Here is a 144179-nt window from a genome sequence, read left to right on the forward strand (position 1 = left end):
GTATATATCTAATCTCAAATATAACCTTCTAGACTGATAACACTGTATAGCCAGGAATAAAGCTAGCCATATTTATTTACTTATATCTCTTACTTATACAGGGCCAACATATTCTGCAGCACCTTACAGACATTGTGCAATATAGGGCTCACAATCTGAATTCCTTCTTAGCATGTCTTTGGAGTGCTGGAGGAAATTGGAGTACCTGGAGAGACTCACGCATACACCAGGGAGAACATACAACCTTCGTGCATATGTTCTTGGTGAGATTCGAACCTAGGTTTCCAGGGCTGCAAGACAACAGTGTTAAGGTCACATTAGCTGTGCCTTGGCCGAGCCCACTGATTTCAATGGGATTTGCTGACCACCTAATGAATTTAATCCTTTCCCATTGGCAGGAGAATTTAACTCCCCACTGACAGCAGCTTTTAATTGCTTCTCACCCTCCCTCCATTGGAAGCAGCTTTTAAAGGGATTGCCAGCCCCCATTTATTTTTCATATCTACAATCTATCCACAAGATAGGTCATCAGTATGTGATTTATGGGCTTCCAACACACAGACCCCACACAGATCAGCTATATTGGCAGAATTTGATCCTTTCTCACCCTTCTTCCACTGGCAGAACCAGTTAACCTCTTCCCAAGCCTCCCCCACTGGCAGGAGCACTGGCAAGTTACCCAGCTTCCAAAAATTATCTGCAAATACCTCCACAGCAGTGCTAAATATTCGCTGTTAGCTTATACACCCCTTGCTTGACTTTATTTTACTTACTGCTCCTTGTATCACTATTATTCACATACAGTGAATCTGTGGACAGACTACATTTCCCATGACTCATCTGCCTGCTCTCACTCTTTATATCCCTTCCTTCTCCACTTTCCCCTATGTGCAAATTCCTGTCTGCTACAGGGTCTTTTTTGTCTCAATGTCTGTCTTGTGTCTCACTTCATCAGTCCATGCATCATCACTGTGCTCCACATACAGTCCTATGAAAAAGTTTGGGCATCCCTATTAATCTTAATCATTTTTAGTTCTAAATATTTTGGTATTTGCAACAGCCATTTCAGTTTGATATATCTAATAACTGATGGACACAGTAATATTTCAGGATTGAAATGAGGTTTATTGTACTAACAGAAAATGTGCAATATGCATTAAACCAAAATTTGACCGGTGCAAAAGTATGGGCACCTCAACAGAAAAGTGACATTAATATTTAGTAGATCCTCCTTTTGCAAAGATAACAGCCTCTAGTCGCTTCCTGTAGCTTTTAATCAGTTCCTGGATCCTGGATAAAGGTATTTTGGACAAACAATTCAAGTTCAGTTAAGTTAGATGGTCGCCGAGCATGGACAGCCCGCTTCAAATCATCCCACAGATGTTCAATGATATTCAGGTCTGGGGACTGGGATGGCCATTCCAGAACATTGTAATTGTTCCTCTGCATGAATGCCTGAGGATTTGGAGCGGTGTTTTGGATCATTGTCTTGCTGAAATATCCATCCCCGGCGTAACTTCAACTTCGTCACTGATTCTTGAACATTATTCTCAAGAATCTGCTGATACTGAGTGGAATCCATGTGACCCTCAACTTTAACAAGATTCCCGGTGCCGGCATTGGCCACACAGCCCCAAAGCATGATGGAACCTCCACCAAATTTTACAGTGGGTAGCAAGTGTTTTTCTTGGAATGCTGTTTGTTTTTGGACGCCATGCATAATGCCTTTTTTTTTTATAACCAAACAACTCAATCTTTGTTTCCAAAATGAAGCTGGCTTGTCCAAATGTGCTTTTTCATACCTCAGGCAACTCTGTTTGTGGCGTGCTTGCAGAAACGGCTTCTTTCTCATCACTCTCCCATACAGCTTCTATTTGTGCAAAGTGCGCTGTATTGCTGACTGATGCACAGTGACACCATCTGCAGCAAGATGATGCTGCAGCTCTTTGGAGGTGGTCTGTGGATTGTCCTTGACTGTTCTCACCATTCTTCTTCTCTTCCTTTCTGATATTTTTCTTGGCCTGCCACTTCTGGGCTTAACAAGAACTGTCCCTGTGGTCTTCCATTTCCTTACTATGTTCCTCACAGTGGAAACTGACAGGTTAAATCTCTGAGACAACGTTTTGTATCCTTCCCCTGAACAACTATGTTGAACAATCTTTGTTTTCAGATCATTTGAGAGCGGGCTGTCCATGTTCGGCGACCATCAAACTTAACTGAACTTGAATTGTTTTGTAGAAAGAAATGGTCCAAAATACCTTCATCCAGGATCCAGGAACTGATTAAAAGCTACAGGAAGCGACTAGAGGCTGTTATCTTTGCAAAAGGAGGATCTACTAAATATTAATGTCACTTTTCTGTTGAGGTGCCCATATTTTTGCACCGGTCAAATTTTGGTTTAATGCATATTGCGCATTTTCTGTTAGTACAATAAACCTCATTTCAATCCTGAAATATTACTGTGTCCATCAGTTATTAGATATATCAAACTGAAATGGCTGTTGCAAACACCAAAATATTTAGAACTAAAAATGATTAAGATTAATAGGGGTGCCCAAACTTTTTCATAGGACTGTATCTGAAAAAATAGGAATGAACACAACAGCACATGAGAGCATTTTCACTTCCCAGAGAACATATATAATGCCCAGAGAGTTTTAAGCAACATATAAATGCATATGTAGTTTCTACAAGTAACTGTACAATGATAAGTGTGTAAATTATAATATGTAATTCACTTGGGACACAATCCAAACATATAACCTCTATGAGTGTGAGGGTACTGTATATCAATAACTAAGAATGGTCCCTGACTAAATAATGCATAGCATATACAGTACATGCCCATATTATTGTATAAAGTTCTCCTGGGCGGGCGGTGCAGACCCTGACAGATAATTTTTTATAGATTGTTTAGCTTCTATCTGTCACTTATAAATGGATAAGAATTTTGTGGCTCATAATGATTCAATACAATGTGATCTTATTCCAGTTGGTAGACACTATTTTTTTGATGGCACTAAGTTCAGTTTTGCAACAGACTTCATAAACTTCACTGAGGCCTGGTAGTCTATAGCATAGAATGTGTGACTCCCAGTATTACTGATGGTTTAAGGCAGGGATGGGCAATTAATTTTCCCATGGGGCCGCATAAGAAATTGAAACTATGCTAGAGGGCCTCGTCACGGCAAATTTAGCTCCACCCACTTCTACATTGACTCCGCCCATTCCCAATCATCTTTCCATGTGCCCCCACAAAGTATAATCCTCCTAAAGTCACCCGTACATTATATGCCCCCACATTATAATGTTCCCTTCCAACTGCCCCACAGTATTAAGTCCCTCTCCTGGTGCCCCAGTGTAAACTGGTGGAAACTAGAGGGGACATTAAACTGGGGCAGCTGGAGGGGGACATTAAACAGTGGGGGTAGTTGGAGGGGGGCAATAAATTGACAGCTTGAGTGGGACATCAAACTGGGGGCAACTAGAGGGGGACATTAAAATCGGGAAGGTGGAAGCAGACAATAAACCGTAGGGGTAGCTGGAGGGTGACATTAAACTGGGGGCAACTAGAGGCAGACAGGTCCCCCTACAGCTTCCTCCACGATTTAATGCCCCCTCCAGTTGTCTCCAGTTTAAGTGCCCTCTTCATCTACCCCCAGTTTCATGTCCCCCCCTCCATCTCTCCCTCAGTTTCATATCCCCCTTTATTTGCCCCATTTCATGCCCCCCCTCCATCTCTCCCCCCAGTTTCATGTCCCTCCCCTCCATCTCCCCCTCCATCTGCCATCTCTGCCCCCAGATTCATGTCCTCTCCATCTCTGCCCCCAGATTCATGTCCCCTCCATCTCTGCCCCCAGATTCATGTCCCCTCCATCTCTGCCCCCAGATTCATGTCCCCTCCATCTCTGCCCCCAGATTCATGTCCCCTCCATCTCTGCCCCCAGATTCATGTCCCCTCCATCTCTGCCCCCAGATTCATGTCCCCTCCATCTCTCCCCCAGTCTCATGTCCCCCCCTCCATCTGCCATCTCTGCCGCAGTATAACATTCCCTTTCCATCTCTGTCCCTAGGTTACTGAGACACACAGACAGACAGACACATACTGTATAGACATACACACACACACACACACACACACACACACACACACACACACACTCTCCAGCCTGCATCTCACCTTACATCTCTCAATACCTTATGACACACACCACATGTCTCCATCTTCCTGCCGGCACTAAGACACGCCCCCTAGACACGCCCTTCTAGTCAAGCTGTGCGGGCCGGACTGAATCAGTCAGAGGGCCGGATATGGCCCCGGGGCCGGGCTTTGCCCAGGTCTGGTTTAAGGTATAGTACATTTTATTACCAGCATCCCTGCAGATCTAGGGCAGAGAAAGGATTATTGAGACCATCCCAATTGGCCTTGGCAGGGGAATGATTTAACATTTACATCCATAGTAGATTAGAGCAAATAAAATACTACACTTGCATCCCTTTTAGTGTAGGGCATTGAAAAGGTTAATAACACTAACTTTGGAGGAGACAGTCAGTGAAGATAAGATAATCCTTTAATAGTCCCACCATAGGGAAATTCAGCAGCATGGATAATACAGTAATATAGTGAAAAAAAAAGAACACATACAAGCTTACAATAGCAGATAGAAAATAGTCTTTCTGCACACTGTAAGGCTGCCTTCACACGGAGTTTCTGCTCCACTCATTCTGAATGTAAACTCGTTCAAAGTGAGTGGCGTAAAAAACAGATCCCATTGACTTGAATGGGTGCCAGCATACGCGCGCTACCCATTAAAATCAATGGGAGGCTTTTTTACCTATTGCTTTCAATGTGATACGTGCGTATCACATGTAATGTATTTTATATTTCATACCCATGTACATACCCATGTGCATGTATATTTCATACACATGTAATATATTTTATATTTCATACCCACTGGCTAACACGGTACAAAAACAAACATTTTCCTTATATCATATCAATGCAGTATAACACATGCCTATACAATACATTAACTAACTAAGGATATATATATATCTATATATATATCTATATATATATATATATATATATATATATATATATATATATTTGATTTTGTAATAATACATACACAAATAGACTCCTTTCATTACAAAATGTTACTAGGAAGAAATCATTTCAAGCAAAACTGAAAATAAAATCTGTTGCTTGTCATTTAAGGGATTTTCCTACCACCAGACAAAATTAAGGGAATGGCAGGTAAATGAAGGTGAAATAATAAAAAGTAAACATACCTTCCTGTCCTAGGCCCCTTCATCCTTGCTGGAGCTTCCATGGCAGTCCATGGCAGCAGTCTTCTGTTCCAGTACTATAGCAATAATAAGCCTTGGCCCCTGTGTACAGCCAATCACTGATCTCATTGTCATCTCTTCAGAGGTTCTAGTGCTCATTCCTCTGTAGTGATATCACATCCAAACACCCAGAGAGGTCAGACACTGTTGACTAACATTGGAGTGTCCGAACAGAATACTAGAGCCATAGACCAGGAAGATGTGACTGGGACTGCAGGTAAGTATAATTTCTTATATTGTAATGCATTCCCTGCCATTCCCTAAAATTATGTCTGGGGGCTAGGAAACCCCTTTAATACCCCGAATAATACTATTCGAAGCAGTTGTGTCACAGTGCCCTGGATAGCGATTTGTGAAGAATTCTCTGCTCATTGAAAGTTGTTATTGTCACAGTTTGTGATAGTGATTGTTGCTGCAGCATTGAAAACATAAAGGGTGTGTTATACAATGTAGAAAAGCAATTCAGAAAATGACTTGTATTTCTAGCTAGATATGTTCTCGGGAAAGATAGAGGAATATGCAGAAATAACATGTTATCAACTGAAAAAAAGGACTATAAATGGCAATATAACCCTTTCTACTATCTATCTATCTATCTCCTATCTATCTATCTATCTATCTCCTATCTATCTATCTATCTATCTATCTATCTATCATCTATCTATCTATCTATCTATCTATCTATCTCCTATCTATTTATCTAGTACTGATCAACTAAATGCCTGTGCAAGCTGGTGTAAACAATGGTGAACTGCAGTGTGACTCCTTGATATACGGATCTTGTTGTAATGTACCTGTTTTGATGCATCCTCTTAGTTAGTTGTTAGGGTGCTGTTCATTGCACCCATCTTTTTCTTAAGCTGTTGATACAGTAGATGTCTATGTGAAATATAACAATTATATACCGTATCTCCCAACGCTGAGGAACTATTTACATTTTCATCAGTTAGGCCTGTAAAGTCATGTAGGAAAGCTAGTATTTTATGAATGTTTCCCACAAGAAGAGCTGTATTGGTTTTCCTAGGACCAGTGCCGGATTTAGATGAAAAGAGGCCCTAGGCTATTCCACTTATGAGGCCCTTTCACCTCCCATTTTCAAGTTTGTAATTTACATGAGAGATAATAAAATACATCATTACTGTGATATATCAATATGTTAAATAAAACATGTTGTTATTGGTACTAACCTTTATAAAAAATGTGACATGGATAATAAAAAAAAAAAGTCAAGAACACTTATTTGGACATTTATTCTCAGCACCATATATAGTACTTGTAACAATAACTAATCAAACATAACACACAACATTTACAAAGAAACAAAATTCAAATAATCAAAATCTTTGACTACGAAAATAAAATACGCAATAAAAATCTGCATATTTTCTATCAAATTAAATTAAATATATTCAATACATTGAGGATTAAACCAAATTCAATTCAGATAAAATTATTTCATAATTGAAATAGTTTAAGTATGAATTATTATGAATTTTAAGTCTTAAACTAAACCAAAAATGGAACTTTATTCAAACAAAATCCAGATCACAAGAAAGAAAATATCAAATTGTATATCATATTAAATTTTATGTTAATAGTTATTTTATTTAAGAACTGATTCAATCCAAGTATACATTTAAAACAAAATAGTAGATTAGAAGAATTTCTTTCTAAACTTTTTCACACAGAATTTTTCTATAAGTTCATCAAAATCTATTTTTCTGAAGGTCTCATTTTCGATGCACAAAATACTCAAATGAAGACAACCTCGTCTGGGTCATTGTGCTTCTTAATTGATTTTTGATATTTTTAAGTATTGAAAATGACCTTTCTCCAGTACAATTAGTGACTATTAAACTGAGACACAGCCGTAAGATTGATTCCACATTGGGGAAGGCCACTTGAATATTTTCTTTGAATATTATTTTATTCAAGTCTGTATTCGACAATGTGGAATTTTTTGAAGGTTTATGTGTTTGTCTCACATATGTGTGGAAATGAAATAGTTCTTCAGTAAGATTTTGGTTGACATCTTCCATTTCCATATTTTCACTATGAGTTGGTGCAGCAGCCGTGTCCTCACATACAACGTGCTGCATTGCTTCCAATAGAGTAGTACTAGTTGGCACATGCATGTAAGCAGTAATCGGCGTTAGCTTCTATGCCTCATACCCTTATAGCTTCTTTTTCTTGAATTTGCAAGCGCCACTTTAAAATCTTTTACACATTCTTAGATTAGCTGAACAAATACTTTATTGTCGAGAGCGCGATCCTTCGTTGCTGCTCACCGCATCGAATACAAAGTAGAAGAGAGAGTGACTTACGTCAGCTTCCAGTTTTTGTATGTTGCGGGCAAGTTGTTGCTGCCCTCTGGTGGTAGCTCCACCACAATCTTAACCAATACATTTTTATGTTTGTTTATTAGTCATATACGTAGAATTTCTCCTTATTTTCGGCTGTGTTTTAGTGTTCACTGTTTTTAGAATAGTGTAATTTTAATTTTGCTAACAATTTGAATGTAGGCCTCTCAATCTTGAGGCCCTAGGCTGAAGCCTAGTTAGCCTATTGGTAAATCTGGCACTGCCTAGGACACTAGGTCTGGATATGGGATTTATAATTTTCTTTGGTGCTTTATTGTATCATTGTAATTATTATCATATCACATTTTACAGTGAATTTTGTAAATAACTCTGGCCTATACACATGTACTGTATCACTTATCACCTTTAATATTTATTTTGTTTTTTATTACATTGTATTACTGTAAATTTCACATTTTTTTACTTCTGAAATGTTTTTAAATGGATATTCATAAATTTTTATCTTGATGGCTATTCTCAGGATTATTAATCAGACCAGTCTGCCACCCGGCACCTCCACCGACTAGCTGATTGAAGATGTTTATTACTCAGGGGGAGCACTGCAGCTTCTTCACTGTATACCATGCACAGTCCTGTATAAAGCATTGTGCCTGGGTATAGTAACTCAATCTCATTCACTTGAATGGAAGTGAGCTACAGAATGATCCCACTTCAATACTGCAGCCCCTTCAACTGGGTTTTCTGGGTGTTGGGCTCTCACTAATCATATGTTGATACCCTGTCCTTTAAGTGAAATTGCAAACAAAACACTGTAGGGATGTCATAAGTTATCAATAGTAGAACAACAATATATAATCACAATATAAAGGAAAAGTTGCAATAGGTTAAAGGTCAATACAGTTAAACAGTAATAGAAAAACATTAGGTTGTATCAGTAGAGGAGATAAGCTAACATACTTATCGTGCCTTCATGTTTGTGGAGATATGCAAGTATATACTTTATAATCAAAACCAATGCTCTGCCCCTAAACATCCCTCATACATAAGATGCCAAAATGTATGTATGTCTTTCAGACCTTGCCATTTCAGTATCTGATAGGGAATGTAAGGCTTCTATTCTATAATCATATATTCTCCACTTCAACTGGGCACATAAACAACATAGAATTGGTAAGCAAAATGCAAATTAGCAAAATCTATGAAGATCTGGCAGTGCCCAATATACAAAAATATTATTGTCTTGTGCATTTCAGGTGAACACTGGCTTGGTCAAAACTTCCAGCCTACATTAGGTAGATAGAGATATATATTAAAAATTATGGTTGACACCATGCAAACTTTTTTCTGTGTTCAGTCTGCCATGTAACCTTGAATGGCCTGATATTAGCAGGGAGGGTCTGGGCCAGGGACGTAACTAGCAAATAATGCACCTCCCCCACCCCCATGGCATAGTGCTCCCTTTCCTCACACGGTGTAATGTCCAATAGCGGCTTCTCCACACAGTATAATGTCCCATAGCGGCCCCTCCACACGGTATTATGCCTCACAATAACCCCTGCACATGGTATTATGTCCAATAGTGGCCCCTGCATACTGTATTATGTCCCACAGTGGCTCTTGCATACCGTATTATGTTACACAGTGGCCCCTGCACACAGTATTATGCCCCATAGTGGACCACCCACTAACAATTATTATACTCTGGGGTCTTTTCAAACCCCAGAGCATAATAATCAGAGACTCAGGGGAGGTGAGGGAACATAAAAAAACAGTGTTACTTACCTATACTGTGCTCTGGTGCACACCCTGCTGCTTTCAGAACTCCTCAATGTCGTTACATGGGTCAGGCCATAATCGCAAAACATAACGTCTGTCTGTAATGGCACCAAAGAGGCCTGAAGATTGCTGGAAGTCACACTAGAGCACAGGAGAAGTGAGTAACACTGGTTTTTATGTTTTCCAACTTCCCCTGTGCCCCTGATCATTATACTTTGGGGTCTGAAAAGACCCCAGTACTTAGGACACTGGATGGTCTGTTCTAAGACCACTATGCTTTCTTTTTTTGTTTGAAATGTAGATTATGAGCCCCATATAGGGATCACAATGTACTTTTTTTCCCCTATCAGTATGTCTTTGGAGTATGGGAGGAAATCCATGCAAACACGGAGAGAACATACAAACTCCTTACAGATGTTGTTCCTGGCGGGATTGGACCCCAGGACTCCAGCGCTGCAAGACTGCAGTCCTAACCACTGAGCCACCGTGTTGCCCCGCTATGCTTTCTATGATGCTTTTACCACTAATAATTTTATTTGGTGCCCCATGGGTTTCTATTTCCACTCCCTTTGAGCAACTAAATCAGAAACCTCCACCTAAGGATTGATTTTAGATATTTATACAATACTTTTAGGCTGGGGCCCCACGTTGTGAAAAAGTGGCATTATACAGTACCTGAGAAGTAGATGGGATTCTGGCAAATCCCACACATTGCAGAAAAAAATCTGCAGCAGAAATGCTTCAATTTCACAAATATGTGTGGTTTTGCAAATCGCAGCATGTCAATTATATCTACGGAACACTGTGGTTTTCTGTTAGAGGTATAATAGAGGTAGAAAAGTCACAGAGGAAAGTGATGCATTTCCAGCATGTTTTTTTACACAGCGTTTTTTGGCTGCGGCTTGCTAAGTAAGACCTTAACGTTAGACCCTTTTCCAGATCAGCTTTGAATGATTCCATACATAAAGAAATGGCTGCCTTTCTAGGTATGTCTTTGCCTCTAACTACAGCTAACACCTTTATGTGTTCCAACTACAAAGACAATCGATATAATAATCTGATCATGTCCTGGTAACACATGCTAACTTTCCATATCTGGTACTTGTCGGAAGCGTGGATCGATAGAGGGAGTTCTACCTCATATATTCTGGTCATGTCCCCTGATTCAAACCTTTTAGTCAGAGATTAAAGGGGTTGTGGTGTTATGGGCACATCCCCTTTCTTGTGGTTATGGGATGTGTCCGATTGCTGGAGGCCTGACCACTAGATCAGGAGAACGGTGGACCAAAATTTCTCCTAAAGCCTCCTTGTTAATGGAGCACCTGTGCACTTGCATGACCAGCGCTCGTTCACTGCTGTGGGGATGCCGGGACTGTAATCACACAAGGTGCTTCATTCACAAGGAGGCTTTAGGGGGACATCCAGTTCCCCATTGTCCTAATTTCCCTCTTCTTGTGTGTTCCTTAGTCTTCTTGTTGTTCATGCTTGATGATGCACAGAGACGACACATCACTCAACCACTCACGCCTGCAGTTTTGACGTATGAGTAGAAATCTCTCTGGAAATTTACTACAACTTATTATGCATCAGTCCAGGCTCTTTGGCTCACAGAGCATTTCCTGGACTTGATAGGATTGTATCCACTTCTCTGCTGAGAGCAGGACGGACTACGTACCGATCTGCAGCCTCTGATTATAAACAAGAGTGTTCTCATCCAATCCCAGCAAACAAGTATCTTGAATAAGGTGAGGAAACAAACACTACGAATGTTGTGGAATGTTTCATGTGCAATATATTCATAAAGTTGTATTAATATTGCTGTATTGTTGTATATACAGTTGTTGTATTTAAGTAAGTCTGTCCAGTCTACAATGCTTAACAAACTGTTGTGAACAAACCTTTGGGGCTATCAACTAACAAAGCAATGCAGACATAATTATTAGAGATGAGCGAGTAGTATTCGATTGAGTAGGTATTCAATCGAATACTACGGTATTCCAAATACTCGTACTCGATCGAGTACCACTCGCTATTCGAATGGAAAAGTTTGATGCAGAACCAGCGCTGATTGGCCGACTGTATAGCATTCGGCCAATCAACGCTGGTTCTTCTCCTACCTTTAGAAGTCTTCTCTGTGCAGCTTCCCCGTGGCGTCTTCCGGCTCTGAATTCACTCTGCCAGGTATCGGACCTGGGCAGAGCCGACTGCGCATGCCCGCTTGTAGTGCGGACATGTGCAGTCGGCTCTGCCCAGGCCCGATGAATTCAGAGCCGGAAGACGCTGCGGGGACGCTGCACGGAGAAGACTTCTCGGAGGATCCAGCCCGACCCTCACTCATGGACTTGGTAAGTGTAATTTGATCGAACGTTGCCTACCCCTGAAACGAGCATTTTCCCCCCATAGTCTATAATAGGGTTCGATATTCGATTCGAGTAGTCGAATATTGAGGGGCTACTCGATATGAATATTGAATCTGGAACATTTTACTGTTCGCTCATCTCTAATAATTATCTTGCACGGATATTGGGGGCAGGCTAATTTACCAGAAAACTGGCATGTGTTAGACCAGAAATTTACGCCAATCCCGGACTGGCATAGATGTCACCATTGGCACACTGGACCTCCCACGGTGCCTAAGAATTATTCAGAGCCCTGAGCCTCTTAATAAATCGAATACATCTCGCACCAGTAGGGCAATTCATGAAACCTGGGGTAGGAAATGCCAGTCTTAATAAATTCCCTGTGGAGACAAAATAATAAACCTGAATAAGTGTCACATCACGTTTTTTTTTTCTCGTCTGATTAGTAGATCCATTTAATGGATGCAAAAAATGACACAAATGGATATAAGAGATCTATAAAAAAAAAAAAGGATCTGCTTGTGCATGTTTTTTCTGATTGACAAAACGTATAGTATACAACAGATGCAAACAAATCCGTTTTTCTTTTTTTATCTCTTTGTAAACAGATGGTTATCTGTTTGTGTCCGATTCTTGCATCCATTGTTCGTGTCCATTAAACGGACGTAAAATACTTGATATGAGTTGACTCTTACGCTACATTCACTTGACAGTGAAAACTGGCCTTGTGACTTCTGTATTTTTAAGAGCAGCAGTATTTACCGTATTTTTCGGACTATAAGACGCACTTATTTTCCCCCAAATTTGGGGGTAAAAGAAGGGTGCGTCTTATAGGCCGAATGTGGCTGCCCGACATCCGCTGTAATAGAGAGGCGGAAGCCGGCAAGTGATAGACGCCATTACAGGTGCCGGGGCCTGCGACATCGCTGCGCTCCTCTGCCCTGCATGAAGCCAGCAGCGGGAGGAGTGATGCTATTCCGCTCCTCCATCCCCCCGCCGCTGGCTTCATGCAGGGCAGAGGAGCGCAGCGATGTCTCAGGCCCCGGCGTCTATCCCTCCCCGGCATCCGCCTCTCTAGTACAGCGTACAGCGGATGCCGGGTCAGTATCGGTGGCCCCTTCTCCCCCGGGGCCGGTCCCCACCGGCCCCATACCTCTAAAGTTGCAGGCCGGCTCCTGCGCGGCGATATCGCAGAAGCCGACCTGTTCGGGTGAGAGCCAGGGGCCTAATGAGGCTCCCAGGCCTGTCACTGCTATATATTAGTATTGCGGCTGGGTCTATGACCAGCCGTAATACTAATAGACAGAATGTCCCATAGACGGCAATACAGTTGTATTGCCGTCTATGGGACTTGCAATCAAGTGACCGCAGGCTCAAGCCCCGGGGGGGGAATAAAATAGTAAAAAAAAAAAAAAAAAAAAAGCTTTAAAAATATATAATAAAAATATGAAATAAATAAAAGTTCTAAATCACCTCCTGTCCCTAGAATATATATATAAAAGTAGAAAATCATATATCATAAACCACCGTTTTTTTTTTCAATAAAAGGTGATCTAAGCAATAGATATTCCCCAAAATGGTAAACTAAAAAGTACACCTGGCCCCTCAAAAAAAACACTCTATGCATCCCTGTACAGCTGCAGGGTCACCTGTCAATGTGGCCTTGCAGCTGTTGCAAAACTACAACTCCCATATATTAAATATTTTACCAGTTTTTGCTTCAAAAATTTTTTTCCCTATTTTCCTCCTCTAAAACCTAGGTGCGTCCTTCACTGCCAGTGAATGGGAACTATTCACATGACTATTATTTTAATGGTCAGATTTCATGGACTGTCAAATTATAGGCCAAGTCATTTCATGGATCCCTCAATACACCTGAAACAGGTGCCTCGGGTGCAAGACATATGTGAAAAATTGACTTTGTTCATGGCCGTTTTGCACCTCTTTCATGTGCATCAAAATATTACCGCATACCTTTGCTTTTAAAAACCTAATTTTGGGCAAAAGTGGATCTTAGTACCTGCATTCTTCTGATATATGTATTATGATGTACAGTATACGCTGCTTCTGGGAAGTGAACAAAGTATTTCAGACTGTACAGCATGTCTTCTAATGAGAACAGACTTCTGAGAGGAAAGGAACTAAAGGCCATGTTCAATTATTCTGGCCTCTTACATGACTTGCACATGTAAGTCTTAACAGCTTTGTATATTGAACCATTTGCAGAACACTGAGAAAGATGACAAATAGTCACGAATGATTAAATGAGTACAGGCTTCACATGCAGGAAATAATTAAAACCTCTTGACATTTACTAGAAAACCCTGTGTCCACAGGGAAGACATGATAGAGGGCTTGTCTTTATATGAAGATTAACTCCTGATGTTTCAGCCACTTCCATATAATATACAAGTTAAGAGGAGAAATATATTCATAAAAATTTGCAAACCATGATAAGACAGAGAGCCACTGTGCTGCAACTTTATATGGACCCTATTACTCATACCTCCCAAACATCCCGAATTCAGTGAGACAGCCCTGGATTCTGGGTCCTATCCGCTGTCCCGGTGAATGGGAGGTATGTCGTGGTTTCAACTCACCTGCGTCCAGAGGACGCAAATGAGTTAGATACAATGATGAAGCAGAAGCTGTCCATAGACAGCTCCTGCCTGACCACTCTGTGTGAAGCACATCCCTGTGTACTCCTGTCCCTGGGAGCTGTAGGCACGATATGATGATGTCACTCATATCACGTCTTCAACTCCATGAACCCTACGGGAGAAGAGACTTCACAGAGCAGCAGGGGAGCGAGGAGAGATCAGTATCAGTGTTTGTATTGTTAAACTTTTGGGGCAAATGGAGGGGTGACATTAAACTGGGGACAGATGAAGGGGGGCATTAAACTGTGAGACGATGGAGAGGAGACATTACACTGGTGGAAGATGGAGGAGAGACATTAAACCAGGGGCAGATGAAGGGGTACATTAAACTGGGGGGCAGATGGAGGGGGACATTAAACTAGGGGCAGATGAAATGGAGACATTAAACTGGGGGCAGATGAAATGGAGACATTAAACTGGGGGCAAATGAAGGGGGTCATTAAACTGGGGGCAGATGAAGGATGTACATTAAACTGGGGGCAGATGAAAAGGAGACATTTGATGGACTCCTTCTATGAACTCTGCACTTTAGTTCCTTCCAAAGATCTATTAGATTCATGTCAAGTGATCGGCTTGCCAATTCTAGCAGCTTTATTTTCTTTCTCTGAAACCAATTGAGAGTTCCCTTGGCTGTGTATTTGGGATTATTGTGTTGCTGAAATGTCTGCTCTTATTTCATCTACATCATCCTGGTAGTTTGCAGCAGATTTTTGTCAAAAATATCTCAGTACATTTGTCCATTCATCCTTCATTCAATTATGTGAATTTTGCCTGTGCCGTATGCCAAAAAACGACCCATAACTATGATGTTCCCACCTCCAAACTTCACTAGTGGTCTGGTCTTTTGAGGTAATTTGAAGAGCCTTTGGCCAGCATACAGTGGGGAAAATAAGTATTTCATACACTATATCAAATACTTACTGTATCAGAACAATTCTTTTTGTTCAGCAATGGAGTCTTGTGTGGTGATCCTGTATATAGGCCATGGGGGTTGAGCACATTACCTATTGTTTTCTTTAAAATAATTGTACCTATTGATTCCAGTTCTTTCTGTAGCTCTCCACAGGTTGTCCTTGGCTTATGGACAACTCTTCTAATAATTCTTTTTACTCCTCTCTCTAAAATTTTGTGGGGAGTGCCCATGGCCGGTTTATGGTGAAATGTTGTTCTTTCCACTTCTGCATTATCTCGAAGACAAAAAGGAATATAGACACCGAGCAAACCGTAGTGTAGTAATTCTCTCAGAGATTGGTTTAAGTGACAGGGGAATGGCGCTCACCTTAACAGGTTGTGAGCCCAAGTCACAACTTCGAAATAACAGTATGAGACACCCACAAGGCTTCTCTTCGACTGGAGCAGCAACGTTCCTAACACCAACACGGGCGTCGAATTATGCAATTAAAAGGACCAACGAACCAGATTCGATCGTAAATCCGGTAATGAGGAACTGCGCTCTTCTCAATGATTGGATAATATGGTTTTATTACTCAACGAACTCACACACAACGCGTTTCGGGCGTCAAACCACGCCCTTCTTCAGGTGTAATAGTTACTTTACCGCTGGGAAGATGGAAGGGCGTGGTTTGACGCCCGAAACGCGTTGTGTGTGAGTTCGTTGAGTAATAAAACCGTATTATCCAATCATTGAGAAGAGCGCAGTTCCTCATTACCGGATTTACGATCGAATCCGGTTCGTTGGTCCTTTTAATTGCACTTCTGCATTATGGCTCCAACAGTGCTCACTGGAACCTTCAATAGTTTTGGAATTTTTTTCCTCTAACCAATGCCATGTTTTACAGCAAAGGTCTTGAGTTGGGTTGAGTCGATCTTGAGATTTCAGGATTGTTTTTAAAATCCGATTTCCGATCATTTTCCATTCTAACCCGATCCCAATTCCGATCCTAATGCAAGTCAATGGGATTTTTTTTAATAATTGAAGATCGAATTTTAAAAACGATCCTATTTACTATACAGCATGGAATCCAAAAATTGAACGCTTTAATTTTTAGACTCCACGCTGTGTAGTGATTAAAAAAAAATCCTCTGGCTACTTAGTCCCCCTTGGTTTCCACTTACCTGCACAGATCGCTGACACTGCCCGATGTTCTCGCTCCTCTTCTCGCTCATTTATAGGCCTTCTGAGCGCCATGCACGCCCCCGCCTCTCAGGCTAGTGTTAGAGATGCTGAGAGAAGGCAGGGCTTTTTGCCTCACTCACGTCTCCATTCCCAGTACCCGCCCACACTCTCCTAAGCCACAAGCCCCGCCTTCTTCCTAGGTCTGTATGAGAGAGAACCGGACCGAGTAGAACGGGGAGCGTCAGCGGATCTGTGCAGGTAAGTGTTAGCTACTAGAGATGTTAGCTAGTTAGCTAGGAAAAGCTAATTTATGAGCAAGTACTATTTGAAACTGCCATTTCGAATAGCACGCTCCCATTAGAATGAATGGATGCAGCTGGCGCGCAGGGGGTTAAGTGGCTAGATACAGGCTGTGTGCCGCTGCATCCATTCATTCCTATGAGAGTGTGCTATTCGAAACGGCAGTTTCGAATAGTACTCGCTCAATTCTATTTAGCTTTTCCCACAATGCTTGGCCAGTAGCAAAGCATTGTGGGAAATAACCTCGATCCTGCCTAAAAAGATCGGGATCGGAATTCCGATCGCAATCGTGAAATTTGCTCGATCGCCGATTGGAATCCGATCTTTTCTGATCCTGATCACTCAACCCTAGTCTTGAGGTTTTAGCCATCATGAGATGTTTCTTCTGCAGCAGCTCAGTAATGAGACGCCTTTTTATAGACAGGTGAACCAGATGATATTATTTGTCACTAAGTGGCAGGATTGCTTTCTAATGTCTGATAGATTTCAGTTCGTGTCATGACTTTCCTTTTTTTTTTTTTTTTTTCTTTTTTTCTTCATGTGTTCAATACTTTATTCCTGTGTTATTTCTCATTATTACACATAACTTCATTTATGGACATCTGTGGTTTGATGTCTTTGCCTGTGTGGATTGGTTGGGTTGTTACCAACATCTGGTGTGAATCTCATGTCAATAGCACCTTTAGCAATATATTTACTTAGTAAATTGGTGACGTGTTCCATACTTATTTTGCCCACTATGTATATATATACAGTGTAGGACTGGGGTAGTGTATTAATTCGGGAAATATACATGCAAATATTACATGACACTTGCCCTCGGATTCAAATGTGAACAACATAAATGTATTTTCCAATAGAAGATTGTCGGTTAGCCCTTTCCTTGCCGGGCCCTTGGCTCTGCTTGTCTCTGTCCTTGGGCCGTCTCAGTAGTCTTGTGCTTTACCCTTACCTTGAACTAGGATCCTCTTAGCTCTGTGGGCAATGAGTATGTGCCCACACAGCGGCAAATGTCAGGCAGGCAGCAGAAAGATACTGCTGGGTGATTGGTTCTTGGGACTCCTGCAGTGCGATAGATAAGATGAGGCCCAGGGACTGGTTGACCGAACACCTAGATGCCATCTCATCCCTTCAGTATGTCTACGGTATATGAAAATAGAAATAGAAATTAATGCCAGACAAGCTTGGGAGCCGGCCTTTCTTTCCAAAATGTTAGTAACTATGCTTAAGAGATCCTACTAATCCTACTAATCCTCCTACTATACTAATATACTAATATACTATACTAATACTAATACTGTACTATACTAATACTATACTAACAGGGCCGGCGTCAGTGCACGGCATAGTCGGGCAAGTGCCGGGGCCTCGGACACCGATGAGCTGAATACATAGGCAATTAAAGCAGGAGCTGTGAGCTCAGCTCCTGCTTTAAAGCTGCGGCCCGGCTTGCGTGTGTAGGCGCGATGACGTCATCACATCGACAGGAGTGTCGGGGGAGCGATGGAAGGTGAGTGTCGGGGGAGCGATGGAAGGTGAGTGTAAGTGTTTGTTTTGTATTAAATATTAAGGTGGAACATAATGAAGGGGGTCCATGAAACTGGGGGGCAAATGAAGGGGAGGGGGGGAATGGCATGACACTGGGGAAGATGAAGGGGGTGGGGAGAGAACGGCATGAAACTGGGGACAGAGATGGAGGGGGCCCAATGAAACTGGAGGGGCAAATGAAGGGGAGGGGGGAACAGCATGACAATGGGGCAGATAGGGGGTGGAACAGCATGACACTGGGGCAGAGACGGGGGACATGAAACTGTGGACAGATGAAGGGGGAGAACGTGATGAAACTGGGGACAGAGATGGAGGGGGGGACATGAAACTGGGGGCAGAGGAAGGGTGTATATGAAACTGGGGGAGAGATGGAGGGGGGCATATAATTTATGGGTGACTGTAGGAGGATCATACTGTGTGGGAGCACATGATAAATGAATGAGAATGGGCGGGGTCAACATAAAAGTGGGTGGAGCCAAATTTGCCACAGCGCGCAGAGGGCGCCGCACATTTTGCCCCTCTTTCTACTCTTTAAAAATTGGGAGGTATGGCGTTGGTGACGCCACACTCCTGCGTGACGTCACTCGCTTCATCTGCGATGTACAGTGTCTCGACTCCCCCGCCTCCTTTACAAGGGGGCCCACTGAGGCTCTGTTGCCCAAGGGCCCATAAAAACCTGGAGCTGGCCCTGTATACTAATACTATACTAATACAAATACTAATACTATACTAATACTAATACTATACTAATTACTATTATTATTACTATTACTAATTTATTTATTTACTAATTATGTTTGTTACTCAATCACGCAAAAACGGCTGAACAGATTTGAATGAAATTTGGCACATAGATAGATTGTAACCTTGATTAAAATATAGGCCTCTTTTTATTCCGGTAAATGACATGGCTTTGCGACTGTTATGAATTTATGTTCATACACTATATACTATATTACACTGCTCTTATCTCAGCTTCTGAGAAAGCCAGGGCTGTTATCTCTCTGTGTAAACACACACTAACCCTCTGTGGTTTGTGTACATGCATTTGCACATTATCTGATCTGCTCCAGGCACTGCAGGCAAATTGACATGGGCAAACACCTTTAATCCAAATTGGCAGTTTGTCAATTTTAAACATACCTGGAAAAAGAAAATGTAATTTGTCACAAACAATGAGAGCTATGAAGGTAGCCAGAAGTCAACAGAGTGCTCCTCAAGCAGAACTGAGAGGAATCATCGACTCCAACAATACATGCATTATAAGGTGTTGCAGCAAGCTGCTGAGATGCCGGAACAATTACAGTCACGGTACGAAGAACACATCAGCGGCAGGCCATCAACACCAACAACACGCTTATTATATCACGTCCGAGCGAGCTGCTGAGATGCCGGAACAATCACAGGCACGGTGTGAGGAACAAGTTCAGCACCAGGACAGCTTGAGAGCTGCCGAAACACCAGAGCAGGCAAACCATTGACAAAAGCAATTTGCTGAATATAAGCGGATCATCCACTCCAACAATCCGCAGTTGAAGTTGTAGGCAGAGGCTATATGTTATAAATGTTATAAAGGAATGATTGTCTTCAAAGTACATGAAATAATTTTTTTGTCCTGTTTGTAACATTGTTTAATTGTTTTTATAAGGTTTTACAAAAACACAATAAGCTGCAACTTTGTATATCAAGCAAAGTAAACAAATTCAATTTTAGAACAAAACAGATGCACATAACATCAAGATCTTTTGATGACTATCTGGGGACCTCTGTAGCAGGAATAAAAAAAACTTGAAGTGAAAAGGCTAGCAAGAAATGGGAAAGAACGAAACAGAAAAGAACGACAAAAAAAAAATTCCTTGTCCTCCCTAGTGTCATCACACACCCTGCTCCCTTTCCCATTGACAAACATTAAAAAGGTTTCCAGGAAATACAGTTTTCCACTAGAAGGCCAGGGAAGGAGACAAAAACAAAACAAAAAATATACTCATCTGTCCCTGGTGTCTCTTAACAGCGGCCGATCCAGCTGCTCCTGGGGCTTGTTCTCTCACAAGTCCTCACTAGAGATGAGCGAACACTAAAATGTTCGAGGTTCGAAATTCGATTCGAACAGCCGCTCACTGTTCGAGTGTTCGAATGGGTTTCGAACCCCATTATAGTCTATGGGGAACATACACTCACCGGCCACTTTATTAGGTACACCTGTCCAACTGCTCGTTAACACTTAATTTCTAATCAGCCAATCACATGGCGGCAACTCAGTGCATTTAGGCATGTAGACATGGTCAAGACAATCTCCTGCAGTTCAAACCGAGCATCAGTATGGGGAAGAAAGGTGATTTGAGTGCCTTTGAACGTGGCATGGTTGTTGGTGCCAGAAGGGCTGGTCTGAGTATTTCAGAAACTGCTGATCTACTGGGATTTTCACGCACAACCATCTCTAGGGTTTACAGAGAATGGTCCGAAAAAGAAAAAACATCCAGTGAGCGGCAGTTCTGTGGGCGGAAATGCGTTGTTGATGCCAGAGGTCAGAGGAGAATGGCCAGACTGGTTTGAGCTGATAGAAAGGCAACAGTGACTCAAATAGCCACCCGTTACAACCAAGGTAGCCAGAAGAGCATCTCTGAACGCACAGTACGTCGAACTTTGAGGCAGATGGGCTACAGCAGCAGAAGACCACACCGGGTGCCACTCCTTTCAGCTAAGAACAGGAAACTGAGGCTACAATTTGCACAAGCTCTTCGAAATTGGACAATTGAAGATTGGAAAAACGTTGCCTGGTCTGATGAGTCTCGATTTCTGCTGCGACATTCGGATGGTAGGGTCAGAATTTGGCGTCAACAACATGAAAGCATGGATCCATCCTGCCTTGTATCAACGGTTCAGGCTGGTGGTGGTGGTGTCATGGTGTGGGGAATATTTTCTTGGCACTCTTTGGGCCCCTTGGTACCAATTGAGCATCGTTGCAACGCCAAAGCCTACCTGAGTATTGTTGCTGACCATGTCCATCCCTTTATGACCACAATGTACCCAACATCTGATGGCTACTTTCAGCAGGATAATGCGCCATGTCATAAAGCTGGAATCATCTCAGACTGGTTTCTTGAACATGACAATGAGTTCACTGTACTCCAATGGCCTCCACAGTCACCAGATCTCAATCCAATAGAGCATCTTTGGGATGTGGTGGAACGGGAGATTCGCATCATGGAAGTGCAGCCGACAAATCTGCGGCAACTGTGTGATGCCATCATGTCAATATGGACCAAAATCTCTGAGGAATGCTTCCAGCACCTTGTTGAATCTATGCCATGAAGAATTGAGGCAGTTCTGAAGGCAAAAGGGGGTCCAACCCGTTACTAGCATGGTGTACCTAATAAAGTGGCCGGTGAGTGTATACTCGTTAAGGGGGAAACCCAAATTCGTGTCTGGAGGGTCACCAAGTCCACTATGACACCCCAGGAAATGATACCAACACCCTGGAATGACACTGGGACAGCAGGGGAAGCATGTCTGGGGGCATAAAAGTCACTTTATTTCATGGAAATCCCTGTCAGTTTGCGATTTTCGCAAGCTAACTTTTCCCCATAGAAATGCATTGGCCAGTGCTGATTGGCCAGAGTACGGAACTCGACCAATCAGCGCTGGCTCTGCTGGAGGAGGCGGAGTCTAAGATCGCTCCACACCAGTCTCCATTCAGGTCCGACCTTAGACTCCGCCTCCTCCGGCAGAGCCAGCGCTGATTGGCCGAAGGCTGGCCAATGCATTCCTATGCGAATGCAGAGACTTAGCAGTGCTGAGCCAGTTCTGCTCAACTACACATCTGATGCACACTCGGCACTGCTACATCAGATGTAGCAATCTGATGTAGCAGAGCCGAGGGTGCACTAGAACCCCTGTGCAAACTCAGTTCACGCTAATAGAATGCATTGGCCAGCGCTGATTGGCCAATGCATTCTATTAGCCCGATGAAGTAGAGCTGAATGTGTGTGCTAAGCACACACATTCAGCTCTACTTCATCGGGCTAATAGAATGCATTGGCCAGCGCTGATTGGCCAGAGTACGGAACTCGACCAATCAGCGCTGGCTCTGCTGGAGGAGGCGGAGTCTAAGATCGCTCCACACCAGTCTCCATTCAGGTCCGACCTTAGACTCCGCCTCCTCCAGCAGAGCCAGCGCTGATTGGCCGAATTCCGTACTCTGGCCAATCAGTGCTGGCCAATGCATTCTATTGGCGTGATGAAGCAGTGCTGAATGTGTGTGTTTAGCTCAACTACACCGGTGGAGTAGTTGAGCTAAGCACACAGATTCAGCTCTGCTTCAATCAGCGCTGGCCAATGCATTCTATTAGCTTGATGAAGCAGAGTGTGCACAAGGGTTCAAGCGCACCCTCGGCTCTGGTGTAGCAGAGCCGAGGCTGCACAAGGGTTCAAGCGCACCCTCGGCTCTGATGTAGCAGAGCCGAGGCTGCACAAGGGTTCAAGCGCACCCTCGGCTCTGATGTAGCAGAGCCGAGGGTGCACAAGGGTTCAAGCGCACCCTCGGCTCTGATGTAGCAGAGCCGAGGCTGCACAAGGGTTAAAGCGCACCCTCGGCTCTGATGTAGAAGAGCCGAGGCTGCACAAGGGTTCAAGCGCACCCTCGGCTCTGATGTAGCAGAGCCGAGGGTGCACAAGGGTTCAAGCGCACCCTCGGCTCTGATGTAGCAGAGCCGAGGCTGCACAAGGGTTCAAGCGCACCCTCGGCTCTGATGTAGCAGAGCCGAGGGTGCACAAGGGTTCAAGCGCACCCTCGGCTCTGATGTAGCAGAGCCGAGGCTGCACAAGGGTTCAAGCGCACCCTCGGCTCTGATGTAGAAGAGCCGAGGCTGCACAAGGGTTCAAGCGCACCCTCGGCTCTGATGTAGCAGAGCCGAGGGTGCACAAGGGTTCAAGCGCACCCTCGGCTCTGATGTAGCAGAGCCGAGGGTGCACAAGGGTTCAAGCGCACCCTCGGCTCTGATGTAGCAGAGCCGAGGGTGCACAAGGGTTCAAGCGCACCCTCGGCTCTGATGTAGCAGAGCCGAGGCTGCACAAGGGTTCAAGTGCACCCTCGGCTCTGATGTAGCAGAGCCGAGGGTGCACAAGGGTTCAAGCGCACCCTCGGCTCTGATGTAGCAGAGCCGAGGCTGCACAAGGGTTCAAGCGCACCCTCGGCTCTGATGTAGCAGAGCCGAGGCTGCACAAGGGTTCAAGCGCACCCTCGGCTCTGATGTAGCAGAGCCGAGGGTGCACAAGGGTTCAAGCGCACCCTCGGCTCTGATGTAGCAGAGCCGAGGCTGCACAAGGGTTCAAGCGCACCCTCGGCTCTGATGTAGCAGAGCCGAGGCTGCACAAGGGTTCAAGCGCACCCTCGGCTCTGATGTAGCAGAGCCGAGGCTGCACAAGGGTTCAAGCGCACTCTCGGCTCTGATGTAGCAGAGCCGAGGGTGCACAAGGGTTCAAGAGCACCCTCGGCTCTGATGTAGCAGAGCCGAGGCTGCACAAGGGTTCAAGCGCACCCTCGGCTCTGATGTAGCAGAGCCTAGGCTGCACAAGGGTTCAAGCGCACCCTCGGCTCTGATGTAGCAGAGCCGAGGGTGCACAAGGGTTCAAGCGCACCCTCGGCTCTGATGTAGCAAAGCCGAGGCTGCACAAGGGTTCAAGCGCACCCTCGGCTCTGATGTAGCAGAGCCGAGGGTGCACTTGAACCCTTGTGCACCCTCGGCTCTGCTACATCAGAGCCGAGGGTGCGCTTGAACCCTTGTGCACACTCTGCTTCATCAAGCTAATAGAATGCATTGGCCAGCGCTGATTGAAGCAGAGCTGAATCTGTGTGATTAGCTCAACTACTCCACCGGTGTAGTTGAGCTAAACACACACATTCAGCACTGCTTCATCACGCCAATACAATGCATTAGCCAGTGCTGATTGGCTAGAGTACGGAATTCGGCCAATCAGCGCTGGCTCTGCTGGAGGAGGCGGAGTCTAAGGTCGGACCTGAATGGAGACTGGTGTGGAGCGATCTTAGACTCCGCCTCCTCCAGCAGAGCCAGCGCTGATTGGTCGAGTTCCGTACTCTGGCCAATCAGCGCTGGCCAATGCATTCTATTAGCCCGATGAAGTAGAGCTGAATGTGTGTGCTTAGCACACACATTCAGCTCTACTTCATCGGGCTAATAGAATGCATTGGCCAATCAGCGCTGGCCAATGCATTCTATTAGCGTGAACTGAGTTTGCACAGGGGTTCTAGTGCACCCTCGGCTCTGCTACATCAGATTGCTACATCTGATGTAGCAGTGCCGAGTGTGCATCAGATGTGTAGTTGAGCAGAACTGGCTCAGCACTGCTAAGTCTCTGCATTCGCATAGGAATGCATTGGCCAGCCTTCGGCCAATCAGCGCTGGCTCTGCCGGAGGAGGCGGAGTCTAAGGTCGGACCTGAATGGAGACTGGTGTGGAGCGATCTTAGACTCCGCCTCCTCCAGCAGAGCCAGCGCTGATTGGCCGAATTCCGTACTCTGGCCAATCAGCACTGGCTAATGCATTGTATTGGCGTGATGAAGCAGTGCTGAATGTGTGTGTTTAGCTCAACTACACCGGTGGAGTAGTTGAGCTAAGCACACAGATTCAGCTCTGCTTCAATCAGCGCTGGCCAATGCATTCTATTAGCTTGATGAAGCAGAGTGTGCACAAGGGTTCAAGCGCACCCTCGGCTCTGATGTAGCAGAGCCGAGGGTGCGCTTGAACCCTTGTGCAGCCTCGGCTCTGCTACATCAGAGCCGAGGGTGCGCTTGAACCCTTGTGCACACTCTGCTTCATCAAGCTAATAGAATGCATTGGCCAGCACTGATTGGCCAGAGTACGGAATTCGGCCAATCAGCGCTGGCCAATGCATCCCTATGGGAAAAAGTTTATCTCACAAAAATCACAATTACACACCCGATAGAGCCCCAAAAAGTTATTTTTAATAACATTCCCCCCTAAATAAAGGTTATCCCTAGCTATCCCTGCCTGTACAGCTATCCCTGTCTCATAGTCACAAAGTTCACATTCTCATATGACCCGGATTTGAAATCCACTATTCGTCTAAAATGGAGGTCACCTGATTTCGGCAGCCAATGACTTTTTCCAATTTTTTTCAATGCCCCCGGTGTCGTAGTTCCTGTCCCACCTCCCCTGCGCTGTTATTGGTGCAAAAAAGGCGCCAGGGAAGGTGGGAGGGGAATCGAATTTTGGCGCACTTTACCACGCGGTGTTCGATTCGATTCGAACATGGCGAACACCCTGATATCCGATCGAACATGTGTTCGATAGAACACTGTTCGCTCATCTCTAGTCCTCACCACACATGACTGTTGAGTCCAGTCAGCACCTTCAGGAAAGGACATGGGATGTCTTAAGTGACATGAGTGACATCCCGTTTCCTTTCCATAGGTCACTGATTGGCCTTAGCAGTCATGTGCGGTGAGGACTTCTACCAGAACAAGCTTCAGGGGGCCGCTGGACTAGACAGCGGCGGGGGAGGTTGGAGAACAGGGGATAGGTGAGCATTTTTTTTCTCTATTTTTCACCTTCCCTGACCTCCTTGTGGAAAACTGTCATTTCTGCACAACCCAGTTAAGATATCATCCACTTAGAGGGCAAATTTATGCTCAGCTGAGCCAATTTAATTCCATCAATTCTTTCAATTTTTGGATTGATATTCTCATTGCTAAACCAGCAGTCTACTTGCACTTGATGAATTACAACTGAGCTGTTAAGAGTAAAATCTTTGCATTTAAGTCAGTAATCTTCTTTAGCCTGGGGGCCCACATAGTGGAAATGCTGCTGCAAAAACTGTGGAGTTTTACAGTCACTGCAAAGTGAATGAGATTATAGAGAATCTCATCCATACATTTTAGAAAAATACATGCACCGGAAATGCTGTGACTTCCAAAACCGTTAATTATGTCAATTGTACCTACGGAAACGCTGGTGGTTTCCCTATAGGTATAATGGAAGCAAAGGAATAAAGTCTGAGGAATAAAGTCAGAGGTATGAAGTCTGCAGAGGAAACCTCTGCAGACTTCCTGGGAAAAACCGTGATGTATTTCGGCCGCGGTTTTTCCTGCAGCGACCCGCTATGTGGGCCTTATGGTTCAGTAACAATATTGCATTAGGGCCCAGTAGAACCCAAACTCAATTCTTTACCTACTGAGAAGTACAGTGTAATCACTTTAGAAGGATACATTTTCATACTGCAGGATAACATTGACAAGTTAAATACTGACTTATCAGAAAAGAGAAGTTGCGTTCCTATGCATTGATGTGAATAAATGTACTGGAAGTGCTTCCAGCTGTTTCTGTAAGGTCACATAGCCCAGTGATCCCTAATAAGTTTTGATCTTCACGGGAGTTTTATTATCCCATACATTACACATCATATTAGGAAAGCACATTCATTTGTAAAGCCAACTTCTCTGAAGTATCATATTTGTACAGAAATAAAAAAAAAAACCTTCAGTGCCATTTACTTTCTTTTATATGATCTTAAGTTAATTAAAGAATATAAAAATAATGATGTTTTGTAGTGATTTGTGATTTATAATTCTTTTCCTTTAGTTTGACATAGACTTTTATTAACTTGGTTACGTCTTGAGGACACCATGCTGTGATACCACTGTGTTAATGGCCAGCAATAATGCATTAAAGACTTTTAAAGCTGAATTAATTGGGCACCAGAAAGTTCTCATATTGACTGTGTAGCAGAACTATTGATGCTTGTCATGCTGTGTTGGTGCAAAGCAAATGTTGAAAAATACCATATGCAGACACAACAAAATCTACACTGAGACAAGAAAGATTAACAGCATAAAGTGTTTCCATCTTAAGTGGTGTCCTTACGTAAGATGACCAAACCAGGGGTTATATGATGCGTCTGGCATAATTCCGTAGAAATTTCAACACAACCTGGTGAGGTGCAAATCTTGGTGGTCACCGTAGAACAGAGTTCACTTCATTTGTGGTTAGACCCTGCTTCAAACATTGCAAGAAGGGATGAATCTCTCACATGGGTTCATGGAACCCTACAGAAATCACTGAACTGAGACAGCCATAAAGACACTCAAGACACTCTCTGAACTGATAAGAACATTGCAAACTGATGAATTGTTTATTTGCACGTACCAGTAACCAATAACCTTCTTCCACCCTCCCTCCTAGAATTCTATTCCCGAGTGTCCTTTTGTACATAAATATGCAGCCTTCAGAAATTGTTTTTAGATATACCTGAAGAAGAAGCCCAGAGCTTTGAAACGTTGTAATCTGTCATCATTATTAGTTAGCCATTATAAAAGGTATCAACTACTGAAGACTCTCAAGTTTTTTGCTGTTAGAGTCTGTCAGATGAGAGCATAAAGCTTAACCGCTTAAAATATATTCAGTTCTTGACCAGTAGTTTAAGGGGTATTCAGGTTAAAAAAGTTGGGGGAAGTTATTTCCTAGGGGATAATTGATTGGTGTATGTCTGACTGCTGAGACCTCCATCAATCACGAAAACAGGGATCCCATGGAAGTGTTAAAACTCTCTGATACTATTGGCTATTTGGCCACTATGATCTATTTAGAGTTGAAGGGGGAGGTACATCATGATCAGCATCCGTCTCTCTGGTACAGGGTTTGCTTTATTTCTCGCAATGTTCACTCCAGCTCAGTCCTCCCAAGTAGCCTGTCTCCCTCTGGACAAGCTGTGTCTCTTATGCTACGGCAGCATACTAGCTCATTCCCATTGCTCATCAATCGACCACTTGCTCTCCCGCTGAGGCTTTATCTAGGTCTGCCAACTACTTCCTTCTCAGTCGTTTTCCGATATTCATTTTTTAATCCCTGTTTTCTTATTTTCCGCTCACAGAGCTGGGCTTAATTTTTGCAGAACAAAATGTACTTTGTAATGATACCATTTAATATTCCGTATGATTTACTGGAAATTCAGAATGTAGTGGAATTACAGAAAAAATGCATTTATCCAACTGTGCAGCTAAAATGACATTTTCCCTTTATTCTGTGCATCAGTATGATTATGGCAGTACCAAATTTATATAGTTCTTGTTCTTGCAAAAAAATCCAAAACTTTTAAAAAAATTTCACTCTTGGAGTTGCCATATTCTGACACCCATAACTTTTTTTTATATTTCTGTACACAAGGCTGCATAAGGTGTCTTTTAAGGTGTGTAGATTTGTGTGTGCTGTATGTTATGCAATGTTACTGTGCACTTGGCTAGTATACCATAGTTTTCATCCACATTGCAATATCTTTGGAATGTTTCATTGGACTTGAATAAACAAAATGCCAAAATGCTGTGGGTGACAGCATATATCAGATGATGTATGTCATTGTCATTTCAACAAATTTTGCATAAATGAATAGTACAGGAGACCCTAACAAACTTTCAAATATATCTTATCAGATGAAAATGCCTCTTCCTGCTCTTATCTGGCCATTCCCTTATTACCTTCCCTAAATGACTTTGATTACATATGTCTAAAGAGAGCAGAAGAGTGAGCAGAAAGTTCAGAAGATAAAAAAGAAATACTGTCTTATGCCTCGTTCACATCTGCGTTTGGTAATCCGTTTGGGGAGTCCTCATGGGGACCCCCCCAAACGGAATACCATACGCATTGGCAAGCAGTGTGCAGTGAAAGTACACAAACCCTATAGACTATAATGGGGTCCGTGTGCTGGCTGCCAGATCTCCACAGGGAACATGTTCTACTTCATGATCTTCATGATCTACTTTCATGTCCGCAGGATTCGTGCTGACAGCTTGCCAGATTGCCCCCCGAACGGAATTACCAAACGCAGATGTGAACAAGGCATTAGTCTGATGCTAGAGCTAAACAGTTGCTTTCTATCATAACCACATGGCATTACATCCGCACATGTAAGTAGTTCTCTATAAATTTCCCCCAAGTTCTTGAGGTACTGAGTGAGACAGTTATGGGGCAGATTCTTCTTTATTTATTGTGTGCAGTACATAGCAGCTAATCTGTACCTAGAGGGGTATCTCAGAGAGGAATGAAAACTGCAGATACAGCCAGCAAAGGGGAAAACTGCAGCATATAAATCATATAATGACCATAAATACTGTTACTGCTCATGTACACACACATTGCAGCTTATCCTGAAAAATCAAATGAAATTACAGGTATGCTTTAAGGGATTATTCAGATTCCTGTCCTTGTAAAAAGGTAGTATACAAATAAAAACTCTAGTATTGCAGAAAGAAAATGAAGGTGAGATAAAACAGTACAGCCCTAAGCCTGGATGGAAAGGCTAAGTTCACACCATCGCAGTTACTGGAGAAAATCAGCAGAGGAAAAGGTTCTACATAAAGGACTTTTTCCTTTGCCGTTTTCAGTTTTTAAACAACAGACACTCAACATACCACATTATAGGCAATGGAGTCTTCCAGCTATTTTAGCAGCCCACCTCTCCATTGTTATGGTCCTCTGAAGGACCAGAACAACTTAGAGACAGTGATAGCGAACCTAGAGTAAAATAGATAAACTGTCCCTGTCCATTAACAAGGAAAACTAGTCTGTTCTTGAACTGGTTAAATGTAAATTTATTTATTTTTCTTGTTTTTTTATTTAGTGTTATAAGAAGTATTTTAACCCCTTCCCGACATGCGCCGTAATAGTACGGCGCGTGTCGGGTCTGTAACTATGGCGACCGCCCGGGAGCCGGGCGGCCGTCATAGCCGCCGGGTGTCTACTGCTTTAAGCAGTAGACAACCGGCTCTAATGCCTCCGATCGGTCCCCGGACCGATCGGAGGCATTAACCCCTCCGGTGCTGCTGTCAAAGGCACCGGAGGCACCATTTTCCCGGCGGCGCACGGGCGCCGCCATTTTGGCAAGGATCGCCGGCTCCTGGAGCATGCTCCAGGGCCGACGTCATGTTGCAGTGACAGCCGGGAGCCTTGTTAAAGGCTCCTAGCCGGTCTGCAAATTCTCTCTTTTGCAGGCTGGTGTATACAGCCTGCAAAAGAGATGATGCTTTTTTGCAATGCATTGCAATGCATTAGCATTGTAATGCATTGCATTAGTGATCAGACCCCCTGGGGTTCAACACCCCTAGGGGGTCTAATAAATGCAAAAAAAAAAAAAAAAAAAAAAAATATAAAAAGTATTAAAAGTTCAAATCACCCCCCTTTCCCTAGAACAAATATAAAAGTAGTTAAAAACTGTGAAACATATACATGTTAGGTATCCCCGCGTCCAAAATCCCCCGCTCTACAAATCTAGAGAAATATTTTTCCTGTTCGGTAAACGCCGTAGCAGGAAAAATAGTCAAAAGTGCCAAACCGCCGTTTTTTCACTGTTTTAATTCTGATAAAAATTAGAATAAAAAGTGATCAAAGCAATAACATTTCCCGAAAATGGTAGAACTAAAAAGTACACCCGGCCCCGCAAAAAAAGACGCCCTATGCATCCCCGTACACCTATGTATAAAAAAGTTACGGCCGTCGGAATATGGCGACTTTTAGAAAAAAATTTTTTTAACACCGTTTTGGAATTTTTTTTAGGGGTCAAAATGTAAATAAAACCATATAAATTTGGTATCCCTGGAACCGTACCAAAACACAGAATATAGGGGACATGTCATTTTGGCTGCACAGTGAACGCCGTAAAACCAAAGCCCGTAAGAAAGTCGCAGAAATGCATTTTTTCTTCAAATCCACCCCATTCTGAATTTTTTTCCTGCTTCCTAGTACATTATATAGAATAATTAATGGTGGCATCATGAAGAAAAAATTGTCCCGCAAAAATTAAGACCTCATATGACTCTGGGAGCGGAGAAATAAAAAAGTTATGGGGTTTAGAAGGAGGGGAGTCAAAAACGAAAAACGAAAATAAAAAAATGCCATCGGCGGGAAGGGGTTAATATGCACAAATAGAAACAAATTAGATTCAATAAACAGTTCCATGAAGTGATTTACATAACTTGACAGTTACTTGATAGATAATGTATAAACAAACTTGTTATTCAAGCATTTTAAGGCATCAGTCCAGAGATGACATAATTCTTACTTCTCCAGAAATTGTCACATTTTGAGAAAACTGCCCTCATGACAGTACAGAGATTAAACAGCATATCAGGCACCAAAACTGACTGTACTGTTTGCTCAGGCATGGTGGGGGGCTAGAGAAAAACTCCCAGTTATGCCAGAATCAGTGGAGCAGTGCCTAAGAATTGATGTAAAGAGCTGGACTTGTTGGAGATGGTGAAAGGTCCTTTCTTATTAACTTCCACCAATGTGTTTTCAGGAAAGAAATATGAGCAGCAGTTTACTTATAAAATACTACTACTGGTATGTACGACAGCTGCACATCATTTCACTGCTAGGGAGTAAATTAGTGATTTAAAATATTTTCCTTTTATGTACATTTCTGTAAAGTAATTGCTTGCTGAAGATCCTTACCAGATGTGAACTAATCTCAAAGGAAGCATCGTAGTGCAATATATGGACTATCAGAATAATGTGTATGTGAAAACAGCTGCTCATACCATACCTCCTAACACTGCCCAGTGTATAATTCACATGATCTGATCTACAGGCGTAGCCATGGAAGGAGATCCTTAGGTCAATTTACAAAAACCTTGCCCATTCCCCTGAGGGCAAAAGCATTAGGAGCCATCTGGAAACAAAGGAATTTATATTTCACAATATCAAGAGACTAAGAGAGAGCAAGTGGAAAATCAGAGAACATAGTTTTTTCATTTTTATGACACTATAACTTGCCTCTGTATCTGTATTGTACACTGTCTACCAATAAGTATTTGGTCACCTGCGGTAAATGTAGAAACAGCATTTATTCATATTCAATAGTTGGTATAACCCAGCAGATGTGATTCCTTACGAATGGTATTGATCTACACAATACTCCCGGATTCCTGTTGAAACTCCTGGTGTATGTGAGACATTGGTGGGTTCTCTGGCCAGCACTCGTCAGTCTCTATCTCCCAGTTTCGGGGGACTGCCGACAGTGGTGAACCTAGCCTCTCTGCTGCCTGAGGCGGACGATCAAAAGACGCCCCCCACGTATTGAGTCCGAGGCGGGAGGGGGGGGGGTGCTAGCAGTAACAATACAATAAATGCAATGCAGTAATATTTTATGCAGTAATAATCACAGAAGATGTCTTCCCACATTTCCTGTCTCTTCTCTTTGGACCGCCATGACCACTTCTTCCAGCTGTGACTTGACTCTATAAAGTTTGCAACACAACAACTTTGACTCCTCACTTCTCCATGCACCCAACCACTATATATATACTGTGTATATATATATATATATATATATATATATATATATATATATATATATCCCACAACGGCCCCTGCAGCCTATATTATGCCCCACAGTGGCACAATAGACCGTGGGGCATAATAGAGGTTGCAGGGGGGCTGCTGTGGGGCATGATAGTGGTTAAAGGGGCCACAGTGGACCCTTCAATCTCTATTATGCCCCACAGTTGCCCACCCAACTATTATGCATCACAGTTGCACACCCATGAACTATTATTATACTCGGGGGGTCTGGGATATCACCATATAGGCCCAAAGCCTGTGCTAACAGTACCATACAGGCCCAAAGCCTGTGGTAGCAGTAACAGCCTGTTGCCATACAGGCCCAAAGCTTGTGCTAGCAGTAACAGGCTATTACTACTAGCACAGGCTTCAGGCCTATATGGTAATATCCAGACCACGCGACGTCTGGGACTTTACCATATAGGCAGTGGCGTAACTAGGAATGGCGGGGCCCCGTGGCGAACTTTTGACATGGGGCCCCCCCTCCCCAAACCGATGCCGAAGACCTCGACTGACCCCCTCCTCCGCACTCTATTATGTTCCTTAGTAAGCCCTGCACACAGTATTATCCCCAATAGTGTCCCCTGCACACACAGTATTAACCCCTATAGTGTCCAATGCACACAGTATTAACCCCTATAGTGTCCCCTGCACACACAGTATTAACCCCTATAGTGTCCCCTGCACACACAGTATTAACCCCTATAGTGTCCCCTGCACACACAGTATTAACCCCTATAGTGTCCCCTGCACACACAGTATTAACCCCTATAGTATCCAATGCACACACAGTATTAACCCCTATAGTGTCCAATGCACACAGTATTAACCCCTATAGTGTCCCCTGCACACACAGTATTATTAACCCCTATATTGTCTCCTGCACACACAGTATTAACCCCTATAGTGTCCCCTGCACACACAGTATTATTAACCCCTATAGTGTCCAATGCACACGCAGTATTAACCCCTATAGTGCCCCTGCACACACAGTATTATCCCCCATAGTGTCCCCATATGTCCCACTGTGGACACCTATAAACATTTATTATACTCTGGGGTCTGAAAAGACCCCAGAGTATAATAATCGGAGACCCGGGGGATTAAAACCATTAAAAGAACAGAGACAGTTGCTTACCTGTTCCTGTCGGCTGTCCTGTCCGCTCTTGTCCAGCTTTAATGACGTCAGACGTCACATGACCCGGGAAGCTGGCCTGGGTCATGTGACGTCAGAGACGTCAGACACGAATGACGGAGGCCTGGCAGGATCGTGGAGAGGTAAGTAACACTGTTTTTTATGTTACCTTACCCCTCCCGGTGCGCCGATCATTATACTCGGGGGTCTGCAAAGACCCCCGAGTATAATGATAGCCTCTGTGGGCCCCGCGGTGTCACTTGCCGATCCCGGCCCAGCCAGGATTGGCAAGTGAATAGGGCCCGTAACGGACTTTTAAAAAAACCCCAAAAACCGCAGCGGTAGCGGCTGTCACCGGGCCCCCTAATGGCCCGGGCCCTGTGGCAGCTGCTACTGCTGCTACCACAGTAGTTACGCCCCTGCATATAGGCCCAAAGCCTGCTAGAATTAACATCGGATCCCAGAGAGGTGAGTAACACTGTTTATTATGTTCCCTCACCTCCCCTGGGGCTCTGATTATTATACTATGGGGTCTGAAAAGACCCCGAGTATAAAATAGCGGTACTAGGATCATGGCCCGGGCCTGCTCACTACCGCCCTCTGCGGCCTATAGTACAAGGGGAAGCGGGGGTGGCAGTGAGCAGACCCGGGGAGGTTGGTAAATAGGCCGCTACCTGTTGGGTATACTCTGACAGATAGTGGCCTATTATAAAACAAAAAAAAAGTTATTTTACTTACTGACCTCACCGCTGCTCCAGCCTCTTCACCCAACAGTAAGACATCTGCATCTCAGCATAGCTGACGCAGAGGTCTAAACCAGAGCAGGAGAGGCTTCTCGGGTTGTTTTAAGAGCGGCTGCTCTCCTGCATTAGTTTAGTCAAAAAAAGTAAAAAAAAAAAAAATCACTACCGCTACCGCCCCCCTTTGGAGCACCGCTAGAGGCTGTCACCTCACCTCACCTCATTAGAGGTGCGGTGCTGACTTCCTACTTGGGTCACATTCCAACAATCACCTTTCACATTCAACTTCGTAATCACATAGGACACTGTTGATTTTGGGTAATTCAGTTCACTGGCTATGTCCCTTAAGCATCGACCATTTCTTTGGTAGCCCACAATTACCCCTTTCTCGAAATTGGACAACTCTGCACTTTGTGGAATCTTGCATGCGTAATGTAAATTTACTTGAGAAAGGAGCCTAGAGCTGTTGAGCATACTGTGTGAAGAGGGAAGCCACTGTAGAACATTTAATACTGTGTGGGGAGGGGGCTACTGTGGAGCATTTAATACTGTGTGGGTAGGGGGCTACTGTGGAGCATTTAATACTATATGGGGAGGGGGCTGCTGTGGAGCATTTAATACTGTGTGGGGAGGAATTTGTTCATAGGTTTTTTTAAAACTATATTTCGGCCCTCCATTGGTCTGAGAGACACTGAACTAGCACCCTGTTTAAAAAGTTTTAGGACCCCTGCTCTGGAGACTAAAAGGGTAGAGGTACCATGCTGCATTATAAATGGAAAGCTGCAGCCAGAGTGGTTCTTGGATAGTTGGTTCCACATCACACTTGTCCAGGTACAGGTCACAGGAGTCAGTTGAATCAGGTGTCACCTCCGCTGATAAAACTTCTGGACCTCCGCAGTGACACAATTAGGGACATGTGCACTGGATCTCTGCAGCACACTGACAGCCACATATAATGAGGGCAACACATAAGTGCAGTTGTGCTGGGAGTAAGTCCTCGCGGGCAGGGCCCTCTACCCCACTGTGCCAGTCGGTCATTGTTAGTATTATATCTACCTGTATATTTTGTGTATTGTATGTAAACCCCCAAATGTAAAGCACCATGGAATTAATGGTGCTATATAAATAAACAATAATAATAATAATAATATGTGAAGCTCTATATACAGTACATAACATTGAAGTATGGACAAAAGACACACAGTTACATATAGGGGAACATAAATGGTGAGAAGGTGAAAAGTAAGAGTGAATACAGTGAAAGGAAGAGGTAAAAAGGAAGTGAGAAGTGAATAAGTGACAAAAGAAAAGCAAACAAACTGAACGTGAATAAAGTGCAGGTGAACAGAAAACAACTGGAATGCAAACAAAACATAATAAATATTTTTCAAATAAATATGACTCAATGTGTTTGCAATGTGTGTAAAAAAAAAGAAAAGAGGAATAAGAATTATGGGTTTTACAATTCACAGATGCCAGATATATGTACTATAATAGTGTAATCTCTCATTATTGAAGAGAAACTCCAAGAAACACCCTTCTAGCTAAAACATTTCATTCACAGTTATAGGCAACAGACAGAGCAAGTCAGCTCTGTGTACTAAGACTGAACGGCTTCCAAACAGCCCTGAGGGAGAAGGATCTGCCAAAGGCTCATCTAAAGACAGTCCTGAGACCAGGGGTGAACCTTCCCCTTTCGCCGCCCGAGCTAACTGCAGAAAGCCGCCCCCCCTCCCCCCCCGCCGGGAAGAGGGGGCGGATCGGGGGCGTGGCCGGTGGATCAGGGGCATGGCCGGGTGGATCGGGGGCGTGGCCGAGTGAAGGGGCGGAGCTTAGCCCCGTTCGCCGGCAGAGAGTAGGCCCGGAGACTGCCTGCTCTCTGTCTTAGTGTGAGGGGAGGCTGCTGGGGCAGCACTGCTCCAGTGGCCTCCCCAAACCACCGCTCGGTGATAAGCCAGTCCAGGACAGCTTGTCCTGGACTGGCTTAGGTTAGCAAAAATGCCGCCCTCCCTGAGGCCCTGGCATAGTGCCGCCTGAAGCACTCGCTTCAGGTCGCCTCATGGGAGGTGCGGCACAGGGAATACTGCTGTCCATTACTAGGACACTGTGTCAGAAAGAGAGAAGGAGTCTTCTGCCAGAAGGATTTGTCTGGGACCCGCTATCTAAAGGTAACCAGGCCCCTGGAAGGACTGCCTTAGAGTACACCCCCAGAATCCTCTGCTGGAGGTGGCTAACTTCTGGAAAGTTGTTGGAGTGGAGTACAGCACTAAAGACTTATCATAACTGAGCATCCCTTAAAGACTAAGGCTGGGAGTACTATACATTGGGAGACTACTACTCCCATTCAGAAGCTGCAAGGTTTACAGTTTGCTTAGTAAAGTTCAACCTGTTTCACTGAACTGCTGTCTCCTAAGTCATTCCTGCGTCACCATCAGGGCCCTTCCAAAGACCATCATGCTGTCTCAGGGTAAGAGAGGCCCCCTCTCTTACTGGACGTGCCCCAGGGGAACTACTACCACCATCACCTGGTAGCACAGCATGCCCCCCCCTTCATCGGTGTCTGGTCTAGGAGATAAGCTGGAGAAATTGGTTGAAGGCACATTCTTTGTTTTATATAGTTCAGTTTAATCTTGCAACATTAAAGTAATAGCAACACATTGTGTGTAACTGACACCAACCAGATTCTGTGCCTGAATTGAGTATTGCTAACAATAAGAGTACTGTGCATTCTTAAAGTGACCACTATCATACAAATTTTGAACTACTACATCTACAGTTAAGTTGCTCTATGACTGTCTACTTTTGAAGGTTAAAGGGGATTTATGAGTAAAAATAATTTTTCAAAAAAGATTTATTAGTGCTATTAATAGGTTAATAAGTGTAACCAAATACCTTTAGCAGTGTTTTGAGTGATTTCTGGGTTTCTCTGTGAGCTCTAGGCACCATCTGCATTTATTTACATGGACATCTTCCTGTTCTGTTTTCTTATAACTAATATGGGTTCTTATCTTGACGTTGGCCAAACACCCACACCTGCGCAATAATGCTGGAGATCCGGCATGCCCAGAAAAAGTGACATCCCATGCCCAGAATATACAGATTGGAAGTCAGGTACGTATGATGGGGTTAGTATGGGTGACATGCCATTTCCCCCTTCTGGAAATGGAACATCACCAGAAAATCAGAAAATGTCTCTGGGGTGGACATATGACCACCATGGCAATCTAAGTAAATATAGATTTTTGGTACAGTAAGAAATTTTGAAGATAGACTGGGTGGGTGGGTGGGGAGGGTAGTGTTTGGCTTAGATTAGAAATATCAGTTTATCCCGGACAACCCCTTTACCAGTCAAGTAATGCCATCCTCCAACGTGACGGTACTCTTAAAGTCATATATTCTTATATTCTTGGAGTAGGTTGCACCAAGATCTTGAGAAAGCTGAAGCTGATCTGGTTTGCTGGACTCTGCAGGTTCTGATTGTTTCAAAGCTCCTTTTGTTCACTATTATTGTCCATTGTTGGTATTATCTGTACTTAATTATTGGGTTACGATTTTATATATTATCCTCTATCAGGGGCATAACTTGAGCGGGTACAGAGGATGCAGTCACACGGGGGCCCAGAAGGCTTAGAGGGCACATAAGTACTGGAATCAGTATTCAGATTGCAGCTTCCATCTGGCCCAAAGAGACCCACAGATTACCCTAACCACACTAAGGTTGATTAAAATCCCTAGCACCCATAACCATCACTATCAAGAATTCGCTGTAGAAACGAGGTAGGGGGGCCCAGACAAAAGATTGCATTTGGGCCCACAAGACTTTAGTTATGCCACTCCCCTCTATATTACCCTCAGGTGCTACACTTTCAATTTGATACTTGTATTTGTGTACTGCTGTTGTACTCATTCATAAGTATTGAACCCTATCTTCGACCTTTGATGGTTAGTTTTAATGCATCACTGATTTTAGGTCTGGATGACCAGCATTTTTTGACTGATTACTTAATTGTTTTAGGTTGATTCCATTGTACTGTGATACCAATTAGTAATAACCTGGGGACTTTTTTCTTGGACGAGATTACTTTGTACAGACTGTTCAAGACTGATCTAGCCAAATCTGTGATGTTTACACCGAATCTTGTAGCTGGCAATATCCTCAGCTACTGCTGGCAGGTGCTTCCTACAAATGTAGAACAGGATAGAATATATTAATATGACATTTGATTAGATACCTATGCTGATGTCTACAGAACAATATAAGAACGTGTAAAGTTTGTTTTTTACAGGTCATTGGATAATTATAAAGAACATGTTTTGTAATATTCTTTATTGCTGTATAGTTCTTGCCTTGTTTTACAATGTGTAGACACATCAGAGAAGAATGTCAGGAAACTTACATTATATTTCTTTTTTTTTTATGTAGATTTTGAGCCCCACATAGAGCTCACAATGTACATTTTTCCCCTATCATTGTCTTTTTTGGAATATGGGATGGAAATCCATGCAAACACGGGGAGAACATACAAACTCCTTGCAGATGGTTTTATGCCCTTGGTGGGATTTGAACACCAGGACTCCAGCGCTGCAAGGCTGCAGTGCTAACCACTGAGCCACCGTGTGGCCCCCTGAAACTTACATTATATTTCTGTGGTGGCATAAGTTATCTCTTCCCAATTGAATGCACTAGGCACCTACTTCACCTCTTTCTTGACCAGTTTGCTTATTATCTATCTCCTCTGTTACAACAGAATGCAGCTAATGCCTCATTCCTTGGACAACAATCAATAGACATATGGGCACTGTATGACAATATTTGTGTGTTATCATTTGTGCACCGAATAATCTCAATATATGGAAAAAGCATCGCTAACAGTATTTTAGGAATATAATGACCTACAGACCCCATGCTACCAAGCATCTCAAATGTATATCCTCCCCTCTAGAGGCCTAGACACATGCCATTCTCCTCACCGGATAAAAGTAATATTACCCTATGAAACCAAAAAGATTATACATTAATAAGACACTGGACCACTATGTTCCACTGATAGAAATGACCAAGATTTTTTTTATAAATGTAATTAATATTTTCAAAGAAGAATATACATGTTACTCGATCACGAAAAAACGACTGAATGGATTTGGATGAAATTTAGGACTTAAATAGTTTGTAACCTCGATTAACACATAGTCTGCTTTTTCATTAAAATCTTTATTGAAGTTTTTTACAAAAGGATAAAATCAATAGGAAAAAACAAAACAATTGAATGCAGGAGGGGGAAGAGGGGTACTCGAGGGGGGGGGGGGAGCAAACACTCTGACGCAGCAGAGTAAAACATTAAATCAGAAGAGTTAATTAAATGAACAATCACAACAAGGAACAAACAAAAGGCTATAGAACCTGACTAGAAATAAAGAGTAAAGGAAGTAAAGATGTAGACGCTAGCGATGAACGAACAGCGTTCGATCGAATAGCTATTCAATCGAATATCAGGCTGTTCGAGATATTCGATTGCACGCGGCAAACGCAGTAAAAATTTGTTTCCCCTCCCACCTTCCCTGGCTCTTTTTTTGCACCAACTGTGCAGGGGAGGTGGGACAGGAACTACGACAACATAGGCATTGAAAAAAAATAGGAAAAGGCCATTGGCTGCCGAAATCAGGTGACCTCTGATTTATAACAATAGTGTCAGCCATTTGTCTCAGTTTGGAGAGATAGGGAGAGATTGTTCTGAGGGTGATAAAGAGATTTTAGTTTTTACTAGGCAGTAAAACATTCTGAAACAACAACTCTTTTCAGAGCTACACTGCAGGAACAGTGTACACATACAGTGAACTTGCCAATGATGCATCAGGGTAGAAGCAAGTGGCGGGGGCGAGGATGTGGATGTGGAAATCCAGCTGGGCATCCAGTCCACAGTCCAGGTACTGGAGAGAGGCTACCAGCAGTGCCCCTCGTCAGTAGCAGAAGGGGGTGAGGACGTGGATGTGGAAATCCAGCTGGGCATCCAGTCCACAGTCCAGGTACTGGAGAGGGGCTGCCAGCAGTGCCCCTCATCAGTAGCAGAAGGGGGTGAGGATGTGGACATCTAAATCCTGATGGGAATCAATTCCACAGTACCTCGACTCCAATTATATACTGACTCCTTGGACCCATTGATACCATAACCAAATTTAGATGACTACGTTGCTATAAAGAGAAAACCCCTTTAAGAAATTACCACGAATCACCAGCTTAATGGAATTGTAGGGTAAGCCACAGCTTTATTAACAAATATGCATATAAACAATTTAGGAATGTCCATGCCCAACTTCCGTCACTTCCTCTTCCTCCCAGACGCCCCGCTGTGGGACAGCGGGCATGTAGGTCTAATACTTTACACGTATATCCTGGCATGGACTCCCGCCAAGCTGTGACAACGAATTCCTGAAAAACAAAGAGAGAAAGCCAAAACACCAACCAGACCACGGGCAGCAAATCCAAGAGGGCAGGGTGGGAGGGTGTTCCTCTCACTGCAAATTTTGGCAGAAGGTAAGACACCCCCCCTACGTGCCCCTTATTATATAGCCCAGATAACCCCTCCTTATGTAAACAAAATACGTCACCCATCTCCGGGCAGAGAGCACTATGTCCCCTATCACTAGGCAGATTAACCCCTTAAGCCAAGGAGTCCCGAGCCCTCTCCTTAGGCAGTACAGGGCTCTCTATGAGAGGGGCAGCCAGCAATGCCACAACATCAAGCGCGGTGCAGAGTGTAGTGATGCCAGCACACAATTTACTCATCCTCCTCCAACACCACCACCTTCACTGTAATTTAATACTTAAAAAACCCCATTAATGTTTTAGGGCTCCCCCCCAAGGGTCTGAAATCTAATTTTTTAGGGGTCACCCAAAGGGCCAAAAACTCTGCTGCTACAAGGCTCAATTCACCCAAAGGGCCTAAAACTCTGCTGCTACAAGGCTCAATTCACCCAAAGGGCCTAAAACTTTGCTGCTACAAGGCTCAACTCAATTTAAGGGCCTAAAACTGCTGCTACAAGGCTCAATTCAATTTAAGGGTCTAAAACTCTGCTGCTACAAGGCTCAACTCAATTTAAGGGCCTAAAACTCTGCTGCTACAAGGCTCAACTCAATTTAAGGGCCTAAAACTCTGCTGCTACAAGGCTCAACTCAATTTAAGGGCCTAAAACTGCTGCTACAAGGCTCAACTCAATTTAAGGGCCTAATACTCTGCTGGTACAAGGCTCAACTCACCCCAAGCGCCTGAAGCTAAGTTTGGGAGGGCTCACCCCAAGAGCCTGAAAAGAAATTTTTGTATGGATCAGCTTAAGGGCCTTGAAAGTGGTGCTTGGTAAGGTTTCATTAGCATAAAATTTGGGTTTCTGTCCATACAATTGGGGAAGAAAGAAGGTTTCCAGGTATTTTTCCACTTTCCATAGAGGTTGTATTGAGTGTGGAAAGTGTCTAGTTGTTAGGCTGCGAAAGTGGGGTAATACTGACTGGAGCATGTGTTAAGGTTCTGTCTGTATATATAAATTATAATTTAACAGAACCTCTTGACTGCGGTAGTGGTTGCAGTCGAGGTCCACAAGCCCCAGGAGGGTGGCCGTCTGCCTAAGCAGGGCAGCAGTATGTCTGTGTGGTTCTAGTGTGAACAGGGAGCAACACACGTTCACCAGTTAACTTCACTGGATGAATGTGTCTGCGCAGCTCCCAATGTGAACAGTCTGCAAGGAGGCTTACGCCAGTTGGCTTTACTGGGCAAGTGTATTTGTGCAGCTTTAGTGTGAACTGGCTGCAATGCGTCTTACACCAGTTGGCTTCACTGGGCAAAGGTGTTTGTGCAACTTTAATATGAAATGGCTGCAATGAGGCTTACACCAGTTGGCTTCACTGGGCAAGTGAGTTTAGGCAGCTTCCAATGTGAATTGGCTGCAACAAAGGCAGCCAAGGGTTAAATGTCACCCCTGGTCAGCAACACAAAGGCTCCACAAACAGCTTTGGAGCTACAATCCTACTGGACAGTTCAATCAGGCTAATAGTTCCCTACTGGCAGTACCCAGGAATCCTATCTAGAATCCCTGAACTGACAACCTGCCTTTCACAGGAACCTAGCCCTGACCTCCTGTCTCAAAGTTGATAGTCAAAGTGTGAGCACCTGGTGGGCATCGGCTCACACCATATAAAGGCAAGTCCCCGCCCACAGGGCTGTGGCCATAACCTCACTGGGCATGCCCAGTATGGGCCGAATGGGACTTGGCCTCTGAGCGCCTCCAAAATGTCTGAGCATGCTCATATCGGAGAGAATGGAACTTAGCCTCATAGCGTCTCCCAAAAGTCTGAGCATGCTCAGTAGGGGAGAATGAGACAGCCTCAGAGTGTCTCCAAAAAGTCCGAGCATGCTCAGTAGGCCAAATGCTGGACTTAGACTCCACGAACCTCACCGTCCGACGCTGAGGGCGAGAGCTGGATCGACCCGCAGGTGGCGCTGTGTGCCAGAAGGAAAACCTGCATTATATGGTGTCCCAGCGAGCTGGTAGGAGCCAAACAGGACTGTGTGCTTTCTGCAAGCTGCCGACAATGGAGGCTGCTGGATGATAGAGAGAAGAGACAGCATGTGTGAGCAAGAGGGGGGAACTAGGGGCAGATGTAGGGGAGCAGTTAAACTGAATGCACATGGAGGGGGGACATTAAACTAGAGGGAAGATGTTCAAGGACCTGTGATGATGTCATCACAGCCTATCACCAGGATAGGCTATGACTCATTAGTGGGCGGAGCCACACGGGACTGTGTGCTTCCTGCAAGCTGCCGGCAATGGAGGCTGCTGGATGATAAAGAGAGAAGAGACAACATGTGTGAGCAAGAGGGGGGAACTAGAAGCAGATGTAGGGGTTAAACTTAATGCACATGTAGGGGGGACATTAAACTAGGGGGCAGATGGAGGTCGACATTAAACTGGGGCAGTTGGAGGAGGATATTAAACCATGGGGGGGTAGCTGGAGGGGGACATGTCTACCTCTAGTTGCCCTCAGTTTAATGTCCCCCTCCAGCTGCCCCAGTTTAATGTCCCCTCTAGTTTCTGCTAGTTTATACTGGGGCACAAGGAGAGGGACTTAATACTGTGGGACATTTGGAGGAAAACGTTATAATGTGGGGGTGTATATTGTTAGGGTGACTGTAGGAGGATTTTACTTTGTGGGGCACATGGAAAAATGATTGAGAATGGGGGGAGTCAGCATAGAAGTGGGTGGAGCTAATTTTGCCGCGACTTGCATGGCCCTCTAGAACCGTTACAATTTATCATGTGGCCCCATGGGGAAATTAATTGCCCACCCCTGTGGTATATGAAGCACCTACTGATGAGTGGCTCTCCAATTACCTGCTAATCAATGTAGTTTTCTTTTCTTTCTCTATTTTCTTGGGGTGATGGGGGTTCCCTGTGAGTAATGTGCCTTCTCCCCTCCCCTATGGGTGACCATCAGTGCTTTAACCTCAGCACTAGTGGGGCTTGATTCTTGTTTTTTTTTTTACATTTTCCCAGAGGGCAGTACCAACATTGGAGTTACCCCCACAATGCTCCACTCTGGCTTCATTTATTTATTTCCCTCAGGCTCCGTTCCCACGGAGCAACGCGCCGCTCATTCTGAATCGTAAACACGTGTCAGAGTGAGGCGCTTCAAAACAGATCCCATTGACTTCAATGGGTGCTGGCTTACACGCGCTACCCATTGAACCCAATGGGAGGCTTTTTTACCTATTGCTTTCAATGTGATACGCGTGGGGCCCCGGGCTAAAATAGGTGGAGAGAAAAGTCCTGCAATCTCTCAATTTCAGTATAAAATCATTGGAAACTCTGCAGACCCCATTATAGTCTATAGTTTCCACAAGTAACCACTCTAAGCAGATAGGGTTTCCATTTGAAGACCAAGCGCTAGCGTAACACTTATCCACCTATCCTGTGGAAAGGGGATAAATGTCTCAATGGGAAAACTCCTTCAACTACACTGCCCATTGACTATATAGGATCTAGTGGTGGCTGTTTAACTGAGCTGCATGGACAAACCCTAAAGAAAAGGCAGGGATGGTTTGCAACTGTCTATGCCTTCCTGCTCACACTCATCGAGCGTTGTGTATGTAGCACTGGAAGGTGCAATCTTGCGACTTACTCTCTGCTCGTTGGTCATGATATTGCCAGAACTGCAGGCGCTGCTTTATAAGGCTCCGTACCCACGGAGTAACGCGCCGCTCATTTAGACACGTAAACACGTGCCAGAGCGAGGCACTTCAAAACAGATCCCATTGACTTCAATGGGTGCCGGCTTACGCACGCTACACATTGAAATCAATGGTAGGCTTTATAACCCATTGATTTCAATGGGTAGCTCGCTCTGACACGTGTTTACGTGTCTAATTGAGCGGTGCGTTACTCCGTGGGAACGGAGCCTAAGGCCGGGTTCACACAGGGTTTTTTGGACCAGAATTTGACGCGGAGGCCGCCTCAGATTCCGGTCCAAAAAACTGCTAGCCGCGACTGGATGCCTATGCAGTGCCCCGGCATCCAGTTGTGGCATTCCGCTCTGGATTAGGCCCAAATGAATGGGTCTAGTCGGGAGGGTGGTGTTGCAAGGTGGATGTCGCGAGGTGAATCCACCTGAAGAAAGGGCATGTCTCTTATTTTTTCCGCTTTGTTCCCACTCGCGGAAAAAGGAAATGACCAGCTCCCATTAATGTCAATGGGAGGCGGTTTTTCGGTCTGGAATCTGAGGTGGCCTCCGCGTCAAATTCTGGTCCAAAAAAACCTGTGTGAACCCGGCCTTAGGCTCTGTTCCCACGGAGTAACGCACTGCTCAATTAGAAACGTAAACACGTGTCAGAGTAAGGCGCTTCAAAACAGATCCCATTGACTTCAATGGGTGCCGGCTTATGCGTGCTACCCATTGAAATCAATGCCAGACCAAAAAACCCCGTCTGAACCTGGCCTAAGAAGCTGACCTGCTCTAGTCAAGCAGTCTGTCCAGAGACCCAAAAAGTAAAATGTATTGCAATCAGTGGCGTAACTACCGCCATAGCAGCAGAGGCAGCTGCCACAGGGCCCGGGACATTAGGGGCCCGGAGACAGCCGCTACCGCTGCTATCATTATACTCTGAGGTCTTTTCAGACCCCCCGAGTATAATGACCAGCGGCCCGGGAGAAGTAAGCAGGGTCGGCGTTGGGGGCGGGGGGCAAACTTGGCTACTGCCCAGGGCCCCAGCACTTGCAGGGGCCCCCTGTTGGTGGAATGCTTTCCCTATTAATATAGGGAAAGTATATGTCCAAAGCTGCAGCAATGGCTGATACACAGGAACTGCAGGTCTGGGTCCACTCAGCGCTCTCAGGATGCTTTCACTCCCCCCCCCCCCCTCCCTTCTTTGGCTGTCCTCTGCCCACCAATGAGAGGGTTGAGGAGAGCCCAGGAGGCGGGGCTTATCCCTATACAGAAAATGGACCCCTGCCAAGCTCCTGCTGTCCTGCACACAAGAGAAGGAGCAGAAGAAGCTCCAGGAAAGTGAAACTAAAAAAAGAAAACACAGGTACACAGGACATACTGGGGTTACTATGCTTGTTAATATCAGGCATTTGAGGTGATTAATTTTGTTTTAGTAACTGCATGTGCCTCATATTAATAACAGTTAACCCCATCCCTCACATTAACCCCTCTGTGCCTTACCATAAGAGTTACTAATATGTTAGACATATGGAGGTAATAATAATGAAGATACTTTATTACTACCTCCATGTCTCTCACATATCAGTAACTCTTATGTGAGGTACACAAGGGTTAATGTGAGGGACATGATGGGGTTAACTGCTATTAATATGAAGCACATGGAGTTACTAAATTGTAATGCACATGACCAGACAGTATTTAGTCCTGTAGGGGCCACTGAGGGACATAATACTGTGTGCAGGGGCCACTTTGGGGCATAATACTGTGTGCAGGGGCCACTATGGAGGATAATACTGTGTGCAGGGGCCACTATGGGGTATAATAGAGCACGCAGGAATGCGTAGGAGGGGCTCGGTCGAGATCTTCGGGGGGGGGGGCATGTCAAAAGTTCGCCACGGGCCCCCACCATTCCTAGTTACGCCACTGATTGCGATGTTTTTTTTTTCTTTTTTAGAGAGGTTTTGTCATCTAGCTTAAGCTGGGTAAATTTGGTCTAGAAACTGGTTCTGCAGGTTTTAATTGTCTTGATTAATTTGGGACATAGTTATTTTTTTAGTAACTCCTTGCTGAGTGAAGCAGTTCCATCACATTGGCAGCCATAGGAGCAGAGAGCCAGCTGTTATTAACACCAGACATCCCAGAGAATGGAGGATTATGTAGATAATCTGTTTTCCCATAGTCCAAACAGCAGCACAACAGATGGGGTATTCCTGCCCCTGCGTGCAATCAGGACAGATGGAACTTTTACTCAATCAAAGAACCTCCCCTATAAGAGGTCACCAGACCTCCCCCTCCTCGTGTTAGTTCTAAAGTAGAGATTTCCAAAACCCTTCAGAAAATTAACAAGCCAAACATACAGGGAGGGAGCTTTGTGCTGCTGTTTGGACTACGGGAAAACAGATTATCTACATAATCCTCCATTCCCCATACGTCCAACACAGCAGCACAACAGATGGGGAGGTAACAAGAAACCCCCCCTAAGGTGGGACTTCCTGACAAACTGATGTCAATACCGAGCGACCGAAGGCAGCCGCCTCCGCTCTAAAATCATCCAACCTATCATGTCTCACAAAAGTTAAGTGAGAACTCCAGGTTGCTGCCGCACAAATCTGGTCCAGGGAGATGGAATATCTCTCCCCACATGTCGTGGCAACTGCAACTAGAATGTGCCCTTAAAAACTCAGGCGGAAGTAGACCCTGAGTACTGAATGCTTGAGAGATGGCCTCCTTGATCCATCTCGCCAATGTTGCCTTCATGTTGCCTCTACACCCCTTGTATTTTCTGAAAAAGACTTACCAGAAAGGTTTTCTGGGTCGACGGGACTTTTTGGAATAAATCCCGGGAGATATCTTAATTGTACCCTGTCTGGAAAGAATAGAAAATACGGCTCAGAGGCTGCTAAAGCCTGCAGTTCTCCAGTACACTTAGCTGATGTGACGGCTAAGAGGAATTCCACTTTGCAGAAGAGGAACTTTAGTCCTATGTCTTGTAGTGGTTCAAAGGGGGGCCCACAGAGCCCCTGCAGTACCATAGCTAAATCCCATTGGGGGATTGGGACTTGGATGGCGGGTCGGAGCCACCGGTCCTTTTTAAGGATTAGCTTACCAACGGATCTTGAGACAATCTTATCCCTAATACGGCTGAAAGGGCAGCTACATGCACTTTTAATGTCACCGGAGTGAGGGCTTTCTCCAGCCCGCTTTACCAAAACTCCAATACCGACTGAATAACTGGTATTGCACGTTGATTCTCCGTGCACCATTGCTGGTAAATTCTGCCAATCCTCACGTAGCTTCTATTCATAGAATCTGCCCTTGAGCAGGCCAGTGTTGTCCGCATGGCCTGTGACAATCCCCCATGTCCGTATAGGGTGCGGTCAACCTCCAGGCTGTCAGGTTGAACCTCTTCAGGTCCTGGCATAGCCACTTGTTTCGGGTTACCAGGTTGTGAAGAAGTGGAAGCCTCCAGTAATTCCCTCGACTCATCTGTATGAGGTGGGTAAATCATGCCCTTTTTGGCCAGAACGGTATGATGGCAATCACCCATACCTGGTCTTGTCTGATCTTGGCCAATACCTTCGAAACCATGGGAAGTGGAGGGAAGATGTATGCCAGCCTGAACCTCCAAGGTATTGATAGGGCATCTACTGCCAAGGGGTTGTCCTCCTGGTAGAGGGAACAGACCCTCTCCACCTTGGCATTGTACTGGGTGGCCATCAGATCCACCTCGGGGAGACCCCTCATCCGAGTCAACTGACGAAAGACCTCCTGGTTGAGGGACCACTCGCCCGACACTGCTTCTCCCCTGCTGAGCTGGTCTGCCAGCACGTTCATATGTCCCCTTATGTGCACCGCACTGAGGTGGCTTAGATTTTCCTCAGCCCAGGAAAAAAAAAATATGATCTGTTAGCTTGAAGAGGGAGGGGACCTCGTCCCTCCCTGCTTGTTCAGGTAGAGGACCACCGCGACGTTGTCCGTCCTGACTCTGACCGCCTTGCCGCGTAGATCCTGGGTGAAGTATAGCAGGGTTCAATACACTGCGCAGACTCGCGCCAATTCGATGACTGAGCAGTCTCCAGTCGGCTCCATGTCCCTTGTGCCAGGGTCTCCCCCCGATGCGCTCCCCAGCCATGGAAGGAGGCATCCGTTGTCAACAGGGTCCAGTCGGGCTGGACCGTGGACATCCCGTCCTTCAATAGGGACCACCATTGCAGTGATCGACGGGTACTGATGGACAACTGGATAGGCTTCTTCAGCCCTGAGGGGCTGCGGCTCCAAACCTTGAGGATCTCGCTCTGTAGTGGACGCATATGCTCTAGTGCCCATGGAACTGCATCTGCAGCTGCTGACATTAAACCTAGAACCTTCACTGCGGTTCTTACCCGAACCTCTCGCGTATCCGCCAGATGTTGCAACGCCCGACAAATCTACTCCTTCCGACTGTGAGGAAGAGATATCTCCATCCTCTGAGAGTCCACAATGAACCCAAGAACTGGATTCTGGTGGTGGGGACGACTGCCAAGTTTTGACCATTGATCAGCCCGCCTAACTCTTCTAGGAAGGCGATAGTGACCCTTAGGTGGGCCACGAGAACCTCTGTTGAGTGGGCCCTTAACAGCCAATCGTCTAGGTACGGTATGATGAATATACCTTGGAGCCAAAGAGCTGCAACGACCAGGGCCACGACCTTTGTAAAGGTGTGGGGGGCCGAGGATATTCCGAATGGAAGAGCTGTGAACTGCAGATGACAGAGTACCGTTCAGCACAACCCCAATCCTCAAGAACCTTCTGTGTGGCAGAAATATCGGGACGTGTAAATATGCGTCCCTTAAATCCAGGGTGACAAACCTGTCTCCTCGGTGCAGAAAAGGTGTCACTGACCTGATAGTTCCCATCCGGAAACGGGTCTTGAGGACGTATTGGTTGAGAAATCTTAAATCGACAACCATTCTCCGACTCCCAATGTTTTGGGTCCCAAAAACACTGGAGAGTAAAATCCGGTCGATTGCTCTGCCAGGCACTGGCTCTAGAGCGCCTTTGTCCAGGTATCCCTGAACAGCGTTCTCCAGAAGGATCTGCTCTTGAACACAAAATGCGGGTTTACACAAATTTGTCGGGTGGGTGAGATGTGAACTTTATTTTGTAGCTCGAATACCCGAGCTGGAGGCCCCATGGGTCCTGAATGTGACGGCTCCACGCCGCCGAGAAGTGGGAAAGCCACCCTTCCACTGGCAAAGCGGATACAAGGGGAGGGGGGAGTAGACGTCAGAAGGTAGTTTTCTCCTTCTCAGGCTCCCGGATGGTGTATCAATTTATACCTCCATAATGGTATCCAGCTCTTTCCAAAAGAGCCTGCCCGGCTCAAACGGAAGTGCGCACAAGTTGTATTTGGAAGTACTATCTGCCCTCCAGGGCTTCATCCACAGGGGGCGCTTTGCGGCCGTGGCTAATGAGATAGCCTTCGCCGCAATCTTCACTTGATACAAACCTGCTTCTGCCAAATAATCCACTGCTACGGAGGTGGAGGATAGGAACACCAGAAGATCATCACAGGGAACGCCTGTATCGATATCTCTACGTAGATATATTACCTCGCAGGAACTGAACGACTTCTCCTGTTGAACTCCCACGGAGGCCTGCGCAGATGCTGCAGTATAAATCCGGTGCAGGGAACCCTCTGCACACCTGTATATCGCATCCTGGAGATTTGAGCCATCTTCTGATGGCACTTAACGTGCGCCTCGATAATTTAGAGACAGCCATATCGACTCTTGGGGGAGGGCCCCAATTATCAAATTTGTAGTCACGCCGACACAGTAGGCGTTAGTCAGGCAGCCCACAGGCAGATGGCACAGATGGCAGAAGGCAGATCTAGCCTTCGGGTAGAGTACGAACAGTATAGAACTCTAGACCCGGTGCACTTAACATAAAAGTCTCTTTCCTTACAGACAGCAACACGAAAAAAAACTCCCTTTTTTTTTTTTTTTTTTTTTTTTTTTTTTTTTTAAAGGGACTTGTTCACTGACAAAAGTAGTCTTGGTGCACCTTAGCTTACTTCACCAGAGCTGTGGGAGCTGCTGGACAACTCACTGCCATCTCATAGGCTGCAGTTCCTATTAGCTGCGCTTTAGGGCAGCGGGAAGCCCGGCCAGATAGGTGCGGTAAAGCCATAGCAATCACACAGGCCATCGCAATAGACATGCACAACTATGCACTAAGCATAAAGGGAGCAGAAGCTGACACACAAATTCCATGCCTGTGAACTGTAACACAGCCAGGCACCTACAGGCCACGGTAATAGACATAAGTGCTCACACTATGCACTAAGCATGAATGGAGCAAAGGCTCCACACAAATTCCATGCCTGACTGTAACACAGACAGGCCATTGCAATAGAAATAAGTGCTCACACTATGCACTAAGCATGAAGGGAAGCAAGGCTCCCACAAAAATTCCCTGCCTGACTGTAACACAGACAGGTACATACAGGCTATTGCAATAGACATACAATCGACATAATAGAGTGCCCATAGCAAAAAGTATCAGTGCTTTTAGTTTTCAGTAAACACAGAGGAAAGCTAGGACTCAGCTTACCTTACTGGGCGGTGAATGAGCTGTGCACAGCTGAACCATCAGACACCCTGCAAAGCAGGTAAGACAAAACCTAAATCTTTCTCTCAGAAGGAAAGAAAGAGAAGGAAAGAAAGGGAAAGAAGAAGGGGCTAACAGCCACCTTCTTCCAATCCCGCAGGAGGCCACAGGCCTCCTCCCACCTGTCCGGACACACAGGACAGAAAAAAACACGAGGAGGGGGAGGTCTGGTGACCTCTTATAGGGGAGGTTCTTTGATTGAGTAAAAGTTCCATTTGTCCTGATTGCACGCAGGGGCAGGAATACCCCATCTGTTGTGCTGCTGTGTTGGACGTATGGGGAATGACTGTTTACTATTGTAAAATAAAGTGCTATGTTTTGCCAAAAATAACAAAAAAATAAAATAAAGGAAAAACTCTCCAGTCATGAACCAGAAAAAAGGCCCAGATCCTGAACTGGTTAATATATTCTGCTTCTCATTTGTGCCGTCTCTTTCATCAGCTTCCTTTTCTCCCCCTTTAAATTTGGAATTAAGCCAAGCAGTTTATGTGTATTGACTGACAGCAGTTTTCCTTGATCTCTCGTGATCAGGGCATATGGTTAATGCAAGCACATTATTACTTTATGTATCATGATGATCATTATGTATCATGATCTAACAAACACCTACTCAGAGCATGTGTATTAGATATCGATGACACTTTTGTAACCTTGTGCATGTGTTGTGGAATAGTAGATACACATGGTGCTACACAGGCACAACTACTGACTCCAGCTGCTGTAAAATGGCAGGAATCTTCTATGAGGTACGTTTCCCTGATGAAGCCTGCCTGATGGGTGATATATGTTGGGAAAGGTTTGTTAGTGCCATTAAGGTAAGATATGGGCTTATAAATCTATTTATGGATATAAGAATTGGTTATTTGTTGCAGTTTGAGTTGGTCTCTATATCTTGGTGAGTTCCTACATTAGGGGGCATTCACACGATGTAGCGCGGTGTTGATTCTGACACGCTAACTCGTGTCAGTATCAGCGCTGCAAAACAGAATCCCATTGACTTCAATGGGTTCCATTTAACGCGCGTAATACATTGAAATCAATGGGATTCTGTGTTGCAGCGCTGATTCTTACACGAGTTATTGTGTCAGAATCAACGCCGCGTTAAATCATGTGAATTCCTCCTTAGGCTGCGTTCACAAGGAGTTTTTTGGTCAGGAAAATGACTTAAATTCCTCCTCCAAAAAACGCCTCACCTTACAGTCCTATGGGGAGGCGTTTTTAGGAGGAGGAATTTGAGTCAGTTTCCTGACCGCAGCCTTACTGACTGTCTTTTATAGCTCACCTATATCCCTTATGTACTTTCTTAGATAATCTACTATTTCAATGTTTATAGTTTTATATTGAAATAACTTCCTTACTATTTTAAATGTTATTTAAAAAAAATAAAATAAATTATCATCTGTATAGTGTCATAATTTATTTTTTTTGTAAAATTTGGGTTGAACGTCTCAACATATGTGTGAGGGCCCCTTCACACGGCTTAAGCGCTCGGCTCATTCCGAGCCGTACACGCGAGCTCTTCTAAACACTTCCCATTCACTTCAATGGGAGCGCTCGTAAAGCCGGCCCTGACTTTCTTCTCTTGTTTATGTACTTTTGGTAGTATATAGAAAAGAGTCCCACGTTAGTAGTTGTTGTTATTTTTTTTTTATAATTGTAATATTTATTGAAAGATTTTTCATAGCAAAATATACAGAGAACAAACAGATGAGAAGAGGAGGATGAAGGCTAACCGCCTGGATCCCAAACAAACAGAAGTCAGTCATGTACATCAAACAGTTGAACTAAAATGAAAATAAAAAGAAGAAAACCCCACAAAGGACAAAGAAACAATAAGAGGGAGGGGAAGGAGAGGTGAAGGCCCCACATTAGTATTTTATAGTGCCCTCTACATTTATTGAATCCTAAAAAAGACATCTGTTTCATACATAGAACCCCAAAAACTATGATTTCCCGGGCAGATTGTTGATTTTGAACAAATTATTCACCCAGGCCAACATGCTTCAAATAAACTTTATTGCATTAACCCAGAATATGCTGATTTTCCATCTAACTGCACAATTTTTCTCCCTTTCCAGCACTGGTTAAATAATCCCCTTGATCCATAGTTGGTACTGCCTACTTCTATCGCCATCTTTCTATTACCCAGAGCAAAATTTGTCATAGGCTAAGGCCCCACGGGACGACCCGCAGGAAAAAAAACACTGCAAGAATTAAAAAAATTTTTTTTTTTTTTGTAACTGGGATTAATACACTAGCTTCAGTTACAGCAGGAATCCAGCCTCCTAAGCTATACTGATGAACTGCTCTGGGTCCTCTCCCTAGTGGATTACCCAGATATGTAGAGTCAATGGGCAGTCCAGAAGCGTTAAAATACATTCCCCTGCAGACTTATGGAATCTGGAAAAAGAAGTAAGGGTTGACTAGTTTGCTGTTATGCATGTCTTTTAGGCCGGTTGCACATGACCATGAACAGGACAATTTTGTCTGTGCCATTAAGTCACAGGACCAATGTGGTAGGGAGGAGTTAGGGTGAAGTGCTCACAAAACTGGCTGGAGTCGTAGATGTGAATTTTTCAAGACTTCTATCATTTACAATCACTACGCGTTTCGGGCAGAGCCCTTTATCAAATGCAAATAAAAGCTGGCTTGTAGCCTAATGTGATGAGTTGCAACTCATTGATAAAAGGCTCTGCGTAGTGCTTGTAAACAGTATAAGTCTTCAAGAATTCCCATCTACAACTCCAGACCGTTTTGTGCGCCTTGATGGTATTCTACAGTTACCAATTATGCATCCTTGGTGTTTAGCGTAAGGGGGAAGTTGCTGCCCCAAAATCTTGAGTTCAAATACATGCTGTTTGGATGTTGTGACATCAGGCGGTAAGAGGCTATTTGCGGCAATCCTACTACACCCAATTGTCTTGAATACTACACAATATTACTGCTCGGTGTCTCCTTTTTTTAATATTTTTACAATGTTGTCCGTGCATCAGCCATGCTTCCACAACCCCATTGGTTCAATGAATAGGGGCTGCGGAAGCACTGCCAAAAAAACCCTACAGGAATAGGACCTGTCATGAGTTTTGCAGCCTGAACTTTCAGACCGCACACTGATCTGTGTAATACACAGTCATGTGCACAGGCCCACAGAAATGAATGGGTCAATGTGCTGTGTGGAAAAAATCTGGATAGCACACTGACCTAGCACATAGCCCTGCGCAAGGGACTTTACAGAAACTGAGGGTAAGTTCACATGGGGTTTTTTGGATCAAAACCTGAGGTGGAGGCCTGATTATAAAATCCGGAAACAACTTTATCACAAGGTCAAATCCTGAGGTTCTACTCTAACTCAAGACTGTCATTCTATCCTATGAGCATTTAGATTTTCAGGACCATGAAACTGCAGGCAAATTTCCAGGGAATTGTATGCATCTATTAAATGTGCAACCACAAACTGTGGCCCTGGGCAAAATAAAAAGTGGGTCCCAGAGAAACCTTAAAGGGATTCTACAGTATCATTGGATCTAGTGATTTTATCTAAGCATATGTTTGCATAGACTTTAGAAAGGCTATTCTAGATATACCTTTTGTTTAGTAATCCCCTCAGCCATTTTTCTGATTAGCCCTCTTTTATTGATATGCTAATTAGACACCACAGAGCATTGGAAGTTCACTGAGCACTGTGTGATATGTGTAAACAGGGTGAGGTGAGAGAAGGGAAGGCTGATGAGTCTTGATCAGCAGCAGCCTTCCCTGGCTCTCACCTCCCTCTGCTTACACACAGTGCTCAGTGAACTTCCGTTGCTCCGTGCCGGTTAATTAGCATATCAATAAAAGCAGGCTAATTCAAAAACAGCTGGGAGGATTACTAAACAAAAGGTATGTCTGGAATAGCCTTTCTAAAGTCTATGCAAATATATGCCTAGTTAAAAATCACTAGAATAAAATCCCTTTAACGCTGAAGCTCCATATTGTGGAAACGCAGCTTTGTTTGTTGCAGATTTTGCTGCGACTTTTCAAGCCAAAGCCATGAGTGGATTGAGCAGAAAAAAGAAGTATAAATACTAGTGCATCTTAATAGATTAGAATATCATCAAAAAGTTCTGGACTCTTGCTCAGTGGTCAAAGGTGTTTTCAGATGAAGGTAAACTTTGCACTTCATTTGGAAATCGCGGTCCCAGAGTCTAGAGGAAGAGCAGAGAGGCGTCTGTACACAATCCGAGCTTCTTGAGATCTAGTGTGAAGTTTCCACAATCAATGATGGTTTGGGGAGCCATGTCATCTGCTGGTGTAGGTCCACTGTGTTTTATCAAGACCAAAGTCAGGGCAGCCGTCTACCAAGAAATTCTAGAGCACTTCATGCTTCCCTCTGACTGCTGGGTAAACGTCCCCTGTCTAGTTTCTTGGGGCTGAGGACGGAAACCTGACAGAATGACACTGGGCGCAAGTGTGAACACCCCCTTAGTGGTGACAGTCTGTTGTCTTAATCAGTTGCCATTGGATACAACCATGAATGTAGGAACTTTCTATGTTCTATAACCCAACTGTGATTTCCGTACTGTGACCAGGATGATCTTTTCATGTATGTAGTGTCCTCACCTGATAACCTGTCCACAATAAGGAAATCATGGCTGGGTTTCTGACATGTCCCAGACCATAGAAAGTTCCTGCTTTCATTTTTGTATCTATTGGCAAAGATATCAACACAGCAGACTGTCATCACTGAGATTGTTAGAGAAAATCTTTAAACCTCTGCAAATGTTTTATTTATATTTACAAAGATCTTTAACTGTTAATTGTCTCCAAATTTATAATATGATACATGGGAAACCCCTTCACTGAAGATTTCTTACAGATAAAAAAAATTAGCTGCCACAAAAAAAGAATCTTTCATTTATAAAACAATGGAAAAAAGTTATTATGTAAATATTCACATATGACTCCAAGCCAGTACATTCTTTCTCAAAGTCATGATACCAATCACACTGTCAGCACGTTTACAGAAATTCCTACCGCACAGACTGAACCAGCAAGATCTTATGAGTGTGACTAAAGTTAGGACTACTATGACTGTGACTCCTGGTGTATATTTTAACACTGTGGCGTAAATACTGGGATAGCAGTGGTAGCGGCTGCCACAGGGCCCGGGACATTAGGGTGCCCGGTAGGATCCTGCTGTGTGTTTTTTTTTTTTTTTTTTTGTAGGGGCCGTTACCTGCTGCAGTAACCCCAGCAAGTAATGGGCCCTATTCACTTACCATTTTTTCTTCTCGCTCCTGCTCACAGCTACCTGTGCTTCCCCTTCTGCATATGTGTAGGCGCTTGTGATCAGGAGCCAGGATCAGTAAGTGAGTCTGCAGGCCCGCAAACCCCACAAACACTGCTTTCATTATACTCAAGGGTTTTTTCAGACCCTAGAACCATGATAGAGAACCTATGGCACGGGTGCCAGAGGTGGCACTCAGAGCCCTCTCTTTGGGCACCCATCTGTGGAACAGATTATACTGTGTGGGGGCCACCGTGGAGCAAATTGTACTGTGTGGAGACCACTGTGCAGCGGATGGGACTGTGTGGGGGTCACAGTGGAGCAGAAAGATCTATAAAGCCCCATTCAAATGACCATATTTTGCAAGTCTGTAATTGTATGCAATTGTGGATCTGCAAATTATTAAGGTTAAATTGCTTTGTTGGCACTTTGTGATAAATTAGTGGGTTTTGGGTTGCAGTTTGGGCACTCGGTCTCTAAAAGGTTCACCATCACTGCCCTAGAATATAATGACTGGAGGCCCAGGGGAGCCGCTCTGGCAGGCTCTGGGTCTATTTGTTGAAATTACAAACATCACGTGGGCCAATCTTGCGCCATTATGCGTTGCGACGCAGGCCTGGCTCACATGATGTCTGTATTAACTTGCATGAGGAGCTGCAGTGAATTGGCTCACACTACACAGAGTACAGAGCTGCCTGCTTCCTGCTCAATTCTCTGTTGATATGGGAGCTAAGTGTTATATCCTCAACAGTCTGATAATTATGAGGGAACTTTATAATAGATCAAAATTTTTATCTTAAAAAATCTCTTTAACAAACACTGTAGTCAACCACTGACCAATCAGAATAATCGTTAATATTTGTTTATTTCTTGGGAAATATAATAAAAACTGCTCCATGCAAAACTATGGTTTATCATATATGGAAACAGATTATTCCTTCATTAAGAATCATTGTTACACGCATGCTTGTTTTCAGTGTCGGACTGGGGTGTCTAGGGCCCACCAGTGGAATTATTTCTAGGGGCCCACCATCAGGATCCCTGCAAACCAGCAATACCAAGACAGGGCGGTTGAAGGTAATAACATATCAGGAGCCATGCTGCTCTCCTGCCATACGATGTGCAACACTGCACTACCTAAACCTATTGCTACATACTGTATGGAAAGTGAACAGCGTGGCTCCTAGAAATGTTACCATTACCTATAGCTGCGCTGTCCTGGAACAGCTGATCTGCAGAGGTCCAGGCTGTTGTGTCATCACAGATGTAATATTGATGGTCTATCCCAAGGACAGACCATCAATATTACAAAGATGGATAAACCCTTTAAAGATTTGTCCAGGAATTGGAGCGACCCATGTGCTGGGAGGGAGGTGTAAAATAAAAATTAAAAAGCGCCTTCACCTGTTCCTGTTGCTCCGTTGTCCGCTGCCAGTGTCCATTCAGTCTCGCGCCGGTGCCTCCTTGCTGGGAGTCCTGCACCTCATGTGACCACTGAAACCAATTAGGTCTCATTTCTGGAAATCCTGTATCTAACAGACACAGGCGGGGACAGCGGAGTGCTGGGGACAAAAGCTCAATGAAAAACACTGTGGAAAAAAATATATTGGGATTCACTGCAATTTTTTCCACAATGTTTTTTTAGCTGCATCTCGCTGTTGTGCCTAATTCTTAAAGAAGACCTTTCACCATCTGGGGCACATGAGGTTTAATACACCGCTAGAAAGCCAACAGTGCGCTGAATTCAGCGCACTATTGGCTTTCAAGTTCTGTGCCGGTACCGTAGATCTTCATCGTCAGAAGTGCGTTATGACAGTCAGTCAAGAAAGCCCTTCCTCACGGTAGCGTCTATAGCGCTGTACTGTGAGAGGGGTCGTTGCTTACCAGCCAGCGATGACGCTGAGCGCCTATAGCGCTCTCACAGTACAGTGCTATAGGCGCTGCTGTGAGGAAGGAGCGTTCCGGACTGACTGTCTGAAACGCCTTTCTGACAGTGAAGAGCTACGGACTGATAGCTCCTCACCGGGGGCATAGAATGGGAAAGCTGAAAGTGCGCTGAAATCATCACACTGTCAGCTCTCTAGCAGTGTATTAAACCGCACCTGCCCCAGAAGGTGAGAGCTCCTCTTTACCATCTCAATATACTGTACATCACATTATAAGGATAAGGCCTAACACAGCGTCCCACAGCAAAAAAACGCTGCGGGAAAACCCCTGGCACCGACAAATCAGTTTTTCCTGCAGCGCTTTTTGCAGAAACTCCACAGAGGTTTCTGTTTCCGCGCTCGTTTTGTACACGACACAGGACTGGGAGCAGAAAGCTTCATCCACTGAATAGTTGTGTGGCAGATTCACTGCAGCTCAGCTCCCACTGACTTCAATAAGTGCCGAGATGCAGAGAAGGTGCCGGCTGATATACAGTGGACAGAGCTTTCTGCTTCTGGCCCCGTATTGTGTACAGGACTGGTACCAGAAGTGGCTCCATACAGCTGATCGGTCTGAGGGCTGGGAGTCAGCCCCCTACAGATCAGGCATTTATAGCCTATTCTGATGATAAACCATAGAAAATTATGCCTGGACAACCCCTTTAATTTTCCCCCAAAATGACCCACACTTTAAAGAGGTTGTCCAGCATAATTTATTTTTTTTTGTTTATAATTAGTCCTGGGAGGTGAAAAACAAAGTACACATAAAAAAAAACCCCGCACTCATCTGTTCCCAGTGCTCTGGTCCTGCAGTTCTGCTGGTAGTTACATGCCGGACTGGACCGCACTGGGAGACACAGACAGGCAGACTTCCCCCTGCACACTCCGATCGGCAGTGTGCTTAAAAAAAATAGAAAGTGTTTTTAAGGGCTCGTTCACATCTGCACCTGGGGTCTCTGCCCTGCAGGCATTTTTCAAACCCATTCAAATGAATGGGTTTGAAAAGTGTGCGTCCGTAAGCTCCTGTGAGCGTTTTGTGCTCACCGCGGCGAAACGTTTTTTTTTTTTTAACCAGACACAGAGTCGGACATGCAGGACTTTGTGTCTGGTTTAAAAAAAAAAACGGTTTTGCTGCAGGGAGCATAAAACACTCACCGGCGCTCACGGCCGGACTCGAACCGATAGGTTTCCGTCTTCTACATGCAGAAGATGGAAACCTCAGAATGGAGACCAGACGCTGGTGTGAACCCAGCGTTAACTGTGTTTTGCTCAGTAGGGCCTAATCCTTAGTGGCCCCTGCACACAGTATTATCCCCCATAGTGGCCCCTGCACACAGTATTATGCCCCATAGTGGCCCCTGCACACAGTATTATGCCCCATAGTGGCCCCTGCACACAGTATTATGCCCCATAGTGGCCCCTGCACACAGTATTATGCCCCATAGTGGCCCCTGCACACAGTATTATACCCCATAGTGTCCCCTGCACACAGTATTATGTCCCATAGTGTCCCCTGCACACAGTATTATACCCCACAGTGGCCCCTGCACACAGTATTATACCCCATAGTGGCCCCTGCACACAGTATGATGCCCCACAGTGGCCCCTGCACACAGTATTATGCCCCACAGTGGCCCCTGCACACAGTATTATACCCCATAGTGGCCCCTGCACACAGTATTATGCCCCATAGTGGCCCCTGCACACAGTATTATGCCCCATAGTGACCCCTGCACACAGTATTATACCCCATAGTGGCCCCTACACACAGTATTATGCCCCATAGTGACCCCTGCACACAGTATTATACCCCATAGTGGCCCCTACACACAGTATTATGCCCCATAGTGACCCCTGCACACAGTATTATACCCCACAGTGGCCCCTGCACACAGTAGTATTCCCCATAGTGGCCCCTGCACACAGTAGTATTCCCCATAGTGGCCCCTGCACGCAGTATTATACCCCAGAGTGGCCCTTGCACAAAATATTATGTGCCATAGTGACCCCTGTACACAGTATTATGTCCCATAGTGGCCCCTACACACAGTATTATGCCCCATAGTGACCCTTGCACACAGTATTATACCCCACAGTGGCCCCTGCACACAGTAGTATTCCCCATAGTGGCCCCTGCACACAGTAGTATTCCCCATAGTTGCCCCTGCACACAATATTATGTGCCATAGTGACCCCTGTACACAGTATTATGCCCCATAGTGGCCCCTGCATACTGTATTATTCCCCACAGTGGACTTCCCGAAAAGGGAAAATGTGAACCAGGCCTAATACATATAACATACATTTACACACATACATTCATATACATACACACACACCTATCTACAAATATACAGGACTCACACAGTATATCAGACACTTTACACAAATATACACACATTAAATATACATATTTTACCCAAAAAATGTACTTACATTTGGCTGTGTCCTGTCTGTCCTGTCTGGCTGTGGTGAAAGCTCTGTTTACAGCAGCCGGCAGACTTCCCCCTGCACACTCTGATCTGTGTGGGGGAGGGGCAGCACAGCTCCTGCTAGTGACGGCAGTGTGCAGTGCAGGGAGCAGAGACACACACTGCCAGCGATTGGTACAGGGGCCCATTTTGGCACGGTCAGGATCCCGATCGGGCCCCTGACAAGTGCATTTAGATAAAATTAATAGTCAGGCTCGGGGGCCCACCGGGGAATCCCCCGGTGCTCCGGCGGGCCAGTCCGACCCTGCTTGTTTTTGATATGACCTGAGACGTGTTTTTTCACGTGTTTACCTATGTGAATAAGTTACATTTTATACATACCCTTCATCTGTGGATCCTCGTTGATGCTGGATTTTACTTCCTTTGTTCCATTATGTTATTTTCCTGTAGTCAGACTGTCTTGGTACAGTTGATATACAGGTATCCTAGGTGTGGAGCTGCAATATGGAATACTGAACACTATATTTGCCAACACAAATCTACCACCTTGTGCTATGTTCATACCATAGTTTGTCAGTATTTGCTTTTCAAGGTTTTTGGAAAGCTCAGTAACCTACTAAGCAATGGAGTAACGGGGACTACTGTATACTAAATATTCCTAAAGAAACCCTCCTGCTTTCTCCCAAATCATCTCAGGGGTTGCCAGATTTGCCTCTCAGGATTCCAAGAAAGCTGGGTAACATAGCACATGGAACTGTAATAGGGAATCCTTATTTACTCAAAAAACCCACCTCTTTTCCAATTATTGCCATATTTGATGTGATATGTACCTCCCAAGCCTTGGAATTTGACTACTTCCTATATAGTCAATGTGACTCTGTTAAAGGGGCTCTATCAGCAAAATTATGCTGTATGAGCCCCACATATGCGTGCTACTCAGGCACCGCTAATGTTATTTTAATCCCCCCCCCTCCCCGTTTTAAAATAAAACCATAAAAACATATATGTAAATTATATTTAAATTATTAAATTATAAATTATACCTATCGTGCATATGTGGGCGGTGAGGCACAGTCCGATGTCATCATCTGGCACGCCTTCCTCTTCTTTCTTCTTCTTCTTTCGGTGACGCCCTCCGGTCCTGGCTCTTCCCCGGCTTCATTGTACTCTTCTTCTGTCGGAAGAAGAGGACGATGAAGCCGGGGAAGAGCCAGGACCGGAGGGCGTCACTGAAAGAAGAGGAAGGCGTGCCAGAAGATGCATATGTTTTTATGGTTTTATTTTAAAACGGGGTGTGTGTGAGTGTGTTTAAAATAAGATTAGCGGTGCCTGAATAGCCTATTCACGCATAATTTTGATTATAGAGCCCCTTTAAAGTCAAGGTGATCTAAATCACATCCCCTTAACTATATGCTCCAAACCTCCTGTGATATCATTCTGCTTGTCAGTCTGCAGCTGTTTGGAGGCTGTAGGGACTTGCTTACTCTTTATCTGCAAGGTTTAGTGTTCTTTTAAGATATTGATATAGCACTGTTTACTGAGACTGAGGTCTCCTGCCTGTTACTGGCTGGCAGAGCTCTGGAGCTGCCCAGGACAAGTGAGTATAAAGTGTTTTTTTTTGGTCATCTCCACTGAGCTGGCTTCAATTTGAAAGGGACCTGGCCTTTCCATCAGGGCTTTCCCCTGAGACTATCATTGTTGCCCAGAGCCCTGTACCCCTCCGGGCGTGGTTGCAGCAGTACCTCCCACGTTGACCACGATTGTTACACCACTGCTTGGTGAGTTTGGTCTAGCAATTGGTTTTGCAGTCTTGATGAATTTGAGTAAAGGTTACTATTTCTTGAGTACCAACTCCTTACAAAGTGAAGCAGTTGCATCACACTGTGCAGCTGCATGAGCAGGTAGCCAGCTGTTACTTCATCAGACGTCCCAGAGGCAATGCAGTGACTGTTTGTGAATGTTTATCACTATATATCCCTGAAATAACAAGCAAACATTTGGTTCTTGGTCATGAACCAGAGAAAGGTCCGCTCATGAAGAGAGCCATGAATTTACTTTATTGATATTTATTTGCTATTTATTTTGTTAGCCTTCATTAACAGTATGACCTTATTTATCCTAATTTTCCTTCTGTGTTGTTTTTTGTTAAAGGGGTATTCCCATGTCCCTTGCTCACTAGTCTTCGCTGCTGCAAAGACTTCTTTCTTCCTGGTTTTCGACGTCAATTGGTGGGCGGGGTTTCATATGCAAAGCCATATTGTCTGACTACCTCCAGTTTAGCTCCGCCCCCAAATTAGTGTATAGCTCCGCCCACCACATAGCGTGATCCTATGGGACATCTGAAGGGCCTGTGATGTCATCAAAGGTCCTATAAAACTTGGATTCAGCTTGTTCTATATCGAGTCAGCTAAATCCTAGTGAGCTAAGGGACCAGGTCCTTCTATCCACTAGCTTTTAGCCTGCTCTATATAAGAAAGCTAAATCCTAGTGAGCAGAGGGACCAGGTCCCACTAGGATTTAGACTGTTTTATATAACAAAGCAGCACTCATTTCCCCCCTCCTTTATCTGAGAGCAGAAAGCTAGGTCACATGTGTGGTGCAGACACAGGAACAGCTACAGACACAGGCTCGCTCCTGTGCACTTAGCCCCTCCTCCCTCCCCCCTGAGAGCAGGCAGCTACATCACTTGACATTTCAGCAGATAATCCCAAGGGCCATAGAAACGCAGTGTCAACAATGAAGTGAATAAATTAAGATAGTGGACAAAAAAAGCAGTTTTGCTGAAGCAGTGTATTTAGGAAAAGTCTTAAATCCACATTAACAAGCAGTATAGATAGGATCCTTGTTATGGGACAACCCCTTTAAGTTTATTGAGGCTAAATTCACATCTGCGCCGAAGTCTCCATTGGAGACTGTGCTGCAGAAACTGCCAGACTAATCTCTCCGCCAGTTTCAGTATAAAAAAACAGCAGACCTCATTATAATCTATAGGGTCCACTGGTGTCCACAGGTCAGGGCTCGTTCACATCTGCGCCCGGGACATGCAGTACTCTGTGTCCGGTTTAAAAAAAAACGGTTCCACCATGCAGAGCTCAAAACGCTCAACGGCGCTCACAGTCGGACTCGGCATGACAGGTTTCCCTCTTCTGCCGGCAGAAGACGGAAACCTATTACGGAGCGCCAAATGCTTGTGTGAACCCAGCGTAACTGGTGTTTTAGTGTTCAGGCTCTCCGCTTGGGTCTGCCAGGAGAGCCGAGCACAGATGTGTACTGGCACTTGACAAATGAGCAGATAATCCCAAGGGCCATAGAAACTGAGTGTAAACAATGAAGTGACTAAATTAAGATAGCGGCCAAACAAAGCAGTTTTGATGAAGCAATGCATTTAGGAAAAGTCATAAATCCACATAAACTAGCAGAATAGATAGGATCCTTGTGATGGGACAACCCCTTTAAAGTCTATATGTAATGGATGGGTGTCTGTTATACTGACCGTTATTACTGTCAGTTTTTTTTTCTCCTGACCTGTGCGTGCTCAGAAGGCAGAAACTCTAAAAAAACAAAAACAGACAGTTGAATAATGGACACTAAACCATGTTAATGTGCCTATTGTTTGTTTAACTGATCCATTTAATGGATCAATTAAAAAACAAAGTCTCATTAACATCCTAGATCAGTTATGATGGTTGTACCTTTCCCCCCCCCCCCCCCCCCACACTATCATAACGGATATCCAACAGTAGTGTGAACCCAGCCCTATCACAGTGGTTGTTTTTGGTGAGAGAAATTCTTACAACACTGTACTTTATTCGATTTTTCTTTTTTTTATTAAACAGTGTGAACAGAGCCTAATAGATATGCCCTTACTGGAAATGTGACACTGAAGACTGAGGTAATGAGAATAAGGTCTTATACATTCTATAATATGTGTCAAACTAGACAGAAATCCGCCTCAGTACAGAAGTCTAGTCCAGTGCCGTGCAGGATAGAAGGAAAGCAGAGAGGCTGGCATGGGCTGACTGGTTAGTACATAGGGGCATGGCACAAGACGTGTGTAGGGGCGGGAAGAGACCTCATGGCTTCTTCTGCTTCACACTTGTAGGACGGCACTACGTGCTGCTGACAATGAAGAAGGAAGCTGAGCCCTAGGATCCCGCTGCCCTGTGGACTCAGCCTCATGCCGTGTGCAGTTCCTGACAACAAGCAAAGTTCCTGCTTGAGGCATCGTGACAATGTAGCGTAAGTTTCCGCGCAGCCTGTCCTCTGCATTGTGGCTTCTCCTGACTGACTGACTGCTCTGACTAGGAACTACATGGCGCGCAGTGTAACCCTTGTGTCAGCAGTATCCATAGCCTGTGCTCTGAGGACTGCTGGTCTGTCACGTCACTGACTAGCCCCAGAGAGCCGGTAACAGCTGACACCTGTCATGGTGGTGGCGCACTGCTTAGCTCTGTTTTATGTTGTTCTAGTATTTGGTGAGAATATATATCAGTATGCATTTCTAAGACCAGGTGCACACACTGGAAACAGTAGGCTATGGTCACACGATATTGTTTCCATATTTATTTTGGAAGGTAAAGCCATTGGTCAGAATGAGAAGAGTAGGTGCCTGCGGTCTGGTAGCTGCCATGTGATTGTACAGCAGTGACACGGGCTACACACCAGTCCTTCTCCACTACTGCAGGAGGAGCTTTGGAGACGATCCCTTAAGCTGTATGTTATCTCTGTGTGTGACTGCAGTAGCCACAAGGCAAGTGTCTGATGTCAGGGAGTTTAATACAATGTGTGGGAAGAATGACATGAAGATAATACAACCATGTCTGGCATTAAAAGGGTTACTACATCATATAGGAAGTGTCCAGTGCTTCTAGTAAAGCCATACAGTGTGGGGGGTTTAAGGGTTAATGTAATCCCAGAAAGCTTGATCCAAGATAGAAGAGCCAAGCCTATAGCAGGCTGTTTTGTAAACTAGTGACACAGGGGTTAATGCAATATATTGGGAGGCATAGGGTTAAAGGTGTTATCCATTTTCCACAATTGAAGGCTTGTCTGCTGGGAAAGCTGCAGCTTTGTATTAACAGAAAATGTGCAATATGCATTAAAGGGGCTCTATCAGCAAAATTATGCTAATAGAGCCCCACATATGCGTGAATAGCCTTTAAAAAAGGCTATTCAGGCACCGTAAATCTTATATTAACCCCCGGTCCCATTTTTAAATAAAAGAATAAAAACATATATGCAAAACTTACCTGAACGTGCACCGGGGGCGGGGATAAACGATGCGACGTCAGCTTCGGGCACGCCTGCCTCTTCTGTCTTCTTGGAGTAACGCCCTCTGGTTCCGTGTCTTCCGGCTTCTTCTCTTCAAATCCCGCGCCTCTTCAAATCCCTCACCATTTTACTTAATGGCAGTTCGCAAGTGAGTGATTCGGAGGGAAGCGCTACTACGCAGGCGCGGGATTTGAAGAGAAGAAGCCGGAAGACACGGAACCAGAGGGCGTTACTCCAAGAAGACAGAAGAGGCAGGCGTGCCCAAAGCTGACGTCGCATCATTTATCCCCACCCCCGGTGCACGTTCAGGTAAGTTTTGCATATATGTTTTTATTATTTTATTTAAAAACGGGACTGGGGGTTAATATAAGATTTACGGTGCCTGAATAGCCTTTTTAAAGGCTATTCAGGCATATGCGGGGCTCTATTAGCATGATTTTGCTGATAGAGCCCCTTTAAACCAAAATTTGACTGGTGCAAAAGTATGGGCACCTCAACAGAAAAGTGACATTAATATTTAGTAGATCCTCCTTTTGCAAAGATAACAGCCTCTAGTGTATTATTATTATTATTTATTTATTTATTTATTTTTTTTATATAGCACCATTAATCCCATGGTGCTTTACATTTGGGGGTTACATACAATACACAAAATATACAGGTACATATAACACTAACAATGACTGACTGGCACAGTGGGGTAGGGGGCCCTGCCCGTGAGGGCTTACAATCTATGAGGGAGAGTAGTGTCTTGGACCCCTGCAGACCTAATGTTGATGACTTTTTCTAAGATTGGGCCATCAATTATTAATGTATAGGGAGACACAGGGGTTAATGTAATGTATAGGGTGACAGTAGTTACATCAGTGTATAGGGTAACACAAGGGTTACTTTAACCCTTTCCCACTGCAGCCATTTTTCAATATTGATTTGTTACTCCCTGCCAGAACTTTTTTAATTTTTCCGTTCACAGAGTAATAGGGCTTAATTTTTATGGGACAAATTGTACTTCATAGTGATACCATTTAAACAGGACATTTCACGTCCTTGGCCACATGTGGTGTAATACACAACTAGAAAACTGGCAGTGCGCTGAATTCAGCCCACTATCGGCTTTCCTGTTCTGTTCCCCCCGCTGAAGAGCTATCGGTGCCGGTACCGTAGCTCTTCAGTGTCATAAGGATGTTTCTGACAGTCTGTCAGTAACGCCCCTCCCTATTGTAGCGTCTATAGCGCTGTACTGTGAGAGGGAGAATTCCTTACCACCCAGCAATGACGCTGAACAGTGACGCTGGGTTCACACTAGCGCCTGGACTCTGTTTTCAGGTTTCTGTCTTCTGCATGCAGTCGTTGTTCCTCACCGCTCAGCGTCATCACTGGGTAGTGAGGAATGCCCCCTCACAGTACAGCGCAATAGACGCTACTATGAGGAGGGGCATTCCTGACTGACTGTCAGAAACTCCCTTCTGACACTGAAGAGTTATGGTAACGGCACCGATGGCTCTTCACCGGAGTCAAAGAACAGGAAAGCCGCTAGTGCGCTGAATTTGATGCACTGTCAGTTTTCTAGTGGTGTATAAAACCACATGTGCCCCAGGAGGTGAAAGGTCCTCTTTAATATTTTGTACAAAATGTACTGAGAAGCTGGAAAAAAAATCAGAATCTGGTAGAATTAGAAAAAAGATGAATTTTGTCCCTCTTTCTGTTGTTCAAAAGTTGGGAGATATGGATAGCCTATTGTGTATGAGTTTTACATTGTTTGTTTATTTTTCTATCTGATCTAGGGAAAGGGGGATGATTTGAACTTTTTAATAATTTTTTTAGACTCCCTTGGGGTCATGAGCCCCAGGGAGCATGATTGCCAATACAATACACTGCAAGCCTAATACACGGCAATGTTTTCTGAAATTGTTATCTACAGTCCTATGAAGAAGTTTGGGCACCCCTATTAATCTTAATCATTTTTAGTTCTAAATATTTTGGTGTTTGCATCAGCCATTTCAGTTTGTTATATCTAATAACTGATGGACACAGTAATATTTCAGGATTGAAATGAGGTTTATTGTACTAACAGAAAATGTGCAATTTGCATTAAACCAAAATTTGACCGGTGCAAAAATTTTGGTACCCTTATCATTTTATTGATTTGAATACTCCTAACTACTTTTTACTGACTTACTGAAGCACAAAATTGGTTTTGTAACCTCAGTGAGCTTTGAACTTCATAGCCAGGTGTATCCAATCATGAGAAAAGGTATTTAAGGTGGCCAATTGCAAGTTGTTCTACTATTTGAATCTCCTTTGAAGAGTGGCATCATGGGCTACTCAAAACAACTCTCAAATGATCTGAAAACAAAGATTGTTCAACATAGTTGTTCAGGGGAAGGATACAAAAAGTTGTCTCAGAGATTTAACCTGTCAGTTTCCACTGTGAGGAACATAGTAAGGAAATGGAAGACCACAGGGACAGTTCTTGTTAAGCCCAGAAGTGGCAGGCCAAGAAAAATATCAGAAAGGCAGAGAAGAAGAATGGTGAGAACAGTCAAGGACAATCCACAGACCACCTCCAAAGAGCTGCAGCATCTTGCTGCAGATGGTGTCACTGTGCATCGGTCAACAATACAGCGCACTTTGCACAAGGAGAAGCTGTATGGGAGAGTGATGAGAAAGAAGCCGTTTCTGCAAGCACACCACAAACAGAGTCACCTGAGGTATGCAAATGCACATTTTGACAAGCCAGCTTCATTTTGGAAGAAGGTCCTGTGGACTGATGAAACAAAGATTGAGTTTTTTGGTCATACAAAAAGGCGTTATGCATGGCATCCAAAAAAAAAACAGCATTACACGAAAAACACTTGCTACCCACTGTAAAATTTGGTGGAGGTTCCATCATGCTTTGGGGCTGTGTGGCCAATGCCGGCACCGGGAATCTTGCTAAAGTTGAGGGTCGCATGGATTCCACTCAGCATCAGCAGATTCTTAAGAATAATGTTCAAGAATCAGTGACGAAGTTGAAGTTATGCCGGGGATGGATATTTCAGCAAGACAATGATCCAAAACACCGCTCCAAATCAACTCAGGCATTCATGCAGAGGAACAATTACAATGTTCTGGAATGGCCATCCCAGTCCCCAGACCTGAATATCATTGAACATCTGTGGGATGATTTGAAGCGGGCTGTCCATGCTCGGCGACCATCAAACTTAATTGAACTTGAATTGTTTAGGAAAGAGGAATGGTCCAAAATACCTTCATCCAGGATCCAGGAACTGATTAAAAGCTACAAGAAGCGACTAGAGGCTGTTATCTTTGCAAAAGGAGGATCTACTAAATATCAATGTCACTTTTCTGTTGAGGTGCCCATACTTTTGCACCAGTCAAATTTTGGTTTAATGCATATTGCACATTTTCTGTTAGTACAATAAACCTCATTTCAATCCTGAAATATTAGGGCTAGTTCACACGTAGGCAAAGGGGCGGATCTTGGCAGCGGATTTCGCTTCAAAATCCGCCCCTTTACAATGGTGGTCTATGCAGACCACCGGGCTTTTTTTTCCGCTAGCGGCGGGCTGCCGCTAGCGGAGAAAAGAAACGACATGCCCTTTCTGCAGGCGGAAGCCGCGCGGCTTCCGCCCCCGGCAGCTCCCTCCTATGTCGGCTCATTCATTTGAGCCGACAGCAGAGGGGAGAGGCACGACCGCGATGGTCGCGGCAGGCGGGTTTTGACAAGAGAGAGACGCGGCTCACCGCGTCTCTCTCGGTGTCAAAACCCGCGCGGGCAGTTCACGTGTGAACTGACCCTTACTGTGTCCATCAGTTATTAGATATATCAAACTGAAATGGCTGTTGCAAACCCCAAAATATTTAGAACTAAAAATGATTAAAGGGATTCTACCATTAAAAAACTTTTTTTTCTAGCTGACACGTCAGAATAGCCTTTAGAAAGGCTATTCATCTCCTAACTTTGGAAGTGCTCTCCGCCGCGCCGTTCGTTCGAAATACTGGTTTGTACCGGTATGCTAATTAGTTCTCTCACAGCGATGGGGTTGTCCCCCAGCGCAGGAGATGCGATGGGGGCTTCCCCATCGCTGCTCGAAAACCGACTCCAGCGCCGCCTCTGTCTTCTTCTGCATCCTCCCTTCCTTCTTTGGCTTGACGTCGGACGCCTGCGCAGTACGCTCTGTTCAGCAAAGTTCGCAGATGTGTGAAGAAGCCGATAGTCTTGCGTTGTCTGCTTTACATCGTCTTCTAGATGAAACTTTCTATGACATAGTTCAGTTTACTCTTACATTCACATTTCAGGCCAAAACTGAACCTGACTGTGGTCATGTAACTGAATCCGATATTCCATGAACAGGTTTCCGCTCTCTGATATTCTAGTTAATGGCTTTATAATAAGAGGTTATGTTACTTACATGTACTGATTTATTGTAGAAATGTAACTTGAAGCTCCTTGGCAATAACCGCAAGTTCTGTCGTTGCCTATTAACCACGATCATACTCTACATACACTTGTGAACACTGCCACATAATGTGTGAAAAAATTCTGATCCTGATCCCCCAAACTCTAGTAAGATTGTACTCTGCTGTTACAGTATGTGCATATATCTATATGTAATACTAGTAGGATTAGGATAAACTTATTCTGAGAAAGGAGGTACACTGGATTTACAGACTAGCATGTAGAAGTCCAGGGGGACTTCATGAAAGCATCTGTTTAGGGCTCGTTCACACGGATTCTGCCGCCGAATCCACCTCCGAATCCGCCCCCTCACAATAGAGGTCTATGTAGACCGCTAGATTCCTTTTTTCTGTGAGTGGTATGTTCCGGGGCTCACGGAAAAATGAAGCGAGCTGTCCTTTCTTCAGGCGGATTCTGCGGCTGAGTCAGCCCCAGCGTCCACCTCGCAACAGCACCCTCCGGACTAGGCCCATTCATTTGTGCCTACTCCGGAGGGGGAAGCCGCGACTGTCATGTCAGGCGCATTTTAGTCCAATTCCGATATGGCTTCTCGCATCAGAATCGGGACCAAAATATGCGGTTCCGTGCCCAGACGCTGTGTTATGGGTACCATTCTATACCGGTCCCTGCTGTATACTATCTATATGATGGCTGTTTTGTTTTCTATAGCTTTCTCAGTCCCACTGTGGGATGCTGGGCCTCTATTAGCTTTTTTTGGGGAATGCTGTGTGTTTTTTAGGACCTTGAGCACTCTTATCATTCTCTGCTGTGATGGAAATGTCTCCCATTATAATGAAAATGCCTATTACCACTAGGATCTTTTATTACCGTAGTAGGAGATGATCTAGTAAATGTTGTGTGTTCTTGAATAACCAAGAAAACATGGCTCTAGGAAAAAAACAAAAACAAAGTAATATATACTTTCCAATATATTTATCTCCATAGTATATACCACAAACATTACAATGAATGTAAAAGCTTATTATAATGTTTGTGGTATATATTATGGAGATACATAGCGATGTATATATTGCACTGGCAGGGGCATTATGCTGGAATCCTAGAGCAGGTTTTCCTTTGTGCTTCAGATGGTGTTATTTACATGTGGCTATACTTTTAATATCTTATGACACTTGTAGTCATTTATGCTATAAGTAAGAGGTGCTTACATTAAAATGTGTAAGCTGTGTATCATCCTACGCTCCAACTTCACCATTTAAAGTTAATTTTTAACAAATAATTGTTTGGCGTTGGACTCCATCAGTTGGCGATCTGCCCCCATTGTGCTTCTGTATCACAGTACACGTCTACACTTTAATTCTGTAGATTATGGAATATACTACAATATTTAACAATTTAGTGGAAATACATTATGAGCCCTTAGTTTTGTGGGTACCATATTACTGATTCATACATCATGGATCTGTAATGCAACTCTCTCCTGCCATACTACTGCAGCAGATGTTGGGTATTGAAATATGGCAGGGACTCGGCGGCAATGCCCATGATCAGTTCCCACATTTAGGGGTGGATCGCCTTCCCTCGGTACAAGATCTGAGGGGACATATACTTTGTCAGTTTTCATTGTATAAGGTATATTACAGGCTTCTTTAGGCAGACGTTAATAGAGCCATAGCAATTTTAGAAAGCAATGCATTAGCATTGCAGTGCATTGTATTAGTAATCAGATTAGCTAGAGTTCAAAACCCCTATGGGGTCTAACAATAACAGGAAAAAAAAAATTCAAATTGCCTCTTCCTTTTCATAGAACACATATAAAAGTAAGTAAATAAAGTAAAACACCTACACATCAGGTCTCCTTTTGTATGGAAAAATATTTTTTTCCCATAAGGTGAAGCAGGAAAAAAAAATCAGGAGATTAACTTTTTTTTTTTTTTTCCGCCCCTAAAAATTTATATAAAACGCAATCAAAACAATAGACATTCTCCAAAATGGTATAAATAAAAAGTACATAAGGCCTTGTAAAAAAGATGACCAGTTCTCCCTGTGGAAATATTCTCCCATACAATCAGTATGAGACCACAGCATACATTTGAAGGTATATACGTAGTCCAATCTGTTCAAGGCAATGTTTCAGCTCTGACACTAACCTTTTGCCAGTGTTGCCACTGAGCAAGAAAATAATTTTTTTTTTTTTTTTGTATAGTCTGTAATACGTTTCACTGTTGGGTTTTAAATGGTACACAATGATGTAATTTGCCTTTAAATGAGGCAAATTACATGCTGAACATGGTAATGATGCATTCAGAATCGAGCATAAGAAAGCACAAAGGAAAAACCTGCTTCTAGGATTCCAGCATAATGCCCCTGCCAGTGCAGTCACATCAATGTGGCATACCTCTAGAAAAAAAAAAAAGTTATGTTAATGAATAAGGCATGTGATAATTTGCATGGATGTATGTGATGTTGGCTAATTGTTTACAATATCTGCATTCTTTCCATGCAGAGTGTATATATACAGTATATGCACATGCAAAACTCCAAATAGATTTGTGTAAAGTTAAAATGAAGTGATCCAAGACTTGGGGGTAGTTCACATTACCATTACTAATGTCAGTTGCTGTCTTCCATAATAGGATGACAACGGACATTAACCCTTTCCTGCCGCAGGCATTTTTTCGTTTTTCAGCTCTGAGACATATGAGGTCTTAATGTTTGCAAGACAAATTTTTCTTCATTATGCTACTATTAATAAATTATTAATCATTAATTAATTGTTATGCTGTACAATGTACTGGGAAGCTGGAAAAAAATTCAGAATGGGATGGATTTGAAGAAAAAATGCATTTGTGCAACGCTTTTATGGCGTTCACTGTGAATGCTAAAATGACATGACACCTGCATTCTGTGTTTCGGTACGATTCCAGGGATATCAAATTTATAGTTTTATTTACATTTATTTTACAAATATTTTTAGAGATTTGTAGAGCGGGTGTTTTTGGGCACACGGATACCTAATGTGTATGTGTGTCACAGTATAGAAGTACTTTTATGTGTTCTAAGGGGGGGTGATTGGAATTTTGAATAAAATATATATATATATATATATATATATATATATATATATATATATAATTTTATTTTTATTTTTTTGCATTTATTAGACCCCCTAAGGTATAAAAACTGCCCTTGATATTGCAGATCACCCCATTAACAAGGTCTGCGCTACATAAATGCCGTTTGCCCGATGAACCATTGGCATTGGCAGAAAGCAGTGAAGAAAGGAGCCTGATATGTGAGGTCCCATACTTCAGATAGATGAAAGATAATCACTTACAGTACTGGGCCTAACATAAGCAGGAAATAAACTCACACAGGGTTTTTTTTTTTAGATATAAACTGAAGAACGGCATTCAGTAATGAGTAGCATGTTGGATTGTATTTCATCGAGCCTAAAATAGCTTAAAATTGTAGATAGCCCAATTGTTGGGGCTCTCGCAGATGAGCTAGTTTTTTCTGACCATGGGTCCTAACTTCTCCACCCTGCTCCAACCACACTCGCACAACATGGTGCATATCAATTATTGACAGCCTTCTCTGTGTTATTGTAGTTTGACTGATATTATCAGGACTACTAGGAAATACAGTGTAATTTAAAGCAGAAAGCGGTTTTGTTTTCTAATTCTGTACAAATCTTTAGCAGCCATAATGGAGCTATTTAACAGCAGAAAAACTTATAGGAAGCCACAAAAGAAGGCTTATACAGCTAGGGAACAGAATGCTCCTGGAAATCCTCCAACTCATGATGAAAACTCAGACCAGGGGCATAACTACCGGGGTAGCAGCTGCCACAGGGCCTGGGACATTAGGGGGCCCGGTGGTAGCTGCTGGAATATTTATTTATTTTTTAAATAGGCTGTTACCTGCTGGAGTAACACCAGTCAGTAACAGGCTCTATTAAGACCCCGTCATTCCTAGTTACTCCAATGAAGATACTCTTCCACTATTTAAGTGTGACTGTCATTTTACAATTTTTTTGAGCTACTGTGTAGAGCACATTAGAACATTTCTCTAATATGGTTCTATAGCAGCAGCTCTTGTAGCTTGTCGGGGTGACCAATAAACTCAACCACGTTTCCTCTAGCTCTCCTCCTGGGCTGGTGCTGGTGCAGTACTTTGCCGAACGTACTGCGCATGCCCATGGCCATAGTGCCGACACCGCAAGTTCGCCGAACAGAGCGTACTGCGCAGGCGTCCGACGTCAAGCCGAAGAAGGAAGGGGAGGATGCAGAAGAAGACAGAGGTGGCGCTGGAGTCGGTTTTCGAGCAGCAATGGGGATGCCCCCATCGCATTTCCTGTGCTGGGGCCCGCCCCCATCGCTGCGAGAGAACTAATTAGCATACCGGTACAAACCGGTATTTCGAACGAACGGTGTGGCGGAGAGCACTTCCAAAGGTAGGAGACGAATAGCCTTTCTAAAGGCTATTCCAACGTGTTACCTAGAAATTTTTTTTTTTTTTTAATGGTTAAATCCCTTTAAGCAGATGCCAGTCTCCTATTCTCTCTGTCTCCTATCTTTCCTAGCATGGTTTTACCAGTTTGCCTTGTCTGTCATGTGGCTCAGGCTCACCTCTACTGATTTCCAAATTCCTCCATGTGAACACACCCTAACTGAGCATTGCTAGGGAATGTGTTCCGTACACTAGGTTCATAGTGTGTACTATATACATTGCATGACTACTGTCCGTACACAGAGACAGGCTTCATAGCCTACCTATGCCCTACCTGCTTTCAAAGCTCCATATCCACTGCTTATATATTCACTTAGGGACCCCCAAACAGAATACCAAATGCAGATGTGAACAGGGACTTATTGCCATTGTAGCTATCTGCTGAGAGCTAGAGGAGCCAGCTGTGCTGCTTTACCAGAGTACCCAGCAGTTAGATGCAGCTAGCAGTCAGGGATGATAAAATAGAAGTAGTTAGATGTATACAAGCACTATAGGCCAATCTTTAGGAAGCAAGTAGACCAGAGATAGGCTAGGAAGCCTGTCTCTGTATGGGATACTGGTTGTAAACACTGGGGGAAATTTATGGAGAAAAATGTGGCAGAATTCTAGCATAATTTTTGCCAAAATGCTTTCAAAAATGTCCTGTCATATTTATAAACTGTTTTAAATACTTTTTACAAGGAGATTGACCAGTGACTGGAAAGGACCGCACTTGCTCCAAAGCTTTTTTTGGATGCACACTGTTATTGGTGTTATTGAAATAAAGTTTACATGTGTATCTAAAAAAAACTTCGGAGCAAGCGTGGTCCTTTCCCGTCATTTGTCATTCTCCTTGTATATTTGCCATCCCGTGCTCTGGGAAATCCTACTGCTGTACCATCTCTGTTTCCTGTACCATCTTCATGGTTGTATACTCTGGATCATAATCTGAGTGGACAACAGACGGTCGCTCGGTGCTACACGCTTGTTTTTAGACACTTTTACAACTTGTATGAAAAAGGGCATGACATTTGTGGGAAAAGGATATGACTGCAACGACACTGCGTAACCTAACTTGTGACTCCATCTGCTAAAATTTTCCCACATTTTTCTGGCATAAACTAAGCCACTTAATAGGCGGTAACTTCTATAGGGTGAGGGAGAGAGGAAAACACATCCCCCTTGCAAAAAAAGTCTATTACTTGTTATAAAGAGCACTCACATCATGGTGTCGGATCCAGGTGCACGGACTGAAAGAGTTCCTTCGGCTCAGAACTTGTCCAAATTTAGGGAAATAGAAGTGAAGTCCAGCAAAACCACATATCCTAAAATCCAATTTTATTTAGTACATACAAAAAAATTGAATAAAATATCGGGATTCCATCAGAAAATGGCAATCCCCATCATGCAAAAACAAGGGTCTTGCTGACGCGTTTCAAAAAGAGTTTTCCTTTGTCGTATCCTGATATCTTAGTGAAACACAGACAATATAAACAACTTAATTACCCTTTAACACCTGAAACATCACGTGTGACCTAAACATTAACCTTTGTGGTCAATGTTAACGTAAAAATACAACCATGCATATAAAAAGTAAAAACATTTTGGAGCGAGATCTTCATTTGCAAGAATGACATAAATATTTCTATGTTGTCTGTATGATGTTCCAAGTATATATGCAGCATATTCACCAACAGGTATCTGTCAGTCTGTCTTTGCCCCCAAATCACTTTCTATTCTGCTTGGACCTTACCATGGACTTCATGCAGTTCTATGTTCTTACCAATAAAAAGGTTAAATGGAAGATTTTTAACCTATTTACAAATATTGTGCTTGTAAGGGCCTGTGCATCAAATGTAACATGGCGCTCATTCTGACACGTAAACATGTGTCAGAGTCAGCTCTTCAAAAAAGAATCCCATTGACTTCAATGGGTTCCATTTAACGCACATAACACATTGACATCAATGGTTAAAAAGCCTCCCATTGATTTCAATGTGTAGTGCGCGTAAGACGGGTGTTTACACGTGTCAGAATAAGCGCCGCGTTACATCATGTGCACGGGCCCTAACTCTTTTTATTACTTTGTAGTAACCCAAATATTAACCCCTATAAACAATGGAAACTGTAAAAAAAATTAGTTGCACTAGTATAACAAACTCCTTTAGAAAAAATGGCAGGCATATGTGCCACTGAAATGTTACCAAAACTAGGTCAATGTCCACCACTGTGTGACAAGTACAGAATTTTCACTTGATCCTAAAACCTTCTAGAATGCAGCTGCGCATGTTCAGCAAGTGGCTTCTACTGGGTACAGGGCGAGATCTTACTTCCTCTTCTTCACTGAGCCTTTGTTGACTTTTCAAATTCTTATGTCAATTTCCAGTAATGCCACATAGTAATGGCTGACTGTGCACATATTGTAACTTGTGTATTAACAAAACTTTTATCTTTTTCTAACAGCCTCGTGTTTGGAAGGCTTGTGGTTCTAGATGAAGTTTTGGAGGTATTCCTACAGCATATTTTACTTCATGATGAGATTCATAAACGGTAATCTGCTTTTATCTGGGATTCCCATCAATAAATGAATCTCTGGATTGTGCTCACATTTAGTTTCATCTTAATGCAAAGGTAAGTAAACCATATTTTTATGGCATATCTGTAAACATCTATGACAGCGCCCCTTTGGCGGTAACATTAGATGATGTCCAATTTGAACGCCCTGTCATCTTTGACGTGCATAGATACACCCACCCCCTCCCATTTGTCACACCATATTTGTACCATATCTGAGGCTATGGTACTATTATTTATTTTTAATTGATTAATAAGAATAGTACTATAGCCTCAGATATGGTGCTGGAAACAGAAAAAGCAGCCATCTAATAACAAACACCTAGATATACAGTATGTGCAAATAGGTTATAGCAGGGAAACCAGTATATCGATGGTGAGATATATTATTAAAACCCATATGATGTTGCCTCAAGATAAGTATACAAGTCAGAGGTATACCAATCCCTGACAGGTAGTTTATGGTAGTTGCCCATAGTGTTACATCTCGTATGCCAGTAGGAGTTTCATGGTCTTCAGTGTAAATCTCCAATGTTCTTCCCTTTCGGAGAACTTTTCCATCAAAGTTTTCCCCCTTACACTGAAAACTGAAACCTCGGGGATTGAATGAAAATATAATCTTTGCCTGCTTTATTCAGGATTCTCTCTTACGTGTTTTATCCCGAATTCTTATATATATTGACATTGACATAGGAGATGTAACACAGGCTGCCTGTCTTTGGGAGTAGTTTTTGAAAATGCAGCTTTTTTATGTGTGGCTGAGATTACCCAAATCTTATTCCCTGTTCTAGTAATGTAAAATGCAGTGGAAAAAAAAAAATGCATTTTCGCAGCAGCCAAAAGCACAGTGTTTCTGCAATGTGGGGTCTTAGCCTGAAAAAATTATATAATACTACAATATTCACATCTTTGGAAAGATGTTATTGGCCTATGGAAATATGCTTTATCTAAAATCTAATGTACATCAATATAATGCATACCAAGCCACATCCTCCAGTAGACCCGCACCATAACTCTGACTAATAGATGCAGGCAGTGACTGGATGCAGAGGTGACATGTTAGTATGACATCATTTCTGGAGCCATAGAGACAAGCACTACACAGAGCAATGGAGTAATAGCACTGGATCGATTGGACTGATTCGATTGACTTTTTAGGACATTAAAAATGTATTTATGCAGAATGAGACTAAAGGTGGGGAATGCTTGATGTGAATATCCATGTTGACCTCCATTCGTTTATTTCAACTGAACGTTCTGGTCACTTTCTCCTGCTGTTTTCTGGATGACCAAAAAAAAATCCAAACGTTATAGTTACAAGAATAGGTGAAAGTACAAAGTGCAATACTATGTCTTGTGTTTTGGATCTCTCAGTTGTGTTCAGAGTGAGGGGAGCAGGACAGGGCTGGGTCACAAGTATGACTGTGCTCGTATATTAATGAGGTGTAGTGTCTTGTAGTTAATAGCCATATGTGAGAAGACAGAATTAGAGACAGATGTAACATTAAAATGTTCTCTTACCTTTTCACTTTCAGCTTTGAGAGTACTAACCGTCTTTCTGCCACACATAACGGGAAACTAATAAAGAGAGAGCTGGATCAACTTACAAATGTAAGTGTGTTCACTTCAGCATAGTTTTCAATTGGGTTTGTGTATTTGTTATTAATGTCTCCCACATTAGCAGAAGTATCCTTTGTTCAGAAGGCGTCAGTACAAATGATAGTTAAAACTGTAGACACAAGCTTAAAGTGGCATGGACAGGAAGAAAAGACAGCAGGATAAAGGTAAAAACACAATATAATGTGAAGACTATAACTAAGATCCAGACTAAAGTGGTGTATAATGGACATTACTTAGCCACTGTGTAGCCGCACAGTATGTATCACAGTAGAATAACTGGCATGCCCTATTTGGTGAGGCACAAGTATTAACCAAAATGAATATATACTGCACAGGTCTTGGCTGCCATAATCTTTTGTTAGACACACAAGAGAGGGTTCAGAAGACAATATCAAATATAAAATGAGGTCCTTTCTACAATTGTTGTAGACTTTGAGGTCCAGGTATCGCCATGTAGTGGCTGGTAAGGCATCAGCAGAAACAGACTGAGAAGCTGTGATCTATCGTGTTATCCTGCCTCATATAGGTATCCAATAGTACAACAGAGTTGCTAGTAAGGGCTCGTTTACATCTGCGCCCGGTCTCCATTCATGCAGGTTTCCGTTTCCTGCACAAAACTGAGCAGGAGACGGAAACCTGCAGGACTCTTTCAATCCCATTCATTTGAATGGGTTTGAAAGATGTCCGGCCGTGAGCGGTTTATACTCTCCGCCGTGAAACTGTTTTTTTTAAAACCGGACACAGTCGGACATGCTGTACTCTGTGTCTGATTTAAAAAAAAACGCTCACCGGCGCTCACGGCTGGACCCTATCTGACAGGTTTCTGTCTTCTGCATGCAGAAGATGGAAACCACAGAACGGAGTGCCGAACGCTAGTGTGAACCTAGCATAAGCTCCCACTCACTGCTTGGTCAGTTTTGCCGTGTAGACTGGAATAGACTAAGTGGTGTGCCAGTAGGGACAGCTAAAGTATTTCAAGATTTGTTTTATGTAGATAGTAATATAAAAATACCAACACCAGATTTGTGCAAATCCCTCAGCAAGTTTAGGAGGGCAAGTGAATTTTTTTTTGTATTATGCATTTTTGACAGATACTCTTTAATTAAAATTGTATTTTTTCTGCCTACCAGGTTGGAATAGCCTTAAGAAAGGCTATTCTTCTCCTACCTTTAGATATCTTCTCCACACCGCCGTTTGGTAGAAATCCCAGTTTTCGTCAGTATACATATGAGTTCTCTTGCAGCACTGGGGGCGGGCCCCAGCGCTCAAACAGCACTGGGGGCATCCCCAATGCTGCGAGAGAACTCTCCAGCACCATCTTTATCTCGAATGGTCTCTCTTCGCGCCTTCTTCCGGAGCTGGGTTCAAACTTCTAGGCCTCGGGCAAAGCTGACTGCGCATGCCTGCCGGCCACAAGACAATAGCCGCTTACGCAGTAAGTGGCCATTTTCTTGTGGTCGGTGGGCATGCACAGTTTGAATCCAGTGCCGGAAGAAGACTCTTAGAGAGGCCATTCCAGACGAAGATAGAGGCAGCGCTGGAGAGTTGTCTTGCAGCATTGGGGACACTCCCAGTGCTGTTTGAGCGCTGGGGCCCGCCCCCAATGCTGCGAGAGAACTCATTTGCATACAGATGAAAACCGGGATTTCTACCGAACGGCAGCGAGGAGAAGACATCTAAAGGTAGTTGAAAAATAGCGTTTCTTAAGGCTATTCTGACATGGTAGGCAGTAAAAATACAATTTTAATGATAGAATCCCTTTAAGAGCTGTCTGATCCAGAAGTGTACTGAACAGAGATTTCCCATGTCCCATAAATTTAGCCTTATTTCATTATCTTATTTACTAGGTCCTGAAACAGTCCAGTAAAGCCACTGACACATTATGGTAGAATAACTTTGTCAAGGGCCTTCTCAATATGCTGCACGACCTAGTTATTGTATGGTAGTTGCCCCCTTTAAGATCACTATAGTAGAAAACTTAAAAGAAAATTGAATTTTCTACTTATAGAAAACTATTTTTACATGTGATATTGTACTATACAGTTTCAGTTAGTTTATAGGAACATTTCCTGGATCTGTCTTAATTGAATCATAAACCTCTGATCTACTTGAGTGAGCAAAAGTCTTAGTGCAAAAGTCTGAATAGGCTTCTTTTATTAGATATGGTGTAACAGAACATACCTACAATAAATGCCGAGAGTTGAAACTTTCTGACAGCTGCTTTTGGATTTTGCTCTGTACTTACCGTAGGTTAGCTACGGTCAAGAGTCAGTCGATTTAGATAAGTCCACTGGGACTGTTAATCCAATGGACCTCATCTAAAGCTATGTATTAAAACATTTTAGGAACTTTCCTACAACTCTCTGTGAAAGCAAGATCCACATATAAAAGAGCACATTGGCACTTTTATATTAGAACTAATGGATTGCACACTGTAGATACTGTGGTTTATATATAATATATATTCCTTTTTATTTTTTTTAGACTTTTAAAAACAGTAACTATTGGAAAAGTAAATATGTAAGTAAACCTGGTTCTTAAAACTTATGTGCTGGCATTTTTCTGTAACATTATTAAGCACAGCGGCCCTGTGATAAAGATTGACCTGTCTTCTAGTGTGCCTCCAATTTCCAAAAACTCCTTCATAGTGACACTGAATCACTGTAATGAAGCGACACTGCTCAGTATACAGTCATGGCCAAAAGTTTTGAAAATGACACAAATATATTTTCACATGATCTGTTTGATCACATGATCTGTCTGATTATGTGTGTTTGTCAGATGTTTTTATCACATACAGAAATATAATTGCAATCATATTATGAGTAACAAAAGCTTATATTGACAGTTAGAATGAGTTAATGCAGCAAGTCAATATTTGCAGTGTTGACCCTTCTTCTTCAGGACCTCTGCAATTCTCCCTGGCATGCTCTCAATCAACTTCTGGACCAAATCCTGACTGATAGCAGTCCATTCTTGCACAATCAATGCTTGCATTTTGTCAGAATTTGTAGGTTTTTGTTTGTCCACCCTTCTCTTGATGATTGACCACAAGTTCTCAATGGGATTAAGATCTGGGGAGTTTCCAGGCCATGGACCCAAAATCTCTGTTTTGTTCCCTGAACCATTTAGTTATCACCTTTGCTTTATGGCAAGGTGCTCCATCATGCTGGAAAAGGCATTGTTGATCGCCAAACTGCTCTTGGACGGTTGGGAGAAGTTGATCTTGGAGGACATTCTGGTACCATTCTTTATTCATGGCTGTGTTTTTAGGCAAGACTGTGAGAGAGCCGATTCCCTTGGCTGAGAAGCAACCCCACACATGAATGGTTTCAGGATGCTTTACAGTTGGCATGGGACAAGACTGGTGGTAGCGCTCACCTCGTCTTCTCCGAATAAGCTGTTTTCCAGATGTCCCAAACAATCGAAAAGGGGATTCATCAGAGAAAATGACTTTACCCCAGTCCTCAGCAGTCCACTCCCTGTACCTTTTGCAGAATATCAGTCTGTCCCTGATGTTTTTTCTGGAGAGAAGTGGCTTATTTGCTGCCCTCCTTGAGACCAGGCCTTGCTCCAAGAGTCTCCGCCTCACAGTGCGTGCAGATGCACTCACACCTGCCTGCTGCCATTCCTGAGCAAGCTCTGCACTGCTTGTAGCCCAATCCTGCAGCTGAAACACTTTTAAGAGATGGTCCTGGCGCTTGCTGGTCTTTCTTGTGCGCCCTGGAGCCTTTTTGCCAACAATGGAACCTCTCTCTTTGAAGTTCTTGATGATGCAATAGATTGTTGACTGAGGTGCAATCTTTCTAGCTGCGATACTCTTCCCTGTTAGGCCATTTTTGTGCAGTGCAATGATGAATGCACGTGTTTCTTTAGAGATAACCATGGTTAACAGAAGAGAAACAATGATGCCAAGCACCAGCCTCCTTTTAAAGTGTCCAGTGGTGTCATTCTTACTTAATCATGACAGATTGATCTCCAGCCCTGTCCTCAACAACACCCACACCTCTGTTAATGCAGCAATCACTGAAACGATGTTAGCTGGTCCTTTAAAGGCAGGGCTGCAATGATGTTGAAATGTGTTTTGGGGGATAAAGTTCATTTTCTAGGCAAATATTGACTTTGCAAGTAATTGCTGTTAAGCTGATCACTCTTTATAACATTCTGGAGTATATGCAAATTGCCATTAGAAAAACTGAAGCAGTAGACGTTGTAAAAATTAATATTTGTATCATTCTCAAAACTTTTGGCCATGACTGTACAGGCTCGTACACTTTCTATGAGACTGTCCACCAATAACCCTTTCTTTTCAGTGATCAGTCGAGTAGAGTCAAAAGGAAAATCTAGTACCCTCCGTAACAACGCCATTAAAGTTACCACTAGTGACCCCTATTAGTTGCCTGCCTAATAATACTGCCAGCAGAGGGCTGCCTAAACGTAGGACAACATAGATGGGTAATAACCAAAGATAATAAATGTTTATGGTCTTTGTTTAGCTGGAGCCATAAATCACAACATAAAAAACTTCTGTCTATGTCCTAGACTTGTGTGTTCTGCTGGGAGATCTCTCTTATTCAAGGAAGTAGGTGTCTGAGTTATGTTTAGCTTTTTAAGCTACTTGCCAACAAAGAAAGACAGAAGCAATCTAAAGTTACCCTGGTATTTTAGATACTACGCTCTATGACAAAACATTAGAGAGTGGCTACCGTATGGAGCACAGCGACTGGTTATAGAAGGTTTGCTGGTTGTTACAGGACACAAAGCAGAAATGGTAGGGACTGGCCAGATTGTTAGTTGGTTCATGCATGACAAATTTCCTGAGTTATGCCATGTAGGGTAGTGGTTTTTTTTCTTATTTTCATTTGTATAGTGCCAACATACAATGCTGTTCAGAAATTGTAGTCCCTCACTTTGGTCCCTGCCACCAGTGGGACTCACAATGTAAATTCTAAGCTAAATATGTTTATGTATACATATGTTTCGGAAGTGAACAAAAGTATCAAGTAGAAATCCACACAAACACAGGGAAGACTTACAAACTCCATTCAGATGTTGTCCGTGGTCAGATTCAGTCCCAGCACTGTGAGGTAACAACTGCTGGAGTGTCTCCAGATTATTACAAGTAATTGCTTTCCTGTGGAATTTCACCCCTCGGTTCCCTTATGTCAGTTGTACAATGTTCTTGGATAAAATGCCAGGAGAGTTTAGATTGTCCTTTTGGACTTTCAATGAGTTAAACTGTTAAAATTCTGTATATATGTATTGTATTTGCGATTTAATAGTATACTGTACATATTCACATTTCTGTAAGAAATCTGGCTTGTACACTATGTGGAAAACACCGTTAGTTATAATATAAAAGGTAACAATATTTTCAACATAAAATTAATTTTTTTCTGGACCATTGTAACATGAAGTCACATTCAGCACTATGCTTCCATTCTTCAGTGTATGTGGTTGGCTGGAGGATGTACTCGGTCAGTGGGACATATCACTGGTAAAGTACTAGTGTTACTAAAACACATGCACAGAGTTAAAAAAACAAACCCTTTCCTATAGCACTCACTGTACTGAATGCTGCTACATGTAAACATTTCAGTGAATCTCATGGCTACACACAGAGTCCCTGCCCTCACAATATGTGCAGTCTATGGGACACAGTTGCACCCAGGAAAGTTCAGTTTAAGGGTGTGCCATATGTTTCTCAGACTATAAGGGTAAGTTCACATGTAGTTTTTTGGTCATGGTTTTGTGGCTGTATCCGCCTCTAAACCCTGACCAAAAAGACGCTGCTCAGCTCAGGTCTTTTTTTTCCGGGAGCCGTTTCTTCCGGCTCCTGGAAAAAAGAGGAGAGGTGCTCATTCAGGCCGAGTCGCCTTGCAATTTGGCCTGAAGACAGTCCCTCCTCCAGACTAGGCCCATTCATTGGGCCTAATACAGAGCAGCGTGTGTGGCTGAATGCCCGTGCAGTGCTTCGGCTTTCAGTCGTGGCTACCCGTGTGAACTTACCTTAAAGAGGGAAAGTAATTTAGTGCTGCTGCAGTGTTAGAGAGCAGCAAAACAGTTTAGTGGGCTTCGTAAGTATGGGGAATTTTTAGTATTCTGTATGTCCTCTTGTAAAGCCCTTCCCCCACAAGTGTTTTGCTGGAGTTTTTTGAGCCAAAGCCAGAAGTGGATTAGGCAGAAGGGAGAAGTATAAGAGCTCAGTGTCAGACTGGGATGTCTAGGGCTCACCAGTGGAATTGTTTCTAGTGGCCCACTGCCAGGACTCCTGCAGATCAGCTGTACCAAGACAGCGCAGTGCAGCTAGAGTTAATACCAGGACTATGCTTCTCACTCGCCATATGATGTGCACCACCTAAACCCATTGTTACACTGTTCTGTAGGGCAAGCGAGCAGTGTGGCTCCTGGAATTGTTAAAATTACCTGTAAGCTGCACTGTCCTGGAAAAGCTAATCTTCAGATGTCCTGGCTGTCTGACTCCTGCTGATGTAATATTGATGGCCATCGATATTAGAAAGATGGATAAACCCTTTAAAGAGGTTGTCCAGGAATTGGAGGAACCCGTGTGGCATGGGGGAGGTGTAAAAAATGTTTTTTTTAAAAAAAAAAAATCATATTTACCTGTCCCCAGTGCTCCATTGTCCACTGCCAGTGTCCATTCAGTCTTGTGCTGGCGCCTTCATGCTGAGTCCTGCACCTAGTCTCTGCCTAACTTTTTTTTTTTTTTTTTTACCCCCCTCCCCTCCCAAAACAGTGGTGTGTTCATGGGGTTCAGTGATGCCATTATATTGAGAATAGACACTGATTGTGGGGGGTAATAACATTTAAAGTGTGTGTGTGGCTTCAGGGGGTTTTAAGGGGTTTTCGGGCTTAAATTTTATTTTTTTTATGGTTTTTCTTCAGGATAGGCCATAAATACCTGATGGATATGGGCTAACACCCAGCACCATCATCTGTATGGAACCACTTCCAGCATCTGTCCTGTACACAATACAGCACTGGGAGGAGAAAGCACCATCCACTGTACAGCCGCTAGGCGCTGTCTCTGCAGTTCAGCTCCCAATGACTAAATAAGTGCCGAGATTCAGTGAATGTGCACAGCCCCTATACAGTGGATGAAGCTTTCTGCTTCTGGCCCTGTTTTTGTGTACAGGACAGGTGCCTGAAGTGGCACTGTACAGCCCATTCACTGGTCCCTCTTACAGCAGCATTAGTTGATGATTGCGAGGATTAGCTCCTTCATGCTCTGGGCGCATCGTTGTGATGTTATGTGCGTCCAGAGCAGGAAGGAGCGGGAGGGGCCAGAAAGCACATGGGTAAGTACTGGCACTCAGCCTGTAGACCACAGGCTCAATGTGGCATGTGGATTACAAGTCGGGGAGTAGTAGAGCCTGTGGCCCAACTGGGTTGGGTTGCAACGTTTTACGTGTTCTGCCGATCCGGTTGTTTTTAAACAACCGGATCATCAGGAACAGAGAGAAATGGCTGCTACATTCACTTACCTTACCTTTCAGCCTTCAAAGGGGCCACCTGGAGGCAGAAGAGGAAGACTGCAGTGAGCAGGATCTGGGATATGTAAGGTAATAGGGGTCGTTACCTGACACCCACTGCCTTTGAAAAAAAACCAAAACAAAAACACAGACCATTTAAGGTGAATAGCGCTATATAGTTATTACTATACCGTATGGGGTAAGAACTATTGCTGTTCAAAGGAAGGGGGTCTTGGTACTTTATGTAGTGCTTTTATATTGTTCTAAGCACTGATGGAGAGCAGGATCTGGTTTATGTATCAGATATTGATATTCCAGCAATATCTACAGTGGGAAATACTCTTTAATTTAGCTTTATTTTATTATAATTTAATGCATTTTTTTCTAATTGCTTTAATGTGATATTTTTACTGCAGCAAACGGATTTAAGGTTGTATACAGCAAAGATTGACGACTATGCTGTAAGTATCTCAGTTGATTTACTTATATATGTAAAAAACATATGCTAAAAAGGCTTATTAATAAGTCAATATCCAAAGAAAATGAATAAAAAATAATGTCTGAAACACAGGATGACTTTAAATATGGACAATATTTATTAAAGATAAAAACAACAACAGTTGCTACATATAATGATACATTATAAAATTGGGGGTAGAACCAACCCAAAAACATACATGAACCAGGTAGTGGGAGGCAGGAATCAACCAATAAAGTACATATAAAAAACCAAGCAAGGTGGAGTGCAACTAAAAAATGAACTACAAGACACACTGTGTTAAATAAATAGTACAATATATACCAATAAAGTACAATGATACATAGTATAAAAGCCACACCTGTGTAAATAATGTAGTGAAAACAAACCAAAGACCAAGCAAGGAATGAGTGATGCAAATAGAAAATAAATAAATAACCCGTGCCTACCCAAAGGACCTGGACACCCGACGCGCGTTTCACCTCGCACAGGCTTCGTCATCATTGGGGTTATCCACCTAAGAACTGCTATTATACAGCCATATATAGTGCCTGTAGCTGAGGAAGATTATAAGGGCAAAATGTGTGGTTGCCAACTGACCCAGGCTGCAAGGGGTGCTAACAGGAAACTGCCCCTTTGCCTTTATAATACAAGCTTGTAATCACATGTATCGGCATCCACAAGATTTGTCATGTGACTATTCGCGAGGCTCATTCAGACATTTTGTACCAGATGCACAGTGTAGTTCTGGCCTTAGTTGTTGCATGTGGCTGACACTACTTTTTAAAAGCTGATAACTTGTAAATTCTTGATTTTAATAATGATTTTAGTGGATATATCTATTTTCTGAGGTTGTTATACAAGGTGTTTAATGTTTTCTTCTATGCTTCTTCCAGGATGCTTGCACACAACCAATTTTTGATTGTTACTGTGAAGAATTTGAAGTGGTAGCAGAAGAAATTAGTATGACTGGAGAGGAAGATGTAGCCAAGGACTTAAGGAATACACTTGCAAATATGCGGACTTATCGTCCTTCAAAGAGTGATATGGTAAGTATTGTCAGAATGTTCTGCATTATTGTCATTTATATGAGACCAGAACATCTAGGAAAAAATGAATGACTCTTAATGCAACATGTACTGCAAAAATACTGTACACCACAGCTTACGCTGGGTTCACACCAGCGCCTGAACTCCGTTTTCAGGTTTCTGTCTTCTGCATGCAAAAGACGTAAACCTGTCTTGCCGAGTCCGGCCGTGAGCGCCGGTGAGCGTTTTATGCTCTCCCCGACGGCGAAACCATTTTTTTTTTTAACCGGACACAGAGTACTGCATGTCCGACTCTGTCCGGTTTAAAAAAAAACTGTTTCACTGCGGAGCGCATAAAATGCTCACTGGCACACACGGCCGGAGACTTTTTAAGCCCATTCAAATGAATGGGATTGAAACATGCCGGCAGGTTTCCGTCTCCTGCCCCTGTTTTGTGCAGGAAATGGAAACCTGCAGAACAGAATACGGGTGCAGATGTGAACGAGCCCTTAGAAAAAATAAAATATTGTTATGATAGGTCACTAATTTCACAGGGATGCAGGAAATCGGGCCCCAACAATCTTGCATTGCTGTGGCACTTGGATTAACAATACCATTTCTTCATTTTAGTCACTGCTCCATACACTCTGTAGTGGTTGTGCCTGTTACTACACATGGCTCTGTCCTATTCTCTTTAATGGAATAGAGCTACAGTAACCTGCAGTACCAGACATAGACTCTGCATAATGTACAGCACTGTGCCTGGTAACCAATGAAGAGCTCCGAGCACTGCACCATCTTCTCACAGCTGATCGTTGTGGTGCTAGAAGTTGGATTAGCCGATATTATAACCTATCATAAGGGTCCTTTAACACTGGTAGATTTTTCTGCTGGTAATGAGATAGCAAGGCAGTTGGCAATAACATGAGCAAGTTATTGGTACTGTATGCGCTTGTACGTGACCGAAAAACTACTGTAACAATGGGCAACATATCCATTATAGACCATATAAAACCATCTTCTAGAAATGATGTGGATAACTACTTAATGTCTAAATTTTGGTATAGTTTTGCCGTATAGTTGTATTATGGAATAGCTTTGGGGAATGTAGTGACATCTGCACTCTTTCCTAATGGCAAAAAATAGATTCTTATTGATCTGTTAAAGTCATAAATCATTGGAATTTTTCAAAAGCATTACTACAGGGCTGAATGAAACAATGACATTGCAATTTTATATATAAGAATTATGATGCAGAGGTCTACTCATTTGTGCCATTAGTGCAAAAAAACTGAGAAAATGTCACTTGAAAATGAAAAATCCTGAATTTGCATAAATGCTAACGCCATTACATAAATTGACAATGGCATTAGTATAATTTGTTAAAATTCTTGTGCAACTTTTATGGAGCTTCGCCTACAATGAGTGCTTTCCCTCATAAAAAAGTGAGGATTGTGCCAGGAGAGAGGCCACAATAAGTAGTTGCATCAGCAGAGTAACCACATAAACCGCACACCTACATTGATACCACAAAGGTGTAGCGTTAAATGATAAAATTCTGGCTGACGATTTACAAACCTCTAATTTAAGTCAGTAAGGGCAATATAGAAATATAGTATTTATGAAGCAGGCTCCCCCTAGTGGCGGCTGCCAGCAACCTTTGAACCTGTGTTTCTGGATTCTTAGTAATTTCTTCTATTTCAGTAGATTCCTGGAAGTTTGGGATTGGTAAATATTTAGTGTGTACTTAGTTTCCAATTCTGCCAGGCACAAGTGTCCATGGTGATCTAAATTCATTATGATAATTAAACACTAAATGAATAACCTATTCCCCCCTCATGTCTGTATTTAGTAGAGGCAGCAGAACAAGAAACAATGGAAGCCTTCACCTTCTGTCCCTGCCTCCTCTACAGCCAGTTAGTTCAGTGGTAGGCTGCACCAGGTCACTCTCACTCACTGTGACACTCTGTCTGTGAAGCAGCCTCTTCCCATCCATGTTCACTCCCCTGCTCTGCCAACAAAGTTCTAAATTATGGTGACTGGGTGGTAATCTGAAGCAGTTGCTCCTATGTCCTGCTTTCACAGTGAGTATGAGTGGCCTAGCAGAACAGGACTCTCCTTTTCTCCCTCCAGTGTCTGTTTGCCTCCATGGCTGTGTGCCATATTATAAATGAATCTGCTCTGTGTCTGTGAACTGCAATTGAGCATTAAGTGTTCAGTCATCCGCATGTCTGTCATCTCAGACATGACCTTCAGAGAAACAGAGCAGTAGTCATGAATGACTCCACCTCCCTGCCTTCAAATTACAATTTTGCTGGTATATCCAGGGAAAGTGGTGGTGCCGGTGCCACCTGCTCAGAGACTCTACAATCTGCCACCTGAGACGAGATGTTCCTTTTCCCTCGTGGTAGATGTGACTCTGCTGTGCTCGAAGGAATTTTTATTTTTATCCATCTCATGACAAGTAATTTTGTCTGAATAATTTTAAGATTACTGAAATGTACTAATCCAAATTTATTAGAATTCTGTCATTATTATTTCTGGGAACTCCATCATTGTACACTTATCACTATTTATGGAACTTGAGGTAAATTGTTTTGTGACTTAATTTTTTGTTTGTAATAAAAAGAGAGAATTCAGCCATTTATTTTCTTGGTCGGCCAGTCTACAATGAAACATGAGTTCTCCTTATAGACTATAGCTATCCTGTCATTTCAAACAGAAGTGTATGTTACAAACATGATGGAAGGGTCCTGTGTAGTTAAAATAACTTTTGATGTATTGTAGTGACAAATCAAGTTTTGATGAGTTAGTACCTTACTACGGAGACTAGCTTTATGAGGGAGTCCCAAGATGGCAGCCACTTGCTTTTCTGCTAATGGTGGCTTTGTTGACAAAGTCTCTTACAGACCCTGAGATGGCATGAGGGGTTTGCATTCTGATGATGATGAAGGCTCATGTGTGTTTCCCATGTGGTGATATTTCGGGGTTCCTTTGATAGTGGGTACAAATAAGGCATCAGAGAGGATAGCAGTTAAACAGGTGATGCTCATGGCACCGTTTATTTAGCAGATTTTCTTTGTCACAAAACCTCATGGAGCCACATTTACTTGCACCAAGTAGTACGAACATGTTGGGTACAGAGTGGCATTTGTTTTTCAATTCCTCCTCTAGTCCTGTGATCCTTCCCACTGTGTAATCTTGGGTAACCCCTGGGACTTAGTCCTCTCTTCCTAACCACTCTTGGGGAAAAGCAGGGGCACATTTTCTCACTGCTACAGTAGCATAGGAACGGCTGAACTCGTGAGTAACTAATATAAGGCTGATGCCCCACATTGCAGAAACTCAACATTTTACTGCAGTTTTTTGAGCCAAAGTCAGGAGTTGGCTTGAAAAGGAATGGAAAATATATAGGAAGCACTTAGACGTTTTCCTTCTGTTAACCCCTTCCCGACATCCTACTGCAAAGAGGCCGCCATAGCTACCTTACAGTGGATTCCCTGAGCTAATGCCGACTGGAGGCATTTCACTGTGGTGTGCATACAATCCCCACCCTGAATAAAAAAAAAAAAAAGCCACCCCTGTACCTTTTCAGTTGCAGGCCAGCTTATGACATTGTGGCACTCGACCTGTTCTTATGGTAGCCGCAACCTTCTGAAGACTTCCTGGCCTGCCATAAGAATATTACTATTACAGGGGTTGTCCCATCACAAGGATCCTATCTATACTGCTTGTTAATGTGGATGTAAGACTTTTCCTAAATACATTGCTTCAGTAAAACTGCTTTGTTTGTCCACTATCTTACTTTATTCAATTCTTTGTGGCCACAGCCCTGACTTAGCTGCTCATGAGTCAAGTGATGTATCTGCTGCTCTCAGGGGGGAGGGGGGAGGGGCTAAGTGCACTGAGCCAGCCTGTGTATCTAGCTATTCCTGTGTCTACACCATGTGACCTAGCTTCCTGCTATCAGATAGGGGAGAGGAGCTGCTTTCATTTCTTCTGTTCTCCCAGTTATCAGGCTAGCTAATTCAATTGTGTTAATTATGGCAGAGACAGGCAGTCTCTGTATGTAACACAGAATGGAGTTGCTGCTGCCTGTACTTCATAGTCCAATATGGGTGGGCGGAGCTACACGTGAATTTGGGGGTGGAGCTAAACGGCAGGTTGCATGTGAAACCCCACCCACCAAATGATGCAAGAAACCAGGAGGAAAGAAGATTTTACAGCAGTAAAGACTGATGAGTATGTGAGGTGGGAATACCCCTTTAAGGCTGGTCATAGACCAACCTCAATAGTAACATAGAGAAAGTCCCATAGACTGTCATACATTTGTATTGCAGTCCATGGGACGTCCAATTGAAAGATTACAGGTTCAAGTCCCCTAGGATGGCTAATGAAATAGTAAAAAACAAAACAAAACAAAAAAAACTTATAGAGCTTAGGAGAGCGGTATGGTTGTGACAATTGTGCACACCTCCACATAAGCAACAAATACCTCCACATATAACAAACAAATGTTGAAAATACCTAAAGAGTAATAAATGGAGCCCAATTTACCAACTGGATCTCTAAAAATTACCCTATGCCAGGTAAGAGGACTGCACATAAGGGTGAGTGCACAAAGCAGTGAATGAGACGTGTAGTGCAATGTGCCAAACTCAGTGGGATCCCCAAGTTAAGGCAACCCAAGAGTCTCCATCCCCTGGGGCACTTTGGGCCTTCAATGCTGGTGGCTCAGACTCATCACCATGTGGTTCTGTTTCCTGTCACCAGCTTTCTGTTGCCTCCCAACAGTGGGATGAATAGTTGGCGGGGCAATTACTCACTGGATCTGATAAGAACAAATACTACACTTCATTTTAGCCAAAAGGTCATACCGATGACCTATCCACAGAATCGTAGCAGTGCTGCAGGTCACTGGAACCACAGCTATGCAAAGCAAAGGGCTGCTATGCTGCTCCTATAACTTGTATACACCAGCCATACATGCCACCCATCAACTAGCAGATTCGGCACCCAGAGGCTCCTGGAACAGATGATTTATGCATGGCCTAGGTTTTGAATCCCAACAGATGTATAGGCCATCAATACTAGAAACTGGATAACCCCTTCCATTGACGCTAGGTTCACACCTGCGTTCATCTGTCCGTTCTGAGCTTTCCGTCTTCTGCATGCCAGAAGTCCGAAAGCTCAGTCCGGGTCTGGCCGTGAGCGGCGGTGAGCGTTTTATGCTCTCCGCCGCGAAACCGGATTTTTTAATCCGGACACAGAGTACTGCATGTCCGACTCTGTGTCCGGATTATAAAACCCGGTTTCGCGGCGGAGAGCATAAAATGCTCACCGCCGCTCACGGCCGGACAGCTTTCTCACCCATATATATGATTATGTACATGGGAATGCCCCTTTAAGTATGTGAAATGCTAAACTTTCTGCTTTTTACTTTTTTCCGCAGACTGGTAGCTGTAAAAAATGTGAAGAATATGAAGAAAAACCTTTTCAGGAATTTTTGAAAAGCTTTGAATCGATAACTCAGAAAATGAATACATAATAACGATGGCAGCCCTCCTTCTCAACAGCAGCTGCATCTGAAGAGGCAATGAAGTTGTGAGAATGTTCTCATTAGACTCTGTTCACACTGCTGTTTGTTGCTGTATTTCTTTCCTTACATTTTTACATGAAAAAGATGGATTTCAATGGACATTCCTATTTATATGATAAGTTGGCTATACTTACTCCCCAGTTCCACCAGGTTGAATAGTTTAGTCTGCTCAGCTTTTCTATCAAGTTTAAAAAAAAAAAAAAACTTCTTTAAGTTGATATCAATGTATTAAAAACAGATCCTTCCAGAATCTCCTGGGCCCCAATGCAAAATCTGTAGTGGGGCTTCTACCTACCTTGTGCTTTTTCGACTAGTAGCTTATATTAAGTGGTAGGGGGACTTTTGGAGGCTCCTCATGGTCTAAGGTCCAGTAGCAACTGCTACCTCTGCACTTCCTATAGCTACACCACTCAATCAGAAACTAAAGGCTTAACACCTTAAGTCTAGAATGTAAATTCTGATTTTTGCCATCTTAATAGGAATATTTTATGTCATGTGCACAACCATTTGTAACTGTATTTTTATACTTATTGCAATAAATTATGTTTATTAAATATATGTATTGTCCTCTCTGTGAAATTAATGAGGTTGCTGTTTCTAACAAATCTGTGGATTGGTTTTCTAAGCAATGGTAGATGACTTTAAAATCCAGCATATAAAGTTCAAGAGGTTATCCCATGCATTGTCCTCATTCCAATAATTCTGACAAACTGTTAATAGTTGTTAGAAAATCTGCAGTGTTCTACTGGAAGGCTGCAGCAGAAAAAGCACATGAAATGTGTTTGCTGTTTGTGTGTGTGGTTTATAAAGGAACTACTGTAGACAGGCAAGCCCAGGAGCATCTTCTTCGCGCTTGAATCTCATCCATGTTGTCCTCTTTAGCGGCTCGTCCGTCCCTGGGGGCCTTCGCCGTCTAGTCCTTGCTCGAGCAGATCTTCGCTCCCTGTAGACCCGCCATGTGCAACGACTTCTTCTATACTCACGTCAGCGGTACTTTGAGCGGGGCAATAAACCCCACATGCTACTGGTCAGGACCCTCAGGGACCAGTGAGCGGCTTCCGTTCCTCGCTCCATTCACGACTCCTCTGGTGTCTTACAGCACCACCCAGATGCTGTAGCACAAGCATTTCACACCTACTACTTTACATTGTACAATTTACCCTCACCTCGGAAACCTTGCCCAGGCGGATGGTCGATCCCTCCTGACTACCATGTTGAGTGCCGCTTGCCACATCTCTCCCCTGCCGCCTTGGCTTCCCTTAACTCTCCCATTACGGCTGAGGAATTGGTGGATGCCCTCAAGGATCTTCCTAATGGGAAATCCCCAGGTCCAGATGGGTTTACCTACTATTACTACAAGGTATTCCAGGGGGAACTTTCTGCCCACCTCTTGAAACCTTTTACCTCTTTTCTCTGTCAGGGTCCTCCTTCGATGTCTTACTCGCTCCTTACACTGATACCCAAACCGGGTAAGGACCCACACAACTGCGCTAACTATCGCCCAATTGCGTTACTGAGCACAGATTTAAATCTCTTCACCAAACTTTTGGCCAATAGATTGAACGCTTGGCTTCCTCTTCTTGTCCACAAAGACCAGGTGGGCTTTGTTCCCTGCCGTCAGGGTTGTGATAATACCAGGAGAGCAGTGAATCTGGTGGAGGTGGCTAACCATTCATCTACTCCAGCCCTTCTCCTAGGCCTGGATGCTGAGAAGGCCTTTGACCACTTGGACTGGACGTTTATGCAGGCCACCTTGGAAGCTTTTGGGTTATCGGGTCCCTTCCTTGCGGCTATCCGGGCGCTCTACTCCCACCCCTCGGCGGTGGTTAAACTCCCTCACGCTTCCTCGTCCTCTTTTCCCATCCGGAACGGTACCCGTCAGCAATGCCCCCTCTTGCCTTTTAATCTTTGGCCTATGTATCAAACCGCTGGTGGCTAGAATTCCTCGTGACTAGAGATGAGCGAGTACTATTCGAAACTACCGTTTCGAATAGCACGCTCCCATAGGAATGAATGGGAGCGGCCGGCGCACAGGGCAGGACACCGTCCCTGGCTGTGTGCCGGCTGCGTCCATTCATTCCTATGGGATTGTGCTATTCGAAATGGTAGTTTCAAATAGTACTTGCTCATCTCTATTCATGACCCTGATATCAGAGGTATAATGGTTCGGGATAGGGAATTTAAGGTCTCCCTCTTTGCTCACCATGTCCTTCTTACCCTCTCCTCATACCACCCTTCCTAACTTAATGCGTTTGCTTGAAACCTTTAGTGACTTTTCAGGATATTAGGTTAAACCTTCCAAGACTGAGGCCCTCCCTCTTATTATTTCACCACGCAACCTTGCACCCCTTCAGGCTAATTTTGATTTTCAATTGCGCTTCTCTTCCATCTGATACCTGGGGGTCCAGAGTTCCTCCTCCTATTCGACCCTTTACTCAGCGAACTACTCATACCTATTCAGACAGCTTAGTGCCCTTCTTGACAGATGGCAACCCCTGTCCATACTGGGTAGGATTGCTGCGGTTAAGATGACCCTTCTCCCGAAACTTCTATACTACTTATACTACTTTGAAACCCTTCCTGTTGCGGTTCCGCGGGCTGAACTTCACAACTTACAAAGGGCCATCTTTCATTTTATCTGACAAGCTAAACGTCATCGTATCCCTCATTCGTTTATGCTGGGGGTAGGGCGTGTGGGGGTCTTTCTGCCCCGAATCTGTTGCATTACTACTTGGCATCGCACTTGTGCTGTATCCCATTCTGGGCTGCTGTCCTGGCGTATACCAGGTGGGTGGAAAATGAAAATCTCTGGCTGGCACCCATGCACCCCAATGATTTTTCTGTGGGTCACCTCCCCCCATCCCCCCAGCACCTCCCTCCCCCTATCTACTTGGCCCAATTCACTTCACTTGCTCTGTTTGGTCGACGTGTAAGGCCCAGGTTTCTATAATGTCCCTGCGATCGTCGCTGGTGTCCATTCTTTACAACCCTCTTCTTCTTTCTAGCTTGTCCTCTGATATGGTCAAGGTGTGGTCTAGGGCTGCTATATTCCGGATAGCGGATATGGTGGATCCTGTGTCGTTTGAGCTCAGGCCCTTTGATTACTTTGACTAACTCAAACCTTCCTCAGGCCAAGTGGATCCACTATTCTCAAGTTGCTCACTTTGTCCGCTCTTTCCATGGCTCCTCCAAAGTATCCCTCCGTATGGCCTTTGAAAAGATCTGCCATGCGGGTACCTCTACCAATGGTCTTATCTCCTCAGTATACGAGCTCCTCTCTTGTCAGGTGCTCGGCTCCCCCATTTGGCATCGCTATATGTCCAAATGGGAGGAGGCGTTCGGTGTAGCTATTTCCCAGGGACAGTGGCAGGTTGTTTGGTCTCGAGCTCAGAAGTCCTCTCTGTGCATCACCTTTGGGGAAACGCAATATAAACTCTTGATGCATTGGTACCATACATCGGCACTCCTTCATGCTTTAAATCCTGCACTTTCTATAGGGTGATGGCGCTGTAATACCGCTGTGGGTACCTTGTATCATATTTTTTGGACCTGCCCATTCATCCTGGGTTTCTGGCGGGAGGTTAGAGCATTAACGGACTCCCTTTTCCTACAATGGGTCCCCCTTGATCCCCTTACATACATTTTAAACCTCCACCTTAGACATCTGGGTAGTAAAACTTCCAGGCTATTCCTTCACCTCTGTACGGCTGCGAAGACCCTTATCGCTAAGCACTGGAGGAGCCCTAATCCCCCTTCAGGCACTGAGCTCTTGGCCCATATTATGATGTGAGGAGTCTTGAATTTTTGACTGCCAGCTTTAACAATACCCTAGATGCTTTCCACTCCATCTGGTCCCCATGGGATGCCCACTATGCATTACATGGATTATGAACCTAGATTCCCCTCCCTCCTGTCCTCCCTCCCGTCCTTCCCCTTCTGTTTCTGTTTGTCTGTCTTCCTCGATACTCTGTTTGCTACTGTATTCCTTTAATTTGGTTCTCTGTTTGATTTAAGTTACAGGTCTGGCGGACTCGTCTTTCCCTCTCATAACTCTTGTTGGACTTGTTTTGCTCTTTATGTTAAAAACCTCAATAAAAATTAGTTATATAAAAAAAGGAACTACTGTAGATTTTCTGCATATTTCACTGTTTGCATAGAAAAGTGTGGAATTCACAATGAAAATTCAATCATCACTAAGCCTCCTGTCCATCTTTGCAGAATTTCTAAGAACTGTGCCTCCATCATCACATGGAATAGCTGCTGTTGTGTTACCTGCCTTGTTTCATGTAATCATGAACACATTCTGCATTCCCCATGATGGACACTCCAACCACCATCAGGCCTCCGATTGATTTTGGGTTCTGCTAGCTTTTTTTTTTTTTTTTTCCACTAGCGGAAAATTCTGCTAGTGTAATAAAAAATAGAAATCTAGCAGAACCCATTGAAATCAATGGGAGACTTTTTTTTTTCAGCGTGGAAAATTCCACACCAAATTCCTCACCATTTTCCTCCATGTGAATGGACCCTTAGGCAGGCTTACCACATAAGAGGCACAGCGAATACTACCACCACTATCTTCTACACTGCAGCCCCCTCTTCAGCACTCCTCAGGGCTGGTGTAGTGAAGACTTGGTGAAACCACTACCAACACAGTGAGTCTATCCATGGTGACTACTGCTCCCACCTTCTATGCTTTCCTCTACTTGATGGCTTCATTAGTAATATCGAAATGACTTCAAGATAATTGAGAAATGGGGAAAATAAATCCCGTTTTGGTGGTAGATGCATGCAAGTGTTTATTTACAGTGGTATCTAAAGAAACATTGGACAGATAGCAAAAAATGATCCCTTTTTGTGGAGTAGCAAGAAATAGCACTATGAAAAAATTAAAGGGGTTTCCAGAATATACAGTTTAGCTCAAACAGACAGATGGTCTGAAAAACAAAACAAAACATAGTTTCATTCATAGTTTGCTTTATTGTGCCCCCCCCCCCTTGCTATCTGATCCAGCAGCACCTTTATACTGCTTCCAGCAAAAGTTATTACCTTTCTTTCTTTCTTTCTTTCTTTCTTTCTTTCTTTCTTTCTTTCTTTCTTTCTTTCTTTCTTTCTTTCTTTCTTTCTTTCTTTCTTTTTCTTTCTTTCTTTCTTTCTCTCTCTCTCTCTCTCTCTCTTTTTTTCTTTCTTTCTTTCTTTCTTTCTTTCTTTCTTTCTTTCTTTCTTTCTTTCTTTCTTTCTTTCTTTCTTTCTTTCTTTCTTTCTTTCTTTTTCTCTTCCTTCCTTTCTTTCTTTCTTTCTTTCTTTCTTTCTTTCTTTTTCTCTTCCTTTCTTTCTTTCTTTCTTTCTTTCTCTCTTTCGTTTTGGTTTCTTGTGTGTTTTTTTTTGTTCTTCTGTTTCACACCTTCGCTGGCCTTCTGGACATCCCCTTTAAAAATATTTTTTTCCATTCCTGACTCATCTTCACAAAGCAGATAAGTAAGACGATGAATAGATAATAATGTAATGTTTCCCACAGTTTTGTAATACACACATACAGTATATTTATATAATGTGATAGATTGGTGATTCATGTATTATTGCAAGAATGACAGTAACCGCCTCATATAGGAATTTGAGGTGGTTTTCTGTTTCCTCTCCAAACTCTGACCCTGTTTAACCTTCGATGGAAATCAAATTAGCTTTCTGTCTTGGGTTTAGTTGCTGAATAGCCTCAGAAACAATGTAGCTAACCAGTAGTAATCTCGAGCCATGGGTAAGATCAAGTGTGAGGCTTTTCAGCTTAACTTGCATACAGGCTTCTCGTATTGTAGGTAATGGGTGACTTAACATAACAGAGGGAAAGCTAAAATGGATATTTCAGATGTTAAATTATATTAAAAATAATACTTATAATAAAAATAAGCAATAGTAATTCAATATATTCAGTATAGGTAGTATAATAGGCTAGTACAGTATTTTATGCTGATCACAGGGAGGTCCACAACTCACACACCCCAATGTGCATTTTGCAGCCTCTCTCTCCGTTTTTTTTTTTTTTCTTCCTAAAACCTACATTTCCCTTTGTAACTGAAGTTCAATATGTGTCACATCAGTTTAGCTGGGTATAATCCATGACACGGTCAGTCTGCTGGCAATCACAAAAAGCAGTGTGTGCCTTCTCTTTCTCTTCTGGTTATTCAGCATATTACGCACTAATGTGTTTGTGCAATAAATAACCAGTCAACTACATAATTCCTTCAAATAAGTCACGAAGTTCAACAGTAAAAGCCTTTGGAGTATTGGGAAGGATGTAAACATTTCTGCTGTACTTAAAGATATACGATAAAAATGGAAAATAGCTGGTTATACCTTCTTGAGATGTATGTTCATGGGGCATATTCTGTATACCTATGGAAATGTATCGGGACTATGCTGTCTGCACAAATGACTTTAAAGAATATGTACATTTTTGCAACCATTTTACTGTGACTCTAACGCACAAAAAATAATTTTAAAAGGTAGCCTTTTTTTATAATGTAGATTGTGAGCCCCATATAGGGCTCACAATGTACATTTTCCCTATCAGTATGTCTTTGTAGAATGGGAGGAAATCCACGCAAACACGGGGAGAACATACAAACTCCTTGCAGATGTTGTTCCTGGCAGAATTTGAACCAAGGACTCCAGTGCTACAAGGCTGCAGTGCTAACCACTGAGCCACCATGTTGCCCCTTTAAAAGGTAGCCTTGACTAAGATGTTCCCTACATCTTCTCCACTCTCTTCTTGTGATTGTGGAGCTGTGGGAACTCACTCATGTCCATATTTGGTGGACCTGTGAAAAAGACGGTTTTGGTGGAGGATCTGCAATATGATTAAAATCTTTGTTTACCTCCCTGAGAGGCACTAGTTAACTAAACAGTCCCGGGGATCTTTAAATAAGCCCACTTGTTTGTTTTGTTTTTGTTTCTGGCTCCTAAAATTGCTATAGCAACTTGCTGTAAAAAGGTGGTCCAGTCAAATCCAAATTGAACTGGGTCATCTCCATCTTCTCCTCCAGGACAGGGAGGAACGTGGCAACCTTGGATTGACTACTCTTCACAGATATCAATATCCCATAGGAAACCGTGATGCCCTATTCTACCCCCTTCTACTCTGCAATTCTAATTTCACTTGACCATATCCCAACCCTTACTCCTTCTTACCCTACTTTGCGACATCTACCCCAATTGTTTAAATGATATTGTTTTATCTTGTTACTATTGTACGAGTGCACACCATGGTGCTCATCACCACAAACTGAGCAAGCTTTACGTGTAGCCCTCCGAGAAGCAGCTTGCTCCACTTAAAATAGCTGCATGAGCACCATTTTCTCTGCTAGTGTAAAAACAAGCCCTTAAAGAGGTATTCCCATGTACATAATCTTATCTATATTTGTAGATAATTAAAAGTTAAACATTTTTGCAAATATAAGTAATTAAAAATTCTGCAGAGTTTTAAAGATTTTCTCTAACTTTCTTAGTGGTGACAGTCTGTTATCTTGATCGGTTGCCATGCATACAACCCCTAATGTTGAAACTTTCTATGGTCTGGGACTTGTCAGGAACCCAGCTATGATTTTCTTATTGTAGCTGGGTTATCAGGCAGGGATACTACATGTATCAGAAGATATCCCGGCCACAATAAGGAAATCATGGCTGATTTTCTGACCTTAGAAAGTTTCTGCATTGGTGGTCATATCCATGGCAACCAATCAAGATTACAGACTGACACCACTAAGAAAGTTAGAGAAAATCTTTAAAACTCTGAAGAATTTTTAATTACTTATATTTGCAAAAATGTTTAACTTTTAATTATCTACAAATTTAAAAATAATTATGTAGATGGGAACACTCCTATAAGTTTTCACCAAAAGATGAACTATGGGTAGGGTCTTCTCTGGCTGTATAAACCTTTATACCTGGTATCCTATCATTTTTTTTCTGCAACTAATAACCAGGATATGGCTGCAGCACATTTTACATTTCTCTCTTAGGCTGGGGGCATGTACACTAAGTCTGCCCACCTCCTACACTACTAGTAGTTTCTGTACATGTAATTCTGCCAGGAGTAACTGTAAAATAGCAAACAAATAGCTGAGAAAGGTCCAAATGACCATAATAGAGGAGATCCATGGACTTAAACACAGGAATAAATATCCAGATTATGATATAGCTAAACAGTCACATTTCTCTTTTTCTGTATCAGGGATCTAACTAACATCCCATCAGCAATAACACAAACATCTAGTCACAAGTTTATAGCATACATAGTAAACTCTCCTTACATTGAAGATGTAGAATTTTCTCAGTACTTGCAGTGTACATGCTGAGTACAGGTGTGTAGAGGCTGTGAGATGAGACCAGCGCCTCCTCTCTGCATTCACTGTGTGAAGAAAACCAGTCTCCTTCCTTCGCTTGCTGTGATCACATCTTGATTTTGAAAATAACTAAGGACAACATTTCCTTAATAACAGGGAGAGAACTGCAAACTTGCTGAGGTTTTTAGGCAGAAAACTGCAACATTTTTGAAAAATGTTTATTATATTTGTTTCCAGAATCACATGCTCTATTAAATGACACTATGTTGTTTGAAAAGTTAGTGACCCTGCCTGGCATTTGTGGGTTGCACTGTGGGAGATCAGTACACAACTTCCTTTTACATTGAGTCTTTTTCTGAAGCTTCTGAATTTCATAATCAGCCTGAATTCACAACATTTTTCTCTCTGTTGTTCTTGAAGAGACCTTTTTGAATCAAGTTAAAATCCTGATTCTAAAAGGTCTCTTCAAGAACAAGTGAGAATAAAAAAAATTGCAAATTGAAGCTGATGATAAAAATCAGGTCATTGACAAAAGTCCTCAAACATCTGGATTTATTTATTTTGTAATACAATTTTTTTTTGTTTTCAATAAATACAACAAAGAAAAAACAAACAAAATGTGAATGTCAATAACAACAGAGTGTACAATATTAATGACTGTCTCAACAGACTAATAGTCTGAAATAGTCCAAAAGTGGGGACATATATCTGGAATGGCAATAATCCACAGCACATTGAGTCCTTGTGCAATCACAAAGGAAAAAAAAGATATAACAATATAAAGATTTCCTTTATCTCGTGGTCCCATCGCTGTAAAAGAATACATAGAAGATACATGACTAAATGACACAGGACAACAAGTAGTTATAAGAACGATAAGAACAATGTGGGGGGGGGGCGCTGGAGGAGAGGAGAGGAGGAGAGAGGGGTTAGTCCTGTTACGTAGGGGGGAGAGAGAAGGCAAAGAAAAAAGATGAAGTAGAAAGTAAAGAGAAAAAGAAAAGAAGAGAGAGAAGAAAGAGAAAAGAATTAAGAGAAGAAGAAAAAGAAGGAGGAGAAACGGAAAAAGGAGAGTAGCCAAAGAAGAGAAAGATGTAGAGAAGCGGAGAATATCCGCAGTGACTTGGTCATCAGGTTGAAGAGAGAAATCTCCATCTTGACCATGTTGCTAGGAATTTCTGATGTGTTCTCTGAGACCAGCTTAAAAGTTCCTCAAAGCAGGAAATCTGGTGCACCTTGGCCTCCCATTCCTGCAGTGATGGAGGGGATGTTCGCAGCCAATGAAGAGGTATGATCGATTCTGCTGCTTCTGCTTCGAGTAAGTAGGTGATTAAATGATCTCTCTGAGGGTGATAATGTGGAGACGGTTGTGCCAGAAATATCAAAGCTGGAGTCAACATGAAATCCGGGGAGGACACCCGTCTGATTTGATTGTCTATGTGTGACCAAAGAGTACAAAGGGCAATCCCAACAGAGATGAAGATAAGTGACTTGGTCATTATGAAACATCTGGATTTATGAGCCCTTACATGGGCACAATTCATGCCCTACATCAGACTAACTCCAGATGACTACATATCACCCCTATAACCTCAGTTTTATTACCCTACCTTATCTCACTAACATATCATCCCTCACGAACCACCTGCCTGTGTGTAGCATCTTGCCAGTATTGTTCTGTTTTTCAGTCATTCCTTTCGGAGAACCTGAAGAAGGAGCCTCTGTGCTTTGAAAGCTTGCAGATGTAATTTTTGTGGTTAGCCAATAAAGGTGTCATACCCACACAGGGGTGAGCCTGCTCCTTTCGCCGCCCGAGGCTAACTACAGAAAGCCGCCCCCCCCCCCGCCGGAGGAGGGGGCGGATCGGGGGCGTGGCCAGGTGGAACGGGGCGTGGTCGGTGGATCGGGGGCGTGGCCGAGTGAATGGGGCGGAGCTTAGCCCCGTTCGCTGGCAGAGAGTAGGCCCCGAGACTGCCTGCTCTCTGCCTGAGCGTGAGGGGAGGCTGCTGGAGCAGCGCTGCTCCAGTGGCCTCCCCAAACCACCGCTCGGTGCTAAGCCAGTCCAGGACAGCTTGTCCTGGACTGGCTTAGGGTAGCAAAAAATGCCACCCTCCCTGAGGCCCTGGCATAGTGCCGCCTGAAGCGCTCGCTTCAGGTCGCCTCATGGGAGGTGCGGCACTGTACCCACAATACTTTTGTCTTTTTAACACAAACATAATTATTGGCGTTTTTTTCTGGCTAACACGGTACTATACCATTTCCCCCCTATTTTTCCAATGTCATTCACTTAGTTGAGATGTTCTCACTCCTGTTCACTGATGTGAAGATGAAACAAAAATAGCTGTATGTAAATATGGATAGTGTAATGAAGATACAGAGTTACGCCACGATGTGATTAATAAGGAAACGTTATCTGAATGTGATCAATTTGTTATAATAATTATGGCGCTTTTAACAAACATTCATGGTGTGCTTATATTTGTTAATGGCTCATTTAGCTTCAGTATTGCTGATACGTACAAACAGAAATAATGTATTTTGCAATGTGCACAGCTGTGTGTCTTTACTGATGGATGGCGGCCTGAGTAATAATTGTTACTGTATTTGTTTTTAATTATGCTGTATTTAAGTTTGTCTTTTCAGCAGGATGCTCAACGTAAATAACACCATTATTATTTCCTTAATCCATTAGTGCATGTTCCTCGCATTACCACCATCTGCCGCAATCTGAAATCCCAAGGAAAATAACTATTTTCTGCCTTTTCATAGATGCTAGTGGGGTACATCGTATCAGATGGGGGGATGCCAGTACTAAAAATGTTTACCATTTCCCACTGAGGGTGACTGTGTCTTATCTTCAGAATGGTTGTACTACCAGTGGTGTGCAGAAGACACTGCTGTGAATAAAATTAAGCGCAATATGTTTGCAGTCTTATGTGCAAATAACAATAACCATAAATATTAATAGAATGCAGAAAGAAGCAGAAATAAAAAAAAAAAAAAAAGTAATACACATTATCAGATAAGGCTCGCATCACGTTTTGTCCTTTATCGATATTAGGCTGGTGCTTTTAATAGCATTTTCATTTTGCTTTGTGTGAACAACAGATGCCATGGGGAAACAGCCATAAAATATTCTAAGCAATAGCGCCTTTTTTATGACTTTTTTTTTTTTAAAGGAAAAATGTGGTGTTAAGGAATCCTCATACAAAAAATTGGGACTGAGAACAGTATATCAGTATATAATGTTTAAGGAACCTGTCAAAAAGGATACATTTGGTCCACAACAGTCCATACGTACTCAAAGACTTTATTTAGGGGATGTAAAAGTCTTTTCATCATTTTTCCTAGACAAATTCAAACCACTGAACAAACATAACATTAAAACCACTGACGGGAGAATAACATTGACAGTCTTGGACAATGGGACTTGGGGTGGGGTATATTAGGCAGCAGGTGAATGCCAGTTCTTCAATTTGATGCATTGGAAGCAGGAAAATTGGGCAAGTATGAGGATATAACTGACATTGACAAGGGTCAAAGTATTATTCGAGGTTTGGTGGGCTGTTCCTGGTATGTTCTGGTTAGTACCTATCAAAAGTAGCCAGGGAAGGGCGGCCAGTAAACTAGCGATATGGTTATGGGTGCTAAAAGCTTATTGATGTATTTTGGAAGTCCATCTGTTTTGAGCCCATGAAAAAACTACAGTATGGCCTTCCTCACATAGTGTAGCCATTTTAACCAATTTGCCATACAGACCCACTACGCAGTACTTTCAGCTTTGTGTCCACTAGACACTCTTTAGTTACAGGATCTGAGACTTTACTTGGTTGCAGTGTACAAGTAGATGTAGAAATATTCGGAATATGGCACACATAACATCACTTATAGACCACAGTGTGTAGAGTCTAAAAGGCCATGCATGATCTACTAGGAGTTCTGGGAAATGAATATGTCAATAACTTCCCCTTGATGAAAACCTGATGTGACACCTTTTGGAAGGTATTTCCCTATAGGTCAATGCCTGGTTTTCTACAAAATCTGGAAACATTGCCTGGGAAGGAAAACAAACCAAATCATCTCTTCCAAAAGGAAAATAAATCCATCTACAGACCACTGTTTTGGAGGTATTGACTCTCCAGGAGTTGGCAGATGCTTTAGTCCAGGTCTGGGAGAAGATCCCTCAGGAGACCATCCGCAACCTCATCACGAGCATGCCCAGGCATTGTAGAGAGGTCATACAGCACATGGAGGCCACACACACTACTGAGCCTCATTTTGACATGTTTTAAGGACATTACATCAAAGTTGGATCAGCATGTAGTGTGGATATTCCGCAATACACTGTTGTGATCTTTACGTCACCTCCCCACAATGTGTGTATTTAGCTTAAAGGGGTTGTCCAGGATAAACTAAAAATTAACCCCTAAACTAAACCCCCTCCCTTGCCTAACTTCTAATTTACTTCAATTTAAAAAAACAAAAATAACAACTATAATTACCCATATCCCTGGAGTGGGAGTGGTCATGTGTGGTCTGAGGACAATTCCTGATAATCCAGTGATGTTCCATTTCACCACTTCCAAAATGTAACACCACCATTACTCTTCCCTGCCCCTATCCCCATCAATACTTACCAAGCCTACCAGGATGGCTCCTCCCCTCTTCTTGTCTTCTAGTAGTGGGCGGAATAGGTTAGCTAGGGAGGTGGGGGAGGGTGGGAGATGGGTGGAGAGTGGAAGGGGCTAGTAATGGGTGGGGTCGCTAGGCTAAAGAGAGACAGGGGAGAGTGGGAGTGGCTAGTAATGGGCAGGATTGCTAGGCTAAAGAGAGACAGGGGAGGGTGGGAGAGGCTTTTGATGGGTGGGATCGCTAGGTTAGTGAGACAGGGAGGGGTAGTGTAGGCATGAGAGAGGAGGGGGGAGCTGAGTGAGAGGGAATAGTGCAGCAGCTACACAGGAAGCTGAACACCAGGAAGCTGACACCATGTAAACAAAGGCAGAGAATGCCAACAGCAACCAGAGACACCCAGAAATCACCCCAAACACTGGTAAAGGTATATGGGTGTATACTTATTAACCCATTACTAGCACTAACACACCTTTAGAAAAAAAAATTCTGTCCAGAAAACCCCTTTAATGCTTGCAGATTAGTGCAAAATTAAATCTACAGAAAACTGGGGACAAAATTAAAAAAAATCAAAAACATATCCTCTATGAATAGAATAGTAATATGTAATACTGTCTCTTACTGAGCTGCGAAAGGAAAAATGAACCGTGAAATGAATGGGGATTTACGCTTGACTAAATATGCTCATTTTAGTACATTTCACATTTCTGTGGCAAGCTGATTTATTACAAGGTGGTGTGAAAATTGACAGTAACCAGAGTCTTAGCAAAACTACTGTGGAGTCATTTGCTATCTGCATAAATAGAGCAATGATGTGATGTATGTCCATAAGATTCTTTACATTTAGATCCCATTAATCCAGAATTTCTATATATATATCAGTGATAAAGAGCCTCACAATCCTTGTGTTAACTAGTATAACGTTTATAATCTTTATTTGTAATCGGGGCCAGATCAATGATGGCTAAGGGCCATGGGCAAAGATTTTGGCAGAGGTTCTTTATTGATACTATTCAGCTGTAACGATTCTTCATTAACCCCCAATTCCCACTGACTAATGTAGACCGCCCATGAATAGCCTCTGAAGCCTCTGAATATGAGTATAAAGCAGAATATATGCAGCTCTGACCACCATGGAATGACCTCTATATGTCTTACTGGATCTATTGTACGAGCAAATGGGCTGCACGGAGAAACCCCCGGACTGTTTCACGGGGTAGGCAATAGTCAAAAAAAAAAAAAAAATTACTCCAGTATGCCCAATTATATATAAAATATAACTTTTACTTCAAAAATTTAAAAACATAGTACAGACATGGATCCAGGCACGTACAAAAAACAGAAAAGCTTACGCGTTTCGGGAATAAGGATTAGGTCCCTTATTCATAGCTTGACGAAGCTATGAATAAGGGACCTCATCCTTGTTTCCGAAACGCGTAAGCTTTTCTGTTTTTTGCCCTTTTTCTGACAGCGGAGGAGATTGTGCCTTGCTGAGATTCTTCATTATTTATCAGCATCTTACAGAGTAGCAGCTGCAGATTGATGGGTGTATGACATATATAGCAGCCACTTATACATCTACCTGCTGGAAGTGCTGTATCTGGATACTATGGGTCAGGGTGGTGAAGGTCACTTGGCAATGATAACCAATCTTGCCTGTGATTAAGATATTTTATATTGATATGCCAAAATATATAAAGCACTTTTTCATAATATATTGTCTGTATCTGTATCTGCCATGTAACAATACTAATAATAATCATTGTATTGGAAATGGTTAATTTTGTTAGTCTTGATTTTTTTTCTCATTTCAATCCTAGCATTGTTTTAGCTATGTAGAAGGTCTTGGTACTGTCTGATATAAAGGGTCTGATGTCACATTCCAAACTAGTGACCGTCACATATGCACACAACACGACATTTCTTTTATTGTACTTGCTTTGCTTATTATTTTTTCTTTTATTAACATCACTGTTTCACTTACAGGTACATACCCTATGGGAATAAGGGGCCAGAAATCATAGAAAACCAATATGGCTAACTAAAACGGTACAGAATGCAATGAGGGATAAAAAGGAAGCATTTAAAGTACTAAAACAAGAAAGTAGCGACGCAGCATTAAAAAAACTATAAGGAGAAAAATAAATTGTGCAAAAGACAAACAAAGGAGGTGAAGATTGAGGCTGAGAGAAAAATTGCCAAGGAAAGTAAAAGTAATCCAAAATTATTCTTCAATTACATAAATAATAAGAGAATAAAAACTGACAATGTGGGCACTCTCAAAAATAATCTGTGTGTAATGGTGGAGGAGGATGAGGAAAAAGCACAAGTATTAAATGCCTTCTTCTCTACATTGTTTACACAAGAAAATCCATTGGCCAGCAACATGATTAGGGGTAATGTAAACTCTCAATTAAATGTCACCTGCTTAACCCAGGAAGAAGTACCGCGCCGCCTGCAAAACACTAAAATAGAGAAATCACCCGGTCCAGATGGAATACACCCCCGAGTTCTGAGGGAATTAAGCATGGTCATAGATAGAGCCTTGTATCTAATATTTAAGGATTCAGTAATGACTGGGTTTGTACCACAGGATTGGCGAATAGCAAATGTGGTGCCAATTTTCAAAAAGGGTCTAAAAGTGAACCTGGAAACTATAGGCCAGTCAGTTTAACTTCTGTGGTGGGAAAGATATTTGAGGGCTTTCTAAGAGATGCTATCCTGGAGTATCTCAATGTAAATAATCTTATAACACCCAATCAGCATGGGTTTATGAGGAATCGGTCCTGTCAGACTAATCTGATCAGCTTCTATGAGGAGGTCAAGACTGGACATGGGTAATGCAGTAGACGTGGTGTACCTGGACTTTTCAAAGGCTTCTGATACTGTTCCACATAAACGGTTGGTATGCAAAATGAGAATGTGGGCACTGGGGGAAAACATATGCATTTGGGTTAGCAACTGGCTCATTGATAGGAAACAGAGGGTACTTGTTAATGGTAAATATTCAGACTGGGCCACAGTCACCAGTGGAGTGCCGCAGGGGTCAGTATTAGGTCCTCTCTTGTTTAATATCTTTATTAATGACCTGGTAGAGGGTTTACAAAGCAGGGTGTCCATATTTGCAGATTACCATATATACTCGAGTATAAGCCTAGTTTTTCAGCACAGTTTTTGTACTGAAAAGGCCCCCCTCGGCTTATACTCGAGGGGGGAGGGGGGGGTCTATGACCAGCTGCAATAGTAATGAATAGAATCTCCCATAAAATAGTGAGAAAAAAAAAGCTTTAAAAAAATATCATAATACAATAAAAGTTGCAAATCCCTCCTTTCCCTAGAATATATATAAAAGTAGAAAATGACTGTGAAACACAAGCACATTAGGTATCCCTGTGTCTGAGAGTGCCCGATCTACTCAATATAGGGTATCTGCAGGGGTTAATAGGAGCACTGCAGATACCCTATATTCAGCCAGGCTGAATTCCAAGTGGGGGAAAAAAAAACAGTCCTCAAGCTCAGGGAAGGGGCAGACAGACAACCAAAACACCCATTGTGACCATTTTAATTTTGGGAATTTTCCAGTAACTGCTGCATTTCCCCCCTTTTTTTTCTAGTTTTCCTAGTTTTTGTGGTAAAATTAGGGGCCTCGGCTTATATTTGGGTCGGCTTATACTCGAGTATATACAAACTAAACTTTGTAAGGTAATCAATAATGAGGGGGATAGTAGAATATTACGGGGGGGGGGGGGGTTAATGTTGACAAATTTAAGGTAATGCACTTGGTCGATGTAATAAAATGTATGACTATGTATTTAATAGTAAATTACTGGGTAAGACTGCCAATGAAAAAGACTTAGGGATTTTGGTGGACAGCAAGCTTACCTTTAGTGACCAGTGTCAGGCAGCTGCTGCCAAGGCAAATAAAATTATGGGATGCATCAAAAGAGGTCTAGATTCTCATGACAAGGACATAGTTATGCCTCTATACAAATCACTGGTACGGCCACATTTAGAATATTGTGCGCAATTTTGGTCCCGGATATACAAGAAAGATAAGTGAACTTGAAAAAGTGCAAAGACAGGCAACCAAAATGATCAGGGAAACAGGAGGAATGGAGTACAACGATAGATTGACAAACATGGGGTTATTCAGTTTAGAGAAAAGACGTCAACGGGGAGATCTAATAACAATGTACAAATACATGAAGGGACAATACAAATAACTTTCTAAGGATATTTTTACTCCTAGGCCAGTGACAGTGACAAGAGGACATCCTCTGGAGGAGAGAAGGTTTCACCAGCAACATAGAAGGGGATTCACAGTAAGAACAGCGAGGCTCTGGAACTCTCTGCCCCAGGAAGTGGTGATGGTGGATTCATTAAACAAGTTCAAAGAGGGCCTGGATGCCTTTCTTGAAGAGAAAAATATAACAGGTTATGGGCTCTAGATTTTAAGGACACGTTGATCCAGGGTTTTTATACTGACTTCCAGTTTTGGAGTCGGGAAGGAATTTTTCCCCCCTGAAATGGGGCAATTGGCTTGAGCCTCATGGGGTTTGTAGGGTTATAGGTTGGACTTGATGGACTAATGTCTTTATCCAACCTCATCTACCTCATCAACCGCACGCCATGCACCGATTTTGAAAACTGATAGCGGCACCTCTGCCTAAATTGAGGAAAATCTCAAACCTGCACCACCTGTACTTTGCCGGGGAAGAGCCCACCTGCCCAGGTTTCCTCTTATCCTGCGAGAAAGAGATGCACCTCACTCTAACTGATGAGGATAGGATTTCTGTATTAGCTTCCTCACACGGCTTCTCCTTTTGTATAAGGATACAGGAGAACCACTATAAACTTTTGTCCAGGTGGTATAAAACACCTGAGTTCCTACATGCACATAAATTAGCACCTTCCAATGCCTGTTGGCGTTGTCTGGATGGGGTGGGCTCTCTCTTGCACATATGGTGGTCTTGCCCTGTCTTGGCGCCTTTCTGGTTCGATGTTGAATCGGTTCTATGTACAATTAATGGTTCCCCCTTTAAACTCAGCCTTGCTCAGATAGCACTAGTGCTGCCTGGTCTACACATGAGACCCTCTAGGAGGATTCTAATGACTCACTTGCTCTCAGCTGCCAAGCTGTTAATTCCACTCAAATGGTTGCAGCCTGAACCACATTCTAGATCAGAGTGGTTTGCAAAGGTTAACGAAATCTACAGATTTGAGCTGGTGTTCCATCTCCAGGGATAAATTCCTTCAAACTTGGTCCCCATGGCTAAGCTGCCAAGGCCGTCCATTGACTTGTAACTAAGTATACTTCCTGTTTTGCTAATATCCTTTCTTTGTGCTACTATTTGTTTGACTACCTTTCTGTGCGTATAACACTTTCCTTGCACTGTTGTATGATTGCGGTCTTCCCGTTGTCCTCTTTCCCCCCTTTCCACATGTGATGAGCACACCGGTGAACAGCTCGTTATAATCTCAGCACAGTAATCAGATATCTGCCTGGTAACGAGCTGTGTGTCCATCACATGCCCATGGACTGCAGATCACATGCCCATGGACTATATATCACATGATCATGGACTGATTTTTATCCACTGGAAGTAAGCAGAATGACTGACAATACGCAGAGATCTACAATACTGTAAGGATTTGATACCGATAGTGTATTGGAAATTGGTATAACTTTTCATTATACAAACAATAACATTTATTTGCTGAAACTAGACACCTCTTTAAAGTCTTAGTATGTGTGAATATACTCATAAAGATTTAGTACACTTAGGTATTTGCAGTAAAGTGGGAGATTATACTGTACCTTAGTTTTAGCAAGATTGCAGTTCAGTGTCAGGATAATACTGAGCAATATATTTTATGACTTATGTCTGAGAATGTCTACTTTGGGGTTTGGTAAACCTTTCCGAATATATCTATAGAACACCATATGCTGACACTGCAGTTTATTATTATCCCCATTTCTATAACTACAAAATGAAGTGAAGAACATTATTGTTGATTCTATCTTTGTCATATTAATAGTAAAAATCCTTGACAACAGGCTAGGAAAAGCTCGTTTGACAAACACAAGGTTTTATTTGATAGCATCACTGACCTTAAGGCATCACAAATAAACGAAAAAGATTTTCGGAGAAACTAAGAAGTAGTGATTACACAGCATATTCCTTAATGATGGAGACCAGAGAGATTCACATAAGCTGTACTATCCAACAGAGTGATAGGTCTTGAAATAATTTCCTACATAGCACAGTATACTTTTAGTGCTTTCGCTCTCCATCTGATGGAGCTACTCCTGCTAAATTGCGTGAACTCAGCAGTTCAAGGTATTAAGCTAAAGTACAAACCTTTACATTGCAATGCATTATGCACTTTAAAGTTCTAAGCAATCGTCTGCAGAACTTCCCAAACTGCTGAAATCAAGTGTTCAATGGATTTAATGCATAGTATTAAAGAAACAATGTAACCGTCACATTTATAGCCTTACCCCTTCAATAGATGCACTTTAACACAAGGACTATGTGGAATTTACCATATGGAATAACTCACTCAGATAGCACTAGGGCTGCCTGGTCTACACATGAGACCCTCTAGGAGGATTCTAATGACTCACTTGCTCTCAGCTGCCAAGCTGTTAATTCCACTCAAATGGTTGCAGCCTGAACCACATTCTAGATCAGAGTGGTTTGCAAAGGTTAACGAAATCTACAGATTTAAGGCAAAGCACTTATACACTATATATAGGTACAGTAGAATATGCGCAATGCTTCTTGTTAAAAGGGTCCCTGATGATGAATTAATCTCAGTCTATCCCTTATTGGAACCCACAATGGTTACGTGTATTGTGTGGGGTAGTTTTTGTATAGGCTGCCAGCTGAGGGGAAATGAAGCAATACACAGATCCCACTAAAATCAATAGACAGTCTGTGTAATGCATATACCGGTATGTATTTGGTTCTTCATGCTCTGTATAGCCACTTTGGCAAATAGGGGAAGATCCTTTGGGACACTGCTCTAGAAACTTAGAATTTCCTAAAAGGAGATTTGAAAATGGGTTTTCTAAAATAGACAACCTCATATTTGGATACGTTTATTATGTGAATGAATCACAAATCTTACTACGATAATAATCCCTGTGATGCCACAGTACATCAATTGCGAGACTTCTCTAGAGCAAAGAGTCAAAACTTCTCTAGAGCTATACCTTTGTCACCCCTCGTTCACATCTGTGTTTGGTAATCCATTTGGGGAGTCCGCATAGGGCTCCCCCCAAATGGAATACCAAATGCATTGACAAGCAGTGAGTAGTGAAAGCACACAGACCCCGTAGTCTATAATGGGGTCCATGTGCTTTCCGCGTGCTGCCCGCACGAATCATGCGGACATGAAAGTAGATCACAAAGTACTTTTCTGTCTGCATGGAACATGCAGACACCTTGCGGAGAGCACACGGACCCCATTATAGTCTATGGGGTCCATGTGCTTTTACTGCACATCGCTTGCCAATGTGTTTAGCATTCCTTCAGGGGGGTCCCCATGAGGACTCCCCTAAAGATGTGAACAAGGGGTAAGACACTCTTACTATAATGAATAAGCAGTGCTGACACATACTGTATATATTAATACAAAACTACTTTAGTAAATTCTTAGAAGAACATGCCATTTGAGTGAATTTAGTAGACCATTTAGGGGTGACAGCATCTTTCCGTTCATACTATTATATTGCATATCACAATATTACAATGGTTGACCAAAGAGTTAAACCTATTGTAAAGGGTAGGATAGCTGTTAAGTGTCTGATGGTGAGAGTTTGACCCAATCAAATCAGGTCCAATGATAGAGCAGTGATCAAACATTTGTAATGCCGATTTAGTCAACTTTAGGAGACTGGCAAAAATAGATGAATGAAGTGACGAGGTGTGTGCTCTATTGTTGCTCCATTCACACAGGCGAGTGATAGGGATCTCAGCGGTCATAACCCTACTGTTAAGACTTTTGTCACCTTGACTTATAATTCCATTTTCATTGCAAATTGTAATGAAATATAACTTTCAGATCTGCCATTGTTTAATTGAGTGTATCATGCAAATACCTAATTTTCTTTGATTTTTTTGGGTAGAATTTACATAATCATTTTGCATATGCACCAATGAATACAATCCCCTGAAGAAATAGAATAATTCTGATATATTTTACAATAAATCTTATTTTGGATTTTTACCTATATTAACATTATTCAAGAGAACCAAGAAAAACAACATTCCATTTTATGGCTGAGGGCGGAAAACCTGTGCAGTTGCTAAAATGATCCTTGTCTGCTAAATCAACCCCCTCAGGTGCTATTCCTTAATAAGTGAAAATGTTCACTTTACTACAAAACAAATAGATTAAGAAGCACATTCTGGAGAGTTTCCTGTGCTTTATGTAAAACAATGAAGCTTTATTTCTTTTGCTGCAGGGATTCTGCAAAGTTGTCATTTTTTCAGACTGAAATATTTTATTTTGGATTTTCACATTGCTTTCCAAATACAGTCAATGTGGGAGAGTTATTATTAATTTACACCAGATATCTGGTGTAAAAAAAAAAAAAAAAATCGCAAACGTCTGGTTTTTGCACCTCTCACACATGAAAGCAAAAATGGTGTGGGAGTTGCGTACATATAATATAATTTTACTGTCATGAATAATCACTGACATCTACAGCAGAAGTGCACGGCCCGGTGGAGGAGCCGCCGCATCTATGCAGAAGTGTGCACCAGTCATGTATGAGTCTTCTGCTGACATCAAGGATATGAAGTCTTCAAAAATATCCCCCATAGGCACCTGGGATGAAGATGATCATTATGTGGTCTACTATTGGGAGCCTCCGTCAGCAGCTCTTACTGGGTAAAATGTTACTTATTTTGAAAAGGGGAAAAACCCCAAAGCATTGGAGGGAGCTCATAAGGGAAAGATTCACCTTCCATAACTGTATGTGGGTGAGATCTTGTCTGCATTTGGCTGCTGCTCCAGTATGTTAGAATGGACCCTATATAGGCAAACTGCAGGGCTTAAGGCGGAAACTATTTTATTTTACAATTTTAATGTATCTAGAATTAACACCTTTTTTTTTATTAACTGTGGAATCAGATATTTGGCTGCACTGTCCTGCACTAAAACTGAGGTTCATGTATCAGGCTCAGGAACAAGAATTAACCAAAGGCGTAAAATTCATAGGCCTCATGCCGTGGCCAGATCAGTCAGAAGACATCTCAGGAGCAGGAGTAACAGAGGCGGGGGCGTCCTGTTCCCTAGAAATTAGACATGGCCATCAGGTGGAGCAGTGACTATGTAGCAATGATTGAAGGGCTCACATATGGACACCTGGACAGTACATGGGTTTTGCTGTTTGAATAACTGTTTTAAAAAAATAACAATATCCTTTCATTATACTGTTTTTTTTTATTCTACTGTATTCATAAATATCTAACCCTAGATTTTTTTTTTAAGTTTTAGAAAATAGACTTCTCAAAACAATTGTCTTTTTCAACATATTTTCTGATTCCTATGGGTTAATTTTGTTCTCCTGACTGCACCAATAGGGTCAATAATGTTCCTTGTCTTATCTCACCTATCTGAACGTCACAAATCCATGCTGATCTTTATGTATTAAGTGAAGCGGTTGACAACTTAATCTGCAGGCTGGAGATTCTAAGGCAGGGCATGTAAGATATAATTATAAGAATGGTAAGAATCTTTAGATCACGATTAAAGATCTAAAAGTAGGAAAAGTCATCATGACCTTAGAAATACCATTTCATATTGTGCAGTTACATTGACTGCATAATATGGGTCAAATTTAATATGTTAATTTTTGTCAGCTGAATATTAACATTTTTGTGGTTTTTCAAGTGTTATGGAATTATTTATTTGCATAAGAAATACAGATCCCCTATTATAGTTCCACTTGTGGGAAATATTAGAAAAAGGATTTGCTTTATGAGAGACTCCCTAAAATATAGCAATATAGGGAGGTCCAGCAAGCCATCCTGTTTGCTTATTTCCTTAAACCAAGATTTTATCGTCTGTCTACAACAATAAACAATAGAGTTGAGCAATTGGAATCGGGAAAGATCGCATCCCGATCGGCGATCGAGCAAATTTCACGATCGCCATTGGGATCAGATAGAAAATGATCGAAAATCAGATTTTAAAAATGATCTTGAAGACTCAACATCGGCTCAACCCTACTCCATAAACATAAAGTAACTGGGGTTGAGCGATCGGGTTTGGGAAAGATTGGATCCCAATCAGCGATCGAGCAAATTTCACGATCAGGATCGGCTGGAAAATGATCGAAAATCGGATTTTAAAAACGATCCTGAAATCTCAAGATCAGCTCAACCCCAATAAACAAACATTAGGGAAAGAAGCATCTGCCTTGTTTTTAACATGGAGATGGAAAGTGCTCTATATGAATCAGTCTTTCTGTTGGCTTTCAGTACGTTGTTCTGATCCTGGGACGAATAAAAATAACAGACATATACAATGGCAGAGTGAACACGCAAATATCTTAGTGAACCACAACAGTTTTGTATGCTCTCAAAACAACCATTCAGTGTCCATATGATGTCATATACATTTCATGTCATGTCATTTCTTTATGCATTCCAATGCTCTTGATTAAAGAGGACCTTTCATCAGATTGGGCACAGGCAGTTCTATATACTGCTGGAAAGCCGACAGTGCGCTGAATTCAGCGCACTATCGGCTTTCCCGATCTGTTCCCCGGGTAAAGCGCTATCAGTCCCAGTACCGTAGCGCTTTACAGTCAGAAGGGCATTTCTGACAGTCAGTCAGGAACGTCCTTCTCCACAGCAGCGCCTATTGCGCTGTACAGTGTGAGCGGGGAAGAACGCCCCCTCCCTCTGCTCACTGTGCTCATCCATAGACGAGTATTATCAGGAGGGGAGGGGGCGTTCCTCCCCGCTCACACTGTGGAGCGCGATAGGCGCTCCTGTGGAGAAGGACATTCCTGACTGACTGTCAGAAACGCACTTCTGACTGTAAAGCGCTACGGTACCGGGACTGATAGCGCTTTACCCGGGGAACAGATCAAGAAAGCCGATAGTGTGCTGAATTCAGCGCACTGTCGGCTTTCCAGCAGTATATGGAACTGAATGGAATAGAAATGAATGGAAGCACCTGGCACGCAGACTTTGCCGGCTTAACCCCCCGCGTGCCAGCCGCTTCCATTCATTTGTATGGGAGCGTGCTGTGAGCGTGCTGTTTGGAACGGCTGTTCCGAACAGTGTTCGCTCATCTCTAATTATAAAGAAGATTATTAAACAAATATACTAGAGATATATACAGGGTTAGGTAGGGAGGTATGGATGATTTGAACGGGGCGCCATGCAAGGTGGGGATAACCTTGGTGGATAAAGAGTGGGGGTATCTGCTCGTCAGGAGCTGCCATTTTAGTAGCAACGGAGACGCGGTCAATCGAGCATCGTGTGTTCGTGTACAACACCTTTATTGAAACGGGCCATGTCATTTAAACACAGAGACGTATCCAGAATCATTTCAACATTGGCCATCATGGTCGTGTTCCGCAGTTTGACACGATAATGAAGTGGGTGAATAACTTTCAACGAACAGGTTCTTTGAGACCCGGAACTGCACGAGGCGGTGACCGAATGGTACGGACCCTGGAAAACATTGAAAGGGTGCATCATGCAATTGAATCCAGCCCTCAACGTTCGGCCATATGGCATGCTCGTGCTCTTCGCATGTCGGACAAGAAATTTGAGTGTTTCCACGTGAAATGCTTCAGAGGAGTATGAACAACTTCTCACAACGTCTACAGGAGTGTATGGACAAAAACGGACGCCATTTACCAGATGTAATTTTTCGTACGCAATCAATGTTTTAATTTCTTTTTTCTTTTGTTTTTGTTTGATTTTTATAATGGCAACATCCAAGCTACACATTGAAAAAAATAAAATTTGAGTTTTGTTGAAAAATGAGTGTGTAATTGTTATTTCAAATCATCCACACCTCCCTGCCTAACCTTGTATTTTGTCTTTGATATCTCTGTAGCATTTCTGTGGTCGGTATGTTCTCTGCGAGACAAAAAGGCCATGGAAATCATTCAGAAGTACGGTATTTTCTGGGTGTGTAAACAATGTCTTATAGAAATTCTGGCCTTGTTACCCATAGCATCCAATAAAATATCTGCAGTCATTTCTCTAACTGAAGAACAAGGCCAGTTTTCCTATCATATCAGCTTTGATATATGAGCCCGTATAGCATGTGCTACTATCTCTGTATAGCATTAGACTGCAACCAATAATGCAGAAATTCACATTTTATGTTTGTAAGAGAAAGTATAAGAACAAAGATTGCAGGTTATCAACTGCCTTGAAATAAAACTACTGCTGGTAAAAGAAACTTTCTTTTTTTTTCTTAGTCTCCAACAACATCCATCATTTTAAAGAAAAAAAAAAAACACTTTGAAGACTCTCATTCCCTCCATCGTTACAAACGTGAGGATGGCAAAAAGGATTCATCGCTATCTGACTCCAACAGGCATTCAGATCACAAGCCGGCTGTCATGCAATTATAATGAACAGATACTGCTGAAGGGGCTTAGCATCATCACAGCCGAGTTTGCTGACTGGTGATAATGGTCTGTAGGATTCTGTTTTATCGTACTTTCACTCGTGTGCTTTCAGAAGTGATTTGTTAAAATAATTAGTGACAATTGTCTGCTTCTAAAGACATTTTTGCCGAGCCGTGGCTGTGTGTATAGTACTAAGCAAGTGACAAGCGCTAATCACTGGTATGTAATGGAATTTACGCAGATGGCACCTGTATCCCTGACAGCCTTAGGGAGGTATAGCTAAGATTAAAATATTCACAGTTACGAAAGGGGGTAGTCATGTGAGGGGAGAGAAAACATAGGCGGGAAACCTCAAGGAAAAGAATCCCCCTCTAATTGGAGGACCCTGTAGATGGATACTTACACAAAATAACTAACAGCCTGGTTCCCTTTTGTATGTATTCCATGTATTCAAAGTATACAAAGAAATTGGGGAAGAAAGACCTCACTACAATAAAAGCACAGCCACTTGTAACAGGGTGCTCTGGTGTCTCCATTCCATTTTCATAACTGAAAAGGTTATTCCAGTAATTGTTTATATCCTTTCTACTTTATAAGGCCGTTTGCAGACTACTGTGGCCGTATTCAGTGTGCTATCCGTGTATTTTACAGATAGCATACTGATCGATTCATTTCTATGGGCCCATACACAAGACTGTGAATTTCATGGTCCTGTGTGCTGGCTGACAGTCCAGGCCGCAAAATATAGAACAGGTCTTTTTCCTGTCCTATTTTGCGGCTCTTGCTTATTTATTTTGTTTCCCCCGTATGCCGCCTGTGCTTTTAATTCACGGCTAGCCTTTTGCAGCATGGTCATCTGCAACTGGCCTAAGGCATAGCTGTATGATCAGGGTTTCAACCCCACCTATCAGGAGAAGATAAGATAAGATAATCCTTTAATAGTCCCATCCTGGGGAAATTTCAGTGTGTTAAAGCAACATGATAATACAAGATAATAAACAGTAATATATTACAACAGGAGACACACATAAGCTGAGAAAAATACTAGGAATCCATAGCAGCTAGGAAGAAAAGAAAGAAAGAAGACTTCAGAATCATTTAGCTCTCTCTCTTCGCTTGGTCTGATGTAGATTACACAGCCTGATCGCGGTTGGGAGGAAGGACTTGCAATAGCGCTCCTTCTCACACTTGGGGTGAAGCAGACGGTCACTGACAGTGGTGCCAAGTGCCGTCAAGATCTCAAACATGGGGTGGGATTTGTTCTCTAGCATGGAGCTCACCACGGACAGTGTCCTTCTGTCACCCACCACCTGTACTAGGGGGCTTCCCAGGACAGATCTGGACCTCCTAATCAGGCTGTCAAGTCTATTTCTGTCCCTGGTTGATATACTGCTCCCCCAGCAGGCCACACCGAAAAAGATGGCTTAAGCCACCCCAGAGTTGAAAATGGCCCTAAGAAGTGGCACCTGGACTCTAAAGCCCCTCAGCCTCCTGAGCCGTTAGAGTCTGCTGTGACCCTTTCTGTACAGCACATCTAGGTGATCGGCCCAGTCCAGTTTATTATTGAGGAGCACACCCAGGTACTTATAGGTCTTGACTATCTCAATTCATGTCCCTTGGATCTCCACTGAAATTGGAGCACTTCTCCACTTAATAAAGTCCACCTCCATCTCCTTAGTCTTCCCAGCATTAATCCTGAGGTGGTTCTGCTGACACCATTCTACGAAATCCAGGTTTAGGTCTCCATACTCACTATCATCACCATCAGTGATAATGCCTACTATAGCAAAGAACAGGGGTCTTGTGCATGCATGTCCTTCTGCTTCATTCATATGAGGCACATGGAACTCCTCCTATGTATAGGGGATAACTTACCGCAATACCCTTTTAAGTGTTAACATTCCAGTATTTATGAAGACTGCATCTGCAAGTGCTCACCATAGAGAGAGAGAGAGAGAGAGAGAGAGAGAGATTTCCTTATTTTTGAATAATAATAAAAAAAGATTAATATGGGCAAAAGAACACAGTCATTGGACGGAGGAAGATTGGAAAAAAGTGTTTTGGACAAATGAATCGAAGTTTGAGGTGTTTGGATCACATAGAAGAACATTTGTGAGACGCAGAACAACTGAAAAGATGCTGGAAGAGTGCCTGACGCCATCTGTCAAGCATGGTGGAGGTATTGTGATGGTCTGGTAAAGTGGGAAATTTCTACAAGGTAAAACGGATTTTGAATAAGGAAGGCTATCACTCCATTTTGCAATGCCATGCCATACCCTGTGGACAGCGCTTGATTGGTGTCAATTTCCTCCTACAACAGGACAATGACCCAAACCACACCTCCAAATTATACAAGAACTATTTAGGGAAGAAGTAAGCAGCTGTTATTCTGTCTGTAATGGAGTGGCCAGCGCAGTCACCAGATCTCAACCCCATTGAGCTGTTGTGGGAGTAGCTACGCAAAAAGTGTCCATCAAGCCAATCCAACTTGTGGGAGGGGCTTCTGGAAGCATGGGGTGATATTTCTCCAGGACACCTCAGCAAATTAACAGCTAGAATGCCAAAGGTCTGCAATGTTGTAATTGCTGCAAATGGAGCATTCTGTGACAAAAGCAAAGTTTGACGGAGAAAATTATTATTTCAAATAAAAATCATTATTTCTAACCTTGTCAATGTCTTGACTGTATTTTCTATTCATTTTGCAACTCATTCGACAAATAAAAGTGTGAGTTTTATGGAAAACACAAAATTGTTTGGGTGACCCCAAACTTTTGAACGGTAGTGTATATAGATGTCGCAGGGAATTGATGAAACTGGGGACTTGATCAATTCCCGGAAGATGTTAAACTAACAACTCTGTGGGGTGATTTCCCTAAAGAAAGTAAGTGCTTTGATAAAATCCCTGACCTGTTTTAGTGAAAAGATTAAATCTTGTTTAGATATTAAAAGTATTTATTTAGTAAATCGTGCATTATTAAAGGTAGAGTAGGTAATACAACAATAGTCAATGAAGGATATGGATCGAAAATTCTATGCTATTTATGCCAAAAAGAAGAGAGCATTAAAGATCAAAGGGAAAATGCTGTAAAACACCTGAAAATATCAGCTGAAAAAAATGAAAGAAGTTTCTTTGAAAAAATTTAAAGGGGTATTCCCAACTCGCTTGTTCACCACCTTGCACGCTGTGTGCTCTGTTCACTTCCTGGTTTTCTCGGTAAATTAGTGGGCGGGGTTTCACTTGCTATGTCATAGACAAAGCCATCTCTGCTATCTCTCTTCATAGCAGTACATATTTGCAGTCAGTAATGAGGGATGGTTGTAAATAAATCTGCACAGTATCACTGGAAGATGCACAATATGAAGCTGATGTAGCAGTGCTGGATTTGATACGCAGTGAGAATCCCAAACTTACATGCTACAGGACCACAAGTCAGCTTGCAATATACTCACTTTTAGGTCTGTGTTTAATGGACTCCCTGTCTCAGCCCTTATCAGCAAAATCCAATTAGCCGACTGATAACTGGAAGATCCTGAGATAAACAGCTCAGAAATACAAGCACGGAGTACACAGCTCCCCCTCCCCTCCCTGAGAGCAGGGAGCTATGTCACTTGTCCTGGACGGAGAGATAAGACCATACCCAGGTCCGTGGTTATGGAAACAGTCTAAACAGTGAAGTGAAGAATCTCAGAGAGCAGCCAATCAATGCAGTTTTGTTTAAGCAATGTATTTAGGAAAAGTCTTAAATTCACATAAACTAGTAGTATAGATAGGATCCTTGAGATGGGACAACTCCTTTAAAGATGATGTGTTAGTGGATTCTACAGTTTTGGTGGATGTACCTAAGGTAGATAGAGGCCCATTGGATGGAAATAACATTGCGGGCATCATATTAGATATAGAAAATTAATTTATACCAAATTGGTACTCTAGTTGGAATTATAAAAGATTGGTTACCTAGAAATGCTCTTCAAATAGCTACTACCACATTTACTGAAACAGTTCCACAGACTAACCTAAGTCTGTGTGAGATTACAGAAAAATTATCCTTATTTGGAGGATGTGTACACTGTTCCTGCAGTATAGCTCTGAAAGAGCTGTTGTTTTTCACTTTTCCTGCCTAGCACAAGCTAAACTTTCTCTCTCACTCTGCTCACAATGTCTGTCCCTAGCTCTCCAAACCGCATCTAAGACAAATATGGCTGACACTATTCTTATAAATCGGAGGTCACCTGATTTTGCCAGCCAATGACTTTTTCCTTATTTTTTAGATGCCTACGTTTTCCTGCTTCCTGTGCCACCTTCCCTGCACAGTTATTGGTGCAAAAAAAAGCGCCAGGGAAGGCATATGAATTTTTACTGCGTTTACCGTGTGTTATTCGATTGGAATCGAATATGTCGAATACCTTAAAATTCGATTGAATATCTAACCCTAAGCGGGTTTGTAGTGTAGTAGTGTGCATTATGTGCTAAAAATCCACTGTTATTTAGGATTATCATTGCCATTAAGGGGTGCACTTCATTTGTGACAATGTTTAAGTAAGTTGCATACATTAAATTAACATTAATGAATGCAAGGACCCAAGGTTTCCAGGTAAAACATTTTCTTGTGTATCACTACCTTTGCTAGCTTGTCTTCTTCCCATAATGCATCCTAGTACCATCTTTCCTCATGTAAGGCTAAGTTCACATATGTGTTAGTCTCAATCGCACTGACCTTTTAAAAATGCCGAAACAGAAAGTCACGCATATCTGACATTTTTGTCCAATGTTTTTAGTTTAAAAGAATGAATACTGAACAGAACCCATTATAGTCAAAGGGGTCTCTCAGGCTTTGTTGGCGTCTGCTATTTTAGCAGCCCATTTGACAGACCCGAGCAATAGGCATCCAAAATTAGTGTGAACCTAGTGTAAGTGATGTACATGGATCCGGCCATCCACATAATGTAAAATAAAGCATATTTCACCAGACCAGGCTACCAGCTTTGATACCTCTGTACTCATTGTAAAAAAATTTGTCAGCAGATGGGTATTTGGCTATGCAGCCCCAAAATAGCATCATATGTTAGCATTTTTTGGGAGAAGACCAAATGCTCTAGGCTTGACTCCTCAGATGCATGAGACTTGGACAACTATGATCCCGTTTCCAGTTTTCTAACTGCCCCTATTTGGACCACTTTTGTTAGGTACTACCCATTGCATTGTGGAAACACTCCATAAGACATGCCATTTTGGAGATGTTTTGACCCATTTGACCTTCAAAATTCTTACACATCTTTCTTATGACCAACAGAAGAATCTGACTTTTCAAATGTTGCCTTATATATCTCATCTGGTAACAGGTTCCATTGTCACAGAATACAAAATGCTAAATGACATACCTCAGTTTATAAATCTATCCACCCATTCAAAAGATATGGCCCCAGAAGGTTATATGTGAATTAGCTCTTATTCTCCAAGTGGATGGTAGCCTTAGGTTTTTCTAAGAGAAAAGTTACCTCCCACTCAGAGAATAAGACCTAATTTTCATATAAGCTCCCAGTCGCTGTACCTTTTAAATGGGAAGGGGGGCATACTTCTCTATTTTGTTAACCTATCACTCACTGCATGCTTCTAAAGTCACTTCCGGGTCGAAGAATGAAGACTAGAGATGAGCGAACACTATTCGAAACAGCCATTTCGAATAGAACCCATAGAAATGAATGGACGTAGCCGGTACGTGAGGGTTAAGCGACCGGCCACCAGCAAAGTCTGCGTGCCGGCTGCTTCCATTCATTTCTATGGGAGCGCGCTATTCGGATCGGCTGTTCCGAATAGTGTTCACTCATCTCTATTGAAGACCATTGTAGTACACCTCATGAATGATATGCTTTAAGGCTAAGGCCCCACGTTGCGGTAACGCAGCTTTTTTTGCTGCATATTTTGTTGCGGTTTTTGAACCAAAGCCAAGAGTGGATTGAGTAGAAGATAGAAGTAGAAGCATTTCCTATATATTTCCCATTCTTTTTATAGTCATTCTTGGGTTTGACTCAAAAAAACGCCACAAAATCTGCAACAAAAAAAAACTGAGTTTCCGCAACGTGGGGCCTTAGCCTAAGGGAGGTTGTCAATTTAAGACAATCCTTATTTGTTGTGAGCATCCCTTAACAATAACCCAATAACTAAATGTCCACCTGATAGTACCCTCACTGAGCAGCTGTAAATATTGTTGGGCTATATGGCAGTGTATGTTTTCCCTGCAGCTCCACAAACATTACATGGTGACCACTGAAATCAGTGGGATTTCTGTGTAACGCAGGGCAGAATATGTCCTCTAGTGATACATGCTACTTTGCAGGTCTGCGACAGAACTGGACAACAGACAACAGAAGTCTCCTGTGCAAGAACAACATTTAAGCCCTTTACTTCCCAATAGGTCACTATAAAACATGTCACCTATTTCCTTCTATCAGTCTCCTAGTAATTTCGATCTAACTCAGTGCTATGCAATCAGATAGATGGGAAACTACAAGGGTTTTTTTTCATGTGGTAGTGGGCAATTTGTCATGTTATAACTGGTCCATAGTAGCAAACATAACATAAATGAATATTTCCATTAACAAGTGGTTTGTTCTGCTGTGACCCAGCATAATGTGTCTGCATGTTTTATTTATAGAGACGTAGTTTTATTATATGCAAATCCTAATCTTTTAACAAGCTTGACTGGAGAAAATAGAGGAGTGTAAGTGGATTGCAGCAATGTAAAATATGCATGTGTTTCTTCTAGAGGTATGAATAAATACTCATAGCTATAGTAAGTAGAAGCAACTTATACCTTGAGTGAACTAATGCTGAAGTTAAGAATGAATTTGCTGCATACTATACACCTTCACTAGCATCAGAATCATAGAAGGCTGGTGCCAGAAAAGACCTCATGGTCCATCCGAGTGGCCAACAGGGTAAGGTCACCCAGTTTGGAAAGGTTTTCTGCCTCAAGTTCCCCTAAACATATGGCTCTATGGAGCCTATAGCAGAAAGCTAAAGATGAGCTTTGGCTTTCTGAGGCTGGGGCCCCATGTGGAATCACATCCCCATTTTACAGATAAATAAGTGCATCAGACATGCTGCAATTTCCAAAACCGCAAAGGCAGCACATTTTTGCTGTGGGATGCTATGAGGGGCTTTAGCTTGAAACAGTTTTGCAAACTGACTGACCTCATATACAACAAGTGTTATCAAGTGTGAGCCTTGCATTGGGGTTTTCATGAATGCTAGGTTCACACTAAACTTTGGGTCTCCGTCATTCAGGTACACATGGGGAGATGAAAGATGGAAACCCTGTCGCTTAAAAGTGGCTACTTGCAGATACACTATAATGGGGTTTGCGGGGACTCTGCTGGTTTTATACTGAAATTCTGCCTGAAACTGATTTTAGGTGGAATCCGAGATGGAGACTCCTACGAAGACTCCAAAGCAGTTGTGAATTCAGCCTTATTCAGTGACAGAAACTGCAGCAAGATCAAATACAAGGATTTTTTCTTCCAGTCTATTGTAAAAATATGCCATTGAAACAATGTGAGGCAGATTTCAAGAGGAATTTAGAGCTGATTCTGATGTGGTACCTATCTCAAAATCTGCTCCAAATTCCTCTGTGGGAAATTATCCTCATATTATTTCCATTTTATTTTAGGATAGACATGTGTTTATCACACACATGCATAAGACATGCCACTCCCGTTTCCCTTCCTACTATATGCCGAGGAGGGTGGTAGTGAGTAGGCTCGGGCCTAGGCCGCGATCCCACTACCGCTATTATTATACTCAGGGGAATTTACAGACCCCCAAGTATAATAATCGGAGCCCCAGGGGAGGGGAGGGAACATAATAAATAATGTTACTCACCTGTCCGGGATCCGATGTTAATTCTAGGAGGCTTTGGGCCTATATGGTAATATCACAGCCGTCACGTGGTCTGAGATATTACCGTATAGGCCCAAACCCTGTGCTAGCAGTACCATATAGGCCTGAAGCCTGTGATAGTAGTAATAGCCTGTTACTGCTGGCACAGGCTTTGGGCCTGTATGGCAACAAGCTATTACTGCTACCATAGGCTTTGGGCCTGTATGGTACTGCTAGCACAGGCTTTGGGCCTATATGGTAATATCCCAGACCACCTGACGCCTGGGACATTATCATATAGGCCCAAAGCCTGCTAGGATTAACATTGGATCCCGCAGAGGTGAGTAACACTGTTTATTATGTTCCCTCACCTCCCCTGGGGCTCCGCTTACTATACTTGGGAGCCTGAAAAGACCCCTGAGTATATTAATAGCTCATGGGTGTGCAACTGTGGGGCATAATAGTTGGGTGTGCAACTGTGGGGCATAATAGAGCTTGAAGGGTCCACTGTGGCCCCTGTAACCTCTATTATGCCCCACAATGGCCCCCCTGCAACCTCTATTATGCCCCACAGTCTATTGTGCCACTGTGGAGCATCATATAGGCTGCAGGGGCTGCTGTATGATATATATATATATATATATATATATATATATATATATATCATCACTGATTGAAAAGACCATATGCTTATCTTCCCAAAAGAGTATCCAATTTTATATAAAATATAACCTTTATTGATTCATTTAAAAAAGTTAAATATAAAAAATTGCCCAAGGCATGTGTGGTGACTAAACACCGCTGAATTGCGGTCAGTGTACTCAGAGACAGTTACCTATATGGCAAATATATCTATAGGGATGCACATAGGACTCTGTCCCTTACAAATCCTATCTCCCTCAACCAAGATTATTGGAGTGTTGCTGTTGCTCGGCTGATAAAGATGCTTGTAGAGGCTAGGAAAGACAAGGCAGCTCCTACTCCTGGGTCCCTTGAGGATACTGACCTATCGTCACACCAACAAAGGAGCACCAGAAAGGGAGTCTGCCACCAGCCCTACGGTATCAGCCTATGTTCGAGCCTCAGCAACCGCCGGCAGGCCGCTGATATTTTATGCGGACCTGCCGGCAGTCAGAACATATTAACGTTTTTCTCCCATCATTAAGCGGCTAAGTGCCGCGACGTTATTTTCTTAGCCCCTGAAGATTCAATAAGTGATGAAACGCGTAGGGCTTTTGTAGTAAGGGAGGTGGTTGCTGAGGCTCGAACATAGGCTGATACCGTAGGGCTGGTGGCAGACTCCATTTCTGGTGTTCCTTTGTTGGTGTGACGATAGGTCAGTATCCTCAAGGCACCCAGGAGTAGGAGCTGCCTTGTCTTTCCTAGCCTCTACAAGCATCTTTATCAGCCGAGCAACAGCAAAACTCCAATAATCTTGGTTGAGGGAGATAGGACTTGTAAGGCACAGAGTACTATGTGCATCCCTATAGATATATTTGCCATATAGGTAACTCTCTGAGTACACTGACCGCAACTTAGCGGTGTTTAGTCACCACACATGCCTTGGGCAATTTTTTATATTTAACTTTTTTAAATGAATCAATAAAGGTTATAGTCTATATCCAATTGGATACTCTTTTGGGAAGATAAACATATGGTCTTTTCAATCAGTGATGAAATAAGTTGGGTATCTGGAATATCTTGGCAATAACAGTGAGTCTTATATATATATATATATATATATATATATATATATATATATATATATATATAGGGGTTGGGTGCGTGGAGAAGTGAGGAGTCAAAGATGTCTGTGTTGCAAACTTTACAGAGTAAAGTCACGGCTGGAAGAAGTGGTCATGGCGGTCCAAAGGGAAGAGATAGGAAATGTGGGAAGATGTCTCCTGTGAGTTTTACTGCACAAAATATTACTGCAGCGTATTTACTGTAACGTTACCGCTAGCACCCCCAACCCCCCCACTGCCATAAGGTGGACGATCAAAAGATGAACACCCCCCTCGCCCCAGACTCAATATCGGGAAGGGGGGGGAGGGGGAGGGTCTTTTGATCGTCTGCCTCAAGCAGCAGAGAGGCTAGGTTCACCACTGCACCAAATATTACATTAGTTTATGTCAATTTTATGTCTGTTATTTACACTGGCTACAGAAAGCTGTCATGTGACTGGTATGCAATTGCCAGTTATTTCCTGGCACATATAAAGTCTGGAAATGATAGAACAGGTTTATTAAGACTTTTCGACCATCAGGTGTATGTCCTTGTGCTAGGATATCACAAGCCAAGTTGTCCCACCACCACAATGTGGCAAGTGAGGTACAGAACAAGGTTGCGGTGCAACCCAAGAAAAGGCCTTGCGATAAATATGTGCCACAATATACTCTCTATTCACCAATAAACTGGATTGGTAAATCCCACCAATATGTTTTCCACTGGTTCCTGTCACTGGCCAGATCATAAGAGGACTGCGCTGACCCATGGTTTATGACGGGAATTTCTTGATTCTCATTTTATGGTTCTCCTATAATTTTTCTTATAAATTCTATACTATATTTTTACATAAATGTGGCTTACAAAGTAAAATGCTTTAAAATAACACCAGATGACTATCTGTTAGCGGCAACGCCTGCCAAAATTTGCAGTTGGCAGCATGAGATACTGCGACCGTAGCTAAGGCAACTGTATGACACCTAAAGCCGCTCCTGCACACATCAGATAGAAGAGCAGCTAGCAGATCATCACAAAGTCACTAAGATTTAGATCACATACAACTTTTTATGCACCCTGAGTGTGTGGAGTAATATTGTACAGCTGCTCTCTGTGCATAATGTCTCATAACTCTAAGTCTTGTCCAATAATCCTATAAAGTGCTATTTTCTGAAATTCCCCATTCAGAACCAGATTTAGAAGTAATATATTACCATACATATGTAGTGATGTAGCAGATGCTTCTAAGAATAGTATTTCATCTAACTACAGCTGGAACTCACAATATACTCTGATGACTATAAAAGTAATATACATTATGAGGACAATTTATTGTGTTTTTCACTCCGGTCTTGATCCATACCCTGTGAGTTTGCGTATGTCGGCCAGGGTTTATATACCTAAGCAGACATATGCACCAGATCCTTGCTGGCATAGATTTCTGGCATCATTTACACCAGAAAACTGATATAAATGATGATAAATCTGACAGCCACTTCAATGAAAGAGGTGTGTAAAACAAAAAAGGTTGCAATTTTTATACAAAAAAAAAAAAAAATGTCACTCATGGTTATTCATAGTATTTAGTGACTTATTTACCCGGGTGGAGGATGTTCTCTTTGTATCTATATGGCAAACGCTAAAATCTTTGTCACTCCTGTTGATAACAGACAGAGTAATATGGTTGTATACAGACTGGAGCCCATGTCATTGGCTGTAGTGATCCTATTTAGAGATGAGCGAACAGTAAAATATTCTATATTCATTATTCGTTTCGAATAGCCGCTCAATATTCGACTATTCAAACGAATATCGAACCCCCTTATAGTCTATGTGAGAAAACACTTTGTTTCAGGGGAACCCACAATTCGACTCAGGAGGGTCACCAAGTCCACTATGACACCTCAGGAAATGATGCCAACACCTCTGCAATGCAACTGGGACAGCAGGGGAAGCATGTCTGGGGGCATCTAACAAGCCGAAGTCAGTTTTACCCCACTATCACAGCCTATCAACTACACACTTTCCACACTCAAAAAAACCTCTATAAAAGTGGGAAAATACCTAGAAATCTTCTTTCTTCCCCAATTGGATGGACAGAAACCCAAATAAGCTAAAGAAACATTAACAAGCACCGCTTTAAATCACATTGCCCATGACAACCACACATGGATTAGGCAATGGGAAATCCAACAGTACCCACTCTGAACTGTCATTGTGGATGTGTGTGTGTGTGTGTGTGTGTGTGATGTGGTAAGACCTTCCAAAATTCACTTTTCTGGCCCTTAACGTGAGCCCTTCCAAATTAAGTTGCAGGCCCATAAGCTGAGCTACCAGCAGAGTTTTAGGCCCTTTAACTTAGTTCAGCCTTGAACCAGCAGAGTTTTTTACCCTTTGGGTGAGTTGAGCCTTGCACCAGCAGTGTTAGCCCCTTTAAAATTGTTAGCCCCTAAAACAGTGGTTACAGAACCATCACTCTCATTGTGTGGGATTGATGCAGTGGATTGGAATGAGGACCCAGACATTGACCTTGATTGTGATATTGATAACATTTTGGCATCAAGTCCTGGGGATAACTTTTATTTAGAGGACTGCAAAGGTGGAGAATTGGCTTCAACCACTACTACTACCGGTAATGGTCCTTTAATATCAGACTCTACATTACCTCTACAGGGTTCTGATCAGGTGTTAATAGTCCAAACAACATGCTCCAGTACTTCAGATGTAAATCAGAAACCACTTTCCCTTCCGACACCAGATTTAACCAAGCTTCATCATTATCATCATCATCATCCTGCTGAGATGGAGCCACTAAAGGAAACCTTGCCTTCTAAGTCATGTTTTGGAGCTGTGACTGAGCCAAATCTAAATACAGAGTCCTTTGGAACTGAACAAAATTCCCCAGCAGTGTTTTTGGCCCTTAGGGTGAGTTGAGCCTTGCACCAGCACGTGTCCCGCAACATCAGGCGGGCCGTAAGTTCTGCGCTAAGTTGCACAAAGTTCCACTTGACCACCGACACGTGGACAAGTGCATACGGCCAGGGTCGCTACATCTCAATCACGGCACACTGGCTGAATGTAGTTGAGGCTGGGACCGGGTCGCAAACTGTGGTGGCCTGCCTTTTCTCCCTGCCCAATATTCCTAGCAGGAGTGCTGAAACATCACCCTCCTCCTCCTCCGCCGTTAAATCGACCCCAGCTACGAGCCGGAAATGCTGCAACACTTGCGTGGGGAGACGTCAGCAGGCCATGCTGAAGTTCATCAGCTTGGGGGACAGACAGCACACTGCCTCCGAGGTGAGGGATACCATCCTGGATGATATGGCAATGTGTTTTTCCCCACTGCACCTGGGGCCAGGCATTTTTGTCGTGTGTGATAATGGACCGAACCTGCTAGCGGCTTTGGAGCTAGCCAGCCTCCAACACGGTCCATGCCTGGCCCACGTTTTCAACTTATTAGTGCAACGGTTTTTAAAAACGTACCCCAATTTACACGTGCTACTGGTTAAAGTGCAGCACTTGTGAGCCAACTTTGTTAAGTCTACAGTAGCTGCTGCTAGCCTCAATACACTCCAGCAACTCCTACATCTGCCTGAACCACCGGCTGTTGCGCGAGGTCACCACATGCTGAAACCCTAGATACCATATGTTGAGCAGCGTGTGTGAGCAGCAGAGACCTTTGATGGAGTTCCATCTCCAAAACCCAAGGGTTTATCAACATTAGCATGCGCTCATTGCAATTCCTAATATGACAGCTGCATTAAGCTGGGTGCAGGGTACAACGCAGACCAGGCCCGAGCACCAGGAACAGGTGTTACAATGGCTAGTGGATAATGCTTCCAGCTGCTTTTCCACCAGCCAGTCAGCCACTACCTGCAGTCGTCTTCATACCCAAGAGTCTGCCCCTCCTTCCTTCCAACATGCCCAATCTTCCCAACAGAGTCATCCCACCCTTGCCCCCTCCCAGGATCTCTTTTCGGGTCCTTTTACTGTCTCTCCCTCTGTTGAACCACTTCCCGAATCGCAGGAGCTACCAGAAGACTTTGTGTGTCCTGATGCCCAAATACTGGAGCATCCGCAATTTCCTACCAATTTTGTGGTTGTGGACCCGCAACCGGCGTTTCTGGGCCTCAGTGATGATGACGAGACATAGTTGCCATCAGGGCAAGCTGTGGTTATGTGCGGTTTGCAGTAAGGGGAGAGTGAGCAATTCGAAGAGGAGTTGGTGGACAATGAGGCCACCGACCTGACATGGACAGGGGTGATGTCTAGCGGGGAAAGCAGTGTAGATGTGGAGGCAAGCTAAGCAGGAAAAAAGGTGGCTAGAGGCAGAGGCATGTCCAGAGGCAGCAAGGCCAAAGATTTTCCGTGTACTAGCCACTCGTGTAAAACTCACCCATGTTGGCAGACTTATGCGAGAACTCTCCTTGTCTTTGAGGAGTCCATGTCAGGATTTGAACCTGTGACCTGCTGTCTTCTTGCTTCCTGAGCTATTCAGCTTGTTGAATAACTTCATGTTGGACTTCTGTTTGGAGCTTACTCCTGAGGCTCATCAGCTGCGTCTAATGATTGGAACCCGCCCTGTATTACCCTGTTTGGGTTGCATATATATAGGTGACTCTGATACTTCCTGTTGTGTTCGTATTGTGCTCTGTTTATCCGAATACAGCCTGAACACCCAGCAGACCTCTTTGCTAGAGATCTTCTTTAGTTCCTCGGAACTTCACCTGCTGGCTGCAAGCTCACCGTAGCTTTAATACAGCTCCTGAATTACTACAGACTTCTACCTGGTATTGGCTCATCTGCTCTTGGTCTATTACCTCAGCCCCCCTGTGGGATACCCACGTGCTGTCTCCAGCCTCCTCTGAATTACCTGACGACTGGACTCCTGATCCTGTGCCACTAGTACCGTGACAGTCCACCAAGAGGGTCAGCTGTGACGATGCACTCATGAGTGTAACAATTCTGCTCCTGTGTGTGATGCAAGAATCCCTCTTCGCCATCAGGGATAATGCATTGTACGCTGAGGAGTTAGGCATAGGAGCAGAACCATCCCAGCAGGATAGTCAGTGCACACTCCTGTCCGCTTCACAGCGTATATTGATGGAGGAAGAGGAGGATGACAAAGTGGCAGATGATCTCATTGTCACACCCCCTGGCCAAACTACCGCCACTGAGGGGCCTAGTGTCACCAGGAGGGACAAGTATAAACGCATGTTGCGGGAGTCCCTGGCCGACCACAGCCCTGTCCTCTCTGATCCCTCTGCGCCCTACACTTATTGGGTCTCCAAGTTGGATTTGTGGCTGGAACTTGTGCTATACGCCTTGGAGGTCCTTTCCTGCCCTGACGCCAGAGTGCTATCGGAAAGTGTCTTCAGCGCAGCCGGTGGCATCATCACGGATAAGCACAGCCAGTTTTCAGCTGACAGTGCTGACTGGCTGACTTTCATCAAAATGAACAGCCAATGGATAGATCCATCATTTTCATGTCAGTTACATGACAAACATAGTGCGGTTTGCACACTTTACAAAGTCTAAACTGAGTAGGGGCTCTGAAAAGAGCAACCTTACCACCTCTTGTGTGCGCTGTCATTTGGAAGGCAAGCCCTGGGCTCAGTGGGAGAGAGCAAACGCAGGACGATCGTCGCCCGGCGTTGCCGACACTGCCTCTTCCATTGTTTACAGTGCTGGTGCTGCAGTCCAGACCACCAGCCTGGACACCTACACATCTGTCTCTTTGGGAGTTCACCCCCATCCGCCCTTTTTGCCTGCACCATCATGCGCCTCTTCCCAGCCACTCAGCATCTCCCAGGCGTTTCATTGCAGGCAGAAGTTCAGCGCAAGCCACCCACATACCCAAGCCTTCAACGGCCTCATCTAAAAACTGCTGGCCCTGGATATGTTGGCGTTTATGCTTCTGAATACTCAGGCCTTCCGTCACCAGATGGCAGCTGGGGCACCTCCCTATGCTGGGCCTAGTCGTTACTACTTCTCTTGGTGTGCTGTCCCCGCCTTGCGCCTGCACGTGTCCCATAACATCAGTTCGGCCCAGAGTTCTGCGCTTTGCTGCAAGGTCCACTTGACCACCGACGCATTGACAAGCACCTGCGGTCAGGGATGCTGCTTCTCTTTAATGACAGGCGCTGCGCTGCAACCTTGACCCCAACTACGAGCTGGAAACGCTGTAACACTGACGTGGGGAGATGTCAGCAAGCCATGCTGAAGCTCATCAGCTTGAGAGACAGACAGCACACTGCCTCCGAGGTGAGGGATGTTATCCTGGATGATATGGCAATATGGTTTTCCCCGCTGCACCTGAGCCCAGGCATGTTTGAGTATGTGATAATGGCCGGAACCTGGTAGCAGATCTGGAGCTTGCCAGACTCAAACACGGTCCACACATTGCCCACGTTTTCAACTTGTTGGTGCAAAGGTTCTTTTTTTTTTTTTTTTTTTTATGTAGATTATGAGCCCTACATAGAGCTCACAATGTACATTTTTCCCTATCAGTATGTCTTTTTTGGAATATGGGATGGAAATCCATGCAAACACGGGGAGAACATACAAACTCCTTGCAGATGGTTTTATGCCCTTGGCGGGATTTGAACACTAGGACTCCAGTGCTACAAGGCTGCAGTGCTAACCACTGAGCCACCGTGTGGCCCCGCAAAGGTTCTTTTAAACCTACACCAATTTGCCTGATATACTGGTCAAAGTGCGGCCATTTTCGTAAGTGAAAAGTAGCCTCTGCTAGGCTGAAAACATTCAGAGCACACTCCTGTCATCTTCGCACCATTAGCTGGTGGAGGAAGACGAGGGAGATGAAGTGGCATTTCATGTCACTGTCCCACATGAGGCTTGAGGGTGAAGTTCAGTGCATCCCATTGCTTCAGCACGTATGATGTGAAGGGGAGTGGAAAATTTAGGAAATGGAGAGTGACCCTTACAGTTGGGGGCAGCGAAGTCATGCCAAGTAACACACTGACACACATGGCTGACTTCATGTTGGGTTGCTTTTCAAGAAACAAAGACATAGTTCACAGCATGGAGAGCAAACAATACTGGATTGAACAAAAAAATTGGATTGAGCTTATATAGCTTGACTGAATTGCTGTGTATCCCAGGTAGGTTTTGGGGGGTACAGCATTAAAAAATTGGATTGAGCTTATAAAGCGTGACTAAATTGCTGTGTATCACACTTAGCTTTTGGGGGGTAGACCCTTAAAAATTGGATTGAGCTGATATAGCCTGATTGAATTGCTGTGTCTCCCACTTAGCTTTGGGGGGTACAGCATTAAAAACAGGTTTGACCGGGGCCACACGGTGGCTCAGTGATTAGCACTGCAGCCCTGCAGCGCTGGAGTCCTGGTGTTCAAATCCCGCCATGGGCAAAAAACCATCTGCAAGGAGTTTGTATGTTCTCCCTGTGTTTGCATGGATTTCCATCCCATATTCCAAAAAAAGACATACTGATAGGGAAAAATGTACATTGTGAGCTCTATGTGGGGCTCACAATCTACAAAAAAAATAAAATAAAAAAAATAAAAACAGGTTTGACCATACATGGCCTTACTGAATGGCTGTGTCTCCCACTTAGCCTTGAGGGGTATAGCATTAAAAAACTGGATTAAGCTTTTACAGTGTGACTGAATTGCTGTGTTTCACACATAGCTTTTGGGGGGTAGACCCTTAAAAATTGGATTGAGCGTACATAGCCTGACTGAATTCCTGTGTCTCCCAGGTAGGTTTTGGGGTTACACACCGTGGATTTCTTGATTGAGCGTACATAGCCTGACTGAATTTCTGTCTCCCACCTAGGTTTTGGGGTTACAAACCATGAAAAACTGGATTGAGCGTACATAGCCTGACTGAATTTCTGTGTCTCCCAGGTAGGTTTTGGGGGTACACACCGTGGATATCTGGATTGAGCATGCATAGCCTGACTGAATTTTTGTGTATCCCAATTAGGTTTTGGGGGTACATACCGTGTATATCTGGATTGAGTGTACATAGCCGGACCTAATTGCTCTGTATCCCTGTTTTGGGGGGACACCGCCTGGAAAGCTGGGTTGAGCATATATCGGTGGACTGAATTGCTCTGTATCCCTGTTAGGTGTTTGGGGGGACACTGTCTGCAAAGCTGGGTTGAGAGTATATAGCCGGACTTAATGCTCTGTATCCCTGTTAGGTGTTTGGGGGACACACCGTGCAAAGCTGGATTGAGTGTCTATCGACTCCTCTCCCTGCAGTATATAGCTTTGAAAAGAGCTGTTGTTCTTTCGTTTTTCCCTGCCTATCTGAAGCTAATCCTTATCTAACCCTCAGCAGCTTGTCTGTCCCTGTGTCTGAAAGCCGGAAAATGAAACGAAGATGGCAGCCGCTATTCTTATAAACCAGAGGTCACATGTTTTCGGCAGCCTCCGTTGTCGTAGTTCCTGTCCCACCTCCCCTGCACAGTTATTGGTGCAAAAAACGCACCAGGGAAGGTGGGAGGGGATACGAATTTTTACTGCGTGTGCCGCGTGGTATTCTATTGCAAACGAATACCTTGAATGGCCTGATATTCGATCAAATACCTATTCTATCGAACGGCGTTCACTCATCTCTAATCCTATTGATGTGACCTCACCACAGCAGCCACCCTAGCTGTGAACAAGATGGCCGGCAGTGGAAGATGGAGGAAAGGATGCAGGTGTGTGTGAATGAATGGTGTGCATGAATGTGTTTTAATTTTTTACACCTTCTCTGCTGCCTCCATACATTTTTTTAAAATCCCAAGTAACCCCGTTAATATTACTTTATAATGGTTCCTTATAAAAGATGCCCCTTTAAATGACGTCCTAAAACAACATGACCACCCCCTCCACCTCTGTGTAAATTTCTTATGTCATTATTTCCCTCACAATATTTTAATAAAGTGTGGGGAAAAAAATAAAAAAATATATTCAATTACCCGACATTAATACTGTGGCGTCAACAGACCCGACTGCTCCTTCATGTTGTGGTGAAGGTGCCTTGTAGGAAGTCTGCAGATGTTGATACAAATGAAATAGGTGCTTTGTAAATGCCAGTGCTTGAGACAACCCTTGATTGGGCCCCCACAGTCAGTGGGCTTGGGGCCACTGTCTCCATGTTAGGGTAATTTGAAGACTCCAAGGCCTCAATGCAAAATGTGAAATTTGGCCCCTACCTGCTTTCTTTCATTTAATATAGTAGTATATTTTATAGGACATGGAGACCTTGGGGGGTTCTCAAGGTTCAGGGCCTGATAGCAACAATCACCATCCCCCCCCCCCCCAAACCTGAATCCCAGAATACTGGTCACAGGAGCTGTGATTCGGTTAGGAAGTGTGGCCATCATATGAACAATGTTTTTCCTCACCCAGACATGGACATGTGGCCTTAAAGTAAGAATAAGTGAATAATATTATAGGTATGATCCAGAAAAAAAGCATAGGTGTAAGATATGTATAATATTGAAAGATATAAGTTATATACTGTATATGATTTCTAGGAAAAGTGGGAATAAAAAAAATTGTATTGCAAATATACAATTATGATAAATAATACATTTACATAAAAATTATAAAATAGGTTAGCTAGCAATAATATAAGAATTAGGTACCGTATTTTCCGGACTATAAGGCGCACATAAAATACTTCGATTTCCTCAGAAATCGAAAGTGCGCCTTATAGTCCGGTGCGCCTTATATAAGGCTTGAAGCGGCGGCACGCGAGGAGTTAAGCGGCGGCCGCCGGCAAAGTCTGCATGCCGCTTCCATACATTGCAATGGGAGCGCGCTATTCAAATAGTATTCGTTCATCTCTAACTATTTGAATAGCGCGCTCTCATTGTAATGTATGGAAGCGGCATGCAGACTTTGCCGGCGGCCGCTGCTTAAAGAGATTCTACTAGAGATGAGCGAGTACTGTTTGGATCAGCCGATCCGAACAGTACTCGCTCAACTCTAGATTCTACCATTAAAAGAACCTCTTCCCCCTAACCACGTCGGAATAGCCTTAAAAGACTATTCGTCTCTTACCTTTCCCATAGCCAGCGCCGCCTTCTCCCTGAGCTGTGTTCGCGCCTTCCGTGTCGTCTTCTTTGGGCCTCATGGATGACGCATGCGCAGTCGGCTCTGGCTGCGAGAGCCTGTTAGAGCCGACTGCGCATGCGTCATCCATGAGGCCCAAAGAAGACAGAGACGGAGCTGCGGAAGAAGGCGGCGCTGGCTATGGTAAAAAGGTAAGGAGATTATTCCGACGTGATCAAGAAGGAAGTTCTTTAACTCCTCGTGTGCCGAGCGCTTCCATTCATTTCAATGGAAGCGTACCATTGAAATGAATAGAAGCGGCTGGCACGCGGGGGGTTAAGCGGCCGCCGGCAAAGTCTGCCGGCCGCCGCTTTCAATCATATAAGGCGCACCGGACAGCGCTGCGCCTTGTAGTCCGGTGCGCCTTATATATGGACCTAGGCAGGACTATAAGGCGCTCATGGGTAATGCGCCTTATAGTCCGGTGCGCCTTATAGTCCGCAAAATACGGTAGTAGGGTACAAAGTTACTGCCCCATCTAGTGTCTTTACTGTGAACCAGTGAGTAGCAAATTACCAGTAGCCAATTAAAGGTAAAGAATTTTGTTGAGAGATGAACACATTTTCAAAAGAACATACTTACTCATTATTTGTAAGATATCTACCATATATGTGTCTATATCTGTCCCTCCAATGTAGTCTGTCAAGGAATTTGTCTGCGTGATATTGTACTGAACTCGCTCCATGAAAAATTAGAGTCCAAATTCGAGGTAAGCTAAAGCTGAATACATCTATATATAGCTGTCATGATTACAGTGGAGATATTGTTATGCTGGTGGACTGGCTATTAGAGATGAGCGAACAGTGTTCTATCGAACACATGTTCGATCGGATATCAGGCTGTTCGAGATGTTCGATTCCATATGGACACCACGTGGCAAACTCCAAAAAAATTCGATTCCTCTCCCACCTTCCCTGGCGCTTTTTTTGCACCAATAACAGCGCAGGGGAGGTGGGACAGGAACTACGACAACGGGGGCATTGAAAAAAATCGGAAAAAGTCATTGGCTGCCGAAATCAGGTGACCCCCATTTTAGACAAATAGTGGATTTAAAAAAACTGAGACTGTGAACTTTGTGACTATGAGACAGGGATAGCTGTACAGGCAGGGATAGCTAGGGATAACCTTTATTTATGTGGGAATGTTATTAAAAATAACTTTTTGGGGCTCTATCGGGTGTGTAATTGTAAACTTTTTCCCATAGGAATGCATTGAGCAGCGTTGATTGGCCGAATGAGATACAGAAGACGTACAGAGACTCAGCAGTGTTAAGCCAGTTCTGCTCAACTACACCGTGTGCCGGTCAGCACTGCTGTGCGAGCTCGGTACACACTCAGCTCTGCATCACCGCTGGCATTGGCCAGCGTTGATTGGCCAGTATACAGAATCAGTATACAGAATCAGCAGAGCTGAGTGTGTGCCGAGCTCGCACAGCAGGGCACACGGTGTAGTTGAGCAGAACTGGCTCAACACTGCTGAGTCTCTGCACAGCAGTGGTGAGTGTGTGCACTCGCTCAGCTCGGCTGCATCACCGCATACCCATAGGAATGCATTGGCCAGTCTCCAGCCAATCAGCGCTGGCTCTGCCAGAGGAGGCGGAGTCTAAGGTCGGACCTGAATGGAGACTGGTGTGGAGCGATCTTAGACTCCGCCTCCTCCGGCAGAGCCAGCGCTGATTGGCCAAATTCTGAAGACTGGCCAATCAACGCTGGCCAATGCATTCCTATGGGAAAAAGTTAGCTTGCGAAAATCGCAAGCTGACAGGGATTTCCATGTAATAAAGATACTTTTATGCCCCCAGACATGCTTCCCCTGCTGTCCCAGTGTCATTCCAGGGTGTTGGCATCATTTCCTGGGGTGTCATAGTGAACTTGGTGACCCTCCAGAGACGGATTTGGGTTTCCCCCTTAACGAGTATATGTTCCCCATAGACTATAATGGGGTTCGAAACCCGTTCGAACAGTCAAACAGTAAGCGACTGTTCGAATCGGATTTCGAACTTCAAACATTTGGGTGTTTGCTCATCTCTACTGGCTATGACTGGAAGTAATGTATGTCCATAAAACATCCTTTAACAAAGCTGTGTCTATACGCCTACACATATACCTAAAGAAAGTGGACCAAGAATGAAATCTAATCCACTGTGTAGCAAGCTTGTATATGTAGACCCACTGTAGCAACTAAAAGGTTTAACTTTGTGTCACTCCCAAGGGTGTTGTCCAAGTAGCCTCAGTATTCACTCCTTAGCAACCAATATGGAGATGTGGATTTTGCTGTGGAGAGTCTACCAGGCCGTTATCTCTTGGAGTGATTATGGTATAGACAACAGCTTGTCAAAGGCCAGAGAGACAATGATGTGGGAAGCATGGGTACAGAAGTTGAAGGAAAGACAAGGTTGATAACAGGTAGATCAGGGATCAGGTAGATCAGAATGAGCAGACAGAGGCAGATGATACATAGGAAAAATGCCAGAATACAAGAGAAACCAGCAACAAACTCCTGTGAATTGCCCAGGCAGGAATTAGATAATAAAGTTAACTTTGAAGCACTTGGAATGAGAAATATAAGTTGGGGAAGGGTTGCAGGTGTGTACAGTAACCTTTAAAGAGGTTGTCCAGGCTAAACTTTTAAAATTTAAATCTGCTGGGGACAGTGAAAAAAAAAAAAGCATACTCTCATATGTCCATGTTGCTCCACTGTCCTTCCACGCCTGCTGTTTCATCTGCTCCTGCTGTGTCTTCTGGCATTGTGCTGAAGCCGCTGATTGGCCTCAGAGGTCACGTGACCACTGAGGCCAAAGAATGGCCTCCGGAAGAGGACCCGTGATGTCACAGGTAGTGACTTTCAGGCCCTTCGCTGATTGGCCTCAGCGGTTTATGAAGCCGATCAGTGGCTTCAGCACAACGCCGGAAGATACAGCAGGAACAGAAGTACCGGGAGGCGTGGGAGGACAGTCGAGCAAAGGGGACAGGTGAGTATGCTTTTTTTTTTTTTTTTCACTGCCCCAATCTTAAACTTTAGAAGGGTTGTCCATTTTGCCCTGGTCGACCTCTTTAAGTAACAGGGAGGGTTCCAGATATTAGCAATATTATATGCAATATTAGCAGAAGGAACGATACTCCGGCAGGTGATGACAGCTGATGCTGCACACTATATACCACTCTTTTTCAAGAGACTTTGTCAAAACCCAAACAGCAAATAATATTAAAATGTTGAGTGTTTTCTTGCATGCAAATTAGCATTTTCATATGCAAAATAGTTATTCTGTTAATATGAGATTTGCAACTAATTCAGTTTTAGGTGATTATGCAACTTCAACTAGTTAGATGTCTATTAAATCTTCTCCATGCTAACACTGAGGCTTTTATCAAAAGCCAGGATGGCTCACTATATCGTATAGACAGGCAAATGAACAAACAGTGCGGTTAAAAAGAAATCCCCGTTCTCAATGTGTTCAATCCTGATACTACTTTGTTTTTACTGCACATCAGTGGATTACATTTTAGCTATGCCAGAGAAGATAAATCAGAGCTCGCTGGCAATAAGCCGCGCTGTTTATTTTAAAGAACACTCATCTGAATTAATTCAAGTATTCATCACTTCAAGTGAAACGCTGGATGTAGGCAAACAAAATTGGCCTATTACTTTACGTTCTAAGTGAGGCAGAGCAAAATAGATGGGTTTAATTTATTGCTACGGCAATTAAACTGAAGTGACAAGCGCTTTAATGTAAAATAAATTTTGCTTAAGAGAATGATCCCAAGATGATATGACAAGGGAAATAGCCTGAGAATGGTAGGTGTGGAAGTAATCAAAGCCTGTCCCACTGTAGCATGACGCTAAACAAACAGGACACCATGTTCTACTGGGAGCGTCCATTTCAATTTGCGAAGCATGCAAGTAGACATAAATCATGTTTCATGCACTTCCTTATCAAAGAGCCCGTAGCCTCGCCAGCAATGCAGCGAGCTAGAAGACCATGACAATGTCAGTAACACCTGAAGAGGTAATGATTGCAATTCTGAAGAGGATAATGAAAATGGAAATATGTACAATAAAATGTTGGCTTCAGCAAAATAAATATTACAGTAATTACACAGTGTGTCCTCCGAGCACTAATAACTTATGGGATGCATAAACGGAAGAGCAGCTGGCCGAGAAAGAACATTGCCTTATGAACACCAGCAATTTACCGCTGTTTTATGGTGTCCTGATTATTTGAGAAAACATTTATTGTCTGTGGGAATTAATAGGAATTTTTCAACCAGTTGATAACACGGAGAATAATCTCAGGAAAAACAAACAATGTAAATTCTTTTAATGGAGAAAAAGAGGATAGAAGTAGCTGTAAATCTGGTCATTGGAAGAACCATTGAGGGCCTGTTTGGACTAAATGAATGTCAGGATGGAAATCATTGCCCCCATATAGACAGTGATAGTATACCGGCAACATGGCGCAACTATTCACACAGCAGTGCAGAGTATTTTAGAATTCAGATAATATTCAGCCAATTGTAATATATGTCATCAGTTGTACAAGCGGTCAGTGATATCAAAATACAATGTCAACAATCATGTTAATAAATAGAGATGAGAGAGTACTGTTCGGATCAGCCGATCCGAACAGCACGCACGCATTGAAATGAATGGAAGCACCTGGTACTTCCGCTTTCACGCCGGCCGGCCGCTTAACCCCCCCGTGTGCCGGCTACGTCCATTCATTTCAATGCGAGCATGCTGTTCGGATCGGCTGATGCAAACAGTACTCGCTCATCTCTATTAATAAATCGTAATGGTCGCTAGTAGT

General features: G+C 43.2%; 1 protein-coding gene across 3 annotated transcripts; it reads left to right on the forward strand.

Annotated features, from left to right (window-relative positions):
• Positions 1–5533: 5533 nt before the first annotated feature.
• Positions 5534–94608, forward strand: IL15 (interleukin 15). 3 transcript variants are annotated; one of them, XM_075257873.1, is made up of 7 exons: positions 5534–5572; positions 77771–77938; positions 79417–79492; positions 81986–82021; positions 87411–87455; positions 88369–88521; positions 93953–94608. In XM_075257873.1, the coding sequence occupies exons 2-7, from the start codon at positions 77892–77894 to the stop codon at positions 94046–94048; spliced, it is 453 nt and encodes a 150-aa protein (XP_075113974.1). In that variant the 5' UTR covers positions 5534–5572; positions 77771–77891; the 3' UTR covers positions 94049–94608. The 3 variants fall into 3 exon arrangements, with proteins under 3 accessions (XP_075113974.1, XP_075113982.1, XP_075113964.1); XM_075257881.1 differs by lacking the exon at positions 5534–5572 and adding an exon at positions 11137–11197; XM_075257863.1 differs by lacking the exon at positions 5534–5572 and adding an exon at positions 65195–65361.
• The last annotated feature ends 49571 nt before the right edge of the window (positions 94609–144179 follow it).

The sequence above is a fragment of the Leptodactylus fuscus genome, chromosome 1 (assembly GCF_031893055.1).
Source record: "Leptodactylus fuscus isolate aLepFus1 chromosome 1, aLepFus1.hap2, whole genome shotgun sequence".
In the NCBI taxonomy this organism is placed as follows: domain Eukaryota; kingdom Metazoa; phylum Chordata; class Amphibia; order Anura; family Leptodactylidae; genus Leptodactylus; species Leptodactylus fuscus.

Bases quoted from the DNA above. Each gene is read 5' to 3' on its own strand.
- IL15 (XM_075257873.1), top strand. From the start codon at position 77,892: ATGAATCTCTGGATTGTGCTCACATTTAGTTTCATCTTAATGCAAAG. The intron at 79,493-81,985 runs GTAAGTGTGTTC...TATTTTTTTTAG, and splicing joins AGCTGGATCAACTTACAAAT to ACTTTTAAAAACAGTAACTA. The intron at 82,022-87,410 runs GTAAGTAAACCT...TTTTTACTGCAG, and splicing joins ACTATTGGAAAAGTAAATAT to CAAACGGATTTAAGGTTGTA.